General features: G+C 34.6%; 3 protein-coding genes and 1 non-coding gene across 18 annotated transcripts; all 4 read right to left on the bottom strand.

The window, feature by feature from the left end:
* Positions 1 to 14,563: 14,563 nt before the first annotated feature.
* Positions 14,564 to 21,870, bottom strand: LOC100724525 (pancreatic alpha-amylase). The gene is made up of 10 exons (XM_005007832.4): positions 21,514 to 21,870; positions 21,035 to 21,181; positions 20,081 to 20,278; positions 19,198 to 19,428; positions 18,325 to 18,458; positions 17,539 to 17,661; positions 17,351 to 17,450; positions 16,169 to 16,287; positions 15,948 to 16,073; positions 14,564 to 14,787 (listed from the first exon to the last, which is right to left on the bottom strand). Exons 1-10 carry the CDS (start codon positions 21,679 to 21,681, stop codon positions 14,598 to 14,600), a joined length of 1,536 nt encoding a protein of 511 aa, XP_005007889.1. The 5' UTR covers positions 21,682 to 21,870; the 3' UTR covers positions 14,564 to 14,597.
* A 43,220-nt stretch (positions 21,871 to 65,090) lies between these two features.
* Positions 65,091 to 100,032, bottom strand: LOC100724066 (pancreatic alpha-amylase). Of its 3 annotated transcripts, XM_063255111.1 has the most exons (12): positions 99,848 to 99,966; positions 99,338 to 99,357; positions 75,505 to 75,718; positions 75,014 to 75,160; positions 74,072 to 74,269; positions 73,159 to 73,389; positions 72,209 to 72,342; positions 71,458 to 71,580; positions 67,907 to 68,006; positions 66,999 to 67,117; positions 66,778 to 66,903; positions 65,091 to 65,313 (listed from the first exon to the last, which is right to left on the bottom strand). In XM_063255111.1, exons 3-12 carry the CDS (start codon positions 75,670 to 75,672, stop codon positions 65,124 to 65,126), a joined length of 1,536 nt encoding a protein of 511 aa, XP_063111181.1. In that variant the 5' UTR covers positions 75,673 to 75,718; positions 99,338 to 99,357; positions 99,848 to 99,966; the 3' UTR covers positions 65,091 to 65,123. The 3 variants fall into 3 exon arrangements, with proteins under 3 accessions (XP_063111181.1, XP_063111177.1, XP_063111168.1); XM_063255107.1 differs by lacking the exon at positions 99,338 to 99,357 and having other exon boundaries at positions 99,848 to 100,032; XM_063255098.1 differs by lacking the exons at positions 99,338 to 99,357; positions 99,848 to 99,966 and adding an exon at positions 85,501 to 85,629.
* On the bottom strand, positions 75,672 to 126,002 carry Rnpc3 (RNA binding region (RNP1, RRM) containing 3). Of its 13 annotated transcripts, none has more exons than XR_010049348.1 (19): positions 125,487 to 126,001; positions 123,830 to 123,877; positions 118,444 to 118,562; positions 117,171 to 117,254; positions 116,322 to 116,433; positions 115,587 to 115,655; positions 114,487 to 114,629; positions 111,235 to 111,360; positions 109,837 to 109,988; positions 107,191 to 107,352; positions 106,180 to 106,274; positions 106,037 to 106,095; positions 102,853 to 102,985; positions 102,194 to 102,254; positions 99,848 to 101,245; positions 99,338 to 99,357; positions 98,668 to 98,755; positions 76,974 to 77,030; positions 75,672 to 75,718 (listed from the first exon to the last, which is right to left on the bottom strand). XR_010049348.1 is itself a non-coding variant. In XM_003479179.4 (15 exons), the coding sequence occupies exons 1-14, from the start codon at positions 125,676 to 125,678 to the stop codon at positions 102,195 to 102,197; spliced, it is 1,554 nt and encodes a 517-aa protein (XP_003479227.1). In that variant the 5' UTR covers positions 125,679 to 126,001; the 3' UTR covers positions 99,718 to 101,245; position 102,194. The 13 variants fall into 13 exon arrangements, 3 of the variants coding, with proteins under 3 accessions (XP_003479227.1, XP_012998366.1, XP_063111164.1); XR_010049349.1 differs by lacking the exon at positions 76,974 to 77,030 and adding an exon at positions 76,659 to 76,700; XR_010049345.1 differs by lacking the exon at positions 76,974 to 77,030.
* A 13,614-nt stretch (positions 126,003 to 139,616) lies between these two features.
* LOC111754345 (small nucleolar RNA SNORA2/SNORA34 family) lies at positions 139,617 to 139,753 on the bottom strand. The gene has a single exon (XR_002789048.1). It is a non-coding gene; the product is annotated as a small nucleolar RNA SNORA2/SNORA34 family (small nucleolar RNA).
* Positions 139,754 to 144,179: the final 4,426 nt, after the last annotated feature.

Below are 144,179 nucleotides of genomic sequence, written 5' to 3'. Positions count from 1 at the left end.
GCAAGCTCAAATGGTAAAAGAAAGACTTGCCTTCTTCCGCCATTACACTTTATGCCGGCTCCACATCTGGACAGGTGTATCACTCATACCATCAACCCAAATGCTAGACAACAAACCAATCACAAAGACTAGATTTGGCCATGTTCATGATTGCATGAGGCTTCAGGGGGTGTGGGGCATATGGACCATAACAACCTACAAAAAAATTTGTATGCTGATACATCAACATGTCTTCAATTAATTTTTTAATAAGACTTTGAAGCATACATAGAAAACACATTTACTTTTTCTCAGTTTGGAACATTGAAAGCCCATGATTACGTAGTGACACATATGGTCAGACCCTAATTAGAGTTCAGCCTGGGTCTTTTGTGGCAACTCACTCTCTCAGGACACTGTAAGCTTCCATTTGAACCTGATTCTCCAGTCCCCAACTTGCTTACCAGCAGAAGCAATACTGATAGCACAGAATTTAAGCTCAGTACTGAAGAAGCTGTCATCAACAACCACAGTTAAAGAAACAAGATAGGAAAAGGAATTTTTCAGGTCCCAAGACATTTGAAAACCTCTAGAGCCACCTGAAAATACACACTGAAACTTAAAGTACAATGCCCACTGAGGTACAAAATAGCCAAGAACACAGATGTTTATTGCAATCTTCCTGACTAATGCCTCTTGCCATCCTTACATCCCTATAAAAGGGGCACTTTTCTCTTTGCTCCCTACACAAGGTCTTTTTAATTTCTGTATGTCTGCATCCAGGCACAATAAATTTCCTACCATGTTGCCTTTGCACAAGCCTTGTGGTCTCTTCTGGTCACTCCCCCCTCTAGCCCCATGCATTACAGATATAACCAAGGTGAAGAACCAGAAATTTAAAGGTTAAAAACAAGATGCTGTTTCTCAGCTAGAAACAGCACTGGGCCTCGTGACTCAGTCCTAATTCAGCCCTGCAGGAAGATCAAAGAATATATCTGCAGCTGTGATATGCTCAGGCTGTGCTGTGCCAGGAAACTCAGAGATAGAGCCTGCCGATTACGCTAATCAGGGTTGTAGAAACATGTCAAACTCGAGCCGTACAGAAACCAGGGGTCCTAAAGATAAGTTATGCAGAACAAAGACAGTTAATTAACTCTGACCCACTGGTCATCCCTTATGAGCTGACCAACCACAAATAGGTAAACTGCTGACTGTCCTGCTCTAACTGCTGTGATTGGCTTCTGTAAAAAAAAAAAAACACTTACACTGTGGTTTTTTCCCCCTTAAAAACACCAGCCTTGCCCCAACTTGGAGTTCTCCGTTTCCACCTGTTTGGAGGACCCCGTGTGCACGGAATAATAAAGACCCCTTTGTTCTTACATGAGAGCGGAGCCCTTGGAGTCTCCTTCGCAACACCGGTCTTACAAACGTCTCATAAGAACTTGGTTTTTCTTTGCTGAACGCAGTATCTCATTGACCTAGAGACCTTGCCTCTTAAAGGTTCCACAATGAATCATACCAAAATTTTGGAGCCAAGATTGTAACACAGAACCCTTGGGAGCTAAAACACACACAACAAAATCAAAAAAGAAATTTTAGTTATAATTAATCCTATAGTAAAGATTATCTGAGGCTTAATGTAGTGACAAGGAAAAGATTGCTGTCTTAATTGTGATATGGTAGCATTTATACAAGTTGCAGGAAATTATTTTTATAGAATGAGATCTATTTTCTTTAGCTTGATGAGAAAAGAAGAAAATTCAAGAGACAAATTGAGATCTATTTGATCAATGCTATTGGCACAAACTATTTACCATTTTTCACTTCTCAGTCTGAAGACTGCTATAAAATGTGCTAACATGCTGAGATGAAGAGAAATTGGCAAGAGGAGCTTTAATGTCTTTCTTTACCTACAAGAATATTTGCCCTTTGGAACTATACTCAGTGGAATCCTGTGACTACTGACATATTAACTCTAGGGCAGATTTCTATCTGGGTCCTTTTATTGTGGAGATTATGTGACACATGCAAATGAGTTTCCATTTGTCCTGAGAAGCTTTCCTAAGGGCTAGAAAATTGAGTAATCCTGAATGCTAACTTTTTACTTTTTCTTATAAGTATGTAAATAATGAAACTTTTTAATGCAATTTATATTATATATATATATATATATATATATATTCTTTTGATGAGATTATGCAGAACAGAAAATGAAACTCAAGTTACAGTGGGCTGAATTTGTAACCAAACCCCAGTGAATCTGCTTTACAGCAAGGACACATAAATGAATACCTGAAAACAAAGGACAATATATAGTATACCAGTTTTTTGTTTGTTTGCTTGCTTTGTTTTGTTTTTATTGTTTAGGTACCAGAAATTGAACTCAAGACCTTCTACTTGGCAGACAGGTGCTTAAGCCACAGAGCTATAACTCTTGCCTAGTGTACAGTTTTTAGTTTTAATTTTAAGCATTTAAAGCTGAGTGTTACAAGGATAAAGGCTAGAGCCTTAGTGAACTCTAAATTAAAATCAATATAAAAGAGAAAAATATCTAAAGGATTAGAAGAAAATCTTGGTAATGTAATGTAATGTAAAGTAACCAGCATAAGAGGTAGGAAAAAGTGAGTCTAATTTATTTCACTTATGAATATAGTCTCAAATAACCACCATTTACCTATATTTTTCTTGTCTCTATAGTGTAAAAAATAAATCATAAGAATAAAAACCTGAAAGAGGGACTGATCACCTTCTCTCTGCCCTGGAAGGCATGCCACAGCTGCCCTAGCTGGAGGAGGGAGTTGAGCAGAGCCGCGGGAATCTGCCCTGGCCTTGCCTGCCACTTTCTTTCAGCCTGGGGAGCAGGAGCACTACTGCCACCACCTAGAGGAGGGAGAAGGGCTGTGGAGGAGGTTTGAGGCCTACCTAAGCCATAGGGGTGACCTTCTATCAGCCAGGGAAACTTTGCCATCCAAGGAGGTGGCTGGTTATATAGCATCCAATCCCCGGGACAGTATGAGGTCCTAGCCATAGATGGTTGGGGGTCCGCTGGGCTTGCGGCCACACTAGATTGGGCTTAGTGTGATTTGGGCCTGCCTGGACCACACCTGGTGGCCTTCTTTCCATCATGGGAGCTTTGCTGCCAGAAGGGGGAGCTGTGCGGCTTGAAGAGGTTTTAGGCCTGCATGAGATGAGATTGGCAACCTTTTTTTAATCCGGGGACCTTGCTGTCCAAGGAGGGAGCTAGGCTATCAGAGGAGCCCAGGAGCCCAGGACATTGAAGACAATTTCCAACATGCCCAGGGGAAGCTTTAGAACAACACTTGAAACATGGAAATATAGGAAAATGACAAACGACCAAAATACAATCTCAAACATCCAGTCCATCCCAAGAAACCTTAGGAGCTATGTACATAGAAGAAAATATATGCCACACACCTGAAATATCAGACATAATAGTAACTGAAATAAAGAAGTAACTCCTGGAAGTTTTAAAGGAATTCAAACTAATAATAATCTTCCAGGTAAAAGAAGAAATGATAAAAGAAATGAAAGAGATGCTAAACATATCTAAAGAAGACACATTTAAAAAATTGGAGGAACTAAACAAATAGGTAGAATCCCTGGATGAACAATATAAGAAACAGACAGAATACATAAAGCAGATGCAAAGAGTATACAGGAAATCAAAAATTCCATGAAAGCTGTAAAAACAACCACAATGAAAGTAAAGATAGAATTTCAGACCTCAAAGACAAGATTGCAGCTAGTGAACAGGAAGGAAAGATCTTTTCAAAATAACAAGAAATCAGGAAATAACAATTCAACAGCTGCAAGATGATAACAACATAAATACAAATAACAATTCAACAGCTGCAAAGAAAAACGAACATAAGATTGATAGAGACAAATGAAAAAGAAGGGGACAACATAAAGGATGTCAAGAGGATATTTAGAGAAGTAATAGATGAAAATTTCCCAAACATGAGATTGGAAACTGATATCAGGTCAGTGAAACATATAGAACTCAAATAGCTATAACCAAAATAAAACTACATGCAGACATATAAAAATCACCATCCAGAAATCCAACAAAAAATACAATATTAAAAGCTGTCAGAGAGAAAAGACAGATCACCTATAAAGGAAAACCTATCAGAATCACAGCAATCTTCCCAGCACAAACAATAAAGTCAAGAAGAGCATGAAGTACAGTATTTCAAATCCTAAAGAAAAATAGTTTCCAACCTAGACTGATGTACCCTGAAAAACTATCCTTCAAAATGGATGGAGAAATAAGATACTTCCATGACAAAAAACAGCTGAAGAACTTCATGATCACCAAGCCAACTCTGCAAAGAAAACTGAAAGACAGTTTAGATACACTTAGGGAAAACCCACTAAGTAAAGCAGAAAATTAAACAGAACAGAAAGATAAAGATTCAACAGCAAAAAGATAATATGTCAATAATAGACTAACATATAACAGTTATAACCATTAACGTAAATGGACTCAATGCACCAATTAAAAGACACAGACTGTCAGAATGGATCAAGAAGCAAAATCCAACTATATGCTTTCTATAATAAATCAATCTAATCCAAAAGGATACTCACAGACTGAAGATCAAATGATGGAAAACAATATTTCATGCAACAGGAACCTAAAAAAGCGGGAGTAGCTGTTCTGTTTGCAGACAATGTGAACTTCAAACCAATAATGATCAGAAGAGATAAAGAAGGTGACTGCATACGGGTTAGGGGAAAACTTCAAAAGGAAGAGATAACAATCTTAAATATATATGCACCAAATTCAAGAGCACCCAGTTATATAAAACAAATATATAAAACAGAGATGAAATATATAAAAAAGTATATAAAATATATAAAAATATATAAAACAATATATAAAACAGAGATGAAAAACCAAATTAGCAGTAACACAGTTATAACAGGAGACCTTAACACACCACTGACACCAAAGGACAGATCAACCAAACAGAAAATCTGCAAAGAAATAACAGAACTGAATCACACATGTGAACAAATGGGTATAATAGACATATACAGAGTGTTCCATCCAACAACATCAGAATACACATTCTTCTCAGCAGTACATGGGTCATTCTCTACAATAGATAATATATATTAGCTCACAGAACATATTTAAATAAATGCAAAAGAGTTGAAATTATCCCTTGCATGTTATTGTATCATAGCGCTATGAAATTAGAAATTAATGATAAAAGGCACTGCAAAAATCCCATAAACACATGGAAACTGAATAGCACACTGTGGAGTAATCAGTGGGTCACAAAGGAAATTAAAGAAGAAATTAAACAAAACTTACAAGCAAATGAAAATACAAATAAACTTACCGCAATCTGTGGGATGCAATGAAAGCTGTCCTCAGAGGAAAATTTATAGCACTGATTCCCATATGAGGAAAACAGAACTAATACAAATAAACAACCTGATGTTACACCTCAAAAATCTAGAAAAAGAAGAGCAAGTCAAGCCCAAAGCCAAAAGAGGAGAGGAAATTACAAAAATCAGAGAAGAAATTAATGCAATAGAGACTAAGAAAACAATCCAAAGAATCAATGAATCAAAGAGTTGGGTCTTTAAAAGAATAAGTAAAATTGATAAGTCCCTAGCCAACCTTATTTTACAAAAGGGAAGAAAAAGCTCAAATTCATGCAATAAGGAATGAAATAGGTGAAATCTCTACAGACTCTGTAGAAATACAGTAGATCATCAACACCTATTTTGAAAACCTCTACTCTCATAGATTTAACACAGAAGAAATAGATACATTCCTAGAAACATGTGAAGTACTAAAGCTAGGTCAAGAAGATGTAAAACTGCTGAATAACACAATCTCTATTAATGAAATTGAAAACATAATTAAGCCCAGGCCCAGACAGATGCACTGCAGAATTCTACAAGAAGTACAAAGAAGACGTAATTCTGACACTCCTCAAGCTCTTCAATGAAATTTAAAGGGAAGCAATCCTTCCTAAGTCATTCCTGGAAGCAAATATTACTCTAGTACCAAAACTAGAGAAAGACCCAACTATAAAAGAGAACTACAGACCAATCTCCCTAATGAACACAGATGCAAAAATCCTCAATAAAATATTGGCAAATAGAATGCAGCAAATCATCAAGAAGATTATACCCCATGACTAAGTGGGATTCATCTCAGGCATGCAGTAATTGTTCAACATGTGTAAATCAATAAATTTAATCCACCATATCAATAAACCCAAAAGTAAGAATCACAGGATCATTTCTATAGATGCAGAAAAAGCTTTTGATAAGGTCCAACATTCACTTATGATAAGAACCTTACAGAAAATTGGAATAGATGGTCTTTCCCTCAATATAATAAAGGTCATCTATGACAAACAGGCAAGTAACTAAATGGCCAAAAATTGAAGGCCTTTACTTTAAAATCAGGCACAAGACAAGGATTTCCCTTATCACCATTCCTATTTAATATAGTACTGGAAATACTAGCCAGAGCAATTAGACAAAAGAGAGAAATAAAGGGGGTAAAGATAGGAAAAGAAGAAGTTAAATTATCATTAGTTGCAGAAGACATGATACTCTACATAGAAGACCCCCAAAACTCCATGGAAAGACTCTTAGACATAATAAATAAATTCAGTAATTTAGCTGGATACAAAATCAATACTCAAAAATCAATAGCATTCCTATACACTAACAAAAAGATCACAGAGAGAGAAATAATAGAAGCCACATCCTTATAATAGCAACCAAAAAATGAAATATTTAGGAATTACTCTCATGAAAGAAGTAAAAGACCTTTACAAGGAAAATTATAATACACTGAAAAAAGAAATTGAAGAGGATCTCAGAAAGTGGAAAGACATCACTTGCTCATGGATAGGAAGAATAAATATTGTGAAAATGGCCATTTTCCCAAAACTGTTATACAGATTCAATGTAGTCCCAATAAAAATATCATCAACATCCTCATAGATCTAGAGAAATCACTCCTAAAATTCATCTGGAGTGAGAAGAGACCTAGAATAGCAAAGACTGTTCCAAGCAGCAAAGGCAAGTATGGAGGCATTATAATCCCAGAGTTGAAGTTATACTACAAAACAACTGTAGTAAAATCAATATGGTACTGGAATCAAAACAGAGCTGAAGATCAATGGAATAGATTAGAAGATACAACCACAACTACTAACACACTCAACCACCTTATCTTTGATAAAGGAGCCAAGCAGGTTCACTGGAAGAAGGACAGTCTCTTTAATAAATGGTGTTGGAAAAACTGGCTCTTCATACGCCGAAAACCAAGACTAGACCCATGCCTATCACCACGTACTAAGTTAAAATCTAGATGAATCAAAGATCTAAATATTAAAACAGAAACACTAAATCTATTGGAAGACAAATTGGGTAAAAATCTTGAAGATATAGGGGTACATAGAGAATTCATGAACAGAACTCAAACTGCACGGGAAATGCTTCCCAGAATCAATAACTGGGATCACCTCTACTTAAAAAGTTTCTGCATGTCAAAAGAAATCTCCAGCATAGTTGAAGATGAAGAAACACAAATGGCAAATAAATACATGAATAAATGTTCATCATCATTATTTGTTAGAGAAATGCAAATTAAAACCACACTGAGATTCCATCTCACTCCTGAAAGAATGTCCAGGATCAAGAAAACCACCAACTACAAATGCTGCAGAGCCTGTGGGATAAAAGAAACTCTCCTGCACTATTGGTAGGAGTGTAGACTGATGCAACCACTTCTAGGCATATTCGCAGAACTGAAAGCATCATACCACAGTGATATATGTGCACCCATGTTTAGAGCAGCTCAATTTGTAACAGCCAGATCTTGGAAATAACCTAAGTGTCCATCAACTGAGGAATGGTTAAAGAAGTTGTGGTATTTTTATACAATGGAGTACTACTCAGCTATAAAGAATGATCACATTGAGATATTTGTAAATAAATGAGCACAGCTTGAGACCATAGTCGTAAGTAAAATAAATCCAACCCACATGTATAAATACCAAATAGTTTCCCTAGTGTAAGAAATGATAACAATGCATAAAAGTATGTGGTAATCATGATTCCCCATTATATTGCTTTGAAGCATTATAATGTTTTCATTCATCAATTGTAATGGTTTTATTCTGGGCTGTTTGATTTTATCTGTGATGGTATGAACAGCTATTTTGAAGAAAAGAAAACATCATAATAGCTACTGCTGATTTAATATCATCTTGTTTTGAAGTCTCATCAATCTTTTGTTCTTCTGTCTCTGTTAGTCTTAACATGTTGTATCTTATTGGATTTTATTATATGTGATAGTACAAATACTTTTATAGACAAGGAGATAATATAAAAACCATTGTTATTTTGTGTTACTTGGTTCTAAATACCCTGTAATACTGTGATTCTCTTGAATGGTTTTACATTGTCTTGATCTGTTTGATGCTACAGTATACAAAGTTATACTCAAATATTCCAAGGAAAGAGACACTATGGTAACTACTGTTATGTCGGGATATCTTGTGGTGAAACACTGTTGCTTAAATTGTTATGTTCTGACCTGTGCTGTTGTGTTGTTATGTCCTCTTTTATCTCAATCTCCTTTTATTTATTATTAATTTTTTTTATTTTTTTAATTAAGGGAAAAAATAAATAAAAAATAGCAGGATATATTATAGTAACCACTTTGACTTACTATCAACTTGATTTGAAACCCTATATTGCTGCCACCATCTTGTTTTGACTGATTTTACTCTATTCTCTTTTTCCTTGATAGAATGGTGTTTGAGGGTATAGGCAACTAATTTGAAGACAATAAGATTCACTATGATGCCCATTCTGGTTTGACTATTATCTTCTTTTGAAGTCCTGTAATGTCTCCAATATTTCAATTTTATTGATTTTGTTCTGTACTGCTTAGCTGTAGGGAGGTGTGCAACAGCCCCATTGCTGACTCCCTGCCTCTCTTTCTCTCCTATGGGCACAATGAGTCTGCCTACATTAACCATAATCCTCTCCTGCTTACATCACATACCCAGACGTGACGATGACCCTGTTGTATTCATCCCCACAGCCTCTTCCTGTCCCACCAGCTCACCCTTGGCCTATAAAAGATGTAATCACTTCCAGAATAAATGGGGCTTGATTGGACTCTCTCAACTTGTCCCAGTCTCTCTCTCTGTCTCCCCCATGTTTTTATTTAATCCCCGTTCCCCCTCCAGGTGCACCCCATGGATTGATCCATGGGCTGGATTAAGTGGCACCCAGCATGGGGGCTCCTGGCATGGGGGAGTCAACGAGGGAGCCATTCAAGAAAGCCTGCTGAAAGTGAAAGCAAATTGAATCAAAGACTGCATCGAGAAGTGAGCAAACTAAATCAAGGATCAAAGCTAAAAGCAAAAGCACATTAAATCAAGGACCGAGGCCTGTGCAGATGACTACCCAACGTCCTGCCCAAGTCATGGTGAATGAACAATGACCCCATTCCCTTTCTTGGACATGGGTCAAGCATTGAGCAAACATGAAGGGTTCGTGGGAGGCCTTATAAAGGCATTAGAGACAAGAGGGTAAGGGTTAGAACAAAAGAATTATTGCAGTAATTTCAATTTATTCATAAGGTTTGCCCTTGGTTCCCCTTAGAGGGTTCCATAGATACCAAGAGGTGAAAAAGAGTAAGAGATGCTTTAAAAGATTATTATAGGATTTTCGATCCGGAAAAGTTCCGGTGACCACCTTTGCATATTGGAACTTAATCTCTGAGCTGCTTGCCCAGTGGCATGCAGACCCTCAGACTGAGGAGATGGTCACACAAGGCCCTCCGAGCTACACAGCCTTATAGTGCTCCTAAGATGGCGCCTGTCTCCAGCAAGCCTCATGGCACTCTTAAAATCTCGCTTGCCTCACTTCTGCCACATCAGCATGGGTCCCTCCCTGAAATGGCGTTTCTAGTGATGGAAACAAATGTACCTCCCCAAGGTGGCGCCACACAGCCACAAGACAGCGCGGGCACCACACCACTAGCTCCACAAGTCATTAAGACTCATACGCCATTCCCAGTGGCAGCTTTAAAAGAATTAAAGACAGAAGTTGCCCAATATGGCCTTACAGCTGCTTTCACTCTTGCTATTTTAAATTCTCTGGCTGATGGCTGGCTCACACCTACAGATTAGCCTAGATTGGCCTGAGTGACTTTATCAGGTGGGGATAATCTTTTTTAAAAATCAAAATATACAAAAAATTTCAGAGAGACTGCCAGGCACAATACACAAGCCAGCAATGGGTGAGACCTTAATATGTTAATTGTGGAAGATGCCTATGCCAGCAGAGAGGCCCAAAAGCAATTTAAGGGCAATATGAGTTCCTCGGGAGCATTAAGCAGGGGCTAGAGATTTAGCTCAGTGACCTAAGCAAAGCACAAGGTTGTGAGTTCAGTCCTCAGGGCTGGAGATTTAACTCAGTGGCACAGGTGCCTGCCTGACAAATAAAAGGCTGTGAGTTCAATCCCTGGTACCATTGACATTGAAACCACTTGTCAGCAAGGTCTTGCTATGGCTGCTGCCTTGCAAGGATTTACAGTTAAATAGTTGTTATCTCAAAAGCACAAACAAAACTGTTTTACCTGTGGAAAGACTTGTCATTTTACAAAAAGACTCCAGAGATAGAGATTCCAATGTCAATTACTTTGACTCATTTAACTGATCACAGTGATATTGGTTTAGTCTCTTAAGTTTAATTTCAGCATATGTAAGGATGGGGACAGCTGCTGAAAGGAGAATGAGAGACACTATGGTAGTTATTATTGTCTTCCCCAATGTCAGATCTTGAAAACCTAAGGAGACTTCATCATCCTGTAATATTTGATTAGTTCTATAATATGCAGTGTGTATTTAATGTGCGTGAAGATGGGCACAACTGTTTGGAGGAAACTAGAGACAATTAAATAAACAGTGGAGATCTCCAGTGGACTTGCTTTGAAATCTGTATTTCCTTAAATCTTTTTTTTAAAACTGTTTTGTTCTGTTTTGATATGTTTGGTCTTGCCCTCTTTGAGATAAAAAACAAGTGTGTGGGACTGATAACCATATTACTGGTTTTTTGTTGGATCATTGAGAAGAACTGTTGGCAGTGTCACTGTTTGAGTGTCACTTTGCATGTTTTAATTTTGTAGCCTGAACAGCTATTTCTAAGATGACAGTATGTAACTTGTTAACTGTTGATTTCTTACCATTTATTTTTCTGTAATTCTTTATTAAGATCACTATAAAACAAGCCAGACAGATAGTAAAAAATTGCCTTTCTTGTGCCATGCACCTCCCAGTTCCACACTTTGCGGTTAATCCTAGATGACTTATCCTCAATGCATTATGGCAAATGGATGTCACCCACATTCCCGAGTTTGGCAATCTTAAATATGTTCATGTAACTATGGATGCCTTTGGTGGTTTCATTTGTGCCTCTCCCTGGACTGGTGGGGCTGCTGAGCATGTTGTTGGCCGTGTGTTGACTGCCTTGTCAGTTTTGGGATGCCCACAACAATTGAAGACTGAATATGGTCCAGGCTATGCTAGTTCTGCCTTTTCTCATTTCTTTCAACATCTTAATATTGATCATATAAAAGGCCTACCTTATAACCCTCAAGGTCAAGGCATAGTTAAAAGGGCACACCTCTCCCTAAAACTCACTGTTGATAAAATAAAAAAGGGGAATGGTACTCCACAAGGGAGACACCTAAAAATATTCTATCTCATGCCTTATTCACCCTTAATTTTTTAAATTTGGATGCTTCTGGACAGTCAGCAGCCATGCATTTTTGGCATACTAAAACACAAAAGCAATTTGCTTCTGTACTATGGAGAGATCCCCTGACTAATTCATGGCATGGCCCTGACCCCGTTCTCATATGGGGACACGGTTCAGTATGTGTTTACTCTCAACAAGACAGAGAGGTTAGATGGCTACCTAAGCACCTTGTAAAACAAATAGACAGTTCTTCAAAGACCCCATGCAATGCCCAGGAATAATGTCATTTCCTGAGGCACAATCCCCTGTGTTTTCTTACAGGTGACACAACTCCCTGGAGCCCTATGCTGCCTACTCAGCCTTCTCCTTGAGCCGTACCACATCCATGGTGGATTTAGACAGCTGCCAAACAGACTACAACTGCTGACAGCCATGCACACAACCCCCTGTGACTGCGGAGGAGGGTCTTCTCAGTCTGGAGGAACATAAACCAGCCAAATAGACTGTGTCCGGTGCTATGCAAGGCAAGCTCCAAGAAATGGAACGACTTCAACAGCAACAACAACAAATGGCTGCCAACCCCTTCTCCTCAATGTGTGTGTGTGTGGGGGGGAGATTGTCCCTTACCTAGCACCCCTTTTTGGGTCCCCTAGCTGCCCTATTGCTTCTCCTTTCTGTGAGTCCTTGTATTTTTCAGAGGATTATGATGCTCATTAATAACAGGATAGATGCATTTATGGCCCATTCAGGTATACTATCATCAGCTGGAGATGGCAGATCAACAAACCTACCAGGAAGGAATTCCCACGAATGGCCCATATGATGATGTGGCCTAATTGCCCTGGAGCAATAGACAGTCAGAATGGGCAACTAGGACATGCACGTTAACTCTATTGGCCACCTAAGACAGGCACAGGACCAACTGCTGTCCTGCAAGCCCATGACAGTTAAGGCCTGGTTGGGTTCATGTAATGAGGTCCTTGACCTAAGACAGACGCTGTCCTCACAGGGCCTGCCAAACTCCTGATGAAATAATATAGAAAGGGAGCAAATGTAGGGAGCTGCGCGACAGCCCCATTGTTGCCTCCTTGCCTCTCTCTCTCTCCTATGGGCACAATGAGTCTGCCTACATTAACCATAATCCTCTCCTGCTTACGTCACATACCCGGACGTGACAATGACCCTGTTGTATTCATCCCCATAACCTCTTCCTGTCCTACCAGCCCGCCCTTGGCCTATAAAAGATGTAATCACTTCCGGAATAAATGGGGCTTGATTGGACTCTCTCAACTTGCCCCAGTCTCTCTCTCTGTCTCCTCCATGTTTTTATTTAATCCCCGTTCCCCCTCCAGGTAGACCCCACAGATTGATCCGCAGGCCGGATCACTTTGCTCAATTTTATTATAACAGGATATAGGAAATTATTTTTAAGATAGCAAGAGGCATTAGGGTAACCATTTTTGATCACCTTATATTCTGTTTTTACATCATGTACTATGTCCATCCTTTTTATTTGACTGACTGTTTTGTTATGTCATATTTGGTTTTATTCTCTTCAAAAAAAAAGGTAATAAGAACTGTGGAAGTAATAAAACCCAAAATGTGTGATTGTTATTGCAAAAAAGAGAGGAAAAGAATGTGCTCTAAAGGATATAACTTCATTTATATTTAAGTGTATAAGATAGATGACCATATTACTGAGTTTTTGTTGGATCGTTGAACAGAACTGTTTGCAGTCTCACTGTTTGAATGTCCACTTTGTATGCTTTAATTTTATAACTTGAACAACAATTTCTTTTTTGTTGTTGTTGTCTTTTTTGTTTTTATCAGTACCAGGGATCAAACTCACGACTGCCTGCTTGCAATGCAGGCGCTTATGCCGCTGAGCTCCCCCAGCCCCTTGAACAACTATTTCTAAGATGACAATATTTAGTCTACTAACTAGTGATTTTTTACTGTTCATTTTTTTGAAATTCTGTATTACTTGTACCCTTTTTCTGTTTTCTTTTTCTCTTTACATAAAATTTTTAAAAATGAAAGAGTAATAAAATCTAAAAATGTATAATAAAAACTGTAATAATGCAAGAGAAAGAAAGTACTCAGAATGACAGAATAACGTGGATAGGGGAAAAGAAAAACAGAAGAAAGAAAAGATTATATGTATGTTGGTAGACATATATAAATTTATCTATGCATATGTATGTTAGATATATAACTATACTACTAACCTCTCTTAGTTCAATGAAAAGAACAATTTGTGCTGTCACTGTTTGATTAATCATTTTTGTATCTAGATTTTATAACCTGAACAACTAGTACTGAGATAAAAATGTGAAATACATGAACTACGGTTAAATTTTTACTTTTTTTTTTTGATTTTTTGAAATTTGGTATCATCTCAATCCTTTTTTTCTGCTTTTCCTTTTTAAATAAATTTAAAATTTTTTTAAAAATTTAAAAAGAGGTAGAAAAATAAAATTCACAAAAAGGCAAATGAGGGGGCTGGGGATTTAGCTCAGCAGCATAAGTGCCTGCCTTGCAAGCAGATAGTCGTGGGTTTGATCCCTGGTACCGATAAAAAGGAAAAAGACAAAAAAAAAAAAAAAAAAAAAAAAGGCAAATGAAAACTGTGGAAATGAGAAAAAACAACAAAGAGGGAGAAAACTGGAGAGCATGATTACACATAATTTTTAAATTTTTTCTGTTTTTTCATACTATAGAAGTCAACATGCTTATTCACAATCTTGATATATTATTAAACTATACTAATTTCTATGTACAAGAAAAGAAACTCGCACTGTTATGAGTCTCACTATAGGCATTTTATTTGATTTTTATAACTTGGCGTCAGTGTGAATGGCAATAAAGGGATCTTCAGCTGAGTTACTAATGGAAAAATAAGCCGTGCCATCACTTTTAACCTGGATTTTAAGTCCGGTGCAGTTGCCATTAATTTTATCTCCAGAAATGACATCACAATAGGTGCCAGCCGGTAGACCAGTTTGCAAAGTTGATGACAGTGACCTGAGAAATAAAATGTATTATTTAAGTTACAGTCAACTCTGATAAACCTAAGACAGAAAGAACTCTGTGCCATAAACTCAGTCGCAAAAGAAGAAAACTCAAACATCACATCAGTGCCTATGAATATCTTTCTCAGGATCAAATGTGATCTTATGAAGACCAAGCAATTGCTTGGTCTGTGGTGAGTACTACTAATGAAGGGAGGCAGAACAACGTCAGTAACTATCTGCAGAAATTGATGCCACTTGGTAAAAGGACTACAGCAAGCATAAATATGCAAACTGTGACTTTCTTTGAGCTTAAACAGCAAATTTCTAAGGATTTATAGCATGCTATTCTTTCAAAAACAGCTTTTCTTCTTAAAACCTAAAAAGAATTTGTCTATGATATAAGAATAACTTATCAGTTCTTTGAAGTACATATTTTAGAATAAAAACCTGTCTTGTAAAAATAGTTTTTGGTTTTCCTCCAGAGAAAAGAAAAATGAAAGAACTAATTATGGATTCTTTCTAAAATATGAGACACACTGAGCTTATTATACAGAATTCTTAATAAAATATAAAATAGAATGTAAAGAGCTGAACACAAGTAGTGCTTAGTCCTGGACTGAGATGTAGAAACTGCTTGTGATGAAGTCATCAGACTCACCATTAGATATGACAGAATCACTACACTAGCAAAAGAGAAGATAGTTATCACAAAGGAAAGGTCAACAACAGAAACTTTTCCAAGCAAATTTCAAATATATTCTGAGAAAAATTGTGACATTAAGATATGTATGTTTTTTATATACATGATAGAAAAATCATTGTGTCACAGAGACAGAAAAGTAAGAGCATATAGGCTAGGAGAAGACAGAGAAATAGCTGAGCTGTAAAACTAGGAAGAAAATGACATTCTAGTACTGAGACTTCACTGAAATTCACAGTGACGCTGCTTGTTGCACATAAAATCTCTCCTTGGAACAGAAAACCCTTGTAAAATACTGGATCAAAATGAGGGGCATCATCTTCCTTCTCTCCTCTTCTCACCTTTACATTTTCTTAATCCACAGAGTAAAAGACATTTCAATTATGGTAAAAAGTAACAAGTAGGAAAATACAAGAATAATCCAGAACATAGTGGAATAAAATATGAATTTTTCATTGGCATCTACTCACCAGTCATCATTGTTAAAGACAATGAATGCTTTGTTTCCTCTTCCAAAAGCTACTTGATTGCTTCCATTATCCCACCAATTTGAAAAGGGTTGGCCATCAGCTACATTTCGGAAGGCAACCATGTTCCTAAAAGCACAAACTCATATAAAATGTCCTTTGACTTCACACTTGAAAACAAAATACTTTAGCATTCGAAAACACTTCTCAGTAAGTGTGCCCACCTTATTTGACGCCAGCGATGTTCACAGACCCAGCCATTGCCACAAGTTGTGTCTGCATTGATAGTTACTTCTTTAATGACTCCATTGTTGTTTGGTGGCCCAATCCAATCATTAACATCCTTAATTATGAGAAAAACACCATAGATGTTTTGATCACTCACACTTTTATCTTCCTTCTCCTTTATATCCAGCCTAATCAGTGCTACTACTTAATATCTGCAATATCTCTATTCAGAATCCAACTTTTCTTTGCTGATCTTTATCATATCTGTGGACTCCTTTTCTACAGTGCCATAGTTCAAGTAAAAATAATAAAATTTTATGCTGTCTGTTTTTCTACTACCAATAGATTCTTAATACCATTACTCAATCATTGAAACAGCAAGAGCCTTAGAGCCTAAGTGACAAAAAATTAGAATATAGACTTCTAAGCGTCATTTTAAAAGTCTAAAAAAGGTATTTCTTTTCATTACTTTTATCATTTTTAAAAACAGAATATCACTTGCTCAGTAAACAAATTACGGATTAAAAGTAAAAGCAGTAAAACTGAGAATACTCATAAGATATAATTTGCTTGTAAGTTGTTCAGTTTCTAGAATATTTGCTTTGATATTCAGTACATGTGAAAGATGCCTTATCTAGAGTAATTGCCAAATTAGTACTGTTGATATTAAACAACATTCTTGTATGAATGCACTCGGCTACACAGTCTCATCTCTGCATTAAACTCTCTAAATTTATGGCATTCTGTCTGGTTTCTGACTCGCAACATTTTTAAACATAATTCTTCAAAAGTTAGGCAAATGTGAAACAATCATATATGATGAACTATACACTCTTAAATATGTAGGTGATAAACAAATATCATATGCAATTCCCTACAAGAAAAAATTTAAAAACTGCCTTTATTAAGAAAGCGAGACATTTTTGCTGTTTTTAAATTTTTTAATTTTTTACTTTTTTTTGTGCCAGGGATTGAACTCAAGATCCCACATTTTCCACATGCAACGTGTTTTGCTGAGCTATATCCCTGGCCTGAATCAAGGTTGTTTTTTATTTGGTTTTGGCTTTTTGACCTGAGAATCTGACTCAGAACATTGTGCTTTGCAGGCAAGCACTTATGTTACTGAGCTTTATCCCCAGCCTCGAGAAAGAGAGATCTTGAACAACTCTAAAACTTACATTTCCATTCTGAAACTTTCGGTCCCAACGGTAGCTTGACATTACTCGTGTAAATCCGTAAGGATGAGCAAGCATGAAGCCCACAGCCATTTTATACATTCTGAAAATTGCAAAACGATACTATAAGAAAAGATTCTTCAATTATTATTTAAGATAGTTTAAAAAATATATAGATTGTTATTTCCTACCTGGCATCCCAGAATGTAAGAATAGATGCTCCTCCCGCTCCATGACCTCGTTGATTATCGTGGTTATCCACAAAGACAAGGGCTCTGTTAGAAGGCACGAAGCCCCATCCTTCTCCCCAGTTCCTAGATTAAAAGTAAGATGCACAAAAAAATGAGATGTACGTATCATACACACACAGGTACAATTGCCTTAGAGCGTCTATACTTTCATTTCTTTCTACATACTTTCTTCAGTTAACTGCTCTAATTAAGTGGTTTCCCAAAAGATTCTATAATCTATTTCAAATTACAGGATTCAGTATATTGCAACATAGAGGGACTTCAGAAGGATAATCATTCATGTCACATTATAGAGCATATCAAAAGTGCATTGCATTTAGGCTTTAATGCCATATTGTGATCGTACACATACTTTAGTATTTGAAATTCATTAGCTGGCATCTTATATGTTGATTCCAGATTGTGTGCATATCATAGATACTGAATAAGATGTTAAGTTAATTTTAAGGATTAACTGAGTTAATAGATTAAAAATAAAAAGAATGAAACTGAGAATACTTATATATTGTAGGATACAACTTCTTGGTAACTTGTTTAGTTTCTAGAATACTTGCTTTGATATTAAAAATAAAAGAAATTGTAATTGACAAGGGTGAAGTCTAACACTGGTTAGTAGTCAAAATCTTGGTAACTATTCAGATAACAAGGTTTTGTGAAGATTATCCATACTGGCTATATGTCAGATAGATGTGACAAGGTTCAAATGACAAGTAACATTTTACTCACTTTAAGTAAGCCATCTTCTCTCCACTCCACTTGCGAATAACTGTGCCTAGTTTGGCCCCATACTTGAATTCTGTCACACGGCCATTTCCAAAGTATTCACTACTTTTAATTGCTTCACCACCCAGATCAATTACCTAGTAGAAATATAGGGGAAAAGGTCTTTTACATCAGAATTTTCAAGTTGCATTCAAATACACTTAAGCTAGTTATGTGACCTGACATATTCCAAAACATTTTTTTCCTGTAGCGAGTTTTTTTTTTGTTTTTATAAATATGTGCCACACTATTGAAGGGAACTTGATTACAAGGTGACATATTATCCTGCAAAAAAATACTTAACTTATTTTTTCAAACAATAGCTCACACCAACACAGTGTTTACTATATGACTGACAACACTTCTCAGTACTTGATAATTATTAAATTATTTAATTTTCAATGACAACAAATAGCACTGTTCTGTATATGGAAAAATGGTTTTACAGAAGTTCAATCAATTTCCTTAAAATATATACAGCCTACAGCTGCAGGGCTAAGTTTCAAACAACTACTAATTATGTAGCCAAGATTCTATCTAAGATGGATTTGTTTGAGGCAACAATAAATAAATAATTTTCAGTCTTCTTTATGGTCCCTAAAGAGGTGACAAGTGGCACAGTTCCACTTTCACACTAAAGGAAATTTTTACATTTGCATGCAAACTATTTTGATAAAGAATTAGTTTGCTACCTTTGAATACAGTAAAAGAATACTCTCTTTGAATGATCCACTATGTTGCAGAAATCACATATTTTATTAATCTGTCATTTATTGTGGAAAGAACAACATGCCCTTTTATTATATGCATACACATACATTGATTATATTGATGTACCTCTTGGAAAATGAAAGGTCGACTTCCTGCAGAGAACCACTTTGTGTTGAGATTATTCAGTTTATCCAAAATTGCCTTGATGTCTCCAGGCCACATGTGCTTAGAAGCATCAAGTCTGAACCCTGCTACACCAATGTCAATGAGAGTGTTCAGGTAGTCGGCAATCTTGGTACGCACATAATCCTTCTCAAGTGCAAGATCCAGAAGACCAGTAAGACGGCAGTCTCTGACCTGTTGAGGTAAATTTTTATTCAGTTGTACAACATCGTTTTTCACCTTAGGTCATTATACGTTACGTAATGTGTCCTTTGCATAAACATTAAGGATAATGATATTTTACTGTACGCATACTTGTGAAATGATTTCTAGTACCAAAATACAGCATAAGAAATAAAAGAGATTAACTTTTCACTTAAAGACAGAATGTTTTCTTTTTATTTTTCCTGTCTTTTTGTTTCTTTTATGGCCTGTGTGGGTGAACACACCCACAGTGTCCAGAAGTGCTCTTCTCCTTTGGAATATGACAAGTCTGAATGCTTAGAGGAAAGTATTAGAATTTTTTTTCTTAGTTTTAAACAGTTAAGATTGAAAAATAGTTTTCTAAATGAATGTAAACCAGTATCACACGATATTCAATCCTGTTCATGTAAGTAATTGAAGTCTGATATGGTTCTTGACTATGTAGGGGATGGGAACAGGGAAAATAAAGAATCAAGATATATCATGTAGAGATACTAAGTCCCTATAATAAATATGGCATTATGATACATGAATGGTTTTAATAAACAAGTAAAATAGCAAATGCCACCATTTAAACTAATTATCTTTAAAATGTATGTTTTTAAGGGTAGAATTTCTATAAAATATAAAACAATAAATTTACCTGAGCAGCATCATTATAGGACTCAATGCCTCCACTCGAAGTTTTACATTTGCCATCATTAAAATCCCAAGCAGAATATGGGACCCCAGAAAACTCCCTCTTTTGAGCATTGTAGTAACTTCCACAAATACTGTTTGTTCCTGCACCATTGCCTTCACCACACATGTGATTGATCACAGCATCCACATAAATTCGGACCTGAAAAGCAAATCGACTACCTCAGTTTCACTTCAGAAAGACCTCTAGATATCATTCAATGTTCATAAAAGTCCAAATATGTCTTTGTAATTTTATAATAACTTCATACAAGATAAAAAGCAAGTGTGCAAGGATCCTACTGTGAAATGAAAAACTGCATTGATTTTAGCCATTGGTCATTACACACAAATATATATTTAGAGAAAAGTAAATTGTTATGACCCTGATAAAAATGAAAAATAAATACACTCACTTGGAATTAAAAATCAATTGAGCCTGAAGACATTGTTTTTTGACATTTCTTTTGGTCACCAAGAAATAAAACCAGTTAATTCTTTCTCTCTACTGTATTTAGTAATATTAAATAGCCACTTAAAACCAGAAGAGGATAGGGAAAAATGTTTGGAACCACTAGTGAAAACATAAATCACATATAAAAGCCAGCAATTATTGTAACTGGAATCTCATTTCCCTCAAAAAATTCTGCACAAAGAAGATACACATGTTTATAAACATTACATTTCAATGGTTTCCTTTATAAGTAATGTATAACTATTACCTCATTTTTATAGAGGTTAGTACACAGAAACTACAACCATTAAATACTAGGCAAAGTTTCATTTGTCACTTTAAAAAGTAAGAAGACAAAATTGTTTAAATTTTAATTTCCTACTATTCTACTCAGAAATAGCAAGCAACAGGGAGAGAAGTTATTTTCCTATATAAAACTTTGAAAATAATTTTGAATTTACTTACTCCAACATTGTTACATCTAGTCACCATGTTTCTGAATTCAGCTTCACCTCCAGATCTTGAGCATATTTTATAACTAATTGGTTGATATCTTTCCCACCAAGGTCTATATGGGTTGTTTATTATAATATTTTCATTGGGTGGAGAGACCTGAAAGAAACAGAACCTTAATACCAACAAAATTATGGCTTTGTTTACACCACTATGTGCTATAAAATCTAACCCATAGTTTAAACTATTTTTGTAAGTCTTTCTGTATATAGGTATATTGCTGTATACAGCTTGAATATAATAAATGCTCGTTGGAGTTGTCCCGCTCGTATCCTGAAATAAAAACCTTGTCAGCAACACTAAATCTTTTCTTTTCAGAAACAGGGTGTTTTATTGAAGTGAAATATTTTTCCACATCACTGAGCCTGATTAAAATACTATGTAGTATAAGCTCACAACATTTCACAGTGCACACTGAGAGAAATACTTACCTGAACGCCTCCAAATCCTTTTGGAGCTAAGTATCGTTCACATTCTGCAGCAATATCGTTCCAGCGCCACTCAAACAGATGGACAATGGATGTGCGTCCCTGCCAAGTGTGCGGAGTGTACTGAGCCCAGCAGAGCCCGATGGCTGAAAGTAACAGAAAGAACCTCATTTTGCTGTGAGGCTGTCAGGGTTCTTTCTAAGCAGGTATTTATATTCCTGCAAAAGATCACGTTATATGAAGTCAATATTAAGACGAATAAACATTTAAGGAACAAACTATTCATCATCTTGAAAAGGTTATCAATCATTATATTACCTGAACAGCTGAAGAAAATTCCTAAAATCTCTTACCAAAATAATCAAAACTATCTTCTGGAACTTTTTGATTTTTCTTTCGAGGAATATTAACCTTTTCAAACATTTAGCTTTTGATATATACAAAGAGCCTTTTTTCATGTGTTGTTTAAATAGTATCTGATGGTACATATTTATAATGTCCTTCACTAAATGGGAAAATAACAATGAAAGTCACCTGTATTCACATTCAAAAGATTATTTGACTATCTATCTGCAATAATTCTAATAGTTTTATTTTCAAAAGACACAAGAATTCTTTCCTGTATTCCTCCCCCAAACAAATCCATGTTATCTTAAATTTCCACATAAAATCTCAACGTTACTTGAGCTTCAAATGACCTTGCACTGAAAAAAATATTAAATCAAGTATTTAACATGTACCTATGGCAGTAGGATTTGTGGCTATAAGGGTATTTCTCCCTAAAGCTAAACATTTTTCAATATGATGAAACACTAAATAAAATAGCTCCTATATGTTTTTAATTAGCAAAATCCTGTGCAGAAGTCACAGTGCAGGTGGAGAAAAACTTTATCCATTCATCTAACAACTATCAAATGTGTTTCTTTTTTTGCCTAATGCAAAGGATGATACAGGGTTATTATGATAAATACAATATGCTCTTGTTCTAAGAAAGCTTACATTGTAGCAGGGGAGCAGAAAATAGGCAAATGAATATCACGGCAGTAATAATACTAAAGATGACAGACACATGACCTTCTTCTGTTGTGCCAATAGAAAAGAAAAGCCACCGAGGAATACTAGATAGAAGGATTGCTAATAATGAAGGATAGTAACTGGGATGGGCCAGGGTCTGGACATTTCTACTAGACATCATTTTCACAAGAAGTTTCTTTATATGAAAATACAGATCAATTTCCAATTAGTTTATTCTTGGAGTTGTTTTCTCCACAATATCCCATTTTTTGTGATCCACCTGTTGTTTTGATCAAATTGGTACTTATGATAAGACCATTTGAAGAGGACAGGAAAAAATGGATATCAGTCCTTAAATGGCTTACAGGCCTTGTGAAGGACCAAGGAGTGCACCTGTCTATTCTTCCCACAGTGATCCCTGATTATCTTTTTGAGCCTGAGAGATTCTATCTCTGGTATTCTTAAAAATTGGATTTAGATATCTAATTCTCATATCTGCTTTCTGCCGATACATGGACATTGACCATACCTAATCTTGGAGGTTGTAAACATTTCTTACTGCTTGATCTTTGGGAGAAAGACTGGCAGTTTAGACACAGCCTGGATGGGTTGAAAAGCAAGTAATACATCACTTTGACTTGGAACTTCAGATGACCAGAAGGCAAATTTTACTACATGTTAGACAAGGCAGCATACAAAATCAAAAGGAGTATAAGGGTGTTCAAAAACTCACAAAGCAGTTAATATGGGGTTACTTGGTTCTGTAAGATTATTATTTTTTGAGGGGGTTATAATTCCATGATGCAATCTCTTATTAATTGTTAGTCTTTGATGTACCAAAAACTAAAGAGAGAGCAGGTTTGAAGGCCTTTCTGTGTATATGAATGGATTCAGCAGCCACTTCCTGCATTCATCCACACCCAGACCTGGATGAACTAACTGAGCATGTGTAGAGGTAAACTATGCAAGATGCTTTGAAATAGAGAACAATTAAGAATACTGCCTCTACTTTGAAGATTTAAAGACCTCTGTAGTGACTGATTCCAGAGAACCCATACATAGAAAGCTGAAGTGGACAAGCCAGTTTAGTCTTTGAAAATAACATTTAGGAGCTAGAATATTTACATTGGCATTTGCATTCCATAGGCAGATCTGCATGAGAAGCCGAATCTTTATTATAGAGATGCTTGAATGCACACATAATAACATAATGACAATATGCTAAGGAAAGTTAAAGAATTCACTCTCAGATGAACTAGCAGGACTGGGATTTTGACAAATATTTTTCCTTTTTACTACTCACCAACATTACACCCTGCCTCAAAGCCTGTCTTTTTTTTGTTCACTTCTGCTCTGTTAGTACATTAAGTGAGATTATATTTGCATTCCTTTTCTTTGCAATTTCTATTTTTATTAGTGCACATTTACACATTGCATAATGATTACTTTTCCTGTAGAGAGATTATACATGTACATAATATATCTTCCAAATATTACTTAGTGGAGAACTCACTATATGGATAGCCAACATTTATATAACAGGTTTTATTTCATGCCTTCTCTTGTTGTAGGCAAGTGTTTTTTAGAACTTGCATTAGACCTAGAGTGCTTGATGGACAAAAATGGTGCAGGGAGCCCTGGTCCACTTCTGTTTGAGGCATTCTCTAGCAAGCTTGTATTTTCTACAAATTAAGTTGCCACAAATTTGCTAAAGATGACTGGCTACCTTTTTCTCCATTTACCCTGTGGGCACTGTTGGCCTTGCCATGAATGTAATTCCCCAATTAATATTTTGGCTCCCCAATCAGTAATGGGGATGATGGCACTGATCTCCAATGACTTGTGCCACATGATGAAAGAAGCCTTGTGACACAAGGAAAAGGTTGATGAGCACTCTGTTTACTAAAGGAACATACTGTCTTAAAAGAGAACAAAATTGTTCTTTACTAAATGAGATCAAAAGTTATTCCATGCGAAAGGACCCCAAAAGGTGATTCAAGGACAGTGTGTGTTACACTTGAGCTGATAGTACTGGGAACAGCTGAGCTGATGTTGGGAATAGCTTGGGAAACAGCCTGAAGAACATCTCCCACATACAATAGCTACAAAGCCAAGGCATTCCTACAAGTCATGCCATGATCCAGAGTCATCTCCAGAGTCTTTTGGCTGATGTTTTAGGACACTCTTCAGGATACACTACACAACAGCATAGAAGCAAAATGCTTCACTTACATATTTTTAGTGCTACTCCTTCACATGATCATATCCTCCAACAGTTGGTACAATGTCCAGAATCCTTTCTAAGATTCAGTTTAGTTCTTTCCTTTTACTGTTTCCTCACTGGTGTCTCTAGGAATTCAACCTTTACTTCCCATTATTTTGTTTGTGCTATTTCCCCTATCAATTATCCTTTCACATTACTTTGATATTGGATGTACAACCCTAGTAGGCAGCCTTTACATTGAGCAAAACTCAACGCTTTTGCTTTGTGCTTTAAAGATCAGCTGAGCTTCAATAGGGTTTGCTATTTGGGCTTTGTGAGAAGTCTCTTGGTTCCCACAGTATTTTTCCTCTCTCAGTTGTGCCATTTTCCTAGAATGATTACTGTTTTATTGCCTTGTATTTTCCTTAGGAAATCTTGGGGCCATTTATTCTCTAATGAGCATCCCACTTTCTGGAATGGACATTGTTGGGTCAAGCCCCTTGTCCTTCATGATACTACTGATCAGTAGTTTCTGTGATTCATTAGAAGTTCAAGATCCTTTCATAGTATTCCCATCATGGCCTATGTCCTTTCTGGTCTTGGCAGGGAGAGTCAAAATATTGGATATATTCTTAGCCTGGTGTTTTCTTTGTTTTGGCCTCCAACTCTATTACAGTCATCTCATATAGGAATGATAGTTCCAAGGCTGTTGAACATTTATAAAGTCAGCTCCAGAGTATCTAAATAGGAATAGCAGGTTTAAATTCTAACTATTAAAATTTTCTTCAGATCTTGGCGCACTTTAGATTGTAAAGTGACACCAGTACAATTACTCTTTCCATTTAAGTGAAGTCAGTAGGAATAGTGTTAACACCTTTTGTACCATGTCTGGCTTGTAGGTGATGGCTATCATCTTAAAATACTTCTTAGGTTGTTTGAGTAGATATTGTAATTTTGCAACATATTAACATGCAACCAACATATAATTATAGAAAGAAAATACAAAGCAAAACTAAGAAGGACAAAAAATGTAGTTTGTGTATCGGCTTTAGAAAAAAATTATAAAAAAGCCTAATTTCATCAGAAAGCTGCATCAAAGAGTAGTTAGAGAACTTCTATTTTGATTGTGAATACCTGAGAGGATAATAAAAACATTTTATGATAAAAGATGTAGAAAAGCTTTTCTTCAGTTTTTGATTAAAATTTATCAGTTAACAAAATCATTTATCTACTTTCATTATATGTCTTTTAAAAAAACACTCAAAACTTAAAGCAATATACCACTTTATTAATTCTTTGAAAAATGTATTTAACTATGTAAGAGTTTAACCCCTGAATCACTTGCGCAGCAAAATTATTTATATACTGATCATTTCAAGCATCTTTCAGGCAGGTGTCATTTCAATCAGTCAATTCTTCTATTAAATCAATTTTAGAAAATGTCATTTTATATTTCCTTTTATATTATAAAAATTAATGAAAAATTGCAATTTTTGGTCATCCTGTATTTAAATAATTGGGTTGGTATTTAGATAAACACCTATTCTACTACAAAGAACATTTTTATTTATAATTTATCAGTAATAGGTTCCTTTAGCCCAGTTCCAAAAGATTACATGATCAAAACACTAAAACTCAAAATTCCCTTTGACTGAGCTCTTCTAGAGATCTTCCACAAAGGGTTGAAGACATATTAAAGTAATAAGGCATTCCCATATTTGTCACAGCACAATTCAAAGCAGTTAAATCTTAGAACTGGCCTATATGTTCATCAATAAATGAAAGGAGAAAACTATTGTGGAATTTATACCCAATGGAATAACACCATGCCATATAAAGCGATAAACTTGAAGCATGTGTAAGAAAATGGACGTACCTTTAGAACGCAAGGTGAAGCGAAAGAAATCACACCAAAAAAAAAAAATTTCTTATGGTTTTTCTCATAAGAGAAATTCAAAATATAGAGAAAAACATAAAAGGTAGATAATAAGAAGAGGGGAAGTAGATTTTTATCAAATAGGAATGGAAACAACACAAACCAGGAATGGGAGAGGGGAAAGGAAAAAGTGATGAAAAAAAGAATTGAGGTGTGTACGTGTCCAAACTATCTACAAAAAATGTTATCATGATGTACTTCAAGCAGGTGTTAATAAAAGGTGAAAATTGAAAAGAACGAAATGGCATAAATAAACTTTCGTCTAAATTTGCTAATTTTAATGTCTCCTTTTCTAGTCTTAAAAGTAAATGAAACAAATGCACTGAAAATAAAATGATTTTTCAAGTAAAATATCATTGACAGTGTACTTCCAGTTGATCAATGTCCAATCTTTTACTTAGCACGGTGGCAGCATTTTGAAGGTACAGTCCTTGTGTACATCAAGTTGTCAATTCTTATAAAGCCTATTGGTGTTAAAATTTTAGTTTAGATGTTAGAAACTTACCTAGCATTCTTTAAGCTTTGCATTGCAGAAGTCTCTGACTTTTGGAAACATAAATCATTTAGCATACGAAGAATCTACTGATAATTATCTTCATAGCCATGTAAAAACATTTATGTGTAGGTGTACATAAATGTGCATATAAATAAATTGACTTCACATTAGTTTTAAAGCAAACTTTTGACCTGGATATTTATAAGTATTTGACTCTGGCTCTAACAGTTTTATATAAGTTAACAACATTATCATAAATCAAAAATTAAATTTAACCTCTTACAAGATTAGGAGACAATGCTGATGCATGCAAATCAACCTATTTATGTACTGGTGTATTTCACATATACAATAATAAATGCTAATTTACTTAAATACAAACTGAAGCAGAGAGTGTTGAAAATCTACATAAAACAGTACATCATATGACAGAAATCTAAAAAAAAAAAAGCAGGGTAGCTATTCAGTTTGTAGACAAAGTGTATTAAATGCCAACACTGATAAAGAGAGACAAAGATACTTAAGGCAAAATGCCAAGATATACATATAATAATTATAAATAAATAAAATACCAAACACCAGCAGAAGAAACCACAAAAAGTAATAAACTTATACAAATTAAATAACCTCCTGAACAACCAATGGATCACATATGAAATTAAAGAAGAAATTAGACAGTTTCTACAATTATGCCAGTGCAACATACCAGACCTTATAGAATGCAATGAAAGCAGCCCTCAAAGGAAACTTTATAGTGGTGAAATCCCATATCCAGAAAAAGAGCAAGCTGAAATGAATGACCTAATGTTGAACTTCAAATAGTGGGGGAAAGCACAAGTCAAGTCCAAACTTTGTATGAAACAAGAGATTATGAAAATCAGAGCAGAGGGGCTGGGGATTTAGCTCAGCGGCGTAAGCACCTGCCTTGCAAGCAGGCGGTCGTGAGTTCGATCCCTGGTACCGATAAAAATGAAAAAGACAAAAAAAAAAAAAAAATCAGAGCAGAAATTAATGCAACTCAGGCAAAAAGCATTTAAAAAATCAGTTAAAACATTGGTACTCTTAGCTAATTTATCAGAACAAGGAAAGAAAAGATTCAAATCCATTCTAATTAAAAATGATAGGGTGAAATCATAACACATCGTGCAGAAATTGTGGTGGCCATCAATATCTACTTTCAGATTATGTGTTCAAATAAGGAAAAGCAAAAGGAATGCACAGAATCCTAGATATATATGAGTTATTATCATTGAATCAAGAAGATTTAGTAATCCAATATCAGTCAATGAAATTGAAGCTGTAATTACAAAACTACTAACAAAGAAAAGCTTAGGTTCTAATGGAGTCACTGCTGAATTCTGTAAGAAATTTAAAGATCTTATTCCACTACTCCTCAAACTCTTTAGTGAAACTGAAATAGTTTTCCCAAACTCTACTCTGAAAGCAAATATTACCCTGATTTCAAAACAGAGAAGGCCCTAATGGAAAAAAAAGAACTACAGGTTAATCCAGGTTAATCTCCTTAATCAACATCCACACAAAAATCTTAAATTAGATACTGAGAAACAGAATGTATTAAATCATCAAGAAGATGATAAATTGTGACGAAGTAGTATTCTTTCCATGGATGCATCAATGGTTTAACATATGCAAATCAATGCATTTAAAAAATCAATTAAACAGAATTAAAGACAAAACCACATGACTATCTTAATAGATGCAAAAAAAAGTATTCTGCAGAGTCCAGCACTCATTTATGATAAATACTCTACAGAAAATTGGAATAGACCCCTTTACCTCAATCTGATAAAAAGCCATCTATAATCAACTAATAGCCAGCATCAAAATAAATGGTCAATAAAGAAAAACTTTCACTTTCAAATCAAGAACAAGGCAAGGATATTCACTGTCACCATTTCTATTCAATATAGTTCTGGAATCATTAGGACAATTAGACAAAAGGAAAAAATGAAAAGAATAAGGATAGGAATGAAAGAAGTTAAATTACCATTATTTGTGAATGACATGATTCTCTACATAGAAGAATCCAAAAACTCCACCAAAACATTTCTAGCTTAATGACCAAATTCATCAGCATAGCTGGATATAAAGCCAACACTCAAAAACCAAATAGCTGTTCACAGGTAATAAACCCACTGAGAGACAACTTAATGAAAATATACCTTATACAATAGCATCCAAAAGTAAAAAATGCCGAGCAATCAATCTAATAAAGGAAATACAAGACCTTTAAAATTTAAGTGCTCTGTACCAGGGACCTGGTCAAGATTCCCAACTGCTTGTATGAGGTTTAGAGTGAAAAGATCAAATAAGAGACAGAGCAAATTTAACAATGTATGAAAAGAGGGATTGTTGGGTCAGTGCTTCATAATGGGCAAAAATAAAGAGTATTTTTATATCCAGTGCATCTGAGGGGTAATGAGTGATTCCAGGAACAGTAATGGCAACTATAGTGGATTATTTTTTTTAAAAAGGATTCTTGCAAAGATGAGATAAGCCAACAGAAAAAGTATTGTTTCTCCAGGCAAACTTTTTACTACTGATACTACATAGCTTTATGGATGTTAGTTGTCATTGGCAGGTCTCATCTTGTCCTGTGAGTGCCACAGCATTTCTAGCCTTAGGGATTCATACATGACCAAAAGAAAGTGGAGAGTTTCCTCAGCCCAATCTGAATCAAAGGCCAGGACAAAGATTGTCTCAGAAATGCTCTAGACTCAATGTTTAACTTATAGCTCCCAACAAATATTAAAAGAGAGATAAAAGTTTATCACAAAATGGAAGGTATTTTTTATTTTTGTGTAGTAAGAACCAATGATGAAAATGGATATACTTCCAAAATTACTGTAGAGATTTAATGCAATACCAATCAAACTACTACTAATGCATTAGAGTAAATATCACAGAATTAGACAAAATGATCCAAAATTCATTTGGAACCAGAAGAGACCTAGAATACCAAAAGCAATTCTGGACAATAAAGGCACAATAGGGGGCATCACATGTCATTACTTGCAATTATACTGTAGAGCTACCATGATAAAAATAAAGCATGGTACTAGCAAAAAAAAAAAAAAAAAAAGGACCTAAGAATCAATGGAAGAGATTAGAAACAGCTCCAAACATATTCAACTATCTTATTTTTGACAAAGGGACCAAAAATTTTCACTGGAAGAAAGATGGCCTCTTTAATAAATGGTTCTAGAAAAATTGGCTTTTCACATTTCAAAGATTAAATCTAGACCCGTTATCTCTCATCATGCACTAAACTGCATGTGAGAGGAAAGCTTGGTACAAAACCTCAATGCAGATAACTTTAACATGCCTTACCTGTTTTTTTAATGTAGAGATAGTTATCCAAACTGCCATTGCTTTGTTTCAGGCCAGCGATCTACTCCCTTCTTGTCACTTCTGTAGTTCTTTTGAATAATTCCTCTTGTTCCACTCAAGTGTCAGTCACAGGGACTTGTCTTTTTTACTGTACTAAAACTTTATTCTCTTATTTGAATTTCAAACATAATTAAAGTTTGGGGAAGATTAGACTCAAAAGTAGGAAAAAAGAGGTTCAAGACTGTACTCTTAATCTTCCACATAATTTAATGAAACACACAGGATAGATACTTTTCACAGGTTTTCCCATACCCCAATCCTAAATTTCAAGCTCAACATCAAATCTGCCATTTTCTAAGGGTTATTTTTTCCTCAGAGTGGTGTAGTTTTGTAACTGTTACTAGTAAAACTTCTCTGTACTTATCATATTGGTCTTGCTTTAGAACATGTTGCTTCAAATCTCTAGGATGCAACAGTATGTGAATTAACAGCTTTTCAAAACCATAAGTCTAACACCACAGGTTAGATTGCAGTGTGATAGACTGTGGTTTGACTCAAGGGAAAGATTACAAAATAGACACAATGCCTACGTTATGGCTTCAAGAAAATGGCAGCTGGACAAAAATATATTTTGGAAGAGAATCACAAACCCAGATTTTCTTTATTTCTATATTTTATTTTATGGCCATAAAGTACCCATAAAATACATACAAATCCATGAAACCCAAAATATCAGCTATAAATGTTTATATTTTTCATATGAGAGTCTAAAAACTACCAGAAATTTGGCCTATCATAGGGAAATGCTTTAGGGCAATGGCCAAAATACAGAAAAAAACAAAAGAAAAAGTAGACATACAAGATTATAGCAAATTCCAACACTTATTCAGAGGAAACAAAATCATTAATAAATTAAAGAGACAAACTGTGGAATGGGTAATATGCATATACTGTATTGTGTATGTACAATTTACTGTTTTTGGAAATATACAATCAGTGAGGCTCTATTCTATAGAATGTACAAGAAAATCTAAAATCTCTAAAGCCAAACAAATAAACATAAAAAACAACCTGATTTTAAAATGTAGTATATACCTACTATAAAATTCTCAAAAGAAGACATCCCAGTGACCAATAGTTAAGTGAAGAAACGTTTGCAGTCTTCTCTCATCAGTGAATTTGAAATCAAAACCATAATGTAGTATCACGTTGCTATGGTAAGAAAAGCTATATCAAGCAGATAAAAGACAAAAAGTGTTAGCCAAGAAGGAAAAAAATGGAACTCTTCCAAACTGGTATGTGTGAATGTAAGTCAAGAGAGACATTATCGAAAACAGTATAAAGATTTTTTGAAAATAGGTTTTTTGAATATTTACAGAATTTCAAAACAAAAAATATTTGATGTTAAGTATGCTTAATCTGACTTCAATATTACATGAGATACAAATGAACCAGCACATTACCTAGTACCCCAAAATATGTACACTGTGTTTATACTCAGGGACTGAAAGAAACACAATTACATACAGGACACATAACTTATAGTATTACTTATAATAGTCACACAAGGACTCAAATGCAAAGAAAGTACAGGAAATCTGCATACACACTAAAGACCTAGAGAATCTAGCCAAGGGCCTGGATCCCATGCCAATATTCTTCATAGATCAGCTGAAGACCTAAGCCCATGATAATGACTCCCATGAGACCAACTGGAGGCCTAGAGCCCATGATAATGACTTATGCTAGTCTGTTTCACAAATCTGCTCTGGCAAGGCCCCAAGGTCACTGCTGGAAGCTAGAAAGTCTGCTCCAGTGAGATAAAGGATCTGAGCCAATAGGTTGAGGGTTCTGACTGGAGCCAGTAAGCAAAACTCAAAATAAGAACCAGAACTCCCCTAAAATGTACCATAGCCAACTACAGTGACCTTAAGATCCTGACCTCCTCCAATGATGAGAGCAGCAGAGTTCATATCAGGAATCCAATGTGACAAGCTTCTCCTAGACAGTGAACTGCACACCATACTCCTCGCTGGAGCCAGGAAGTGGTAAAGCCCAGAGCTCCCCCAAAGTGAACTACAGCCTTTCTCAGCTACAACAAGGTCCTAGCTCCTCTGATGATGAAAACAGCCAAGTTTATATCAGCAAAAAAGCTTAACAAGCTTCTCCAGGAGAAAAGTTAAATGAATATATATATATATATATATATATATATATATATAATACCTTGCAGAGAGTGGAATTCTAAAATCTTATCATATCCTTGATACCTCCTGTAATGGTTAATACATTGTGTCAACTTGAGAAGCTTAGAAGTTTAACTAAGTAGCTTTGTAAACATCCTGACCCTATGTAAGAGGAAGGCACAGAGATGATGTGATTGTTACACCTACTTTGGGGGTTGGTGGTAGCCTGCTTACAATATAAGGGAGAAAAGGCTTTCTCTTCCCCCATTTTGCTGTTGCTGCTTTTGCTGTCTTCTGCTGACTTGAACTGTTGCCCCTGTGCTATGCCACCCTGCCTTGGAGATAGCTAATTATGTACTGAAGCCTCCACAAACTGTGAGCTAAACATTTTTTCCTTCCTTAATTTTAGGTGTCAAGTAATTTGTCTCAGCAATAATAGAAAAGTAAACAACACACCTCCCTTACTTCCAGATAAACCAAGTGATAGTTATTTTTAACTTCAATAGCAGAAAAATCATAATCAGTGAGCAAATTGTCATTCAAAATCAATTCTGTCAACAAATGACAATAGGATTTTGGAGTGAGAATTTATAAATACAGCTTCCCCCAAACGTAAAGTCATTTAAAATATATTAGATATGTGTGCTAGTGGACTGCAGTGGAATTCAGTTTTATTCAAATTATAAAGTAGAGACTGGAAAAGCTGAAAAGCAAATTATGAAAGTAATTGAAAGGATTTTGCCCTGTATGAAAAGCTGCAGCCGTGGGAGGCTGGGAGGCAGAACCAAGAGGCTCTATCATTCCCCCCCCCAAGCAATTTACCTGTGGTGAGAAATAAATTCCAATGGGCTACCTGTGCATCAGTAATGCCCCTTAGGCACCACCCCAAACCTAAGCGATATGTATGCCCTCACACCATGTGTCAGGCAGAGAGAATGCCAGACCCCAGAGATCATGGAGTCTCTCTCTGCATTTTTAAAATAAACGCCACTTTTATTTCATATTTCTTATCTTTTTAGCCTTGCTGAAAATTCTATCAGATGGTTCCCTGGAACAGCAGATGAGAGACTCCTGGGACCTCCCAGTCTGAGTCTCCTGCTGGTTCACGGACTGGACTGCATACTAGATTAATTCCTCAGTTCTCAACCTGCAGGAGCTGGTAAACTTGTATCTGCTGGTTTGCAAACAACACTGGTCTAATTCGTGAGCCATGCCAGATTTTCTTTTGGTTCTCTGGACTGGGGTAATGCTCTCACATCCCTTGGGGCATCCCCGAGGCAGAGCCATTACTAATCCACAGAAAATTCACTCATGCCTTTTTTGGTGACGACCAAGAACCTGAGTTTTGGAACCAATTATCATGGTCTGTAGGCTCACCTGACTATGACTCCATGGGCCAGGCCCCATGCTAGATTTTCTTATCTTGGGGACCACTTCCTGTCCCCCAAAAAACAAACCTATAGGGTGCCTGGTTCAAAAGGCTACCTAAAGCCAAAAGCTGATCTTTATTTATAGCTTATCACACTGATGACAAGTTACAAAAACTCTCCATCTTTAGGCCTTTATTTTAAGAATGTTTCCTTCTCTCCCTCTGCTCTTCCATTATCCTTTCCCCTCCACACACTTAGGAGATAACTTCTTTCTTTACAGTCTTTCCCCGATATCTCACACACCAAACCCCAAAGCTTTCTCAGCATCCTCCTTTCCTTCCCGCTTCACCCATTTCTCAGTCCCTCCCCGCACTGCACTGACCTGCCTTTCCCTTCAGGGGGATGGGGAAGATGCGCAAGGACAGCGTTAGGGGAGGCACATGCGGACAGCATTGGGCTGCAGGCTAGCTGCACAGCCGTGCTGTCGGCACAGGAGGGGCATACACGGGTGCGCACCTCTTGGCCTGGCCTGTGATGGCTGCTCTGGGCTCTCATTCCGTGCCCCGGCTCCACACCCCGCCCTGCATGCTCCATTCACCCTGCAAGTGCTGCCTGCCCTGCGTGCCCCACATGTCTCCCAAGCAGTCCCAGCCCCCAGCCCCAAGTGCAAGTGAGACTCTGAGGGGCAGCACAGAGGAAAAAAACAATGGGACACAGAAGGGGGGGGGTAGTAGCCAATTCTTATTTCAAGAGATCTCTTAACTGATTTACAAAAGGGTTCATACCAACATTATTTAATACAGTTCAAATTGGCCAAATATATAGGAGTACACTCTGATTTTATAAGATATATCTGTTGTTTGTTCAGTCCATTTACAGATTGTCTGCCCATGTTTGTCCATTTGCCTGCTCTGTGGCCAGCTGTTCCTTCTTGTTTGAGCTCAACATTTTTTTTTCCTTTTTTACATTCTCAAGCCATTTAATCAAGGTTTATTTGGGTTATAGATTAAAAAACATGCTTCCACCTAGTTTGCCAGCTGGTAAAAATGTGCTAAAACTGATTAAATCTCTTGGAGAGACATTTGACAAGACTTCAACTGATAAACGGGAAGTGGCCACCTGGTAATTTTACCAGCCGTGTTTATCAATTAAAGCCTTCAATAATCTCCATAGCCTTATGTGAGATATCTCAACTAAAGTTCATATGACTAAGACAATTCATTGTTGCTGATCTGATGGTATATTAATGCTTTCAAATATAAAATTGAGATTGTTTCTGCTGCCTTTTTCTTGTGTTCCAGCCAAGAGATACAAATCAGACCAACATGAGTAAACCAGTCAAATAATAAATTTTAAACAAAAATTTATGTAATGTATGATGATAATATTTTCTTTCAGATCCAGACATAAACTTAGAGATGCTTCACAAATTTCTTCAGCATTCAAATGTTAAAACACTCATGGTTGATAGCCATTTAATGTTCTATGTTAAGCTTACTGCCTATATTGTACTATACTGTAATCAATCTTTTGGTTGTTTAACAACTGAAATTAAGAGATAATTATAAATTCCTTTTGGATTTCTTTTGCTGGGATCCACTAGATCTTTTCCAGAAAAAAGATTATATGATGCATGCAAAACAACAAGACCTGGGGCAGAGGCCAGGCTTGAGCCTTTCCCAGCCTGTCCAACTGCCCTGGCTCAGCCCTCCACTGAGCTATAATTAACCGTACAAAACTGGCATTAAATGACACTCTAGCTCTCCTAAATAAAAAGGTAAAATTAATAAAACAGGCCATCCTCCAAAAATCAGGTAGCATTAGACATTTTAACAGCATAAAGAGGTACTTATATATGACAAATAAATGACATGTCAGGCCCTAAAATTCCCTGGACCTTATCCTCCTTATGGGAAACCATTACTAAAGTTATTATCATACCCTGTGGACTGTATTATTTGACTCCTGCATGCATAATTGATTCTACAGATACCTTCTACTGTGGACCATATCCAAAGACAAAAGGGTAAACTTTGCCCTCAAATCCCACATGGAGATCTTCTTAATATGACTTTTCAGTTTTCAACAACAGAGATAAAAAATAACAATCTGATCTTTTAGCAGTGACACTTGGAGCTCTGAGACAGGTAAATCAACACAAGGACACAAGGTGGAGCTGCCTGAGCCCCTCCTGGACCATGCCTCGAATGCAGCAGAAGGACATTGGGCAAGAGAGTCCCCCATCTTAGCATTCCTTTGGGGCCTTATCCCAGAGCTACTGAACTGTCCTAGCCATCAGAGAGTGGATAAGCCATCCTAACTTCTAGCCCTCACAGGAAATGCCAACACACCAGATTCATCACTGACAGATCTGCTTGGACTTGCAGCTTGGACAGGGCTCATGGTCCACAGCCCCCATTAAGGTGGCCTTCTCAGAGTTCCAAGTCCCACTAGAGGTCTCAGGTAAGACATTCTCTATACTTGTGGACATAGATGCCATGTATATGGTTCTTCCTAAGTTTTCAGGCCACTATATTAAGTCCTCAGTCTCTATGGGGGTATTGACAGCCAACCTATGCGGCTTTACAGACAGGGCCTATTTCGTGCAGGTTCCAGACTGCTTCTTCTCTGGTAGAACCTGTAGTTTGAGATACCTCCAATCCCACCTGCACTGACCATGCCATGCCTATTTTAATTCGTCTCAGGGATCCTTCAGTTTTTCCTTGCATTCCCCAATATCCCATAGCTTCCAAATATTTACAGGGACTTAAACTTGTAACTAAGTGCCTTTTAGACAATGGTTTTCTTAAACCTACCCATTCACCCTATAATACTTCTGTTTTCCTGGTACTCAAGCCTGATGGTTCTTACCATCTAGTACAAGACCTTAAGATATTCAATAGTGCTGTTACCCTAATCCACCCAGTGGTGCCAAACCCTCCCTCCACCACCCACTTTATAGTCCTAAATCTTAAAAATGCCTTTTTATTCCTTTGTGTTTATGCAGACTAACCCAGACACTCAGAGGTTTCCACAGCTTATACCTGTTATCTCTAGTAAAACCTTTCCTCAGGGATACATAGCACCCCCTTCCTTTCCTATTCACAATTTCTCAGACACAACCCTGATCAAGACTGACAGATAAATTTTATCATCTTACCTTTGTTTATACTTTTTCAGGATACATAAAAGCCTTTCCCACAACCAGGGAGACTGCTGATATATTTACTAAAGTCCTGTTACATAAAACCATCACAAGCACTACAATCAAGGTGGAACAGCCCATACCTGGTCTTCTTGGCAACCTCAACAGCAGTCAAAGTTGCTAGACTGCCATTCTGGTTTCACATCAGTCAGGCTAAGTGGTGCCCTTCCAGCCTTAGGTCTAACCATCCTTTTGTCCATTCATCTCTACCTCACCAAGGCCACACAGCCACAACTCTCAGGCTGTCACGTTTTGTTATCCAATTTAGTTCCTAATTTCTTATCCTTTTTACAGCAGGATTCTCAACACTCTTTCCTAAAGGCTCCTACATCATGCATACTAGAGACAAGTCCTACCTACCTACCCTCTTAACTTTTACCCTTTCAGGTGGGGGAATAATCACCTCTCATAACCCCACACTTATTTTTGAGAATTCTGCCTCACCATGGCAATGATTCTACCTCAACATGGTCCTGATAAAATGACATATCTAAATCAAAGACACCTTCCCTCCTACCTCACCTGGGTCTTTAAATATGATAGTGCCATGCCTCCTCATGACACCTTGTATTTTTGTTTTTCCAGTCTAATATGCAGGCATTTACCAGTGATTAAAGTTGTCCTGGTTAAAACACCTGGTACCAGCTTCTACATGGACATCAACTGTCATCCTGTTGACCTTTCTAAACCCCAGTACAGCTCCCCCTTTCAGCAGTAAGCAGTAAAAGAAAGAAAAACTTTGCCCTTTTTCCTAATAATAAAAAGAGAATGAAAGGATTTTTCCCTGGATGGGAAGCTGCAGTGGCGAGAGGCAGAGCCAAGAGGCTCTATCTTGAGGTCATCTTCCCTGCCCCTAAGCAATTTACCTGTGGCATGAAATGAATTCCAATGGACTACATGTGCATCAGTAATGCCCCTTAGGCTCCACCTCAAACCTAAGCTATATGTATGCCCCTACACCACGTGTTGGTCACAGAGAATGCCAGACCCCGAAGGTCATGGAGTCTCTCTCCACATTCTTAAAATAAAGGCCACTTTTATTTCATATTTCTTATCTTTTTAGCTGTGCCAAAAATTCTATCAGTAATGTACATTGAAACTTGATAAATCTCTTCTCTATTAATATTATGGATAATAACTAGTTTATATCATGGACACCACAAGGGATACACAGTGAGAAGTTCTGGGAAAACTGTGATCTGCTTGATCATTACCTCAAACTTGGTTCTTCAATGTCTTACAGGCATTGGGGAGATCATTACCTTTATTTATTCCCAGAGTTTGAGATAAACTGCAGAGGAAAAGTGACTTAAAGAGAACAAGTTATTAAAATAAAGTGGAGTTATAGAAGAATTGGTTTCTCCTTCCAGTTTAGAGCAATGAGTTAAAGACTTCTGGGAGCAACTCCTGTTGTCTGGAATAGAATACTGCAAAAGATAGTTATGGATAATTTGTTGATTTTGGTATTCCTACAAATTTTGCTCATAAGTTAATTACTCTTTTCTTACTGCCCTAAAATTTGAAAGGGAAGCAGTGAAATGATATAATTTTAGAAATAATCAGCTTTTTATTAGTAATCTTACATGGGCACTCCTCAAATGGTGAAATGTCTATGTGCAAAGTTGAACAGGAATCTCACCCAAACATGAAAGTGACAATGGAGATACACGCAATAGTAAATCAGAGATTCTAAGCTTTTTTCCTGTTTTATTTCCATTTATTCAATGAGGGAACCAGAGTCAAAAATATCTTTTTAAGCGTGTATTGATTGCATTATCTATGAAACTATCTTTATGTAAATCAAAGCATCTTTACAAGTTAAAAAAGTGAATCACATTTGGTAATTTTTCAGGTATAGGGAAATAATATGTATCTTTTTTTTCTTTAAATCCAGTAGGCACTATTTATACCTAAACCCTTTCAACACACTTATATCTAGAAACTGATTCTATAGCTGACTGAGCTGACTTTTTTTTTCAGCATTTATGTCTTCAAGGACAAAAATAGCAAACACACTTTGTGTTTGCTCATCTGTTGAATTTCTTATGAAAGACCTTAAAAGTCTGTTAATATGTAACTTTTACTTCTGTTTTTTTCACAAGTATTGTTTTCGTAGCTATCTAATGATTTCTCAGACATTATTTTGTATAGTAATTATAATCTTTGTTTTGTCTTATTTTTTGTTTTGTTTTGTTTTTTGGTATTGAGAATTCAGGACCTCACATATGCCAAGCAGTTGTTGCACCACTGAGCTAAATCCCCAGCCCAGCAATTGTAATGTATCTCTTCTATGTGTAGCATTTTTTCCTTCATATCTATTTTTTGAAGTAATATACAAGAGGGAGTAAAGACAACAAATGACATATAACTGGGATACAACCAAGCACTAAAACTGAATCTTTACCAGTTCCTAGTCTCAGTGTCAAAGTAATTGTATAACATATTTGATATATCCATACAACAAAATGTAAACATTCTAAAATTTTTGGTTGCCATGATTAAGAATAAAATTCTTTTCCTGTTCTTTGAAAAATATCACTCATCCCCTTTTCACTTTATAATACAGAAATGAATCTCTCTTTAGTATCTATGTAAAGGGGGAAATCCATTAGTGTTTTGCTTCACTCCACCCAATCTTTGTCCTGCTGCCCCTCCCTAATCTTTTTGTCCCACCTAGATAGTTAAAACACCCAAAATGACTAATTACTCTTGTACTCTCCTTACATTTTACTTCTATGCATTAACAAACACAAAAAATAAACATTTTTTTAAATTACAGGAAATGGCCCTAGAGGTCAAACTTCATTGAGATATCATGATCTGGTTAATTTTAGGTTTTATTTCCCTCAACAATGTGATTTAAAGATGCCAATAAATCCAAGAATAACTTTAAAAATACCCTGTTCCAGTGTATTGCAATTCTTACAAAGAGTATATTATATATGGACAACTACAAACAATCAACGTCTGCCATTCTTGTTTGTTAATATACTTGTAATAATCATTGTGTTGTAAACTGCTTGGTTTTTTAAATATACAAAAATAAATCCCCTCTGATCTAATTTCACAGCACTCTATGTGGGAAAACACATTTTTTCCCATTTTTTAAATTTACTTTGGCTGGAATAAACTGTTCTAATGCGCACAGTGCTTCATATTGAATTTTAGGTTAACAATTTTAAATTTGTAGGTTTAGTTGTGAATTGTAAGTGAATGCCAATATGAATAATTATAAGGTCAACACAAACAGGTTTTTCTCCTATGAGAAACAAAATAAAAACAGTAGTTTTACAGGCAGAATTAGATTTGCTACTGGGTTGGATAACTTTCTATGTTCTTTATGTTTATATAAAAAATTAAGCAGTATACACAGAAATAGCACCAGTATCAAAGATGTGTTTGAAAGAGAAGAAATACAATACATTCCATAGGATGAGAATGTTCCAATGAGAAGAGTTCATGGCCCCAGACTTCTTGTTGCTGAAGTTTTTAAAACTTTAGAGTTTAGGATGATGGAGGAGATGATCCTGTGCATGAGTTTGCCAATGAGAGGCTTAACTCAACCACTCACATGACACAGTAGTTTTTGTCTCCTTAAAGGTCTTTGATGTGCTGTTTAGACTCCAGAACTAAAGGGCAGCTGTCAAATATGCATAGTCAATGACATGACAGCGTTGGTGTTGGCCAAGGTTTGCAGAAGACTATGGGTACATTCTCTGGGACTTACTGTATATAAACTAAGAACCTGATTAACTTTTTTTCAACTTACTTAGTGGTGGGTATTCTGCTTCTGGGCTAATAGTTAACTCAAGATATAAGTCTACTCCCAGAAATCTGGATCCAAGGTAGGCCCTTTCTTCTTTCCCAAGATTTTTCCTTAGCTACCCCCTGCCTATGTTCGATAGATGAAATATAAACAAGAACAAACTGGTATTGAGATTGCGTTATGACTCTATAAGATCAAAAACTAAATGGGTATTAGATTTATTATACATAACCTACTGTGGCTTTACATTCTAATTCTGTTTTAAGAACATTTTTGTGAATCACTAATGACATAGCTCTGGAAAGAATTGACTGCTAGTGTAATCAGCTTGGAAGAAATTCATTTTACAACTTCTGCTCCACACTTCAGGACTCCAACATAAGCCACTCCTCCTCCTCTCTGCATCCCTGATAAATGGACAGAGTATTCAGATAATGGCACCAAATAGTCAAAATTTATTTACTTTTCCACAGTCAAGGTAAGGAGATGACTGGGTTTAGAAAATGATGACACAATCCCAAAGATGTCTATCATCTTTTTTTAGTTCTTTCCTGAAATGTTTCTTGCTATAACACACATTTACATACATGTGGCCAGTGAGCTATTGATTTGGATGATGAAGTCCCTTCATCTCTCCAGAGCAGTCTTTAAATAAATTATTTGTCTTTTTCTGAAGAAAAAATGACCTCCAATGAAAAATAGCAGGGGATAGCCAAGAAATAATGAAACTCACCTAAGATATGGAAAAGCAGTTGAGTGGAATTCTTTGTTCATGCCTGAGAACATGTGGCTTTTCAAGATACACAAATTAGAGTTTATTATAAATAGAATGAAAATGTAAGAGTTTTAATTACAACAGTTTATAATTTTATTTAAATCATGTGACTGTAATTTTGAAAATAATAGTAAATAGATTGAGGGAGTAAACCAATGAAAATAAGAGGCCTTTTTAATGGTTCTTTTATAATGGTGACATTATGGCCTATATGAGATGGGGGAACAAGAAAAAATGTAATGAGTAATTAAGAGATCTTTTGAGTAATTATAATAGGCCATACTTAAGTTTATGTGAGTATATAAGGATAGTTGCTGAGTGAATGAAAGAAAAATAAGGCGAATCTATGTAGATTTTTAGTAAACTATAGAATCTAGTAAATAATGTATACAAGAAAACATTGCAGGTTCACTTGGATTTGTTAAATATGAGATATCTGTGGAATACTGAGGTAGCAGCACCTTCCTGTATTAGAAAGTGAAGCAGATATTCAAGGAATATTCTGCAGTGGAGACACAGGTGACCATGCATTTGGATAAGTTACACTAGGAAAATGATTGCCATCATCTGAAGACAGGAGGGTTCAGAATAAAGTTATGCACAAAAGAGGCCTAAAGTAATGCAGAAGAAGATGACTTCATAAGAAGAAATTGAAGAGCCATCAGTGAGGCAGAAGGAAACCAGGAATTAGGAAAACCATAACAACTAAGGGAGAGAATGACTGATAATTTTGAACACTACCGTGAAGTAAAAAGAAGATAGGGAAGTACATAGTATTGAAAAATAAATATCACTGATGCTTTTTAGGAGGATTCAATTAAATTTAATTATGGAAACTAGAGAGCAAAGACATGTAAATTGACTGACATAAAAAATGTGAAGTCTTCTATAATAAAAACATAGATATGTGACTAGAAAAGAGTAAGGTAATGGCTTTTACCCAAAGAAAATCAGTAGGCTGATAAATCAACCAATTTTCCACTAATATAAAATAATATTTAAGGCTTGCAAATATATTTTAAAATGTGCTTATTTAGTTTCATTTTAAAAAGTTGAAAGATCAAGATTGTGTGCTTGTCTTCTGATGAAGGCTCAAGGTGGATGGCATCATGGTGGGAGCACATGTGAGAGGTATCACATGGTGACACAGGAAGCCAGAGAGGGATTCAGGTTCCAGCCTTGGTCTTTTATAACAATTGGCTCTCTCAGGTTTTAACTGTGGACCCATGAAAATTTGGTTCTCTGCTGAAGACAACAGTCCCATTGACCTATTTTTCTCCCACTAGAGGCACTACCTGTCATGGTTTATGTCTGTGTCCCCCAAGCCTTATGAGTTTGGATTGTGCATTTGTTATTCGTTAATTGTATAGTGCTTGGATTGATGGTGTTAGTGCTACACCCACTTAGGGGTGGAGCCAGGATGTGATGTAATGGCAGGAAGAAGGTGTCTCTCTCTCTCTCTTTGCTGGTTTGAGCTTTCTGTTGGCGGCTGCCATGAACTGTGGTCCAGCCATTCCCACCTGTTTTGGAGCTAACTGAGTGTGGACTAAAACCTCCAAAAACTGTAAGAAATAAACCTTTCCTTTCCCAACTTTGGGCTTCAGGTATTTTGTCTCAGTGGCGAGCATAAAGTAACTAAGACACTATCTCTTAAATTTCTCCCCACATCTCACATCAAGACTATGGAAACCAGGCCACAGCAAAAAACCCTTAGGAGATAAACTACATTCAACCAAATGCAGTATGTTTTTAGTTGGAAGACTATAATATGTGTAATCTAAGGGGGTTAATATAGAGACAATGAAAACATTGTTACATTAAACATGATAATATTCAAAAGTTGAAGGGAAGGTTTTTTATGAGCTAGAGCTTCTTTATCATGACAGAAGAAAGGAGAAAATTATGGAGAAAAATATGGATCAACTCTCTGAATGATACTGGAAGCATCCAATACCAGTGTTCATTTGTAATTCTCAAAAGCATTTGTAGAATGTGCTAGAAATACATGATAAGATGAAGAGGAATGGGCATGAGCAGCTTCACTATCTTTCCCCCCAAGAATAGCATGACATTTGGGTTTTACTCCACTCATTTCAGTGATTTCTGGGATATAAAATCTAGGACACATTTCTGTCTGCTGTCCTCTGTTGTAGAGAGTATGCACATATGCAGATGAAACTTCATCTACCATGGGCAGCATTCCTGAGGCTAGGGGATCTGGGTTATCATGAATGCTAACCTTCTGGTTTCCCTTTACTACTCATCTGTGAGTATGTAATAAATTATGTACATCTGTTCTTTTGATGAGGGTCACACATAATTCTTTGTATATGTTCTTTTGAAGAGATTCACACACAGCAGAAGTTGTACCCTAAGTTACAGTGAGTAGAATTATAATGAAAGTACAGCGAATCTGCTTCTCTGCAATAACAAAGTGTACATGAAAATAAAGAATTTTCAGTTTATACCTTCTTTTTATACTTTAAATCATAATAAAATCAGAATTATAGATGACATGGGTGGTATCCGGAACCATGAGAAACTCTACATTTAAAATCAAGATGAAGGAAAAATAAATGTCTAGATTTGTAAAAAAAGAAAACCTGGAGAATGTAGTGTCATAAAACTCATAAATAAGGTGATTGAAGAGCTAGAGAGAAGGAACAATAAGTCATACAAAAGCAAGTACAAACCACAGAAAAAGATAAGAAAAGCTAGTAAAAAAAAAAGAAAAAATTTTTTCATAAACTTGATATAAGTAAAAATTTACAAATTGTGTAACATTCTCTTTTATATCCATAAATTTCAAAAATACTTGCATTTTGTGAAAATGATGCAAATGATCTAACATTATATGGCAATCTTTATTATTCTTAATCTTTATTATTTAGGATGCCTAATGGATGGAGTCATCTAAGATAAACTTATACACAGATATCATTTAAAGATACATATTGGATAAATAGTGTTAATTATAACATATTTGTCAAAATGCCTTTCTGAGTCCTTAGAAATTACTTCAACAGTTAGATCAAAGTGGATTTTCTCTAATACAATAACATTTTTCCTAAAGTAATATCCTAGCTGTATCATTTTGTATGTGACATGTTACTGTTTTTTCTGTTTATTTCCAACAACAAGTAATCAGTTTTATTACTGATAGGATTATTTAGAAGTACATATTGTGGAATAAAATGTTGTATGAGTATATTTTGTTCTTCCATCTGAAAAAGACAAAAGAAAGAACTAGCTATGGCATCTTTTCTTGAAAAAGAAAAGAGAAATATAGTTGACTTATTCACTTTCTAATAAATTATAAATTAGGCTGGAAAGAGCTAAATATGTATAAGTTGGCCTTGAATATATAAAAAACTCTTCTGATCTATTACTATATACAAGGGAATTATGAGAGTAAATGACAGAATGTAATTATTTCAAAGGAAAAGCCAACAATGAGAAATTTTTTAGGCAAAATTCAAAGATATCCTGAAAAAAATCATCAAAATTAAGATGCTAATAACTGAATGCAGATGTCTTGTGCTCTGGGTGAATGATTTGGGAATAAAAGTTTTTGCTCCCTGGGGGGAAAATATATCTTATGCGTATGCTTGAAAATTATGTTTCAGAGATACTGATCATTAAAAATTTAAAGCAGAAAAACACATAGAGGAATGGATGATATGTAAAACTAGGAAGGAAAGGGCATTCCTATACTAAGGTTCCATTTAGATACACATGATATTGCATGGTACACACAAAGTACTACTTGAAAGAGAAATCTTTTGGAAAATACTGAAAGAGTATACAGCTATCATCATTTTTCTTCTTTATATTTCTCCCCTACATGTTTATTTAATCCAGAGTAATGTCATCTGAACATCAGAATGTTCAAGGGTTTCTCTGAATAAGACTCCAAAAGCACAAGAAAGAAAATTAAAAAACAGTCAAATAGAAGTATATCAAACTTAAAGGTTCTTTACAACAAAGGAAACAATCAGAGTGAAAAGACAAAACATAGAATAGAAAAAATATTTTTAAAATGTATATTTGATAAAGAAGACTAACTAAAATGTATAAGAAACCCAAAAACTCAATAGCAAAATTTAAAAAATCTTGATTTTAAAATGGGCAATAACCTAAGCAAAAATTTCTCAAGACATGACATACAAAAGGCAATGAAGAAATGATCCTATGAGAAAATTATTCAAGTCTTTGTTCATCAAGGGAATGGAAATCAAATATCAAATATCACCTTGCTTACAGCAATAAGGGCTATGTTCAAAGATATAAAAATAAAAAAATCTGACAAGAAAAGAGCAAGGGGATAAGTTCTATGCTGGTATATGTAATTAATATTAAATTAATAAATTATTACTGAGATTATGGAAAATGATTCAAAGATTGCCCAAATTTCAAAAAATTGTTTGAAACTTTACACCATTATCAACACACCAAAAATAAGTATAATATTCATATTTTTATGTTCCAGTTACATAATAAATTTAAAATAAAAAGGAATCTAAAATTTTCATAGTTTTATGGTAATATTACCAGTATTATCATAAGTAATATAATATTGCTGGTAGAATTTAATCTGTGAAGAAAGACTATAAGACATTAAGACTATTTTCTTCTCAAGAGATCAACAAAACTTGACAAACTATATAAAAGAATAAAGATAAAAGGAAAGAACAACTATAATACTGCCTCTACTGCTCAGATGTTTACTTGACAAGTTAAACACTAAAAACTGAAAAATGAAATTATGCCTTTGACAGAAAATCTCTATGACACACTGAATTTTTAAAAGGCATCATAGGGACCTCATACAGAATATCAGTATCTGGGAAAAAGAATTTCTTCCCATAAAAAAAAAAACACACTTTGGCATATGAAAAATTTTTACCTGTCAATAAAGGTTAGAAGTCTCTTGCTGTACAGTTCATTGGTTTCAGAGAATGTCAAAATCTACACATGCTCAAGTCCATTATATAAAATAGCATATTATATACAGATGAATAATGCAAATCTTCTATACTCTAAAGGATATTTAGGTTGACAAGAAATAAACACAAAGTAAATGCTACATAAATAGTTGCTAAATTATGGCTTAGGGAAAAGTAACTATATATTCAATATAAACTCAATTTTAGTAGAGTTACTTTTTAAATTTTTCAGTGCACAGCGGCTTAATTCACAGGCACAGAACCCATGGATATGGAAGGTCAACTGTATATAAACTGCATCAAAGACTTGTCACAGAAGTGTGACTTCAATGTAGCATTGTTTTGATTACAAAAAGAATGCACATCAGCAGGGAAGGGATAGTTGTCTATCTATATTGGTTTAAAAGCAATTTCATGTGGTAGTTTAACAGGCACTCAAGAAGCCAAAATATAAAGGACAATGGTCAGTGTTGCATGGTTTAGAGGAACATGTTCAAAAGCAAAGCATCAAAACTTTCAAAATTTGGGAGTCTAAAGCAAGCTGACAGTGCTGCAATAACAGATGTTTCCAAAGTCTGAGACGTAAAATAAATTACCTATAATTTTTCTTGGACATCTGGGAGTTAGAAAATGAAAGTGTTATTTAAGAAGTACATTTTAACTTGGGAGGCTGAGGCGGAAGGAGTGCTGTGAGTTTGAGACCAATTGAGCTGCACAGTGAATTCAAGGCCAGACTGAAAGGTACAAGAAGAAGTGTCTCAAACTTTTAGCAATTTTATTTAGCAACGTTGAATTCTCAGGAAGTACAATAAACCCATTTAGTCACAAGTACAGGATACGATGAAAATTATGGGTAGATGATTGTTGAAATGTGAGCGAATATATTTAGGCCAGTTAAGGGGAAATGGCAAGTGACTCAGAAGTTTAGGGTAGAAACTATAGAACAAAAGAATCAATAATTGTTAGGCTAAATGCTTTGAATTTCAATCGAATGAACTCAAAACAAAGAAAACTGTTTAAATATATGAATCAGAAATGCAAGGATGCAGATGGCTTCAAATTGGAATTAGGAGCCAAATAAAACCTCAAGACACCTCTCTCCACGTCTTGACATTGTTTTCCATGTCTTTGCTTCATTCTCAGGCATTCTTTCCATGCAGTGTCAAACTGGCCCACCACCAGAGAAAAACATTAAGTCCTCTCTTCCAATAGTTCTACAGTACTAATATCACTCTTACAACAGTGAGATCAAAAATCTCAAGCCTGACTTAATTCTTCTGGCTTCACTGATAAAGACATCTAAGAAGCAAGCATGTGACAGAGGAACTGAGTGTCCTGAGTGTCACAGTCATCATTCCTGGAGCTGAGAGATAAAGTCAACTATGCCTTGATAACATGTGCAACATGGTCTCTGGGTGGTGTCTTCAGGTTGTGATATGCCATTATCCAAAAGGAGGAAAGGATGCTTGATATGCTTAAATAATATTTGTCATATGCCTATGTTGAAAACGTCTGTTTTCTGTGAGTCTAGAAGATATCAATAAACTCATATAATAATTTATTACAAAAGGAATTTTTTAAATCTTAGAATTACGATGGTGGTAATTGTGTACATGTATGTACACATAATTGCTGAATCACAGTACCATGTTTGTTCTGAACTGTCCATGCTTAAGGTTGAGTTTGACTTTGAGTTTGATTTACTTTTCAAAATTTTGGTTTTAATTATTATTTCAAACTCTTCATCATTTTTAAAGATTTATATATCACATTTTTGGCACATGTCTTTGCACTGTCTTTTACATATTTTCCCATTTGAATGAAACTTAATTTATCTTTTTTGCTTTCACCAAATAATATCTTCACATTAAGAAGAGCAGACACTTTAAATAATTTTTTCTTGATTAAACTTGGGGGTTTTTTGTGTATATCAAAAGAATATACCTTGAGCAGCAACTAATGAATGAAAAGAAAATTAGCCCTAACTCCCATCTACAGCCTGGAGTGGAGTCCAGGAAAATCACAGTGAAGCATAGCTTTCCCAAATAAATTAGATAGTAAGAAGAAAAATAAATATTTGCTACATAAAGTTACTGAGATTTGAGGAGTGTTTATTCCTTACTGCAGGAGAAAACTAAATATCAAGCTGTTTCATACTATGTATGATTTGAATGCTACTGATTTTCAATACAGTATATATATATATATAAGAATACTTATATACTTTATATAGTGAGCAAATTTCTACATGTAATAGAATATTACTTTATGACACTCAAAAATTTCATCATGAATTCTCTGAATAACATTTCTCATGTCATTTACAAATACCAAAGTATTGCATCCTACTCTATTTCTTTCTGTATTTAAATTTAAAAGTAACCATTACCTCCTCCTGTAAATTCTTTAAGTCACCTTGAACTGGAGAGAAAAGATGGAGAAAGTTACTTAGTTCTCCAACCTGACTCTCACTTCAACTTCAAAGACATCTCACTGAAATATACTTTCAGGTACTGATTCCACCTCACACTCTAATTTTTAAATGGCTCACATCCTTATATCATCTTTGAGGTGTTGACTAGAACTGTATTAATTTATAGGGGAAGGACAAAATGAAGTTAACAGATATGTATAGTCATCAGTCCTTATCAAACTGTTATCTTGTTGATTATTATCTCAGATCTGCTTCTTTAGGGTCCTACTAGCCTGAAGGGAGGTGACTAGTGCAAGCTCACTGTTCCTGGAACTTGAGATAAATTGATGTGGAATAATTACTCAGAGAGAACAAGTTTAAGAAACAAAATGTTTATAACAATGATTAGCTATCTTTCCTGTTTATTGCAAAAGCTAGAAACTTCTAGGTGCTGCTCTAGTTATCTGGAAAAGGACACTTTAAAAGTGGTAATTACATCCAAGCATAGTGGCACATGCCTATAATTCCAAAGTTTGGAAGCCTGAGGCAAGAAGATCATCATAAATTAGAGGCCAGCCTGGGCTACATAAGTAAATTCAAGGACAATCTGTACTACCTAGTGAGACCCTGTCTCAAAAAACAAGAACAAAACAAAATGACAGATGGTAGTTGCTAATTTAGTGATTATGATGTTCCCATAAATCTTGAAGATGTATCAGTTATTATCTTCAGCTTTGAATGGGGAGACAGAACTAGGAAAATTCAGGGTTAATCATCCTTGTATTACCAGTTTTAGAAACATACATTTTAAATGATTAATATTAGTAGGTAAAGAGCAGAAAGCTCATCCAAAAATTAATATTGCAAAGGAGACATATAAAATGCAAGAGGAATTAGGTGAATTTAGTGGTAATCAACTTTTTATCACTATTTTTACATGGACCTTCCTTAGATCATGTGCAGAGTTGAAGAAGAATCCCACCCTAAGATTAAGATAGCAATGGAGATAGTTATATTATATACAACTAACTTAGGTCAAAAATTTTTAGGCAGTCAGACAGATCTAGGCCCTCCAGGAAGTTAGGACATGTCTTAATTATTTTTCTCTCATTGTTGAAACAAAATACCTTACGCCCAAAATTAGGAAAGCAAAGGTTTATTTAACTTAAAGTTTTTGGAGATTTTAGTCTACACACAGTTGGCTCCAAGGCAGGGTGGCATGGCTGAGGGGCAGCTGTTCATGGAGGTTTAAGCTACAACAGAAAAGGGGGAAAAGCGCATCACCTTCTCTCCCTTATATTGTATGCTCATTACCCACCCCTGGAAAGGTGCAGCATTCACAACACCAATTCCAGCACTAGACAATGAACCAATCACGAACTTGAGACTTAGCTGCCTTCATGACTGCATGAGGTTTTGAGGGGACACTTAAAAAAGCCATGACACTCCACCCCTGGTCCCCCAAAGATGCATGTACATTTTTTGTGCAGAAGACACTTAATCCATCTGCAAGAGTTGTCAAAGTCCTAAGTTTCAACATTGCTGAAAAGTCCAAGTCTCCAGTCTTCTCCAAGAGCCAAGGCAAACTCTTAGCTGTAACCTCATGTACAGATGAAAACAAAGGTAAACGCTTTCAACATTCAATGACACAAGAGAAACATTACCACTCCAAAGGGTACAGACAGGGGATACAAAGGAATAGGACCAAAGGAAGTCCAAAATCCAGCAGAGTAAGGATTGAGTTCTGGAGTTCCACATCCAAAATCAGAAGCCCTCTGGTTATGAGCTACAAAAGGCTTGAGTAACTCCACCTCCATGACACTTCCAGGGTTTTAGCTCCCATAGCTTCTCTCTTAAGCCTGCTGTATTCAATCCTTGCATTTTTTCTTAGATGATCCACATTCTTGGCTTTTTTAAACTCCTGGGTTTTTCCATTGTACCTTTGGCTTTACACTCACAGCTTCACTCATTGCCCTCTCAGGGATGCACTGCTTGGCCTCCCAGGCTCTCTGAAGTCAGGATGGAAGCTACCTTAACCTCAGAATTCATGCATTCTCCATGCACCTAAAACCAGTGCCATGTGGATGATGTAAGGTCTGCTGATATCTGGAGCAGTATCCAGGTTTTCCTGTCTCTTGGCCATAAGGGTTGGATTACCTGACACTAGAACCTGATTGTGAGGAATAAATTTTTTATTTATGTCACTGCCATTCTCAAACCTGGTGCATCCTTCTCTATTTTTGAACCTCACATGGCCACTGCTGCTATTTTGAAACATAGCACTCTGCAATTGTCTCCTCCGAGCAAAGTCTTTGAGGCTGTAAATGGTGGAGACCCACCATCACTTCTGGTGATGCCCCTCAGCATCTTTATTTCTCTGTTTCTTCTCAGTAATTGAGGTCTCGGCTCTATGTAAATAGTCCACAACTTTACTGGAGCTTCCTTTTTGGCAAAAATCACAATGTTTTAAATCACCCTGCTGGGCTCTTTGCTCTTGATTTGCAACATAAATCTGGCAAAAGTCCCCAACAATAGTCATGACACTACCTCAACATTTGACTGCCTAGATTTTTTTTTTCTTGTCAAATTAATTGATCTCAGTCTCAGGCAAAGTTTCTGGCCATGAGCAAAATGCAGACAAACTTTCTGCCAAGTCATAATATACATTAACTGGAGTCCAACAACCAATGCAGTCCTTCTTCACAACAGAAACCTCCTTTTCTGGTCTTTACTGGCAGGATTTTAATTAGCTTTCTGGTGTTCTGAGTGCTGACCAGAATCTGTCATACAGAACAGCCTAAGCTGATCCAGGGCTACTCTTTCAGAGTACATCTCAGAATCCTTCCAAACTCTTCTTACAAGCCATTTCCAAAAGCTCTTGAACCACCTGATGAGGTCTAGTCATAACAATGGCCCCACTCTCGGTACCAAATTCTGTTTTGGTTACTTTTCTCTTGTTGAGGCAAAATACCTGATACCCAAAATTAGGAAAGAAATGTTTACTTAGCTTTTATTTAGTTTTTGAAGGTTTCAGTCCATATTCATCTGGCTCCAGAGCAGGGTGGCATGGCTGAGGGGCAGCTGTTCAGGGTGGCTGCAAGACACAAGAATGAAAGAGCAAAAGGTGAAAAGCACGCCACCTTCCCTCCATTATATTATATGCTGATTACCTACCGCTAGGTGGGTATAGCACTCACACTGCCAATCCCAGAACTAGACAGTGAACCAATCACAAATGCTAATCTCAGCCACCTCAATGACTACATGAGGCTTTGGGAGACACTTAAACAAGCCATAATGGTGCAGAAGATGATAACACACATCTGTGACTGAAGTTGTATATATTGAAGGCCAGGCTTCAAGATAAAGATAGAATGACCAGGCTTAAATGCCTCCTCAAGAAATAAGCAAGTAAATTAAAGTTTATACTGCAATTGGTATCACCTGGCCCAATAAAGTCTAGATAGACATCAGTCACCATGGTGGGTGGGTGACTAGGACATCCTAATCCATCCCTTTCCATTTACACTTGCTACATGACCACCTTCCCCATTGGATCAACATTACCTAAGTGGATATACTTATAATTTTACTAGTTGATCATAGTTTTGACCCACCATGTACCCATCTCAAGATTTTGCTCTATAAAAGTTCCACTTTTAGATCACTTCTTATCTCTCAGGAACTATCTCTCTGAATAAATGTTTCCTACATTTAGCTTCCATTGTTCCTTAGAATTCACACTTCACTTTTGGGGAACACAAAGTCAGCATATCTGACATTTAGCAGGTTGGGAACTATATTATTTCCCCTATATCAGTTGCAATAGTAGGATAGAAATGCCAAACTTAATACTTGCTTTGGTTATTCATCAGACATCTGCAGACACGAACAATCATTACTTTTAGCAAAAGTAGCCTACGAATCCCTATTAAATTCTAGCTTTCAAATATGGGCACATAAACTCAATATGTTAAGATTTCAAAAAGAGCACAATATTATTTTCTTTTAAAGTTTCAATAACTTGTTATTATTTTACCTGCTTTTACATTTTTATACATCAGTACTGAGAATAAGAGAAGCATGTTTACTGCAAAGTTGAGGAAGTATTCATTTTGCCAGATTTACAAATCTTCTCATTTAACACAATAAAGTGAAAGAATACACAATATTTTTATTTTACAAACTGGACTTCTGAGGAGTTTTTAACAACCACTGGTTGAATTAAAATAAAAATACTGTATAATCATTTTATGATTCAAGAAATTTTAAAAACTCAACAAAAGTTATGAGTTGCACTTGACAAATTTGTTATTATAGGGTAATAATATATACACTAGTTGCTCTTTAAATCTAAGTGAAGTAGTTTATAACAAAACTTCTTCAAGACACATTTTTACTTAAAATAAAATATGCCTCTGAGGTGAACTTTTTCTTCCAGTTTATGGTCAAGGACAAAAATAGTAAACAAACAGTATATTTTCCCATCTGTTCAGTTTCTTTCCTTTTCTTTTTTTCTTTTTTAGTTTAAAGAGAATAAAACCAACAAAATAAAGCCAATCAAAACAAAACAATGAAAGTGGCACAGAATTTAAAAACAGTATAATAGGAAATCAACAATGGCCACCATAAAATATCTTTCTATCTTCACAATAGCTGTCACAACCATCAGATATGGTCAAATCAAACCAAACAAAACAGAATAAAACCAATCAAAACAGAACATTAAATAAAATTAAACAATAAGTCAGAACAAAACTAGACAGAACAATTTCAAAACAAGACATGTTTGCTATTTTGCATAGTGTTACTCTCCTAATAGATGCTCATGCTACCGCCCTTAGGCCTACAAAGTCAACAAACTATACAAGCATTTAGTTGTTTTTGTTTCTCAGTTATTATCAACTCAGCTTGTCCTCTGAACCAGCTCACTGTTTACAGTGGGGAGGGGAGTCTTGATTCTCATCCTGCACGCTAGTTGGCTCACAGGAAGTATGAACTGGCATCTCTCTTCCTGATCCCCACATGGTTTGCTGCAATCTGTTTATTTTCTTGTAAGAAACCTTTAAAAGAGGCTTAAATTATCAATTTCATTTTCTTTTCTTTTTTTTTTTACCAGTATGACTTCAATGAAGCTCCTAAATTATTTACTCAAAATTTTATCATTTTGTACAGGAAATTATGTCACATGTGTTGTATCCAGATTTTTGTCTTTATATCTACCTTTTTAATATAAATTGCCAGAGCAAAGACAACACCAGAAATTTGGGATTCACTTAAATTGAGATGGAAAAGAAAAACTAAATATAAACAGAAAAAACAAGGAAATTTTTAATTTTAAAGTTTTACTTTTAAGATATCAGAAGCTTTAGGATATAATCATGTTACCAAATTGTATTTATATCTTTGTTTTATAGATTTTTTCTACTATATAGATATGTTTATAATCTCTATGTTTTATGAGTTTTTACCTGGTCATCATGTTCGTATCACTTAAGTATACTATAAAGTAATAAATTAAGTTAGAACAATTTAGTTTATAACACAAATTTTTGCGATCTGATCTTACTATGAAAAAACTGATTAAAAGGAGCTCAAAGAATGTTCTTAGGTAAAACATTCTAGATTACTCATTTTAAAGATATCTCCATAACGTATATTCCCAACACTAGACCACAATTTCTCCTTCCTGAGGGTCTGTATGTTATTTTCTGTGTGTATGCTTAATTCTGCATATTAAAACCTATCTATGCCTCTTACTGAAATTATTTTTCTGTGATGAGAGTTAAGAACCTTCTTTGAGAGCCAAAATGAGTTTTCCTTCTCTTCTTTGGGGAAACTCTTCAGAGCCTGACGAGTGACAGTCTTTTGTGAACCATTAGACGATAATCTGAGGTGGTGATTTTTTTAAGTGCAGTTGAAGCTTTTCTTTTCATTCAACTCTTTGCCCTCTGAAGAATTTTCTCTCTCTTACTCTGCAAATCTCTGCAGATTTAATCTCCCTTTTCAGGGAACAAAGCTTTCTAAATCCTGAGAAAAATGACCATTTACATATAAAACCACCAAAAATATGAGCCATTTGTTTTCTTTAATCAGAAATGGAAAGACATTTCAGGGGTTACATTCAAAATTCTCACTAAAACCTCTCTTGGGTAAAAATATTCTACTCTGGAGTCAGATGCAGCTAAAAACTTGCCTTTCGTAAGACAAATAAGAATAGACCTGCTCAGAGAATGGAGTTAAGCTCACCCACAGCAGTGTAGGAGGTAATTCTGAGATAGAACAAAAGAAAATTGAGCTGAGTTAGATACCTGAAGGAGCATCCTTCTTCAACATGCATATTGTGGGGTCCTAAACACTCTACACCAAAGGAGACCCGCTCATCTGCTATTTTAGATTTTCTTTAGTGTTTCTTTCCTTCACTTCCTTTACTACACAAACTGGAGGCATATGCTTAGTTTACCTATTGCCATAGTTTCCCTTTTCAGAGTGACTGAAGGAATCACCCAAGTCACACAGATTCCAGTGACTGTTTATACTGGACTCAAAACCAAGAAGTTACTCACTCTGTGTGTGTGTGTGTGTGTGTGTGTGTGTGTGTGTGTGTGTGTGTGTTTTCTTAGAATTTACTCTCTATCTTTCTATCCTTGTAGTCCTTCTTTTCCCACTTCAAGGCTCATTTTGTATTTTTTTTTTTGCACTTTTAGAAGAAAACTTCCTGCAGCTTTTATTATGTCAGTTAGCAGGGTGAGAGGTGACTAAATGGTGGAGCTGAAGTGTTAAAATGAGTGTCAAAGAAATGATCTCTAATTTCTTTAATCTGCAATTCAAACCAAGGAATAATTTCTGTTTTTTTCTTTGCTTCTACATGAAAAAGGGAGAAATGCAGTTGGGAGTTGGGGAGAGTTCTAGTGGATGAATCTAAAGCAGTTATATATGTACATCTTCACTTTGGCTATGATGGATCTTATCCATTTATTTGCATAGTTTCTGTGGTGTGTTTGGCTATTATTTCTAATTTCATTGCACTGTGATCTGATAATTAGCATGGGGTTTTGATCCTTTAGCATTTTCTTAAGGATGCTTTATGGGCTGTACAAGGTTTATTTTGGAGAAGTTCTCATGTGCTGCTTAGAAAAAGGTGTATTCTGTTTCTGTGGGATACAACACTGGGCTGTATGAAGTCCATATGTTTGAAAGTATAGAACAATTCTGATTTTTTTGTCTAGTTCATCTATCTATTTGTGATTGTGAAATGTTGAGCTTCCCCTTTATGATTCATTGATTTTATCTGATTTTTTCTTGTCAATTAGTGTATATTTTATGATATTGAGCATGCCAGTAGTTGGTGGATACATGTGTATAGCTATTATCTCTTTATCCTGAATTATTCCCTGAAGGTAGGGTAATTACTCTTGCTTTTTTAAAGTTTCACAATACATGAAATATTACTTTCCATACTTTTTTAATGCAAACACTTTATAATAAAAGTGCTTTTATGCATTGCATATTGTTGGCTTTATTTCTTAATCTATTCTCTTAATCTGCCTTTTGATTGGGAAATTGAGATCATTTACATTGAAAGTGATTATTGAGAATTATTGCTTCATTCTTGTTATTGTTTCATTTTTCTGTTGCTGATTTCCTTATTTTTTTCCCCTTTTGCAGCTATTCATATCACCAAGTGTATTCACTCTTTTTGACGTATTGGCATTGATAGTTTCATTGTCTCTTTCTGGGAAATCCTTGAGAATTTTCTGTAGTACTGTTTTGGTGGTCATAAATTTTTGAAATACTCCTTGTTCTGTACATACCCTATTTCTCTATATATTTTGAAGGAAAGTTTTGCAGAATTGAAAAATTAGCATTGGAAATTATCATCTTTCAGGGTTTGAAAGAGTTTGGTCCAAGCTCTCCTGTGCTTTAAGTTTTGTGTTGAGAAGTCTGCCATAATTCTAACAGGCCTACCTTTATATGTGATCCATTGCCTTACTTTAATAAGTTTTAGGGTTTTGAACCTATAATGGAATTCAGGTTCTTTGAATATAATGTGGTGCAAAAAGATTCTCTTTGGCTCGTGATTATTTGGGGTTATGTATGCCTTACCTAGCTGCATGCTTATTTGGGGAGCTTCCTGCCATTACCTCTTTGAAAATGTGTTTTATATCATTTATGTTGCTTCCTGATTTTTCACATTCAGACATTAATGACAGGGTTACATTCCTGCAACTATATCACTAAATGAATTAGTCATTAAATGAAGAATTGTATGTAGTATACACATTACAATATTCAGAATAAAGAAATGTTCAAAGGAAACCCCAACCTGAAGGTTTTGTTTTATTTGCATAATTCTTACATGAAATAGTAGAATGTATAAAAGAATATAAAACTAATGTACTATATTATACAGTACAATCAGCAAAATTACAGTCCTATACTGTAGAAGGTACCATAAGGTCACATTACCATTCATATTCCTGCATCGTAAGTCTGGTTGCAGATCATAAATCCAAGCAGCAAATCATAAGTCTGAATAGTCATTAAATAGGTAGGTTGTTAAATGAGAAATATTATATTCCAGTTACTCTTAGTTTAGTCTTCTTTGTGTCATCTAGCAACTGATGAATCCACTTTTCATTTTTTCTTGTTCCTTTAAATTGTCTTTGACTGGCTGGCCTTTCTCGGAATCATAGTCTTCTAGTTCTGCATTTCTGTGCTAATATATTGGCCACTCAGGTGGCCATACTTTCTTTTTTAATTTTTATTTAAAAGAAGACTAAACAAAACAGAAAAAGCATAGAAATAGTACATACCTTCAAAGAAAAAATAAACAGTAAGAAATCACTAGGTGATGATTACATATTGTCCTCTTACAAATAGTTGTTCAAGAAAAAGTGAAGCATACAAAGTGGGAATTCAAACAGTGAGACTGCACACAGTTCTGCTCAACTATCCAACAAAAACTTAGTAATATGGTTATTAATCCTATATACTTAAACATACATACAGTTATCCATACCTTCATTTATGTTAAGATTAAACAAACCAAAGCAAACTAAAATCACTCTAAACAAAGAATAATAGTATTGCTGGATTTCACATCATGACACTACGGCATCAGCATGGGTACTGTAGTGTCTCTTGTAGTTGTTCATTTCATCATGTCTTATAAGATCAGTTCTTGTAAATTGTTTATAGGTTCTATGCATGCATGAGTCTTAACATGTATTTCTATCCTTTCAATATTAGAGGGAGAAACAAAACAAAGCAAGACAAAACAAAACATATTCCTATAAACACATGAAATGAAAAAGTCATATAAAACCCCTGTACAAGGTATTCTACATTGGTTACTGTGTTGTCTCTTGTTATTTTCAATAGAATTGTCTATATCATCAGACATAGTATAATTGAATATAGCAGTACATAACAATATTAATAAAAACAAAACTTTGTAGATAGTGTAAAACTTCAAAAACAGGTAATAATCAAACCAGAATGGGTATCATAGTGAATCTTGTTATCTTCAGTGTAGTTGCCTATATTCTCAGACTTGGTACTTACAATCATAACAGTTTTGAATAAAATCTGTCGATACCAAACAGCAATTAAGCAAACCAGATTTAACTAACATCAGTCACGGAAAAACAGTATAACTTATACAGGGTTCCAAATCAAGTTAATAGGAAATTAAGGACGATTACTGTACTATATCCTATTATTTTTTGGATAGCTGTCTGTGCTCTCAAATCTAATGCAAGTAGACAAACTGGGACAGAATATAATCTATCTAAGCAGAGCAGTGTGAGTAATGTGGGTTTTAAATCCTGATACACAATTAATAATATACTGTGTCTTCTTTTTAAAGACTACTTCTTACATTTCACTCCCCCAGGGTACACTGTGAATTTTTGGGTCTCACTAACACCCTCAGTTTTTAGATTGGGGGGCAACCTGCTATTTACCTAAGTGATTCTGAACCTTCTCCCTCCTGGACTTGATCTCAAGTTGTATTCCTTTACTTATTAAAGCCTGTCTTTCCAACTTATCTGCAGGTGCTGGTTGAGTTACCCCTATTACTCTCTGGTTCCCTGTCACATAGAGCATTGTTTTTTTTGGTCTGTAAGCCCTTTTTCAGGTTAGTTATATTTCCTATAAAGATCATCTCAGTGGACCTTACCTCCTGATCTACTCTGCCTGTGTTTCTCTTTCTTTTTCTTTTTCTTTTTTTTAGTGTATCAAGGCCATCTATATTAGAGATTATAGCCCACTTTCTCTGCCTCATTTCTGTTGTGCTCTTTTTCTGCCATTAGTTGCCTGCTTTTCTCCTTCATTCCACTTTCTGCTCCATCCATTGAGGCTTCTCTGCCACTGTTCCTGAAATCCTGGTACTTTTCTCTCTATATAGAATGTCCTTCAGTATTCTCTGTAGGGTTGAATTGGTGGTCGCAAATTTCCCCAATTCCTCTTTGTCTAGGAAGGATCTTGTTTCTCCATTAATTTCTGAAGACAGTTTTTCAGGGTACATCAATCTGGGCTGGAGGTTATTTTCTTTCAGGGCTTGAAATACTTTGCTCCAAAGTCTTCTTGATTTGATGGTCTGTGTCAAGAAGTCTTCCATGATTTTGATGGCTTTTTTCTTTATCGGTGATCTGTTTCATTTTTCTGACAGCTTTTAATATTCTGTTCTTATATTTCTGAGATCTTGATTATTATATGTCTGGGTGTGGCTCTGTTTTGGCTGTAGATGGCTGGAGTTCTGTGTGCCTCATACATCTGAATATCATTTCCTTTTCCTATGTTTGGGAAGTTTTCCTTAATTATTTCTGTGAATATCCTTTGTAGTTCCTTTGTTTGTACACCTTCTTCTTCATTCACATCCTTTATTCTTAAGTTATAGATCCTCTTGTCGACTTCTAGCCTTTGTACTGTCACTGTTTGTTTCCTTATTATTTTTAAGAAATTTTTCCTTTCATGATCACACATTGAAAACCTGTCTTCAAGTTTTGATAGTCTATCCTTAGTTTCTTTCAAGCAGTTTTGCCAGCTTTCAATGGAGCTTTTTTTTTTTTTTTATTTCCTGGTAATGTCTTTGAACCTGCTTCATGTATTCTATGTTTTCTTTATATTCTTGATCAAATGTTTCTCTCCTTATGTAGTGTTCCTCCATTCTTCTGTCTGTGTCTTGAGAGGTGCTTGGCATTTGTTTTATTAATCTACTTATATCTTGCTTTATTTGATTAAATATTTCACTTTTTAGATCATCTATGAGGAATGAAGATATCTCCTTATGTCCACTTATGCCATGTCTGATAATGCATGTTTGCTGCCCTCAGTCTCTTTTGTATCGATGTTCTCTCTCCTCTCCTGGGTCAATGTTCTCAGGACTGGTGGCTGGGGACTTTTTCTTGTTGCTTCCTCTTGTCACATTTTTGGTTTCTTGCATACAGGTGTATAGAGGCAGTCCCATTCCCTTTCCTTGTTGGTTATAGTTCTTCTGAAGTACACTGGCTAGGGCTTTCTGCCCACTCCAGTGTACTATGGAGGTGCAAGCAGGGGAAGCGTATGCTGGCCCCTCCCCTCCGGGTCAGTCAACCTTCTGAGACCTTCACTGCGTTAGTGTGCACTGCATGTAGGGAATTGGTTTGGGACAACTTATTGAGTCCCAGCCAAGGGCATGACCCAGGGAAAGCATACCCCACCAATCTGGTCTGGGAAGGGAACAACTGACTGAAGTCACTGCTGTTCCTTGTTCCTGCCAGTCCTGCCAGATTCCCAAATGTCATCCTGTTAGTGCCCCTTTCCCATGGAAGGGTCTTATTCCCGGCACTCACAGCAGGTCAATGCAGGTCCCTTGCCAGTTCCATTCTCCATTGGGCTCACTGACCTCCTACTTCAGTGCAACTGCACTTCAGTGCAAATATGGTTTCAGTAAGTTGAAGTGGCAGGAATTCAGGTGGTTCAATGAGTCATGGCCACACGAGTTCAAGCACTGCAGTGAGACCACCAAATCTCCAATAGTAGCCCCAGGACTGCATGTTTGACATGTTCTTTTTCCATTAGTTTTTTGCTGGGTTGAGAGGATCCATCTGCCTCTGGGCCTCCCCACCATGTTGTATTTCAGCATCTGAGTCGTCTATCTCAGGGAGCCTCTGTATTCTGCTCTTATCTATCTGCCATCTTTCCAGTGCCCATACTTTTGATATAAATTTTAATCTCCTGGGTATCTAATCCAAACATTTTCATGAGCTCTAATTCTTTGCTAAATGGATCATTCAGGTTTTGTATCAATTTGTTTAATTCACCTTGCTTTTTATTAGTGTCTTTTGCCAGCTACTGGAACATTTTTCTCTTTGTAACACAGAAACTGATCTCTTACAGAGATTTAGCAAATTCAACAAAAGCAGCTCTTTGAAAGCTTTCCTTTGTTTCTCTTCCCCTTTATCTTTCACTTCCACCCTAAACATTTGCTTCACCTAGATGGTTAACTGCTAAGTCTTTCTTTAGACTCAAAACAACTGATAATTTTTGTCATGTTCTTCTCCCTCCTCTCCCCCCCCCCCCCCCGCCTCTTAAGACAGAGTCTCACTCTGAAGTTCAGGCTGGCCTTGAACTCATTTTGTAGCCCACGCTGGTCTCAAACTCACTGATCCTCCTGCCTCAGCCTCATGAGAACTGGGATTACAGGCATTTACCACCACACCCAACTTCATGTTCTTTCTTTGTACGATTTTCTATGTATCAACTATTTCAAAGTAAGTAATTTGAAAAAAATAAATTCAGGTGCTATCTCCAGAAGTTTGTATCCATTTGAGATGCTCCACAACAAAAAAGCCAAAATGAGACAACATGCCCTAGATGAAAAGGACATTGCAGTTTTCCTGGCTTGTTTCTTTTCCTTAATCTCCCTCAAAAAAGTCTTTGTAAAGCCACTCTCCACCCTCACCATGACAGAGCTTTGATATAGAAAATAGATGTTTTATGGCTTCCATTTCTTTCCTATGGTTTAGCTTGCATGATTTCCATCATTTTTCTAAGTCTCTCTATTTTTTATCCTATCAACTCTAGAGTTACTGCACTTGTCTTTCATTATGGTCACCATCTCTGTAGTTATCTGAGAAATTATTCTTGATTTGATTTTTTTTTATAGAATCTCATTCATTTGTCTTGTTACTTCTGCGATTACCACTTTAGAGAGAAGGCTTTTGAATTGTTCCACTTCATTGCCTTCTGGCTTTGCCTTTGGTAAGCTAGAGGTCTGGTGTTGCTTTTTCTATTTGTTTTTTAGTTTAATTTCTGGGTTGATACTTGTAAAGGCCTATGATGAGAAGCTTTATTGATAGTACTTATAACTCTTAAGAAATAAGTAGTTCTCAGGCATGTCCTCCAGGTATCGCTGGTTTTTGGGTTTTGAGTTTATTGCAAGATCTTGCCTTTTCAGTTTATTGTGAATGAAAAGTTGCTGTCTATTTGGCCCAGCCACTGGTTCTTTGGCATTTGCCTGCAGTATTTTGTGACTCAGTCTTGTTATACCAGGAAGAGCAACGTGTTAAAACAATTATCCCACTTTGGCTAAAGCAATACAATCAGCAATAACAATAGTATCAAACATGACGTAGAAAATGATAAAGTATGATAACTATTAATTTTCTACTTTTTATTTTACGAACTAGATTTGTGGTTATATTACAAAATCTAAAAAACCAGAACATTATATGTAGTGAATAAGCCCTTAATTTGGTTATTCTATCCTCGGGGAGAAAATTTAGACAGGATTAGGGAGTGAGATAAAGAAATAGAAAAGGAAAAGATTAAAGGTAAGGCTGGAAGACAAAGGAGGATCTCACAAACTTTGGGAAAGAAAAGAGTGAAAGAAAGAAAGAAGAAATAAAAAGAAGAGAACAGAACAATCACAAAAAACTAGAGATCATGTTCACAGTCATACAAAAACAAAAACAAGGAAAAAAACCAAACAATGACAATGAAAGCAAAAAGCAAGGAGAGAGAGAGAGAGAGAGAGAGAGAGAGAGAGAGAGAGAGAGAGAGAGAGAGGGAACAGACAGACAGAGACAGAAAGACACAGAGAGACAGAGAATGAGAGAAAACCTCCACTTCAAGGTGTGTCTCTGCTATCACTGATATACAGTGTGGAGAGACTGGATCCAGATCCATGTTGATTAATGCCCCCAAGCCAACAGTTGCTTTACAGTGTAGTAGTACATAATTCCACAGAGCCTGCACATTATTTGCCCCGAAGTTCTCTCTGGTTTCTGGCCACGAGGCTGGAACCAGACCCGTTCAGTCTGCAGCAGTTGGTTCACCTTTCTACAGGCTTGAATTCTGCAAGGACCACTAGATGGAGCCAGTACTTCTGAGTTTCTAGCTCCGTTGGCTCCTTTACAAAATAGCTTCAGCCAATTTCCCTCTCCTGCAGGGTGTCCAATCCCACACCACTCACCACCGTGTCCACCGCTTCAGTCCACTTGTGCACCTCTCTGTAGAGACCTCAGAGATTGCCAGCAGTTACTGTGTGTTTGCAAGTTTGAGCCACTTTTCCCATGCAGTGAGTCCCAGCTCAAGGAATAGCCACCACCCACTACCTTTTCTTCTTTGTCGAAGTTTCTGTCTTTGCTCTCCCCTTGAGCTTCAGTTTTCACTTTAGATACTTTCTCAGTGGGTCTAGGGAACCCACTTTTCACCTTCTTATCTTCCTCACATTGCTATATTCCAGTGTCTGGACACCAAATTTCAGAAAGGTCCTTTCTGCTGCTTACCACTCCACCATCTTCTCTAAATTGCCTGATGTAAAATATAGAAAAACCTGATATGTGGTTTTAAAATTGCAGACCCTAGAATAGAACTCATTGCTTCCTACAACTCTGAGTTTTCAAATGTTGAAAAGTTGATCTTTGACCAGGAGGTATCTGGGCTTTTAATCTTGTTAAGATAATTTGGAAAGTTATTGTATATGTATTTACTATTTAGGTCAACTGTAGACAGAAACAATAACAATATCAATAATCATAATATTGAAATTACTTTATACAGACACTCAACTAATGCCCCCAAGTGTCTTCTGTGGTCAGTCACACCACATGATTATAAGTTTAATGAAATTGTTCCATAGAACGTATAGAATAATATGAACTACAATGTCCTATTATCACAAGTTCCTATTTTTACAATGTGCTATTTTTATTGACTAATGCAACTGTAACAGCAAGTTTGCAGCAATTTGTCAAAGCCCAGAATACATAATCATTATTTCATAATTATTTCATAATTTAATTATGATTACAGCTTATCTGAGGCCCAGTATCTTTTTTTTTTTTTTTTTTTTTTTTTTTTTTTTTTTGGTACTGGGAATTGAACTTAGGACCTTGCGCTTCCCAGGAAGAAGCTGTGCCACTGAGCTCGGTCAACTTCCTAATTTCTTCTGAGGGAAGCATTTTCAATGATCTAACCATCTTCCAATAGAAGACCCACCACTTAAAGTTCCCATTACCTTCACATCACCAGAACGGGAACCAAGCCTTCATCACAATGACATATGAGGTACATGACACATCCAAGTTAAAGTGTAGATTTTTTTTTTAAATTTGGGTTACATATAATCAGAGAGGACTAAGGTAAGGAATATTTTGCTATGTCAAAAACTAAAAATGGTTTCATAGCATTCATACAATTTGCGAGTATCAGCTTTTTTGAAATAGGGTACATTTTTTATTATCAAAGAGAGAAGAAGAAAGTCATAAAGGTTAATATAGGACAATTTTGGTTGTAGATATATTGTAATTGTATAGTTATGTGTAGGTTTTAAAATGCTTAAACTGATTCATGTTGATTGCATATAATTATTATTAAAATTTAATGAATTATAAGGACTAATGCATGTCCACGAAAAAAACACACTTGATTATGCTTTCTCTACATGTATTTAATTTGAACTTTATAATTTTGATTCAGCATGAATGGCAATAAAGGGGTCTTCTGCAGAGTTACTAATAAAAAATTGTGCCTTGCCATCATCAGAAACATAGACTTTAATTCCTGTGCAGTTGCCATCAATTTTATCTCCAGAAATGACATCACAATATGTGCCAGCAGGTAGACCAGTTTGCAAAGTAGATGACAATGACCTATAAAATACAATTTAGTATTTAACTTTAAATCAAACAAATGCAAGAAAGCAGATTATTTCTAGAATAAGTGAAGGATTTAACTTGGTGCTATATATTTTAAGCAGTCAAGTGCTCAATAAGAAACAAATTCAAATCTAAAGACATCTCCAGACATTCCCTAAATTCTAAAAGCAATCTTATAGAAAACTGATCAAATCAAATTGAAAAGTATATATTACCAAGTAAGGAAAGTCAAAAAATACTAATTGAAGTTTTGTAGGAGTTGCTGTACGTAAGTAGACAAATGAATATTATAAATTTATAATCTTCTGAACTTAACAAATGCTGAATTCTTTTAAGGATTTCTATGGGATTTTTTTTTCCACAAATATCTTTTCTTTCAAGAGGTTAAAAAGAATTTGATCTAGAAGTAAAAGTCATCTAGCATTTCTATAGCAAAGTACATAGTTTTGGTATGTAAATCTGTGTTGTATAGATTTATTTCAGTTCTTAAATCCAGAACACAAAAGTTAAAGAACTATCCATGGCAATCTTTTGGTTAAAAAAAGAGATACACATTACTTATTTATTTATATAAAATTAGGGTAAAATGAACTAACAATGAGTAGAACAATACTTTTTAAATGTATGTATAAAAATATACATGGTATGGTCCATCATATTCCGCAGTAAGTTTTTGTGTTTCATTTTAAAACTTTCCATTTGTGTTCTTTCACTTGTAATGCCTTTATTCTATTCCTGTCTTTAGATTCTCTCAAATACATAATTATAGTTACTAGGACCTTTTCAAAGTTATTGAAATTCCTTAGTCCAAGACCAACTTCTACTCATAGTCAACTCATAAATAATTTTTGACTTCCCTGACTCTCTAAATCACTATCCATTAACAGAGTCATAAGAATGCAAGCTATAAATCAAAGAAGTAGATGGAGAAGAGATGACATACAGAGCTAGGGGAAAAAATTATATTCCAGATAAGTCCAAAACATATTCTTTTAGTGACTTCACAGCTATTATATTATTGGTGTACTAACTAGACAATGCAATGAGAATATATTAATGTGTATTATATATATTAATATATATTAATATATATTAGTGTACCATACATTACTACAAACTATATAGAGGGTCATATATACTATATTATGCTATATATATTACTATACTACTAAATACGTTATATATTATATTTTATGCTATATATTACTGTACTATGATATACATTATACCATATATAATATATATACACATACATGATGGCAAGAGTGCATAAAAAGACATCTATTCAAAACAGAAAACCCTTATAAAAACAAAAGAAACTGAAGGGATCTAAAATTATTTTTTTCTGCCATAGACTAAAAGATATTTCAATTACGATAAAAAAGTAAATGAGAAGAGAAAGAAAAAAATAACCAATAACATAATGGAATACAATACTTTTAATTGGCATCTACTCACCAGTCATCATTGTTAAAGACAATGAATGCTTTGTTTCCTCTTCCAAAAGCTACTTGGTTGCTTCCATTATCCCACCAGTTTGAAAAAGGTTGGCCATCAGCTACGTTTCGGAAGGCAACCATGTTCCTAAAAGCACAGACTCATATAAAATGTCCTTTGACCTCACACTTGAAAACACAATGCTTTAGCATTAGAAAACATTTCTTAATAAGTGTGCCCACCTTATTTGACGCCAGCGATGTTCACAGATCCAGCCATTGCCACAAGTTGTGTCTGCATTGATAGTTACTTCTTTGATGACTCCATTGTCGTTTGGTGGTCCCATCCAATCATTAACATCCTTAATTATGAGAAAAATACCTTACATGTTTTGAGCACTCACACTTCTATCTTCCTTCTCCTTAATCAGGGCTACTACCTAATATCTGCAATATTCAGATATTTAGAATCCAACTTTTCTTTGCTGATCTTTACTGTGACTGTAGACTGCTTTTCTATAGTGGCATTGTTCAAGCAGTTTTATGCTATCAATTTTTCCACCACCAACAGCTTCTTAATATCACTACTCAACGTCACTGAAACAGCAAGAGCCTTTGAGCCTTAGTGACAAGAAAATTAGAATCTAAACTTCTATATAACATTAAAAAAACCTACAAAAGGTCTTTCTTTTCAAAAATTACGTAAAGGTAGCAAAAGAATAAGTGCAAAATCATATAGAATGAACAATATACACTAAAACAGATGCATGATGAATAAGTATCAAATAAAATTCTCTATGCAAAAACATTAAAAGGTCTTTACTGAGAAGCACATATTTTGTTTTCTGGTTTACACAATAAAAATTATTTATTTGTGTTTGTGTGTCCAAGTGTGTTGCACAAGTGTGTGTGTGCTCATGAGTGTGTCTATACATGTCAAGGATTGAACTCAGGACTCCGCATTTGCCAGACAGGAATTGTTCCACTGAGTTATATCCCTAGTCTGAAATAAGGGATATAACTTTTTTTTTTCTTTTTCAATACTGGCATTGGAAATTGAACTCAGGACCTTGCATTGCCTTCAGGCACTTATGCTATGGAGCTCTATCCCCAGCCCAGAGAAAGAGATTTTGAACAACTCTAAAACTTACATTTCCATTCTGAAAATATCGGTCCCAACGATAGCTTGACATTACTCGTGTAAATCCATAAGGATGAGCAAGCATAAAGCCCACAGCCATTTTATACATTCTGAAAATTACAAAATGACACTGTAAGAATAGAGCCTTCAATTATCATATAAAGGTAGATAAAAATTTTGGAGAAACATTTAATGCTGACAGTCCTCAAACTCTCCAATGAAACTGAAAGAGAAACAATTCTCCTTACTCATTCCTGAAAGCAAACATTACTCTAATACCAAAACCTGAGAAAGACCCAACTATAAAAGAGAACTATAGGCCAATCTCCCTAATGAATAAATATGCAAAAATTCTCAATAAAATTTTGGCAAACAGAATCCAGCAAATCATCAAGAAGATTATACAACATGATCAAGTGGGATTCATCCGGGAATGTAGGAATGCAAGGTTCAACACATGCAAATCAATGAATGTAATCAACCATATCAACAGAGCCAAAAATAAGAACCACACAATCATTTCTATAGATGCAGAAAGTTTTTGAAAAGGTCTAACACTTATTCATGATTAAAAAAACCTTACAGAAAATTGGAATCGATGGTCTTTACCTCAATATGATAAAATCTATCTAGGACAAACCAACAGCCAGCATCATATTAAACAGCCAAAACCTGAAAGCCTTTACCCTAAAATAAGGAACAAGACAAAGATGTCCCTTATCACCACTCCTATTCAATATTGTCCTGGAAATACTAGCCAGAGCAATTAGACAAGAGAGAGAAATGAAAGGAGTAAGGATAGGAAAAGAAGTTAAATTATCATTATTTGCAGATTACATGATATTCTTCATAGAAGGCTCCAAAATTCCATTGAAAGACTCCTAGGTATAATAAGTAAATTCAGCAGTATAGCTGGGCACAAAGTCAACACTCAAAAATCAAGAGCATTCATATGCACTAACAAAAAACCACTGAGAGAGAAATAATAAAAGTCACAGCCTTTACAGTAGCATCCAACAAAATGAAACACTTAGGAATTAATCTAACAAAAGAAGCAAATTCAGGGAAAATTGAAATACCCTGAAAAAAGAAATCGAAGAGGACCTCAGAAAATAGACATCCCTGGTTCATGGATAGGAAGGAACAAACATTGTGATAATGGCCATTCTCTCAAAATTGTTATGCAGATTTAATGCAATCCCAATCAAAATGCCACTAGCATATCTCATAGATCTAGAGATATCACTCCTAAAATTCATCTGGAACCAGAAGAGACCAAGAATAGCAAAGGCAATTCTAAGCAGCGAAGACAAGGCAGGAGGCATCAAAATCCCTGACTGGAAGTTATCCTACAAAAGTACTGTAATAAAATCAACATGATATAGAATTAAAACAGATCTGAAGGTCAGTGGAATAGATTAGAAGACACAACCATAACTACAAACACACTCAATCACTGGGTCAAACATGTTCCTGGAAGTACGACAGTCTCTTTAATAAATGGTGCTGGAAAAATTGGCTTTCCATATGCTGAAAACTAAAACTAGACCCATGCCTATCACCATGTACTAAACTAAATTCTAAATGGATAAAAGATCTAAATATTAAAACAGAAACACTAAATTTTTTGGGAGACAAAGTAGGTAGAAATCTTGAAAACATAGGTGTAGGTGGAGAATTCGTGAACAAGAATCAAATTGCACATGAAATATTTCACAGAATCAACAACTGGGATCGCATCCTGCCTATTAAAGAGTCTTTGTGTGTCAAAAGAAATCTTCTGTACATTGAAAAGAAAACACACAAATTGGGGAAAAATTATAGTGAATGGTCAATCCCTCAGACAAAGGACTTCTGTCCAGAACATATAAAGAATTTTAAAAAGTCAGATCCCCAAAATTCAAAGTCCCATTTCAAAAATGAGCATCTGACATGAATACACAGTTGTCAGATGAAGAAATACAAATGGAAAATAAATACATTAAAAAATGTTCAGCATCATTGGTCATTAGAAAAATGTAAATTAAAACAACACTAAGATTCCATCTTCCTCTAAAAAGAATGCAGGATCAAGAAAACTACCAACAAGAAGTGCTGGAGAGGTTGTGGGGAAAAAGGAACACTTCTACACTGTTGGTGGGAGTGTAGACTGGTGCAACCACTGTGGAGGTCAATCTGGAGATTCCTCTAAAAGCTGTGACTAGAGACCTCATTTGATCCAACTATTCCACTTCTGGGCATATTCCCAAAAGAACTGAAAACAACATACCACAGTGATATATGTGCACCCATGTTTATAGCAGCACAATTTATAATAGCTAGATCTCGGAAACAACCTAAATGCCCATCAACTGAGGAATGGATAAAAAAGATATGGTATTTTTACACAATGGAGTACTGCTCAGCTATAAAGAATGATCACTTTGAAATATTTATAAATAAATGGATGCAACTTGAGAGCATATTCATAAGTGAAATAGATCAAACTCACATGTATAAATACCGTGTAGTCTTCCTAGTTAAGAAATGGTAAGAATACATAAGATACAAAATTCTCAATAAATACAGTGAAAGGATAAGAAGCTGCTTAAAGGGGAAAAATAATATCTCAGGCAAAATGAGGAAAAAGAAAAAGCAATGGAAAAAATAAAATATCTAAAATGATATGAACACACTTAGGATAACTAAGATGATTGTGCTACAAATTCTGTAAGTTCTTGGGACAAAACAGTTAGCATTCATAGGCTTGGAACAATTGTGCATATTATTGTATGGTGATCTGAGGAACTCCTGAAGATTATTATGTAAAATAACAATCTTAGTTATGCTCATACCACCTTGTTTTGAAGGCCTATACTGTTAGTGTTCTAGGTTCTTTGCTATTGTTGTTTATGTCTTTTTCATTTTGTGGTTTTCTAGGAATTTGTTTTATTTTGTCTTGTTTTGTTTTGTTTTCCCTCTAATACAGAAAGGATAGGTATACATGTACAGACTCATGCATGTGTAGAACTTCTAAACAGTTTATGAGAATCGATTATATAATGCATGATGAAATGAACAACTACTTTGAAGAAAAAGAGACAGTAAGGTACCCAGTGCTGATTCCATAGCATCATGATGTGAAATCTAGCAACACTGTAATTCTTTTTTCAGAGTGATTTTACTCTGTTTTCTTTTGTTTAATTTCAACGTATGTGAAGGTATGGACAGCTAATTTAAAGAAATGAGAGATGTTACGGCAGCCATTGTTGACTTCTCTATTTTCTGGTCTTGAAGGCCTAAAATGCCTTCATCATCCTGTCCTAATCAGTTTTATTCTATTTTGTTTGTATGAATTCATTTTATGTGAAGCTATGGACAACTATTTGGAAGAAAACAAGAGTCAATGTGATAGTGAAGATCTCCGGTTGTCATGCTTTGAAATCTGTGTCTCTTACATTGTTTTCTTATTATCTGTTTTGTTCTGTTTTGTTCCATTTAATTTCACTGTCTTTAAAATAATTTTTTTTAAAAATTCACTTTAGAACTTGAAAACAAAATTTGGAGAAATGTATTTCTTACCTGGAATCCCAGAATGTAAGAATAGATGCTCCTCCAGCTCCATGACCTCGTTGATTGTCATGGTTATCCACAAAGACAAGGGCTCTGTCAGAAGGCATGAAGCCCCATCCTTCTCCCCAGTTCCTAGAATAAAAATAAGATGTACCAAAAAATGAGATGTACATATCATACATATGCATGTACAATTGCTTTAGAGCAATTTACTCTCATTTTTTCTACATTCTTCAGTTAAATTTTCTAATTAAGTGGTCTCCCAAAAGATTTTGCAATTTGGATTCATTATATTGAAACATAGATGGACTCCAGAAGAATAAACATTCATGTCATATTATAGAGCATATCAAAGTAAATTAAAAATCAGGCTTCAATGACAATGTTATAGTATATATAGTTTTATATTTGAAATTCATAAATTGAATCATATATGTCAATTACAGATTATGAGCACATCATAGATACTGAATAAAATGTTAAATTCATTTGAAGAATTAGCTGAGTTCACAAATTAATAGGAATGAACCTGAGAATACTCATATTATAGGATATAACTTCTTGGTAACTTGTTCAGTTTCTAAAATATTTGCTTTGATATTAAAAATAAAAGAGATTGTTAATTAATAAGGGTAAAGCCTAACATCAATTAGTAGTCAAAATCTTGGTAAGTATTGAAATAACAAGGTTTTATGAAGATTACTGGCTATGTGTCAAATAGACACAATAAAGTTCAAATGACAATGAACATTTTACTCACTTTAAGTAAGCCATCTTCTCTCCATTCCACTTGCGAATAACTGTACCTAGTTTGGCCCCATACTTGAATTCTGTCACACGGCCATTTCCAAAGTATTCACTACTTGTAATTGCTTCACCGCCCAGATCAATTACCTAATAGAAATATAGAGGAAAAAGTCTTTCACATCAGAATTTTAAAGTTGCATTCAAATACATTTAAGCTAGTTATGTAACTTGACATACTCCAAAACATTCTTTTCATAAACATGTGCCACAATATTGAAAGAAATTTGATGATAGGGTGACAAATTATCCTTTAAAAAAAGCTTAACTTACTTATTTTTCCACAGATATAAACAATAGCTCACACCAACACACATTTATTATTTGACTGACAACATTTCTCAGTGCTTGATAATTATTTAATTTCCAATGACAACAAAATCTTAGCACATTTTTGCATATGGGAAAACGGTTTTACAGAAATATAATCAATTTTCTCAAAATGTTACACAGCCTAGAGTCCAGAGTTGTTTCAAACAGCTACTAATTATGTAGCCAAGATTTTATCTAAGATAGATTTGTTTGTAGCAACAGAGGTTAACAATTGTCTGTCTTCTCTATAGTACATAAAGAGGTATTAAGTGGCTCAGTTTAACTTTCACATTCATACAATTTTTATGTTTCCATGCAAACTATTTTGATAAAGAATTAGATTTGCGGGGCTGGGGATTTAGCTCAGTGGCATAAGCGCCTGCCTTGCAAGCAGGCAGTCGTGAGTTCAATTCCTGGTATCGAAAAAAAAAATAGGAATTAGATTTGCTACCTTTGAATACAGTAAAAGAATACTCTTTTGGAATGATGAATGTTGCAGAAATCACATATTTTATTAATCTGTCATTTATTGTGGAAAGAATAACATGCCCTTTTATTATATGCATACACATACATTGATTATTATTGATGTACCTCTTGGAAAATGAAAGGTCGACTTCCTGCAGAGAACCACTTTGTGTTGAGATTATTCAGTTTATCCAAAATTGCCTTGATGTCTCCAGGCCACATGTGCTTAGAAGCATCAAGTCTGAACCCTGCTACACCAATGTCAATAAGCTTGTTCAGGTAGTCGGCAATCTTGGTACGCACATAATCCTTCTCCAGTGCAAGATCCAGAAGACCAGTGAGACGGCAGTCTCTGACCTGTTGAGGTAAATTTTTTCATTCATTCATAAAACATCATCTTTCACCTAAGAATCCATTTAATTATTCAATTACATATTTAGGTTATTATATGCTACATAATGTGTTCTTTGCAAAAATATTAGTGATAATGAAACTTTACTGTGAGCATACTTGTGAAATGATTTTTAGTACAAAAATAAAGGAGGTAAACTTTTCACTTAGAGAATGTTTTTGTATCTGTCTTTCTTTTTTTATTCTTTTATGCTATGTGTGTGGGCAAACAAACTAGCACTTTCCAGAATAGCAAATAAGTGCTCTTCTCCTTTAGAATATTACAAGTCTTATGCTTAAAGGAAAGTATTTGAATATTTTGTTATTTTTAAACTAGTAAGATTGATAAATAGTTTTCCTAAGGAATCTAAACCAGTATCAGATGACATTCAATCATATCCATGTAAGTTACTAAAGCCCTATATAGTTCTTGGATGACAGAGAATGGGAATGGGGAAAAAAAAAAAGGATTCAAGGTATAGCATGTGTAGATAAAAAATCCCTGTAATGAATAATATGTATACCTGTCAATATGTATATGTGAATTGTAATAATAAATCTACAATAAAATGTCAGATAACACCACAGTTTTTACTATTTTTAAAATTTTAAAAATAAAAGTCATGTGCTATTTTAAAAATAAATTTACCTGAGCAGCATCATTATAGGACTCAATGCCTCCACTCGAAGTTTTACATTTGCCATCATTAAAATCCCAAGCAGAATATGGGACCCCAGAAAACTCCCTATTTTGAGTATTGTAGTAACTTCCACAAATACTGTTTGTTCCTGCACCATTGCCGTCACCACACATGTGATTGATCACAGCATCCACATAAATTCGGACCTGAAAAGCAAATCGACTGCTTCAATTTGACTTCTAGATACTATCAGATATTTGTAAAGTAAAAATATTTCTTTGTAATTTTATAACTATAAGTTCACACAAGATGAAAATGAAGTATGAAAGGATTCCACTGTGAAATAAGGAACTGCATCAATTTTAGCCAGTTGGTCAGTACATATAAATATTTAGAAAAGAGTAAATTTCCATAACCCTGAAGAAATGGGAAAAAATACACTCAGGTGGAATTAAGAATCAATTGAGCCTGAAGACAGTGTTTTTGGACATTTCTGTTGGTCACCAAGAAATAAAAACAGTTAATTCTTTCTTCCTACTGTATTTGTCAAAATTAAATAGCTACTTAATAGCCACAAGAGGATGGAGAAAAATCTTGGAATCACAAGTGAAAGCATAAATCACATATAAAAGCCAGCAATTATTGTAACTGGAATCTCCAATTACTATGCAGAATTATGTTGATAGAAAATGTGTACAGTTATAAGCATTACATTTAAATTTTCTACATTATAAGTAATTTTTATTTATTTCCTCATCTTTATAGTGGTTTACATAAGCAAATTTGCAACCTTTAAGTACAAGGCAACAGTTCATTTTTCACTTAAAAAGATAGGAAGAAAACAATTTTAAAATTTTAATTTCCTAACATTCTGCTCAAAAATAGCAAGCAATGGGGAAAGAAGTTATTTTCTTATATAAAAATTTGAAAATAATTTTGAATTTACTTACTCCAACATTGTTACACCTAGTCACCATGTTTCTGAATTCTGTTTCACCTCCAGATCTTGAGCATATTTTATAACTAACTGGTTGATATCTTTCCCACCAAGGTCTATATGGGTTGTTTACAATAATATTTTCATTGGGGGGAGAAACCTGAAAGAAACAGAATCTTAATAATAACAAAATTATGGCTTTATTTACACTACTGCATGCTATAAAATCTAACTCATAGTTTAAACTATTTATGTAAGTCTTTCTGTACGTAGATACATTGCTGTACGTAGATACATAGCAGCTTGAATATAATAAATACATGTTGGAGTTGTCCTTCTCATATCCTGAAACAAAAATCTTGTCAGCAACACTGTATCTTTTTATTTTCAGAGACAGGGTGTTTTATTGAAGTGAAATATTTTTCCAAATCACCGCATCTAATTGAAATACTATGTAGTATGTGCTCACTACAGTTTGCAGTGCACGCTGAGAGCAATACTTACCTGTACACCTCCAAATCCCTTTGGAGCTAAGTATCGTTCACATTCCTCAGCAATATCGTTCCAGCGCCACTCAAACAGATGAACGATAGACGTGCGTCCCTGCCAAGTATGTGGTGTGTATTGAGCCCAGCAGAGCCCGATGGCGGAAAGTAGCAGAAAGAACCTCATTTTGCTGTGAGGCTGTCAGGGTTCTTTCTACCAATTGTTTATATTTCTGGAAAAGAGAACATTTTACAAGGTAAAATTTAGTACCAGTATAAATTTAGACTACCGACTCTTTATCAACGGAAAATGATCATTGATCATAGTGTTCACTCAAGAGGTGAATAGAACTCACCCAGGAAAAGAATTTAAATAGTCTTTTAGAACTTAGAATTTAAACGGTCTTTTTACTTCAGGAAAAAAATATGAATCTTTTCAAACATATGATACTAGTTACATATTAAAATTCTTCATATATGAATTATCTAATTAGTATTAGATCTTATTTCTAAGTCCTTCAATAATACAAAGGAAATTACAATTAGTGTCAACCGAATTAATAATCAAAATATTGTTTTAACTATCTGTAAATATTTGGGTAGCTCCATTTACAAAAGTAGGCAGAACATTCAATTATTTTTTTCTCCTCTCATCATGTCTTATTTAAATTTATACATTAAAATTTAAATTACTTGAAATATAAATATCCAAGAATTGATGAAATAGGTTTTCCCCTCCTATTCCTCATTAAAACATGTATTTACTACATGACTAGACCACTAGGAATTGGGCTAGACCACTAGTATTTGTGTGTGTGATGATGTTTTCCCCCCATAAGCTATCATTATATCTGATATAACACTGAATATAATAATTTATATTCTCTTTTATCCTCTATTTAGCAAAATTCTACAAAAGGGATTAATATTATAGGTGGAAAAAATCTGTATCCATCCTTTCAGCAAGTGTTGAGTTAAGTACTTACTTTTTGGTAAGCACTGTTCTAAAAGAACGTGTATTTTAGTAGAAAAAAAAAGAAAGCATTCATGTGAACAGAATAGTAAGAGTAATGATGCAGGACACAGAATCTTCCAACTTTGAGATAATAGAAATGAAAATGTGCCAGTAAGTATTAGCATGCAGGCAAAACTTTATTTGGGATGATGACGTACCTGAAACAGAAAATGGCAGAACTGATACAAAATCAAGTTGGCCTGTTAACAAGGAAAGGACCAAGATTTTTGTTGGGTTTCTAGGGTTGGGTAAAGTCAATTAATTTCCTACTTGTCATGAGTGTGATATTTTCACAAGGAATGACTTCCTCATAAAACACATAGATCAGTAGTCATATGCTTGAAGATGTTACGATGACTGAATGCAGTACATCTTGTCCTGTGTTTCAGTTGATCTTTATTATAACACTTGAAGAAATACATACAATACTTTAAAATGGGTAAATGGACTGTGTGAAGACCCTAGAAAAGTACCTTTGTCTCCATGGTGGTCTCTCTCATTTCCCTCTAAAAGATTTTATTCTCTATATCCTTAAGAGAAAAAAGAGATTTTTTATTACTGCTTTCTGTTAAGATAAGGACACTGACCCTGCCTAACCTTGGTGGTTATAAAAATGTCTCCTGTCTTAGGGCATGGTGCTAAGAAAACTGCCCGTCTTGATGGGTTGAAATTTATGAACATTAGTTTGATTTGGAATTGCTGAAGTTTGGAAGGCACAAATTTTACAAAGATATTAAAATAAGTTGGGGCAAATAATTAGAAGTAGAGTAATAGTAAGTAAAGCCCCAAAGTGTTAGAATGCAGGCAAGATTAGCTAACTTTTGGCGTAAACTTGTCATAAATTGTCTCCACTTCAGAATACACATCTCTAAACCTATAATCTTCTTATATCACCTTTTATTTACTGGTTTTTCTTTGCATTAACATTTTTAAATTTGCAATTTGAAACATTCTTCATAAAATTCTCCTTTTATACAAATTCTTCACAAAATTTCTCCTTTTAGACAAATTGTTCTTTCTAAGACTAAATATCCTTATTTTAATAATTTTGTATGTAGAACTGTATATATATTAAAATTATTTACAAGTTAGTTATTTTATGTCTTATGACTTTTAAACATTAATCACAATGATATTTGCTTAATTAACTTTCAGTAGTTGTTTTTATATTATCCATTAAAGCCAAACTATTAGGGAATTATTGTTAACACTTGAATCTTTCTTTGCCAAATAAAGCCCTAAAAGTTGCCACACTTGAAAGATAAAAGGGAATGGCCATTGTGCCTTACACTACTTTTGTTTTATTTTTATGTCAATCAGTTTTGAACTCAGGGCCTTCACACTGAGGCATATCCCATCATTTTTTATTTTTTGAGACATGGTCTTGCAAAGTTACTAAGTTGCCCAGTCTGGACTTGCACGTATATGTATTTCTACTGCTTCAACTTCACAGTGTGTTAGAATTCCAGGTGTGCATCACTGTGCCTGCCTTGTTAGTTAAATTTTTGACAAAGATAACTATTATCCTGATTAGCTAGCAACTTAGGTGAAACACAATTCTAGCAAAGGTAAGACAGTTTTACTTGTATCTTACAGATTAAAGTTAATTTGTGAAAGTTTTACCTATATCATGCAAGCAAAAAACCATTTGGACTCATAATTTCAGTGGTTATTCATCTGTCAGTTAATGAGTAGAATTTCTCAGTGGATTTTGTTTGGTAAACAAATATAATAGATATGCAAAAGTAGCACACTGAAACATGTTAGATCAAATAACCTTACATTACCAAATTTTAAGCCTTTTTTTGTTGGTATTCAGGTTTGAACCCAGCTTCTTTATGTTGAGTTACATTTGCAGTCCATGTATTTAGTTACTTTTTCTTTTTTTTTTTTTTTTTTGAGGCAGGTTCTGGCTAACTTTCCTAGACTTGGCTCAGTCTCTGAGATTTTATTTGCAAGTCTTATCTAAGTCTTGATCTGGTTTTACAGAGTAACATGTTTATTTTTATAAAGCTTCTTTTGTTTTGTTTTTTCTCCTTTACTCTCAAGTTTGGTTGAGTTGCTCTCCGATACCTATACAATCATATTTTTTGTTTATTTTTGGTTTTATATTTTAGTAAATACAGTAGAAAAAACAACTAAAAGCCTCCATATATTACTGTATAATTGAAGTAAAAAACTATTTTGAAATTGCTAACAAGAATACTCTAAATTAGGCATGCTAATCAGCCACAGAATTAAAAGCCATGGCATTGAACAAGAGCTTCTATTCAGTTACAGCATCTACTTTGTGGAGGGCAGGGGCAAGTTATGAGCTGTTGTCAAGGGCCAATGCAAAACAGCACAAGTTTCACAATGCAGACCATTAATAAGCAAAATCTTATAAAGCATCCCTTTTTGTCCATACAGGCAGAAACATAGACCAGAACATAGCAATGAAGAAATAATTATGAGATGAAGAAAAATGAAGAAATGAATATGGGAAACATAGGTCTAAACAGAAATTTTAATGTCTACAAGTCCAGTTAGCAGAACCTCACCCAGTAAAAGCTTAAGGTGTATTTCTACCTGTTCTGTATACTTAAATGGGACATTAAGATATTTTGAAAGATGAAAACAAGAACTAACATGGAGACACAAATGCAAGCCAGAGTGAGAGAGGGGAAAGGAAGAAGGACAAAAAGAATAAAGCATAATCAATTAGGTGACTTCTGCTGTTTTGTGTGGCAAAAGACTTGAGAACCTCTTTCACATGGACTACTAGATAGGGGACTCAAATAGCCACTGGTAGACTTCAAATAAGATTGATCCCTGACCCTGATCTTTAAATGTCTCGCTGAACCCAGACGATAGGGGGTATAACTATGAAGATGTCATTGCAACAAGGCTTTCTGGTTCCCCAAATCAAACAGGGAATGAAAAATGCAGAAGAGAAAGGAGGAAAAGGAAAAGATCTTAGTGAAAGGTAAACCAGTGGGTTGACAGGCAGTAAGAGTCTAAAAATTACATTAAGTCCTAGGGATGCCATCAACCACTACCTGATTGCTACTTGGTTCTATGTGGATCAAGGAATTCCCAGGTGAGTTGTGGTAGGTAGGAAGGCCTAGTTTATGTTTTGTAATCTTTGGAAATGAAGGATATAAAAGAGAAAGAGAGAAGAAAAAAGTAAGTGCAAGAAAATAGGAGGAAATGGAGCATTGCCTACAGGTTAGGAGAAGCAAGTAGAATGTGGAATACACAGAATTGTATTCTGGACAAAGAAGATCTAGGAAACTGAGACTCACTCACTGATGTCCTGCTCAGAGGTCCCAAACCCAGTATGTCTCACCCTGAGCTTGTCTCACACTGTTTTGGCAGAGTCACAGAGTGATGCTGGACACAGATCTTCAGAGCTGGTGACGACCAAGCCAAAGAGTATAGGTATGCAGGCAAAAATATGGAGACAACACTGATATAAAAATCAGGCTGCTCTGTTAACAATGAAAAAGACACGGTTTTTATTGACTTACTGAGGATGGGGAGGACCTGGTAATATTCCACAAGTCTTGAGTGAAATATTTTCACAAGGAATTCCTTCCTTATGAACGATATGGTTCAATGCTCATTTAGTTTATTCTGCGAGACACTATGGAAACAATATCCTGACTCTTGCAGTGAACCTGGTCAATCAGACCTTATGATTATATAATTTGAAGAGTTGGAGAGTAGGAAGAAATGTATACCACATTTCTGAAGGATAATAGGCCATGAGGTGTGCCCTAGAAGTGCACTTCCTCTTGTCCTCATGGTGGTCCTGAGTGTCTCGGTAAAAACAGTGAAGATAACTTCAGATACAAACAAGAACAAGAATCAATAAAATAGAAAGTGACTTCACAACCAGAATATTTCAGACTTGATAGTCAAAAAGTATCACTGAATTACTAAAAGTAACCAGATATTTGCAGATCAGATCAAAGTTGTGAGATAGAAGGAGGAAAAGTAACAGTTGAAAAAGTTAAGAAAACTTAAGAAACAACTTTTTTAAGTCAGAAGGGCTAAAGCATGTGTGTTAAATAGCAAGGCAAAATGACACCAAATAGGCAGGTCAGACTGTGTAGTATAAAATATGAAGAGGGCCACTAATGCTATAAGAAGGGCAAATGAAAAACTATGCCATGCTTTAAAAGAAAAGCACTCTTGCCTCTGAAAAGAAATAAGATTGCAGGAACATAAGAGTAGGAAAAGTAAATCTGTTCTAAGAGTTTTTTTTTGCAATCCAGGAAACAGGTGATGAGCTTGTCCTAGGGAATCTAATGGCTATCATCCATAAGTCAACCAATAACAAATGCTGGAGGGACTGTGGGGGAAAAGGAACACTTCTCCCGTTTTGGTGGGAGTGCAGACTGGTGCAACCACTGTGAAAATCAGTGAGGAGACTCCTTAAAAATCTAGGACTAGAAGTACCATGAAAGAGTTTTTCCCTTCTGCGTATTTTCCCAGAATTAAAACCGTCGTACCAAAGCAATATATGTACACTCATGTTTATAGCACATTATTTGTAATAGCTAAATCTTGTAAACAGCCCAAGTGTCTGTCAATTGAGGAATAGAGTAAAAAGTTGTGGGTTTTTTAGGGGGCTGGGAATTTAGCTCAGTAGCATAAGAGCCCTCCTGACAAGCACAAAGTTGTGAGTTTGATCTCCAGTACCAAAAAAAAAAGAAGTCCAGGGCCAGGGATTTAGCTCACTGGCATAAGCACACAGTCATGAGTCTGAACCCTCCAACCAAAAAAAGGCGGGGGGCAGATTATGTCATCAAAAGTTAGGGGTTTTTATACAATGGAGTAATAGCCATAAGGAAGGAAAAATTTGAGACATTTTTAGGTAAATGAATGAACTGTGAGACCATATTCTTAAGTGAAATAAATTTGATGCATGAATATAAATATCACATTTTCTCCCTGGTTAAGGAACTGAAGGAATAAATAAAAACCAAAATATACAATCCATATTGTGAAATAGGAAGCAATTGTTAAAAGGTAAGAGGAACTAAGGCGGGGGATGGGTAACAGAAGGGAAGGAAAAGAAAAAAATGGTGAAGGATAAAAAGGAAATAAGGCTTTATATATAGGAAGGGGAAAAGGGTTTGAAGGGAGAGGGGATTGGGAAAAAGAGGGGAATCAAATTATATCCCATACAGGTACAAATTCCTTATGATGAATGTTATCATTACTCGTATCTGAATTATACCAATAATATAATTTTTACAAAAAGATTTGTTTTAAAGGTGTAGTGATAATACATTTATAGGTAAATTAGAGCTGAAGAATAAATAAAAAGAAATAATAAAAATACAGACATTTCTTGGTGATATAATTTATTAAGGTGAGTGGAACTAAGGAAGTATCAGCTCTGGGGAAGGATATCAAGAGTACAATGAACCCTAATTATCCTCCTAGTATACAATGCTCTTCTTTGATCCTACCACTAGCTAATGACATGAACACTAACCATCACAAAATAAGAAATTCCTCATGTTTTTCATGCAATTTCATAGCTTTGCTGTTTTCCAATTAATTTTCTTCTTCCTATGATCCTCTTCTACAATACTAGTGGATATGATATACACTCAGTTGAAGTAACATCTTTATGAATCCTACCTTTATATTCCCAGGCATGATTAATAACTCTCCTACTCTGAGACCTTATTGGATTATATGACATTATTAAGTCATATTTGATTGATATGTAAATATGCTATAATTATTTACATGTTCATTCTGAATCAAGTTTCTTATACATAGATTTGATATATGACATTCCTAGAACCTAGCTAATGATGAATAAATACATCTTATATGTCAGCAAATAGCTATAAACATACAAACTAAGTATGATGCACTGTGCAGGACATTGGCATAACATGGTTTATATCTTCATTTTTTAAAATGAAGGAGATTGATGTCAGAAATTGTGTGATATACTCAATTTTAATCTTACCAAAACTCTTATCTATGAAAAACTAAGGGCCAGAGAAACTGAGCAAATTGTCCAAGGTTATGTAGTAGGTGACAAGAGTACAAGCTCTTAATAGTTCTGACTACAAATAATGTTCTCTACATTATACTGCCCATTCTCCTGTAATTATTAAAAGAAATGATAGCATTTGTGAAGATATTAAGCTATATAAAATTTATTATTACCATTAATTTCTTCAATTTATTTTTTGCTTCTTTAAAAATGGTCATTAAAAATGTTAAATTGAATTCATAGTTTACATTCCATTTTTTACTGCTGTTCTAGAGATTCTATTGTGTCTGAGAAGGGACACATCCACATACAGAAACAATGATAAAATGAAGGCTATGATCAATGTTTAAGCGAATTACAAAGTGTCTTAGGACTTTATTGACCCAAAAGGTCTTTGACATACAAGGATGGGGAAGATAACGTTAGAGAATAAGGTTATCGTTTTGTTTTGGTACCGAGGATCAAGCTTGTAACTTCACTCTTGCCAGGCAGGCACTTTGCTGCTGAGCTAAATCCCCAGCCCCAATAAAGCTGATCTTAATGAAAACAGGTAAGACAAGTTTTTTAAAATAGAAAACAGAATTATGTATCAAATGTGAAAATGAGAGCATGGCAGGATGTCAATGTAGTATTTTACAACAAAAAGCTAGGTATAACCGAGTTATACATGTCAAGGCAGGAAACCTGTATTGAGGAGAGAATTAAACAAACTTCTCAGTTTTACAAAGCCATTGTGTGTCTTAAACAAGGAGCAGGAAGGAGAGGATAAGGAGGTATTTCATTATTAGAGAAAGGTTTCAAAAATAAATTGAAAAGGAAATTTTGTAAGGCATACAATCGACTAACTGGATATGGTTGAGAATTAGAATCAGAATAGGACAGGAGTGATGAAAATCATTCAGACTCCACATTCTATTCAAGGTTCCAAATGCTAAAACACAGTGGGTTAGAATTAAGAAGTCTCCCTTCCTGCTCTCCTTTCCTCCTTCACTCTCCCTCTTTTCTCACTTCCCCATTTTATCTCTCCTTTTCCTCTCTGTATCTATGTCTCTGTCTCTGTCCATCTGTCTGTCTGTCCCTTTTCTCCACCCATTCTGTCTCTTTCTAAAGGGTTTATGGACTCATACTGGTTTTGAAATCAACATTGCCTTATCAGTCAACTCTGAAATGTTTTTTAATAACAAATCATTGTTTTTCATAGGGTATTTAGGACATTATTAAAATAAATATGAAATAATTTATAGACAATATTTGGAGAATTTTATTTGCACCTCAGAATAGGTGTAAATATGTAAAGATTTAATGTGATTTTCCTAAGATAAGGTATTATCATACATTTTTCTCATTTAATCTAAATTTATACCTCAAACAAGCAATTTGAAGAATTACAGATCCCTCAAGAAACACACTGAAACAACTACAATATCTTTATATCTTGTAGAGTAAAGCTGCAAAACATCGTTGAGATTAAAAAAAAACACAAAAATACAGAGTTGAAATAGTTTTTGTGTCTACTTCTTCGAATAGGTATCTTGAAAGAATTATCCTCGGAGAACTATTGTAGTTATTACAAAGTTCTGTTATCTCTATCTCTTACTTTGCTCTGCAAAGAGAAATTTTTCCTCTTTTGTAAAGCCTTGTGGCTTCTATAATGTGCAAAATGAAGTAGTTTTGGAATTTCATAACTATGAAATAAGACTAAGGCTTAGTGGTAATTTGTATGTGACTAGTGGGTTCATCCTCATATCTCCAATGTGAACACACAAACACAAACACACAAACATGGGGATATAGTAACATTTTAATATTAAAGGATTATTCTTTGAGGATTATTTATAAAGTACCAATAAAACATATCCAATATTTATGCAATACAGTGTGGTATTTCAATTTATGTACACAATTTGTATTGATCAACATAGCATATTTAGTATGGTCATATCTTTGTCATTACATTGTGTTTGGAACTTCCTTGGGTTATCATACACTAGTTACCCATGTTAACAAAAAGATTTTAAAGTTTAAAAAGACTGAAATGCTACTTTGATTTGATCATTACATACTGTATACACAAATCAAATTATTATATACCTCATAAATAAGTCCAATTAAAATATATGAAACATAAATTTAAAAATAATATCCAATGTTAATAAGAAAATCCTATCTTAAAATCACCCAAATGTCAGAAGTACTTTTTCCAATCATTATTTAAGAGGTATTCATTATTTTCTTTAATGTCCTTAGTATAAATAACATTATAGGGAAAGGACTCTAGCGTAAACTAGGTATTTCTCTCAACACATTGAATTTTAATGACGTTGAGTTGTTTAACTTAAACTCTGATTAAATCATACTAATGATAGAATTACATAAATTGAAGAGTGCTATTAAAATGTTAAGCAAAAACCAATAATCTCCAAGAAACTTGTATCTGTCTATGTAGTTTCTTATCTACCTATATAAATATGAATTACAAAACTGTTGCTCTCTATTGGAAGTTGTCTCACATTTTTGCCAGATGCTAAAGATTATTCATTATACAAATGAATCAACATTGATCCAGAAAGGTCAAATTTTCTCACTTATCATTTATAGGTGGAGGTTTCATATTTAAATAACTTTATAGTAAATTTAAAATAAATATCATTAAAATTTTTAATGATACATGAATGCTGTTTTATCATTTACATTTATCTTCAACTAAAATTTAATTATTTTCAGTTTTTAACCTTCTAAAGCACAAGGTAACAATATTATATTTTTTTGGTAACAATATCATTGTATTATAAAACTTTTTCAAATTAGAGATTGCTTTTACTGAAAAAAGTCATAATTCTCCAGTTTTACACTGGATTATAGACAATTTTCTTAAAACAGTAAACCTTCATTCGGCAGCTTTTCCCTCTCTCCCCACCCCATGAAATAAAAAGAAAACTAAACTTAGAATAAGTTACTTTGAAGGTCAGAGAAAGATAATCAAGTTTGCTTACCAGAACGCTGAAATAAGAGAATTATTTTAAAGTCAAGGTCCTGTGACATTTCCAATATAAATAGTACATTTTGTGCTGCTGGACACTGAAACATGACCAGTCAACAAAACTGGATTGTGAAACTCCGGATCATATTGAATCACATGACAGAAACCTCTTGTTTCAAGACAAAAAGGGGGAGGAGGTGATACAGCCTATACAAATCCAAAAATAAAAACTTGCCATAGAGTCTTCCTTAAATTAGCTATCTCCCAAACTCGCAGTTCAATGCTTTTTTTCATCATAAAATGACAAAAATCTCACATTTACTATTTTCCTTTCTCTTCCTTTGAGAAAAAAATGCCAGATAGCACTTCCCATGAGCCTACTGGTTGGAGGGCTGAGAATTAAGGGATCCTCCCCTTTGCTAAGAGCAATGAATTAGTTCAGAGGACAAAAGACAGGCTGAGTTGATAGCAACTAAGGTACAAAAGGCTTGTATTGTTTGGTGGACTTTGCAGGCCTGGGGCCTGTGTTGATCTATTGGGAGGATAACAGTGTACAATATAGCAAATGTGAGGAATTTACTTCTGTCTTGTTTTTGAAGTCCAGTATTGTTCCCACTGTTTTGTTTTAGCCCAATTTATTATTTTGATTTATTCAATGTTGTTTTGATTGGTTTTATTGTTTCTTTTGATTTGATTGTGCTATGTCTGATGGAATGGATAACTATTGTGAACATAACAAGAAGTATTGTGGTAGCCATTGTTGATTTCCTATTGTCTTGCTTCAAAGTTCTGTACCAATTTTATTGCTTTGTTTTGATTGGCTTTATTCTGTTTTGTTTTCTTGGGTTTATCATTTTTAAAATAACATAAAATAAAATAAAATAAGGAAACAGAGCCATTGAAAAACTAGATGACATGATATGTCCGTATGAATTATTGAAAATGTTGGAATAAAATACAAATCCCAGTAGTTCAATTCCACAATAAGCTCTTACCTGCAGCTTCCCTTTTGGGAATACTATAAAAATCAAGAGAAATATTATTGGTGAAAATAACTGAGGATATAAAACATTTTTTTTAGCTAATATTGTATTTTGAAAATCGAGGATAAAAAGGTATTCTTAGATTTTTTGTCTTTCATTCTAAATGAAATAACTTTTGTTACTTTTTTTTTCTAATTTCATACACACAGAATACATTGGTTTTTTCACAAATCTTTGGTATTTCTGTCTTCTGTGAAACAGTATATCAATGTCCTGTCAAATTTGCTGTAGGAAGAAACATAAAAGTAATGTTTTACTCCATAGCCTCCTAAATCAAAGCATGTGTGACAATAAATTTTTGTTGCTATTTTAAGGAAACATAACAATTTCCTTGGTGATTTGAGATAAATATGATAAATTTAATTCTTTTAAATCACTGAAAATGGGGCTGAGGATTGAGCTCAGCGGCATAAGCACCTGCCTTGCAAGCAGGCAGTCGTGAGTTCGATCCCCGTACCGATAAAAAGGAAAAAAGACAAAAAAAAAAAAAAAAAAAAAAAAAAAAAGAAAGAAAAAGAAATTAAATCACTGAAAATTTTGAGTATTTGTATTTCTAACACAACCTATTCCTTCAGTTTAATACAACTAGGTTCTCCTTTTCATGTTCTTTCTTCATTAAACTTTATTTTAATGGGCCTCAGAATTTTTTGATAGACTTTTGGTCAAGTTATTTCCATTACAAGATGTTGACTTTAAAATAAACACACACACACACACACACACAGTCCACTAAACATTCTCCTTCCCTTCTGAAGGTTTTACAATGTATTGTTATCATTCACTAGTCTTTTACTATTAAACTTAAATGGCCAATTGGAAGAAAAAATTCTGAGACCAATATCCTTCCATTCATTAAAACTGGGGTATCAGATGTTAGGGATAGTATTCATTTTGTCTTCTGAGCTTTCTGGGCAGACTTGGTGATCCTGCCAACTCCAGCAATCTTCTTGTCAATTGCTTTGATAACACCTACAGGTACTGTCTGCCTTATATTGCAAACAGCAAAATGACCAAGACAATTATAGTCAGGGAGGCAATCAAGACATATGAGCTTGCCTAGAGCCATGTCTAAGATGACAGTGTTATTAGATGTCAAGAATTTAGGACCACCTTCCAGTTTCTTTCCAGGCCAACAATTAGTCTTTTCTTTACCAGACTGGAAATCTGCAAGGTGCAAGGTCCTGAGTTCTTTCAGCTTAGCAAACTTGCAGCAATGGGAACTGCATGACAATACAGTACAGGGGCAAAGCCAGCACTGGTTTGGCCTGGATGGTTCTGGATAATCACCTGAGCAGTAAAATCAGCTGCTTTCCTTGATGGGTCATTTTCGCTGTCAACAACAATGTTGCCACAATGAACATTTTTGACAGACACATTCTTGATATTGAAGCCCACATTGCCTCTAGGAAGAGTTTCACTCAAAGTTTCATAGTGGATTTCAACAGACTACTTCAGTTATGACAGTGACTGGAGCAAAAGTTATCACTATGACACATTCACACCACTCTGTTTTATGGATCTGTGCTGGGAAGGCCTGAAGGTCAGTGATGGAAGCTAGAAAGTCCATGCAAGCAGAGTAAAGTCTCCACTAAGCCCACAGTGGGACAGTACCAATAGCACAATACTTGTACACATCCTGGAGAGGTGCTGTAGTCAGGGATTGTGTGGAGAACAATTAGAATCAGGACAAAGAATTTATAATATTATTTTACGATGGTCACCCAGAGTTTAATACAAGGAAGTGCAGGAAATTTGTTTGCTCTTTTTTTTTTTTATCGGTACCAGGAGGAAATTTGTTTACAACACTAAAGACCCATAATAATTCAGTCAAGAGCCTGGATTCCACAGCAGTGTCCTGTATGAGTCCAGATGAAAACCTAGAGCCCATGACAATGCCTCCTATGAGTCCAGCTGGAGGTCTAGCACCCATAACAAGGACTCACACCAGTCTGTATTATGGATCTGTGCTGGGAAGGCCTGAAGGTCTGTGGTGGAAGCTAGAAAGTCTATGCAAGCAGAGTAAAGGAGCTGTGCTAGAATGTTGAGGGTTCTACACTGGAGCTGAGAAGTCATGCTCAGAATAAAAACGAGCATTGCCATAAAAAGTACCACAGCCAACCTCAGGAACACAGAAGTCCCAAGCTCCTCTGATGAGAAGAACAGTAGACTACATGCCAGAAAGCCAGCATGACAAGTTTCTCCTGGAGATTAAATGGCACATATCTTCCCCTCTGGAACCAGGAAGCAATGCTCCATATAAGGACCAGAGCTCCCCTAAAGTGAACCACAGCCACTCTCACCAACTATGTCCTGAGCTCCTCCAATGACAATGATTGAGCTTATACTAGAGAAGCTAATCATGATGAGGTCCTCCAGGAGAACCAATGGCTTGAAACAGCAACACTTAGAGAAACCCACAATGCCTTGCTCTTCTTCCCCAAGTTTCTGTTTATGCCAGCCACTTTACTCAGGTGGGCCATCTGTGCTCAGCTTTAATTCAGCTGGTGTTAAGTTGACCAACAGTTTTTAATCAATAACAAGGGGCATGTGCTAGGGCTTGTCAGTTGGGCAAATGTGTAGTAAGATGAAATTCAAAGCTTCAAGCAGTGTGGTTCCACTGGCATTGCCATCCTTATGAGTGTATTTCCATCCTTTAAACCAAGATATGCTAGCACTTTGTTCCAGTATGTTGTCATCATTCCAACTGGAAGTTGGCACAAAAGCCACTGTGTCCAGGCTGTAACCAATTTTCTTATCAGAGGTGCTGACTTTCTTAATAATTTCTTCAGATCTTTTCTGGCTGTGGGGTGGCTCAGGAGAATTTATTTTGTTAACCCCAAGAATTAGTTATTTCACATCCAGTGTGTAAGCCAGAAGGGCCTGTTCTTGCAGGTACTATCTTTGAATTCATCGTTATTAGCAGCAACAATCAGGAAATTCACAATGATGGGCTTGCCAGAGTCCATGTGTCCAATGACAATGATAGTGATTGGTGTCTTTTTCTTGCTCACCTTGGGTTTTAGTGATGTTTTTCATGATATCTGTGCACTCGTAGCAAACCCGCTGTGAAAAAGGCCCCATTACCATTTTAAATTCTAAGACATTCTACAAACAATCCCTTTCCCAAAGAATGTGAAAAGTCAAAGTAGGTAAGTTTAGGAACAGAACATATTAGCAGTAAAAGATGCTACTGTAAAAAAATAGTTCAGTTGTTTCCAGACTTTCAGTTCAAAGGAACCAAAAAGTTTCCAAAAAATCTATAAAAGTGTTTTCTTCAACATTAAAAAAGAATCACTAATACATTTTTTTTGTTTTTCTTATTAGTTTGCTAAACTTTATTTTTTGGTCATTTAGATCTACCTATCTAAGGTAATTCTTATTTTATTGATATGGAAAATGAAATCCTAAAAATGAAACAAGTGAAATATACCATAACAAACAACTACTAAAAAGTAGCAAAACATTTTTTGCATGTTAGAAAGGTAAAAAAAATTATAATGCCAGCATACTTTTACACTGTCTTAATTATTATCAACATCCATAATTATTTAAGTTTGCACAACAAAAAATGTAAAAACAAGTGACACACTGTATGTACAATATCTGACAAAAAATAGCAAAAATAGAAGAGTTCCAAATACTCAAAAGAATAAAAAAAATTTGTAAACAAAAACAAGGAGGAAAAGTTATATAAATCTCAGACAACCCCAACGGGTAAAAAAATGTAGAAGATACTCAACTAGTAATTTGGAAAGTATAAATTAAGAAATAATTTTTCAACTTTCAGAAAGGCAAAAAGTAGAAATGATAATGTTAAGTTTTTGTTGCAGTGTGAAAATACCAGTGTGGAGAATACAAATTAATATTTTTATAAGGGCAATCTTGCATAACACTAAAATTTAAAATTACTTTTTATACTTACATTTATTAACACTAAATATATATTCCCCTATGCTTATAGAGTGACATGTACATAAGTGCTCATTAAAATATTTCTTATAACAAACTCTTTGGAAATAAATGTTCACTACATTAGAAAAAGCTAAGTAAGATACAATCAATAAAAGTAAACTGTTTTTTTTCTTGTTAGTCCATTTAACATATTTTGTATCCTTAAAATTCTTTACAAGATCTACATTCTGATCTCACAAGATAGTCAATATTAAAAGAACATTTACATATCTATTTGCTTAAATTAGTTAAAACTTCAACTTAACTTTGGTTAAATTAGTTAAAATTTGATTCTGGAGAAGTTTGTCATGTTGGGTTTTCTGACATGAATTCAGTTGTTCTCATTGTCAGAGGATATCTCAGGTCTTCCCTGCTGCTGCGGAAGGTTTTGGAGAAGCTCTGGTCCTTCTGTGAGTATTGCTTCCTGGCTCCAGTGCAGATCCCTTAGCCTGCTGGCATAGATCCTTCACTCCACTGGTGCATACTTTCTAGCTTCTGTCACTAGTCTTCAGGCTTTCCCAGTGCAGATTTTTTTTTTATCCGTACCAGGGATCGAACTCATGTCCACACACTTGCAAAGCAGGCAGTTAAGCGACTGAGCTAAATCCCCAGTCCCCAGTGCAGATTCTTGATACAGACTTGTATGAGACATTATCATGGGCTGCATGCTGGCCTCATGCACAACCTTGCCATAAGATGGAGGCCCTCAGCTGGATTCTTTGAAGAATCTGAAGAATTCTTTGAAGAATCTTTGTCTCTAGTGCACAGACAGATCTCTTGCACTCTCCTACATTTGACTTTTATGGGGTGAATAGTATAAAATAATCCTGTAAGTTTTGCATCCTGTATTAAATTTATTCCTTTATATACCCTAACTACTGTCCTGTATTAAATCTATTCCTTTACATACCCTAACTACAAGTTTTTTATTGTTTTGATGATTTCTAAGTATTTTTCTCTTCAGTCTTACAGAAAATGGAATTGTTCTCCTAATTATTTTTACCATATGGTCGTTTATAGAGTATAGGATTGCAAATGAATTTGGAGTGGTGATATTGTATGCTGAAACTTTGCTGAATTCTAAAGAATAGATTCATAAATCTTTAGGATTTTTTATACATATAATCATATCACTTGTGAACAGAAATCACTTTAATTCTTCCTTTTTCAATTTGAATGATTTTCATTTTGTTTTCTAATGTCCTGCCTAGTATTTCCAGTTTAATATTAAATAGTAATAGCCAGAGTGGGAATCTTTGTTTTCTTTCTGATCTTAGAAAAAAAATTCCAAATTTACAACTGAATCTGATATTAATAATGAATTCTTTATGACATGTATTAAATTGAGGAATTTTCCTTCAATTCCTAGTTTGTTGAGTGTTTCTTATGAAATTGTTGAAATCTTCAAGTACTTTTTCTACAATAAAATTACATACTTTGTCTATATTGTGTTGATATATCACATTTATTAATTTGTGTAAATTGAACAATCCTGAATTTGAATATAAATCTCGTCATAATGTGTGATCTTTTTTTAAATTTAGAATGTAGTAAAAAATACAACAGAACAAGATAAAACAAAACCAATTGAGACAAAGCAGTGATATTGGTATAGAACTTCAAAGCAGGATACTGGAATAGTAGTAATAGGTACTATGGTATACCTCATTATCTTCACAATAGTTGTCCGGTCAATTAGGTATAATGAAATCAAGTCAATAACAGACCATTGTAAAACCAATTGAAGGAGAATATTGAATAGAGCATAACAATCATTACACTCTGTCCCCAGTTGCTGATGGGAGCGGGGGAAGATGTTTGATTCTCAGCCTGCAAACTGGTACGCTCATGGGAACAGCTGCCTGGTTCTCCTCCCTGCTGGCACCAGTGGCGCTTACCAAGAGGGCAGCCAAATTATGTTCTTGTGCAGCCACCTAAGTCCCAACATGGCCGGGTCTCCAATAGCCGCTTCTGGTTCTCCTCCCAGCTGGCGCCAGGGGTCATTGTGTGATGATTTCAGTGTGCTTGTTACTTAAGTTTGCTAGTATTTTCTTTAAGATATGGCATCAAAATGTATCAGATAATACAGCATGGATTTATAATGTTGGTTTCAATTTTATAGCTTAATTTACTGCTAAATCCCCCTCAAAATAGGAAATTTACTAGCAGATCATTTACTAGATGCATTTGAAAAGAAATGGACATATTGGAGAGGGGTGAATGTTTTAAACATACCTATATGCAAACAATATAAAGGTAGTATCTCTTGATCACCGGAACCTGTGAATCTGTTACTATACATGGCAAAGAGGATTAAGATTGCAGATGAAATTAAAGTTAACTGGTCAATGAAAACTATTCATCAGAGACAGTTTGGCCTGTAGTTTTCTTGTATAATTGTCTGGTTTTGGTATCCAAGTAATATTGGCCTCATAGAATAAGTTTGGCAGTGACTCCTCTTGTTCAAATGCTTTGCAAGCATTTGGGGAAAAAAAAATGGTATTAATTCTCCTTTAAGTGTTCAGTAGAATTCTCTAGTGAATATGTCTGGTCTTAGTCCTTGTTATTTTTGGGAGATACCTGTTACAGATTAAATCTTTTTAATAGTTATAGACCCATCCAGATTTTACATTTCTTCATGATTCAATATTGACAAGTTATAGTTCTCTAGGATTCATTCTTTTAGGTCACCCAATTTGTCTGCAAATAATCATAGTAGCTTCATAATTCTTTTTATTTCTGTGGTATCAGCTAGAATGTCTTTCACTTTAAATTTAGGCATTTGTATATTTGCGTTTTCTCTTTGTTGATCTTTTCTTTTAAAAAACATCTTGAGATCATTATTTTGTTTTCTCTTGTTATCTTTCATATCTTTTGATGTAATGTTCACTAGCATGCACATGTGTGTATTTAAATATATGTTGCCCAGGTTGGCATCAAACTTGCAATCGTCTCAAAGCAGCTATATCACTATGCTTGGCATGTGTACTTTTTTCTACCTGCTTTTGTTGCATCTTAGTTTCTCACACATTGCATTTTTAGTGTATCTGCAACTGAAGTGAGCACAAGTGTATGTCCTTTCATTGCCCTGCATCTCCAAGATATTTTCTAACTTCTGGCTATTTCTTGCTTGATTCAGTGATTAACAGTACATTCATTTCTACATATTTGTGGATTTTAATATGAATTTTTGCTTACTTTATGGTCAGAAAAGACAACTTTATAAACTTTGTCTTTTTACATTTGTTAATAGCTTACTTTATGAGATAACAAGCAAATCTGTCTTGGGAAATATTCCACTGTTGCATGAGAAACTATTCTGCTGTTGGGTAGAGTGTTACACATTCCTGTTAGGCCTGACTTGTGTGTTCTTATTGATGTTTTGTCTGGTTGTTTTATCTACTGCTGAAAGTGTAGTACTAAAGTCTCCTACTATTGTGTCACCTTCTATTTTTTCCATTAGTTTTGTCAATGTCAGCCTAATAAATTTAGGTGCTCAGAAGTTAACTGCATATATAATTATCTTTCTGTTGAATAGATCATTTTCTTGTTACACGTTCCCCAACTTCGGACTTTTGTGACAATCTTGTCTCAGAATCCTTTTTGTACAATATGCCATTTTGGCTACTTAAGTTTCAAAATAAAAATATATTTTTCCAACTTTAAATATAAAATGTAGTTTCAAATTGGTAATTTAACTTCAACAGTATATATTAACTCTATTTTTATATCCCCATTTCGTGTAAGTCATAACAAATTTGTATTAATACGTATTTCTCAATTTGCTGTTGCCTCTGTTCAATTTCCAGAGCTCTGAAATGGTAAATGAAATTCAATCAAGCCAGGCATGGTGGTGCATAACAATGATTCCAGCAATTAGGAGGCTAAGGCAGGAGGATTACCACAAACTGGAGGCCAGACTGGGATGCATAGTGAGTTCAATGTCAGCTTGCACTATACATTCAGACTCTTTGTCTCAAAATCCACCCCTCTGGGGCTGGGGATTTAGCACAGCAGCATAAGCACCTGCCTTGCAAGTGTGCAGCCTTGAGTTCAATCCCCGGTACCGATTAAAAAAAAAAATAAAGACCAAAAAAAATCCATCCCTCTTGGAAAAAAAATTCAACCGATGCCACAAGTTTAATAAGTTAATATAAAAGAAAGTAAAACGTATTTTTACAAAGTTTAAAAAGATTTTTAAAAGCTAAAAATGCCTAGCCTCTGATTAGTAGTTAAGAGAGAGAGTGACTTGATCACATTGTCAGAGATTGCTACATATTCATTAAAAAAAGTTTGACAAATACAGGTGTCCTAAATATAAAATCCTGCTATACTGTATGTTACACCAAGCTGTTTTTAGTATATTTTTTTAAAGCTTTATATTCTCTGTATTTGTTCATGTTACTTATTATAAATCAATGTAAAATAACCAAAATATAAAGTAACCAAATATAAAAATTACCAAAAATGTCTAATTTCTGATTACACAAGCAATTATCAGTTTTTAATTAATGCATACTACAAAATTCATACTAAATTAAGGAAGTTCAATGTTAGTGCTTCAATTTATCTTATGATGGTATTTTTAAAATAAAGGATTGCTATACATATTTGTGTACTGATTATAATTCAGGGTAGTGATTAAAACTAATTTCCTCTGTATATTGTCATTACTTATCCACTTGGTCTCTCTTTAACAGTAAAATACCTCTACCTAAGACAAAGTCTCTCAGTCCTACAGCAGGTTATCATAAAATTGAGGCAATGTTAAGTGATCAACCCCTCAAAAAGAAACAGCACAAAGTACTCTCAATAGTTTTGTTTTGAGAACTCTGGAATAAGTATTTGATTTTTTTTATTTTTTGATACCAGGGGTTGAACATGGCCTCATGTTTGCCAGGCAGGATCTGGGCCACTGAGCTATATCCCCAGATTGATTCTTTATTAAATATTTTCCTTAGGAGAATCTCAGGATGGGGTGGATATAGGAGGAAGAGTAGAAGATGAAGTAAAAAGGATCACTATGTGGTATATATATGTATCAACCCTCCATGACGAGTCTATTGAATCAGTATCACAAATATGTATTAATAAAAAGAGAATCTAAAAGTAAGGCAGTCATGTTTTTCTATTGTAGGAATGGCATAAAGATTTTATATTATATAAAAGCTCTTTTAAATCATGTCACAATTAAAATAGGTAAGACATCTATTATGCATCAGTAGTAGTAACAGATGCTTCATGTATTTATAGGTGTATGTCTCAAACAATACAATATTACACTATCTAAAACAAGAACTGCCAGACTTATGTTATTATACCAAATTAAAAATACAGAAACCAAGGATCAGAGACATGTATTGACTTGTTAAAGTCAATTAAAACTAAGACTTTAAAAAAGTTATAATACTGGCTGCGGAGAATTCCTTCGTAGTCAGAAATACAGTAATCATTGTAAGGGTCTTAATGGTAGTCAGGTTTACAAAAATTAAAAATCAGTTAACTGGTCCCTTCAGCAAAGCTGAAAACATTTACAACTGAAAAAAAAAATCACAGATTAAATGAAAAAATCTTTGAACTCCATTTGTCTAAAAAAAAACAAAAAAAACTTCATAAAATTAAAGGAACAAATAGAATCTTTAATGCTAAATAGTAGTATGATATCTCACACCAGTGTTATCTGAGGTGGATCAGGGCTTAGATTTATCCTGGTTATAATTCTAAGCAGACACACAAATCACAAATGATACAGAGCAGGAAAAAATGTTTTATTATGTAAATTTTAAATATAGTAAAAATTTTTGTATATGTACAGATCTACAAGTTTTGGCAAATGCATACTATATAACCATAAAGAGAACACAGATTATTTCTATCATGCCCCTATATTCTCATGTCCTTTTGTGAACAACTCATTCCTCCACATCTGGTTCCCAAAACCAGCTATTTCTTGGTCCTATCATTTGCCTTCTCATAATGTCACGAAAACAGCATCATACTCTGTAACTTTTTGAATCTAGTTTCTTATACATGACATGAGGAGTTTAAAACAAACCATTTTAGTTCATGTATTTTCCCTTGAGGAACTTTCTACAGATGAACTATGGCCACTGAAGAATATACGTGCTTTCATTTTGAAGGATAAATAAAAGCACTGTAAACACTCATTAAAGTCATCGTGTTTTTCCACCTCTTCGATATTTATGAGATGACTGAGTCCCCTGTGTGTCTTCAATTTTCTAAGAAACTAGAACTTTTGCAATGTGGTTTGCCATCTTGCATTACTATAAGCAACAGATAAAAGCTTTGTGCTCTGGCTTCTTGATAAATCTTGCCAGTGTAGGGATTTACATTACACTATTCTGTACAGTAAGAAAAGTAAATCCTTCCAGTAAGAAAAATAAAGAACTTATTGTACAAGTGAGAAATTTGACTAGCTGATAACATTTAGAAGGTTAAATTATATCATCAGTTACTCTGCAAATGCAAGATGACTATTAATCACTGTCAGGATAATGGCCTGGCTCCATCTAGTGAGTAGGAAGGGGAAAAGAAAAAGAGAAGAAAAAGAGACTGGAAAGAGAGGCAATTTGTTTCAGTAATGGAAAACAGAACTATCAGGCCAAGAGCTACTATCTGAGGACTTAAATATGTATTAGATTTGGACTCGACTTTTTACACTCATCAAATCTCTAAAGTAGATACTGTTATTCCAATGAAACATAAGACACAGAAGGTAAAGAATTTTCCCTGGCCACAGATACAAGTTTTGAATTTAAAATCCATATTCAAAAATCACTGTAGTATAGCTTGTAAGCCAGGTGTAGTGGTACAATGTCTGTGATTCCTGCATTCCAGGAGGTGGAGACAGGCTGATTGCAAGTGTGAGACCACCTCGGGCAACTCAGCAAGATCTTGTCTCAAAAATAATCCAAATAACCGCACACACCCAGTTTCTCATTAAACTAATTTTCTTACCACTGATGGTAAGGAAGATGAGTCAGAATTTCAATTCATTCTTAAACATAGTCTTCCCTGTATAACTGACCCTTACACACTGTAAAAGTAACTCCCTATTGACTAAATAACTACTCCTGTCATTATTCTTAGTAATTTCAAAATTCACTCAGGTACTATAACTTTCCATGTTTTTCAATTCTTTGACATTCTCTCTTCCCATCATCCTACCTCTACTTCCATCTTTACATCCTAGATCTTACAGTCATTAATAACTCTGCTGATATTTCTTTAATATTTTCAATTTCAGTCACCTCTTCTTTCAACCACATGAATTTCTAATTCCCACTCTGATAAGAACTTCAAACACATCATCAGCTATACTGCAAATTGCCATCAATAACTGATCAGACTATTTTCTAGTATTTCTTAATATTTTTAATTTTCTCACCTTTTTTGTATATCATTTCCTTTGTACCACTTTTATAAATTTTTTTTGAATATATCAACACTTTTGTCCTTCCCCAACTTTGTTCTCTTCATCAAGGAAACTGTTAACTTTGGGTAAATTCAACTCAGTAACTACACAAATGTAGAACTTAACTGGAAAAAGACTGAGAACTATGTTGATAATAAAAACAACCATGGACCATACACAAGTAAGTACTTTACGTACTTTCTAACAGTAGTAGCATGTTTACTAAGTTTCCTCAATCTCAATGTTACACCGTACTTTTCTTCCTCCAGCCTTCTTGACTTCGTTTCATGAACTCCTTTCACTGAATAAAATTTTTGTTTTAACTACCACACTAAAGACCTCCAGGTTTTCATAATCTATTCTTCATCCTATTGTAATGAGTTCTCCAGATGTCTATCTTCAATTAACTTTTCTATTCAGATACTAGATCTTTGATCTGTATTTTTTCACTTCCTACATCAATTTAAGCAGTCCCATTAGCATATAAATTAGGTGTATTTTCAGTCTTTAAGAAAAAAAAAAAAAAACTTCTTTGTGGAGGACTACCAGGAAAGTTCTCCTGAAAGATGACCATTTGTTTCCATTTTGGCTAGCCATTACCCTAACCATGTACTGATATGTACAGAGCTGGCTAAGAAAATAACTCTACTCACTAAATTGGCTTTAAGCAATGCAAATGGGTCTAGCTAAGGTGCTGATGTATAGCCTTTGGAGCAATGCAACAGTGATGCCTCGCCTGTAGCTTCCTCACCTGTAATTCCTACTGATAAGCATGAGCCAAGCCAAGGGATGCTGCACTGTCTGCTGGGATTCATCCTCGAGGATGAGGCTGTGATGTCCTAGGGCAGGAAGGCCAGACATCAATGCTGAAGCAATCAACCAGAAAACAAAATATTTCCTCAAACTTTTACACAGACTCCTACAAACTTAGAGGCTACCTGCTACTGGCATTGGGTACTGTTTCTGAACAGTTCTCTCTGTATATTACAAAGGTGCTTTGTGCCTCCTACCTAGCCCAGCTCACAGCACTCATATACTTCTGTCATTCTCACGGTAACTCAATCCTAAGCCATTTCCTTATTCACAATTAATGAAACTCAAATTTGGTCATGGGTCAGATCTTTTTCAAGGTGTGCAATTGTTTTGTCTGGACTTGGGACATCTTGGCTCTCTGCAACTACAGATATGATTTTGTCTGTTGTCACTGTGGGTTACACTGGAAATGGTAGACTGGAAAGTGCTTACTAAATTCTGGTAATATTTCCATGAGATAATAAAAACTCATTTGGACTGCGGCAAAACCCTAATGGCCTCTGTATAGTTCTTGAGATCATACTGTCCTCAATTAAAGACTTGTGTCTTTATTCTACTTAAAAGAAAAACTACTTTTAAGAGTTGTCTTAACTTTCCATTATTCCTACCTTTAATGTTCTTTTCCACACTTTGCAATGTTTTAAGGAAAAAGGAAAAAGATGTGATTTATAGCACTTGAACCAAAAAGTATACTGTCTGGTAAAACTCAAAGCCAAACAAAAAATATAACCACTGCTCAAATAATTATAAAATTTAAAATGTTAAGAGTTAGATTCGTGGTATCAAAAAAAGAGAAAAGAACAAAAATAAATAAAACGTTAAAAAAAAAAAAAAAAACCTGTGCAAGTTAAGATCTTTATTCAGATAAAAATGAAAATAGCAACATTTATAATCATTAAAGAAAATTTAATTATAAAATTAAGAAATTCATAAAATTACATATTTTTCTAGACATACAAACCAATATAATTAAAAATTACAGATACTATTTTATCAGAAAGAAAATAATTTATTGTATATGAGGCATCTCATTGTAAGAGCTATAATATATATCTGACAAAATGAGTTAAATGACTATTGATTTAATTTTTAAATATACTTTTAAAGCTGTTACGCACAGTTCCATAGTCCAGGTAGTCAATTTCTTCTCAAAGTTGGCAAAAACTTGAAAGACTCGAAATTCAAGAGGAACCTAAAATACCATAAAAACTCATTAAAAATAATCATTATTATAACATTTTAGGAGTCTGAAAATAATTACAGCTAAAATAATTATATTTAGAAAATCAGTGAATCATGTCAGCATAAATTTAATTACAAAAATACTTTATATGGGAACTAATATATAACATGAATGAGTAAAAGATTATAATTGTACTTATCAAAAATTTGCAATTTCTGTATCTGGAAGGTTTTTTTTAGTTATAGGTGATTAGGGTTATTCCAACCATTTTACTTCAAATAAACAGTATCCTTATATTACTAAAGAAACTTTTCAAATTAGATTCTTAGACCCTATTCCCAGAAATTGCAATTTATTATTTTTACGATTGGTCTAGGAATCTTCAGAAATAAAAACACTTCACTGGTGGTTCTCTACTTTGACTGCACATTAGACTCACTTAGAAAATCGTGAAAATTTCTAAAACCCAAGCTACATTCCAAAATTATAATATAGTACCTACTCTCTGGGGAAGGAACCTAACATTAAAATATTTTTAATTTTTATTTATTATTTTTCAAAGTTCCCAGGCCACTCCAATGTGCAGCCAAGTTCGAGAAGTACAGTTAAGGGTACTTCTGGTTAATCAGCCTGGGAATTACTATTTTTACATTCTTACTAGGATCATTTTGTTTTTCATCATTGAGCTACCTTACTTTAACACTGTATCTTCTATCTTGTTACTCTCTCTTCTTACCCTTTTCTGCTTTCTGTTAAAAAGTTCTATTTGCTATCTAAGTTAATGGAAATATCAAATGTGAGATCTGCTACTTAATTTGGGATTTATATATCAAGTTATTTTAATTTTTAGCACAAGTTCTTTTTTAAAGAAAATAATTTGTTTCCACACTCAAATTTTATGTAGAATATATAGACCAGATATATCTTAAGAGAGAAACCAGATGTTATTTAAATTTACCAAAATACACAAAGAGAAATAAGACAACATTCTGTGTTAAAGCAAATGCATACATATTCTCTAAGTAGTTGACCTGATTCACTAACTTTCTGTGGAAAAACTATAACCTAAATGCAAAGAAAATTCAACAACAAATATAAGAAAACATATAAATTTTTCAAGCTATAGAATTTTAGAAACATTTCATTTGCATAAAGTATAAAAAAATGCTGTTTAGCCTAAACCAAGGGATAGAAATAGGGACAAAACATTTCTAGTAAACAAAAAACAACAAAATAAAAAACAAAACAAAAAACACTGCCCCAAAAAGGATACAACAAGAAAGGATACATTTTTGCATGACAGTATTACAGCAGTATGTACGCAGGAATGCTTCTAAAGAAGAACAGCAGAATGCGGTTTAAATTTTTTCTGATTTTTCAGCATCAGATGTACAAAATGACTTTCTTAAATGTGTACTCAAATACTTAATTTTCCTCCAAGGTTACTTATGGACTTTTGGGTATCACAATAGTAACTTTAAAAAATTCGTTTCACATTTTTCTAGATTACAAAGCGAGAAAAGATTTTTAAAAAGGAATATATTTTCACCTGTTTTTTATATTAGCATAAACTTTAGAATTTAAAGTGCTTAATTCTACCATTTCTAACCATAAATTATTAAGGTATTAAAATTACTTGTTTCAAAGACAAAAGATTTAACTCCACAAAAACATGTCTTTCTAAAGTGTGTTAAAAATTAATTTTATGTATTTAGCACTATTCAATTTAAAGAGTTGAAAAATATTTAACTGCTTTCCTCGTGACTTTTTTAAAGGCCTGTTCCTAGACCAGTTGTCCCAATATTACTTACAAACTCCTTGGTATGCAAAGGCTTAGGTGCCACCAGGGTGACCAACTTATTCTGGCATGCCAGATACTCTGCCCTTTAAGGAAAGTACCACTAAGAAATCCCTCAGTGACATAACTGGGACTACTTATCTCTGACTTCACTCTCTGAATCAAAAACTCTTAGTAGGAGGGAAAAGCCTAGTAACCTGTGTTTCATCAAGTCTTTCAAATGCTAAAGTTTAATATCAGCTTCTTTAGTAGGCAGAAAAAGTAATTAGTATAGACATATTCTCCTTATGTAAGTTTTATGTAAAATGGACTGTGTGCTATTGTTATAATTTTTAAGTTTAATGGAAATCAATTTTAAACATAGATATCTCCTTAAAATTCTTTAGATACCTGAATGCTTATTCTATCAGACTTTTACCTTTGCTTAATTTTACTTTACAAAAATACAGTATTGTGGTTTTACCATGTTTTATCCATACTTACCTTAACACTTTCTTTTTCCTTCTTTAGAATCTTGCTTTGGCCTGGCAGATCGGGCAAATTGCTAGTATTTTAAAAATTAAGGTTTCCTCATGAATATGAAAGTAGACTATTTTTCCAAATTATCAACTTTCTAATATAGAGAAGGAATAGTTTTTAAATTTGCTTTGACTATCTCCTACTGATCATGATGTAGAAGAGAAATAAAAATTCACCTCTATTATTTTTTATACCTACACATTTGCAGCTTTATTTATCTTGCTGATTCCTAGTTTACAAACTGCAACCACCAAAATATGAAGGTTAATTAATAGTCTGCTTTTGAAATTCTCAAGCAGAAATGTGAATTACAATAAAATCATAAAACTACAATCAATTACTTTCTGGTGATATCAAATATACTTCTAAATACTATAATCTGTTAGGTTTAGTATAAAGATGCACTTCTGGGCTACATAAATGAAATGTCTAGATATAGCTGAAATTAAATAACCTTGTACTTTTGAATTGCCTTTATTTTCCAATAAAAACCTAAACAATGTTTCATTGTAACTAACTAGCTCAAACTAGAAATTCTACTTGCTAAGGACCTGACAGTTAAGTTTACTGTTCCCTTCTCTTAAAAATTATACAGTTTTGTGACAAACTGATTTGAAGGATACAACCACCATGGGTTTTCCAAAAAGAACATATCCATTAGCTTCCTTCAAGGCTTTTGCAGCTGCTTTTTCATTTGGAAGTCCTATGAAAGCTTGTCCTTTCATGCGACCTTCTTTCATCAAGCGTATATCGAACCTATAGGGGAGAAAGAGCAGTTTTAATTCAAATAAAATCAAACAACTTCAATACAATGAATGAAAATGTGTTGAACAATTCAGTTTTGCTATTTCAAAGTGAAAACAAATATAATGCCTCTTATGTTTTCTAAAATTTTGTTCTTTCTACAAGTAGGTAGCATCATTCATGATGAGTTCATTTTCTACTTTTTAAATTGTTATAAATATTTGTGACTTTAAAAAATTACATTAGTATGATAAAGTTAAAAACAAACATGTTTTTCAATATTTTAGAGACTGAACCCATGACTTTGCTCATTTCTACTACTGAATTACTCCCTAGCAAAGGAAACTTAAGTCTTATTTCATATCTACTTTTAAACTTTTTTATAGTAACTTGTTATCTGCTCTGGTGACAAAGATAAAAAATAGACTGCTAACAAGAACCAATTATAAACAGTTACAGAATTTCAGGGTTAGAAGGAACCTTAATGATGTCTAGACATTAACTCTTCAAACCAGAGAGCTAAAGCCACACTTTCTTCCTAGCAGTGTTCTGCTACTCCACAGTATACTCATTTGCAACAATTCTGAGACAAAATTATACTTCAAATCTACTTAGGAAAATGAAATTGTAATTTACAACTTAAGTATGGCTTATCAATAACAACACAGCAAGAGAATACAAAACAAAAAATATCAATTTTAAAAGCAGAATGAGGGCTGGGGATTTAGCTCAGTGGCACAAGCACCTGCCTGGCAAGTGCAAGGTTATGAGTTCCATCACTGGTACATACAAATGGAAAGGAAAAAAAAAGAAGAAATGTTAAAAAAAAAAAAAAAATCACATGACTGGTCTTATGGAAAACCATTTACCATTTGTATATCCATCAATATATTCTACATTGATATTTCTCAATATAGTCCCCCCCCCCCCCGGACTGGGATTGAACACAGAATCTTTTTTGCTGAACTATATCCCTGGCTCCTTTTAAACTTTTATTTTTGAGACAGGGTCTTGCTAAGTCCTTCTGTTGTACAGGATGCATTTGAAGTTGTGATTCTCTTGCTTCGTCTCCCAGAGTGATGTCATTCACCACTAGTGGAATTAATTTTTTACTTCAAATAACTTACTACAGGCAATACTGGAAATAGAAAAAACATGTTTACAAAGATACTTGTATGCATTTCATATGAAGGCAATTTTTTTTTACGATAATGACCTATAACAGAACAAGTTTTTGCATGGGCAGAAAAATAAGCTTCTCACATCTGGATAAGAAGAGACAAATGCTGCTAATGAGTATGAACAATTTTAAGATATGATACTACCTATACACACTTACCTAAAAAGATACACAGACCAGGTAATATCTTAAGGTGGAGTTTCAAATAAAAAGTCATCCCTCAATATCCACCAAGAGTCACTTTATCTTTTCTATTTGATCCTCATTTTAGTTATATGGCCAACAGTCTTTCTCACTTTGAAATGAAGTAAAAAGGGATTTCAAACAATGAAGTTCAAATCCCCAACATTAGTTTTCATATCATTTAGAAAACATGTATGTGTCTCTTTTGCTTTCACAGGAATGGGAGCAACCTTTAAGAGATAAGAATTTCTCAGAGTATAAATAAAAATTTGCCTCATTTGTACACATATATGTATTTTTGAACCACTCATTAAAACAATGTTTTCAAGTGCAATCTTAGGACCAGCAGTATCTGAATCACTCAAAGGAGTTTTCTAGAAATACAAGTTTAAGAGTTCTTACCTAACCTAGAAAATAGCCTCTCAGGATATATGCCTAGCAAGCTATTTTATCAAATATTCCATGTGTTAAGGCTTGTATCTTAGACACCTCTTCCTTGCCTCAGGTGGGGCTTTGTAGAAGTAGCTGGTTCTAGGGTGTGTGATTCTGGGATTAAAATGTGTGAGATGAGCATTAAATGTGTGATGCTGTGATTACAAGTGAGCCAGCTTGGTTGTGAGTCTACCAACCCTAAGGGTGGATACCTGGATGGAATATAAGAGGAAAAAAAGAGGGATGCTGTTGCTTCTTCACTACATCACTGCTTTGCTGCCTGATGGCCACCATGAAATGTTTCTCCTCTGTGATGTTCCTCTGCCATGCCACCTTGCCTTGCATCCAGCCAGCTATGAACTGTGAGCTACATACACCTTTTCTCTTTTAAGTTTGGCTATTGGATATTTTCTTCTCAATAATGAGAAAAAGTAACTAAGTTATCAAGTGATAATTAGTGTTAAAGCTCGTGTACCAGTGCTTTAGAGCAATGACCAATCTGTACACATGTTGCAGTGTGTTGCTTATTATCATTTGTTATGATTTATGTTTGGATGTCCCCCAAAGCCTCAGGCAGGTGTGGATATGGCTGAATGCAGCATTTGTGATTGGCTTGTAGGCTACTGCTGGGATTGGCAGTGTGAGTGCTATACTCACCAAGGGGCAGGTAGCCAGCACTTTTTTGCCCTTGTGTTCTTGTTGCTTGTGGCCGCCATGAATGGTTGCCCTTAGGCACACTACCCTGCCTTGGAACAGCTGAATATGACTGAAACTTCCAAAAACTGTAAGCGACATAAACCTTTCCTTCCTTCATTTTAGGCATCAATTATTTTGTCTCACAAATGAGAGAAAAGTAATCAAGAGATCATTAAAAGATCTGAAAAGGTTTGCTGTGACTGCTTTAGGATGAGAACTAAGGTCAGAATATTTCTCAAGGTTTATTTTTGTTAATTAAGATGCGCTAAAATACAAATGTGAATATTCATTTAAGTAGAGTTTATGGCTACTTTCATGCTATTACTAAGTACAAAAAACTAAGTATGTGCAGCAGACATAATGTGGCCTGCAATGAAATATAAATACTAAAATTTTCTTATATGCCCATTCAAAGAAATTGAACAACTACTAGATGTCCAACAGATTACTCATGCAAAAGAATAGACCTATTTCTTCATGTAATTTTCAGCTGGAAAAAGATAGTGGCATAATAAAAAGTGCTAAATTCATAACAGATATAAAAAACAATTAGAGGTATGACTGCCACTTACATGATCCGTTGTGTTTCTGATGAGAAGTCAACGTATCGCCCAAAAATGAATTTAAGGTCCTAGAAATTCAATACCAAAAAGATAAATAAGGAAGCCAGTGGAAAACAAGGTAAAATAAAAACAATTTAAAATTTGAAACTTACTTTTTCTTGAACATGCTTGGCTAAATTCTTTACATAAATTCTACAGTTGGGTTCACCAGGTTCATAACTTCTGAAAACTGAAAGTGTTTCCATTTCTTATTTAAAGAAAAACAAATGAAGATATAAAATTAAAACTTTTACCAATTTTCAAAAAAAAATTATAACATTGAAATGTAACTGTTAAACAGGCAAAATAGCCTTTATGAAAATGTTGAAACCATGGATACTAGCATTATTATGAATGGATATAAAAACTTTAAAAATCTAAAGTGAATATAAAAAAAAAACTTTGTTTCAAAAATTTCATATTTCCAGAATAAACAATGAAGTATCTACTATTTTTATTTTTTTATTTTATTTTCTTTAGTAGCAGGGATAGAACTTATGATCCCTTACTTGCCAGGCAAGCGCTTGTGCCACTGAGCTAAATCTCTGATGAAGTATCTATTATTAAAGTCTCTTTATGATAACATAGTTCATTTAAAAAAAAAAAAAAACTAAAAGGTATATCAATCATTTGCATAATTATCTTGATTGAAGTCAATTTTCCAAAATATCAGTCACATATATAGTTAAATTAAGAGTGACTTACTCAAAAACAATAATCAGGTATTTTAGAGAAGGAACCTCTGATCTATTTCATGGCCCTTATTTTATTGCCAGTAATCTGTTGTTTACAACTAGATATAAACATATATATATTTTTTTCCAACTAGATGTTTTTTAATTTTTGAGAGGTTTTTGTTTTTGGTTTTTTTTTTTGTGAGTATGTGTGTGTGTGTGTGTGTGTGTACTGGATATTGAACTCACCACTTTGTGCTGGCCAGCCTAGGCACTGTGATGCTGCCCTATAATCTCAACTAGATATTTTTAACAAAAATGCCAGTTGAAAAATCTCTCATTACTTTGGGAAAAATTATATCCATCAAAAAATTTTGAACAGACATTCTGCTTCAGAAGATTTAAAGAAATGTAAAATGGAATATGTGCTGGTTTATTTCATGACATTACCTTCTCTAGAAATTCTGCCTTTTTCCAGTTCCCTTCTAGAAATACATTCTGAAGGCATTTCATCAGAGTCTTCTTTAATCTCTTCTGTGACATTCAAATTAGGTTTGGGAAAGATTTTTCCAAATCCTATACTGGATGCTTCAACTTCAACAGCAGGTAAATCTAAGAGTTTAATATTAACATTAGCCATTAAAAAATCTCTTACTTCAAAACAGTTTTCTGGTTCCATTGCTTCCACTTTTAATTTAACAAGATTTTGGTTTTTTGGGCTTTTTTTGGTTTTCAAATTCTTTGCTGACTCTCAAGGTTTTAAACAGGAATCAATAAATCTTTTCTATAAAGATTCAAATAGTAAATATATCAGGCTTTATAGGCCATACAGTTTCTGTCATAACTATTTATTCTGTTATTATACCATGGAAACAATTACAGACAAGTGCTAAATAGCCAACCAGTTGCTTTATAGTGCTATTTAACTTTTTTTTTTTCCTTTCTTGGTACCAGGCACTGAACTCACAACCTCAAGCTTGCAAGGCAAACACTTATGCCGCTGAGCTAAATACCCTGCTCTATGGTGCTATTTAGAGGATCTATAAAGAGAAAAGAAAGTGAACTCAGTTTCAGCATATTCTGTACCAAGGAGATATATGATGAAAATTTTGGTGAATATATTTTATTTACTCTAATTATTATTTTTTTTCTGAGGCATGGACCAATTTAGTAAACAAAAGGAATAAAAAGATTCAAATTTAAATAACTGAAGGGGGCACACTGACAGAAGTTCAAATTGCCCCACCAACTTGGAAATTTTAATCACTGTATGAACAAAAGGAAATTTGCAATCAGTCGAATGCCTTACATAATAAACAATGGTACTCTGCTAATGGGATATATATTCCCTTAGTTTATTTATCCAATGATTATGAATACTTCATAGGGGTACCTCAGAATACTGTGAAACAATTTTCAATCTTATCAAAAACAATCAAAAGATTAGCATTTGCATATATAAATCAGAAGATTAACATCTGTATATAAATGCCATAAAATATGACATTTCCATTTGGGGATACTAAAAAAAAAAATACATTAACCACCCACTCCACCAAGAATAAAGGTAATAATCTGATGCTACAAGAAAAACAAGTATATACGCATTTAAGAACTACTTAAGTTCAAAAACACTTCAAATTTTTAATTTTAAATAGCAATATACTGAATTTTATTCACAAATATCAACCAGTACCAATAAGAATCAAGGTGGTTTTAAGGAAAATATTTGGAAGCATGTTAAATGTTTAGTAGAAATGTTCTAATCATACTACCTAAACAAAAATAAAACACAAAACAAATGCATCCCAAAGAGACAGGTCGGAAAATGAAGCAAATAATATGCCGTACTCAGGTTTATAAAAATGTCCTCATGATGCAATAAAGACACTATGCAAACAGAGCTTCTGCGATCTAAAACCATCAGCAATGAAAAACTTTAAACATTTCCACTGTTACTTCAACATCAGTACCTTTGACAACGATGTAAAATGTGATGTTTGCCCCTCTCATAAGTCTTCCATAAATCAAATTTAAAAAATAATCTGTACTTCATAAATTTATACAATTTTATGGATCAGTTATAGATATTTTCTGCTATTGAAAAAGCAATATATTCGTACTAACCATCAGAGAAGATAATTAAAATAAGTTATTTTTCACTCACTTCATTTACAACACTTAATAGAATTTGATCCTACATTCATACAAGTAGTCAAAGATACACTACCAAGGATATATAATTCTGTATTTTCTATAATAGTAAAAAATTAAAATTCTCAAAGCATGACAGGATAGATATGATTAAATAATATATATTCTGATACAATATACTACCCATTCCCAAACATAAAACTCCAAAACTCCAAAACACACAAAAAAGTGACTTATTCCCACAGTGAGCTATGTAACAGACTTTCAATAAGTCATTTCCAAGGGAATGAATACTGTTATAAATGAAGCTCATTTCCAAAAACAGAAGAAAAATATGCTTTTATATGTACAGGACAGTATAATTTGAATCTCAGATGTCCTCAAACACCCCTGTGTTTGGTCCATAGCCCATGATACTGAGAGGTGGTCGAAATTTTTAAAAGTCGGGGCCTACTCGGAAGTCTTCATATCTCTGAAAGCATGTTCTTCAAAGGGACTGTGGAATACCAGTCTCTTGCTTGTTCTGTTAAGTGCTTGGCACCTTTTCTGAAGCAATTAGTTTTCCCTAATAAATGCCCCCCTCCATGATGCACTACCTCAAGACAAACCCAAAAGCTGCAGGTCTGCTTCAACATGGACTGAAATCCCCAAAATAGCCAATAAAAAACTTTCCTCTTCCTTAGTTGATTATTGGATGTATTGAGTTACATCAATACCAACTTACACACAGGATGAGGTCTTGAAAGATGTAGGTACACGTGTGTGCACATGTGTGCACACATACACATCCCAACTACTAATATGTTACCTCTATGAAATAGGAAAGAAGCCCTGAGATGTTAATTTTTTAAAATTTTTTCTTTGTATGATTATTTTGATATATTCAAACCTTAATTCTAACACAAAAGTAACTAGCACAAGAAAGAATTAAAATATTCTTACCAGAATTTTTTTCCTCATAATTTTTTTCTTTCTGTAAATCTTTATTAAATACATTTGGCATGTCAGTAGATATGTGGAATTCAATTCTTTTATTGCCTACAGGTTGTGGCTGGTCAAACACATCTGAAGGTAATAGCACAGGATGCAAATTGCTATTTAAAAAAAAATCACAGCATTGAGTTTATGATTGGAAATAGAATTCTGAAAACTGGATAACAAATTTATATTTAAAAACCTCATACTAATAAAGTATTTCCTACATGCCAAGCATTGCACAAAATACTTAGGTTTGATATTTCAATAACGTGTAACAAAATGTGCTAATGTGAACTATTTAATTCCTAGCTTACGCATGAGTTAACTGGAGCTAAAAGATGTTAATTTGTATATAAGTCACCTGAAAGAAAGTACTTGAGTAAAAAGAAAGTACTTAGGGGAAAAAATAGTTTCTCCTGTTAATGTATGCTTTTAATGCACTATTTTATGTACTATGTAATACACTGCTAATAGTCACTAGCTATATAGTAGTAATTTTATATAAGAATGTAAAATGTCAACAATTTCTTGCAGATTATACGATTTTATTCTGGATAACATTAATTTAATTCACTTTTACTGTTTAATGTGGCTATTAGAAAATTTCAGTTTATATTGTTTCTCTTGTTAAACCTTATTGTTCATTACTTGTTCCTCCTGTTTTAACCTACTGCTGAAGAGACAAAAAGCATGAGACTGCAGTGTCCAGATACAGATGTGCATATTATTTATACATCTCATCACTTGCTCTTAAAAAAAAATAAAAGATCAAAATCTATTCTTTTAAAAATCTATTCCTCTTGGCAAGCACAAGGTCCTGATTACCGATACAAAAAAAAAAAAGGAAAAAAGAAAAAATCCATTCCTTTAAAAATGACAAAAATTTTCAAAACTCCTTTCTCAATTTGTAACACTGATTTCAATTTTAAAGGCTGCTTTTTTCTTTTTTTTTTAAATATCAGGAATCAAACTCACAACCTCACATTGCAGGGCAGGCACTGTGCCACCAAGCTATATCCCCACACTATTAATTACAATTTTAAAGGGAAGCTTGCCTTATATAAAAGTTGCATGATGCTAAAGTTGCAATTAATATCAAAAGGCAGTGAATAAAGTACATAAAAAGATAGTCATATAAAATAAATGGTAGAAGATTTTGAGAACTGGGATATTCAGTGTTCTTAAATTCTGGAGAACTGTGAATTATGAATATTTTTAAATTTGGCAAATAGGAGGCCAGCAATGAAAACAAGTAAGCTGATAATCAATAAGTCATATTGAGGATTAATGTGCGTTAACCAAGTATACAAAGTATATACAAACAATCTTCATTTAGTAATGTAGATTACTAAGGAAGATTACCTGTGTGAAACAGATGAAGACAGATTTAACATATCCTTTATTTTTTGCTTTTTTCTCACATGACGCTGCTTTGTCATCTTTGGTCTTTTGGGTTGAAGGTTTGCTAGTTCCATAAGTTTGGTCATTCTATTTTGGGAAGAGGAAAAGTAAACAAGATATCCTTACCTAAAAGCACAGTTATTTGATACTTTCTGTTAAGCTTGTATTTTTCTTCAGGTGTATAAATTATAACAAGACTTCCTTATCAAAAGAGGAATGTACATATAAAATAAGGACAACTTGTAAGCCATTAACCAGATACTCAACTTGATAAAACTGAACATTATAAATTGTCTTGCTCTACCTATGTCTCATTCTAAGAGAATAATTTAATTAATTACAATTCATCTATTGTTTAAAAACACTTTTATTGCATACTTGGTCAAATAAAATACTTGGACTTAAAGCCAAAAAATTGAACATGAAACACTAATATATCTGAACTTTATTTTTTCTTGACAAAGAGCCAAAAGACCTTATCACTATAGTAAGATTATTGTCACTATTATTTTGCTACTGGAGTTGAACCAAGGGCCCTTACAGTGTGCTACATACTCAGCCCTCTTTTATTTTGAGATAGAGTTTTGCGAAGTCACTAAGCTGCCTGAGTTGGACTTGAACATAAGACTATACCACCTGGCTAAAATTATTTTGATTCATTTTGTAATTACTAAACTGGATATAAGGGTGCTGCTGAAAAGCATTTTATAACAAACTATTTGAGAACAAAGTTTTCAAATACTATACTCTGAAGTAAATTACAAGTAAATTCAAGAAGTGATGAATGATATCTTGAAAAACTTAATGGAGACTTTTGCCATTAAGAGTATGAACATTCTGTAATCCCAGGACTCGGGAGGCTGAGGGAGGAGGATCATTGCGAGTTCGAGACCAGGCTGGGCTACAAAGTGAGCTCAAGGCCAGCCTGAACTGCATAGCGAGACCCTGTCTCAAAAAGACGAAAAAAAAAAAAAAAAAAAAAGAGTATGAACATTACTGGTTATCTGAAGCATTGGGATACACATATATAAACTGTTCACCCAAGGTATACCATGTTTCTAAAAGAGTGCTAAGTATACATTAAGTAGTCAAAAGATACCTCCTAAATTAATTAATTTTACTATCTTTTAAAGGTTTTGTTACATTCCTAGAAGTTAAAAGATAAGCATGCAATCAGAGGTAGGTACATAAAAGTTTGGTTCTCTCTCATGAGGCAAGGTGAATTACTGGCAGAATTCTACACTACATCCTTAAATGGAAAGCTACATTAGAAAACAAAAACAAAAACGAAAAACAGGAAACAAGAATTGGATTTGGCCAGTTTACATGTAGCATTTTTACTTGCTATCATTACTTTTATAAAGAAAATACAGTTCAAAGAGGGTAATTATTCCTTTCAACAATTTAATATTGTTTTACCAACAAGTTAAAGCTCTCTTTACAATGGGCTGCCAGTTTCCCTAAATGTCTCTATTTAGGACAGTCATTAATTCCTATTTCTACACATTAGGCCTTGCCACAGAAATAAAATATATATTAAATCACTATTTAGGTAGACAGTAACCAAAATTGCTTCTATTTGTAGATACTGCTCAAAGTCTCTACTGTGGTATTAATGTCATTCATTCCTCTTACACTTGACTTCTGTGTATGGTCATCTAAGACTTCCATCATTATGTAGGCTTGCAATTATAAACTACAGCGCAAGGACCAAATCCAGCTAGATGCCTATTCTTGTGAAGTTTGGCTACAACAGTCACACCTATGTATTTAGGTATTGTCTATGGCTTCTTTCCTAAGAGTATTAACAGCCAGATGTGATCACACTTAAAATCCCAATAAAATGGAAGGCTGAGGCAGAAACCCAGAGCAACTTAGTGAGATAATGTCTCAAAAAAAAAAAGGGCTGAGACAATAGCTCACTGAAATGATTTGGGTTCAATTTCCATTATCAAAAAAAAAAAAAAAGTTGAGTAATAGTTAAGACAGAAATCAATGATAATTTAGCTCATAAAGTTAAATCTATTTACTAGCTACACAAAAATCCTAGGCAATTCCTATTTTAAGTTAGGCTGTAGATTCTGTACCAAACATTGTTAATAATTTACTATCTTTTGTTAGGTTCTTTGAAAAGAATATATTCCAGGGGAATAAGCTGTCAAAATATTCGTATAACTAATGCTTATTATCTGTAATAGTTATGTGTTACAAGATTATCACTACTACTACATAGTAAGAAATTCCTGTTCCTAGGAACTCAAGATTATGTTCCTGCAATACTCTGCTTACATTTCATCAAGTGATCATTACATATCATTGTTTTATGTGAGTTTAAGGATATCTAATTTAATATACATTGTTGATTCACTAACACTGAACTCAAAGTCACAACAAAATTATTGTCTAAAAGAAATTTATCTAATGCACATCAATTCTTTCCCATAAGCTCATCTCTGCTTGATTTTAGAACACTAAACAACACTTCAGTATTTTGAGGGCCTTTTTGATCAGCAAAATCATCAACACTGAAACAAAAACTGTAAAAAAAAAAAAAAAAAAAAAGATACTAGGTAAACCATAAAAACAACAACTGTGTATAACGACACTGAAACCACAGGTGGTTATGGAACTGTGGTTTCTTCTTTTCAGTTCCTGGGCATGAGGTAAACAGTTTTATATACCACATTTTCTGCTGTGCTTTCACCACAGGCTCTAAGCAATTAATTATGGATAGAACTTTTAAAACTGAGAGATAAAAGAAACCTTTTCTCTTTATAAGTTATTTAAGTTCTTTGTTTTAATGATGGAATGTTAACACAGTCACTGTTCAAAACCATTTGGAAATGTGTCTGATGGGTGAGTAAAGTTTTTCAACTATACATATCTTTACCCAAAGCACAGCAAGTATTGATTTGGGGTTACAAATAATCTTATCAAGTAGTCAAAATGCAAATGTGAAATTCTTAAATAACTATATGTTTTATAATATCAAATATACTGATTTCAAAATTTATGCATAATTAAAGATTTTCCTTTAGGTTTGATTAGTATCTTTTCTCATGTCTGAATCAAGCTTGAGGGGTTGGGGGAACTGAAGATAAATTCGATGACTATGAATTTTGTGAATTATATGTAAAAATATAGGAAGAGCAAGACAGTCTCTTTTGCATAGTCTGTTTCTTGAAACCTAAGCAATTATTTCATATTACAAACCTCTGTCGATCCTCCTCATCACTGCTTTCATATTCTGATTCTTTACTAGACAGTTCCTCATCTTCATCTGGCAAAGGAGGTTCCTCAGGTGGCTGAGGAGATGTAGGGGGAAGAGGTGCATGCAGTGGCAAATAGTCTTCATACTAAATGAAAAACAAAAGGCCTAAAGCAATCTGTGATTTTTACAGAATAGACAAATTGAGTCCATTTAGATTACTTCCCAATTCTCATTTCCCTTTCTACATTATATTCTTTAACACATTTGATACAAATTCAGGGAACACCTATTTTGGTAGAGAGCTGATGGCACAATTTACTTTGTCTTCCTTGCTCCTCAGCTATACTATAATTTGCAAACCTCCCTTGCAGTTACATGTTACTAAATTTTAATAAATGAGTATAAAAACACTTTCTATATAATCCTTCCTTCCTTCTTGACCTAGGAAGGTACATGAAGACATATCAGGTTTTTTTGAATGACCCAGTAAAGCAGAAAAATGCATTTGAACCAACATGCCTGAGAAATAACTCTTACTGTGCTCAAAGACTTAAAAATTTATGTTCCCAGCACCTAGTCTAATCTTAATAATCCTGTATGCAAAGATCAATTAAAGTATAGGGGTTGTAAAAAAAAGTTATGAAAAAACACAGATAGTAGAAAAGCAACCAATACATCAAATTCTCTTCTACTTGTATGTTAACATTCAAAATGATTTCAACAGCAAGATTTACACAATAAATTCTAATGAAAATATTAGCAATCTTCTTCTGGTTTTTTCCAAATGAAGCTCTACTTATAATACAACTAAAACAATGGAATGTTTGATAATTTAGTTAAATGTAATTGACTTAAAGAATGATATAATGTTCTGAAAAAAATGCACAACACTGGAAGAAACCAGCATGTCTTACCAGAATCATTTATTTGTTTTGTATTCTAGCTTTTCTACTCTTTCAGTGCTCAGCTTTATTATGAATGTCATACGTTATGTACTATCTTTATTTTCAATGTATATCAAAGGTTACGATACTTATATAATTTATCCTTAGTAATCCAACTCAGAAATTTTGACTCTTAAAAATTTCAAGAGCATTCTTACCAAGGGAGGCGGTGCAGTAACTGGTCCAAAAGGTGTGGGCAAATTCATTTTATTCATAAGATGAAGCACCTTAAAATTTGTAGAATATTCAGAATCACACAGTATAAAATAATGACTCAATTTCCACTTTATATGTAATATAAAAAAACTTTGCAGTAATACATTCATTAGTTTAATACAAGGACGGCACATCATTTGCCTTTACAATCCCAAGACAAGGGAAAACAAAGCACTCCTAACCAAAGTTGGTTTGATTATGGTGGGTTTTCAAGCCTACAATTCGCTTCATTACTAAGAATGCAGTTCTCTTGCGATGTAAAACCTACTAAAATACTTTCAAATCCTGGTTCATGATTATTTTGAGGTTGTGTAACACAGTACAATAAAACTAAACAGCATCTGTATTTTCTAACTTAATCTTGTTATTTGGCGTAATTTTCAAGCATTTGCTGAGTCAGGATCCACTACGAGTTTTTCTTTAAAAATTTCTTTAGCATACTTAATATATTAAAGATATATCAAAGTAAAAGTTCCCACAAATTACATTTCCCAAATAAGCTTCTCTTTATTAGTATCCATTTATGAACTACATTTTACAAAAGCCTATACTTGAGAGTAGTATGTAATATTTCATTACTTGTCTGGAATAAGTCTGATAAACATAATTTAAGTCAAGAATTCTAATGGATCTACACAAACGTATACTTTGAATAAAGTAAGTTTTATTCTACTTACCTGTACATAGAACTTAGGCACACTTGCCAAAGCATTTACTATATTTGCTAGGATTGTGCTTGAAGGTGGTGGGTACATATACTTGAGGCATGAATTGAGAGGAAAAGTCAGCCTGAAAAAAAATTAAAACCTTTATCGTTTTAATAATCTCCGCAGCAATTCATTTTATGTAACCTAGGTAACATACAAAACTGTTCACAAGTCCCCAAATTACAAACAAGTTTTGTTCTAGGAGAAAGCTGGTAAGTCAGATTCATTCATAAGTCTGACAAAGTGACTCCTCCATACCTCTGACTCAAATATACAATGCACACTACTTGTACTTTCTAGCAGTGCCTTCCACATCACCATTGCTTTTGCCTGGACACTAAATGAGCACTGTAGTACTGTACACTATTGCACTTACAGTAAGGACACAGCAGCACAACTGTGAACCTGTCTGACAGACAGACACCTGAGTGACTTTTGAGATTTGTTCACAACTGCAAATTTTCATAGCATCTGGTTCATTTGTATCTGTGAAAGTTCACAACTTGTACATCCTGAGTTGGGGACCTAGTGTAGTATGCTTATATTTATCTTGACTCTTAAAGAACCAAGTAAATATTTTTAGGAGGAAATTTGTCTTCTGATTGTATTACAGAAAACATTTCATATCAAAGCTTTATTTATAGCTCTGAACATTTTAACAGATGCTTTCTTTGAACTAAATTCCATAAGACTATAGCTTAGAATGCTTATTTAACATACTACAACATACAAGAAATACAGTATTTTTATTTTAACAATTTTTTATATATCTATTTAGATCAACAAAATCAAAACAACTGGGAAACAAAAAGTGCTAACCCATGGTTTGGTGCGATTCCATTTTCTACCGTTAAACAACCAAATTCTTTTTTTTCTTTATCATCTTCCACAGAGTCATCAGACCTAGAATATACAGATAAATTGATCTTATCTTTGGAAGGAAGAAACACTTGCTTATAGAAAAATAAATTATCCTTTTAAACATAATATTATGAAAATGTTTCCAATAAGGAAAAAAAAAATTGTCAAGCAAATTTTCAATAGTCAAAATGTCAATGAAAGATAAGGATAGTAGACTTAAACACTATTGAATATCTTCTGTATTATTACTATGCTGGCACTGCACATTTCTATTGTTTTGCACAGAAAGCTTACAAATGCATTATAGTAATTCTCACTGACCAAAAAAATAAAAATAAAATTTACCTGGTAGCCAGAGCTACTCCAATTGCTTTATTGCGTATCTTTGTCCATACTCATAGATGTCTTAGATCTTACCCCTCTGTCTCCTTCCCCTTTAAGATTCTGATTCAAATAAATTATTTAACTACAGTCAGAGCCGCAAACCAAATATTTCCACTTGTTTTCAAAGGTCATGTCTGTTCATGGCACCTCATTATCATTAACAAAAGAACTTTATACTATAGGCAAAAATACAACAAACTCCAAAATCTGAACTTTTTGAGATTCAAAATGATGTCACAAGTGGAAAATTTCATACCTCATCACATATAATAGGTCACAGTCAAAAAAAAAAAATCACCAGCAAACTAAGAATGGTATAAAATTAGTTTCAATTTACGTATACAAGAACAAGAAAGAATTTTATGCTTAGACTTAGATAATATCCTTACTATAACTCCTTATATATCTGCAAATATTTAAAAAAGAAATCTGAAATTCAGATGTTGACTAATCAACCTGTAGTTACTTTCCCTCAACAAAAAGTGGAATGCTGGGGCTGGGGATTTAGCTCAGCGGCATAAGCGCCTGCCTTGCAAGCAGGCAGTCATGAGTTCGATCCCTGGTACCGATAAAAACGAAAAAGACAAAAAAAAAAAAAAGAAAAGTGGAATGCTTTTTACCTCACTTCCTTCCCACTTTATGAAATTTCTTCATTAAATCAATATTCAAGTTCTTAATGCACAATTAGAAGCAAAACCAGGTAAGTTTACACCCTAGATTTAATAGAAAAACATATTTCTGTTTCAAATTATTTACCTGTTAGTGTGAAAAGAACAATAACTATACAATTGATGTTTTAATTACAAAAATTTTTTTAAGTGGTAGGAAAATCTATGTATCTACTTACTTTTTCTTTTTTTCAGAGCCTGAAGTGGGACATGGGGAATGAACTCGATCTTGCTCTTTTGCAAATTCGACAACTAAAGTATGACCTAAAAGTTTCAGCTGATGAAGTCTTGTCAATGCCTTTAGTTAGAAGAGAAGTAAAAACTTTGATAATTATGCCAAATACATTTGCTAGTGATCATATATAATAATTTATACATTTTTTATTGCTGTTTATAATGCTTCAAAGTTTTCCTTCAAATGTTTCCTTGGTTATTTTCTATCCATTTCTATATGTTTGTTTACTTATTTTGTAGTAAATAACTAGTTCATTAGTGCTGGGGCTCTAACTCCTCCTTGATTACACATGCTAATCAAGTGCTCTACTACTGAGTCACATTCCTAGCCCTCTTTGTTCCTTTCTTTTTCAGGCTATCAAGTCTTTATTACTTAACAAAGAACTACTATATTTTATATAATTTTAAAAAACAAAAGTCAGGCTAACTCCAATTCTCCATCTTTTCTACGTGAAAATCTGAAAACAAAGGAACACATTTGCTTCATCTCCTATTAAATTTATAACCACAAAACTCAGGTTGGCCCTTAATGATGTTGCACAATATGTCACAATCATATTTTACACTTCCTGCTTAATCCTTCACAGTATTTTTTCTCCTTTTATCTTAGCACCTTGCTTTCTGAGACAAATGAAGAAAACCAGGTAAGGATCACCTGTTCCCAAAATTCTCTATCCACCAGCATCTGCAATCACATATTCTATTACAAACATCTGCTATCACAAATTAACTGATTATTTAATCCAAGTCCAGCTGTTTGATTTAATAAATTCTATTTTCTCATCTACTCAAGTCTTCGCTCTGGACAAGTATGGAGGGGGTGTTGTCACAGAAATTACTAATTTTCTGTTTTCTACTGGATCACACAGTATTTCTCCCATTCTGAACTTATTTCTTCTAAGATCTCACCATTTTCATTCTTGTAGGAAAACTGCTTAAAACTTATCTATATCCTCTATCTTATCTCCTTTTCTCCTATTCCAGTCAGGTTTATACTTTAAGTCAACTGACACTGTCACAGACAACTACAAATTCTCTACTGCCAAGCTAATAAGTCAACCTTTAATATTCATTATACTACATTTAACATAATTGATACTATTCCTTGACACATGTAATTCACTTGTTTTCAAGGCCTAATTTTTCTTCTAGTTTTCGGCCTAGCTTACTAATTTTTACACTTCAATCTCTGGTTGCGCCTTTTCATAACCACATAATGTTGGACTATTTCAAATTTCCATTCTTGGACTATTTCAAAGTTCCATTCTTGGTCTTTCTTTCTTAAAAGCATTCACTAAAAGTCGTTATAATTTGGATCAAAAATGTCCCCAAAGTCATATGCTTTCAGAGATAGGGCTTTTGGCAGGTGATCAGATCACAGGAATGCCATATGCTTCAACAGACTAATCCACTGATGAGTTCGTCACTGAACGTGCTGTTAGGAAGAAGCAGGTCACTGGGGGCATAAACTGGGAGGGTATATTCCTGCCCCCCTTCCCCCTTCCCACTTTTATGCTTCTTGGAGTAAGGAGCTTTGCTCCACTATGATGCTCTTGCCTTTCCTACAAGCCTAAAAGCAGGAATAGTCAGCTGACCATGGACATGAACCTCTGAAACCCTCAGCCAAAATAAATCTTTTCTTTTTGATTTTGTCTGTGCCAGGAATTTGTGCCCCATGAACAGGTGAGCAATACATGATCTAATCCAAGATCTTGAATTTGCATACTAAAAATATTCATGTAGCACTGGGACTGAATCCGTTTTAGGACAGTGTTCCTGTTAAATTACTAAATTGCAGGGTCTGGGTCCAAACTTGGGAACATCCCATTACCAGCCTCCTAGAGTGCTGGAGTATAGACACGTACCACCATGCCTGGCTGGCTTCTCAATTTATACATTCAGCCCAGAACTCTGCCCCAAAGTCCAGGAACAAAATATCCAAGTAATACATAAATACATCAGGTATGAAATAAAATCTCAAATTCAGTACTTCAAAAACTGAATCGTTTTTATCTCTTTCATCTCTTAAGTGAATCTATATTGGAACCTTCTGCCACCTCAGTTAATGGTAATTTCAACCTTTCTAATCAGGTCAAAATTTTTATAGTCACCCTTAACATTTCTTCCCCCATTCCACATACAGAGCATCAAAAATCTAGTGTGTTTCTACCTCCAAAATATACACGGAATCTAATCACTGCTTACCACTTCCACCGCAATCTCTGTGATCCAGGCAATTAGCATCTTTGGACTAAAATATCACAGTTATCTTTCACAAGATTTTAATATTTCTACTCTTTATTTCTTCAGTCTCTCTTCGACACAACCAAAATCATCCTTAAGTAATTTTAGACTTTGCTCAGAATATTCTAGTGGTTCATTTTTCTCAGAGAGAAATCAATGTCCGTACTATATACTACACATTAAAACTAACAGGCATGTTCATACTCCAGGATTTCTTTGCTCCACCTGCTCCTCTGACTGAAATGCATTTCTCCCAGGCATTTCCTTAGCTGGCTTGCTTCATGCGTCTGAAGTCATTGGTGAAATACGATTCCAAGTACAAACTGATCCCTGCCTATCTCCATCTGGCACTCCTTATTCTACTGCTTTACTTTTTCTTTTTCTCTAAAATAGTAATCAATCAAGTTTATTATTTATAAACTATCTTCCTTTTTTTAGAATGTGTCCATGAAGACATATTTAGTTTGTTTACTGACTCACGCCAACAGCTAAACAGCATCTTGCCCACAGCATGTATTAGTATTTTTGAACACATGGAAGTGCAGACCTTATCCAAGGTGCAATTTTATACTACTTGCATGCATACTTATTTGCCTCCTTACTTTATCATACAAAGAAAGTTTTAAAATGCTTCAATAATTTAAGAACCTAAATTAATTCTATACTTTTTAATTATCTAAAATGAAAGTCGTATGAGTTGAATTTCTTCCTTTTAAAATAGATGTCATGCCTCTATTTTCAAAAATGTATATATGACTTTTCATTTTTAATGTTAACTGATTCCCTTCTCTCAAGAAACTCCTCTGATTCTTAACATTTCTTCTTTTAGTTGTTTATCAGTTCCCATTAAGGTCAAGTAGACTGTAGTGTAAAAGTCTGACCACTTACCAGTAACTTCTTATTCAAATATCTGGTTCCATATTGTCTGCCAAGTTAATCTTGATTTTAAAACTGCATTTTTGTCATATCTTATGTATAATTTATGATGATGCAAACACAGTTCATTAGTTAAGGACTTTTAACCATGAAGCAATAGCAATGATCCAAATTCTCATCAAAATAGAAAAGGATCGTTAATCTGAAATGCTTCAAAATCTAAATAACCTTTTTTTCCTGGGAAGAAAAATTTCCTATATATTACAGAAGTATTTCAAAACCTTCAGTAATCTTACTCTAAGATATACTGAAACAATTTGGCACATATTTCAGACGTATTAATGTGGTAAAAAGCTCTGCCACACATTTTTCTGTGCATAGTGAACATATACGGTTGCAACTGTTTTACAATATATGGTTGCAACTGTTTTGCAATTTTATTTATGTACTCTATACGGTCTATAATTCTCTATTAATACATACCACTTGACATTATACTCAGACAACTGCAATCCAGAATATGGATGTATAGGTTGAGTATACCTTCTTGAGAATGTGCAGGACCAGAATCCATTTGGATTCCTCCAGATTTTAGAAACTTTGCATTTGCATAATAAAATATCTTGGGGTTGGGACCTAAGTCTAAACATAAAATTCATTTGATTTTTAATATGCTTTAGACCCACAGCTTAAGGTAATTTTATGCAGTGTTTTTACTGTGCCCACATTTCAACTGTGAGTTGTTACATAAGAACAAGTATGGAATTTTCCACTTGTGGAAAACATATGGAACTTGAAAATTTCAGATTTTGGGACATTTCAGATTGAGGGTGCTGAAACTATGCTATAAAGTAAGGTATCCTTTCTCCCTTATTCATAAGAATTTGGGTCATTTCTATTGGTTCATGGCAAAGAGTCCATAACTTTTAACTGACAAACTGTGTTCATCCCTTATTATGTGTCATCACAGGATAAAGTGTGGTCACAGGTTAAAATACTCTTCTTTCAACATCTGTGACAATTTCTTTTTTTTTTTTTTTTTCTCTCATATTTAAGTGCTTCCCTCCAGTCTTCCTTTGAACCTCTTGGCCTTGCTTCAGTTGCCAGTATTTTTAATGTTTTCTAAATATTTCCACAAAGCAGTTCAATGACTCTTCCAAGCTGAGATGCCAAATGAATTCACTACCTGCCTTTACAAATATTCTGCTACTCTAGTTTTTCAGCCAAGCTTTTCAATCCAAAAATAAACTATCCCTCCATCAACCCCTATATTCCAAGACCTACAAAGTCAAATTCTACCATCTTCATATGCCTCTCTTCTTGATGCTTTTCTCAGATACATATTCTTGCTTTGATAAGAAATAATTTTCCTTTAGGTCCTCTTACCCTTATTATTTTTCTACATCCAAACAATGGTACAAAACCAAGCAGTTATTCTTCATAGATCTGATCAAATTTGGTTAGCTCAAAAGTATTAAATGCCTTTAAAAACAAACTTCAATACCTGTCTGCCACATAAATTTAGACCCTTTATCTTTCACTTCCTATTCCCATCCCCACCTTTAGCTTTTGCCCTACATACAACTTTCCATGGTCCATCCATTTTCCTTGTTTTCTTCTCAAAATCCAAATAAACATTAGATGTCTAGTTCAAAGATTAACTCATTTTCAAATTATGCCCTGGGTTTATGCCTTTTAATACATCTTGCGAGAGCTAACAAAAACAAGTTATTAATATTATATCCTCTGTAATTTTTCATTTTTAATACATACGATGATTTTAATTTGCTTTACAGTTCATCTACTATTCTTATATGCTACAATCAAAACTTTGGATAAGCTCTCTCAAGTGAAAAATCATGTGCAGGCTGTTAGGTAATCTCTTGGGGGGGGCTAAAAAAAAAACTAGTTTTTAGCTGGGCATGGTGGTATACATCTGCAATCTCTGCATTCTGAAAAACTGAGGCAGAAAGACCATAAGTTTGAAGTCAGCCTGGCCAACTTACAAACTGAAGAAAACTGTCTAAAAAAAAAATTGTAATAATAAATAGGGCTGAGTAATTAGCTTAGATTCAATCCCCAGTGCCACAAATAAAATAAGTAAAAATGATTAAGTTTTAAAATTAGTATACTATTATCTACCATTTTTACATCAATATTAAAGAATAAAAAATTCCTGATAGGTTTAATAGAAAAGAAAAAAAACTGTACCTTTATTGCCGCTTTTTCACTGGGGAAAGTAGCAAAAGCTGTATGTTTCTGTAACAGAAGAGATTACTTCCAATATAATTTCAGTTTCTCATAAAAACTTCTGACATTTCAGCAGTGACGACACATTATTAAAATTATGAGAAAAAGCATAAATATTGAGACTTTAATTGATTATTAATTTCAGTTTGTGACTTTAAACCACTTTTGGCTTAGACTTAAGATGAAAGCTATGTAGCCTTTTCATATAAAGATGTACATATATAAACACACGCTTCATTTGGTTCCACAGACCAGAAGTTTACAAGACACACAGAGGATCATTATTAAACACCCAAACATGTAAAGTATCCCACATGTATAATATGCTGAACTATCTGAAACTCTATACAGTTGAACGCTAAATTAAAAAAATGTTCATCAACAGAGAAATCATTTCTCCAGAGCTCTACTTCCTCTGGACTTTAGTTTTCTACTGTTTCAATAGGAACAGTCTATTTTTAAACTAAACTTTGTTTTTATTTATTAACTTTTTGAGGCAAGGTCTCACTATGCAATTCAGGCTGGCCTTGAGCTCACTTTATATGTAGCCCAGGCTGGTCAGGAACTGGCAAAGATCCTCCTGCCTCAGCCTCCTGAGTACTAGGATTACAGGTGTGCACCACTAGGCTCAGTTTCATTTTGTATTTTTTTTTTTCCTTTTTCCTGACAGAGGTTTTTACTCTGGAGTCCAGGCTGGCCTTGAACTCGCTATGTAGTCTAGGCTAGCTGTGGATCTCCGTGCCTCAAACTCCAGAGTGCTTGGGATTACAGGCATTGCCACGACAGGCAACTAAACTAAATTTCTAAAGTTTTAAAATCATCAAAAAAATCAAAGTAAATGAATCATCACATTACTTCTGGATAAATTTCTGTTAATCTTTAAAAAAGTTGTTGGAATAAATGCCCCAAATTCTGAGTTTGTCCAATTAATCCAAGATGATCTAGCCAAGTATACTTACACTGAACCAAAGAGTATTTTTATTTGTATTTATTAGTACACGAGACAATCAAACTGATCAAAATTAGTCTTTTTATTAATTTAGCAATTGATAACTTGACCTGAAAGTAATTGCTAAGGTCCCACCCCATCACAGATCAGTAGCAGATATGGCCGTTAATATTTTAACGAAGAGGAAAAACATTCAAACGCTTTCACAAAATAAAAAAGTATATTTTTGCGCAAAATCTTTTAAGTGTTTAAATACTGTGACCTAAAGGATTTCGTCCAGCTTGCTCATTTTATAAAAAAGCCTCTTCGCCAAAAATTAGTACGTACTTTTCTATCCAGTTTACTCCAAATGCTATTACTATGCCCTCTTTGTTTTAAACAGCTTTTAAGGATTTTAGATCTAGAGCACAGGTGCTTTAGATGTAATTAAAATACTCCCAAATCCAAGCCAGTGCTCTGGTGCAGGAATCTAAAACGCTAATATGGACTTTCTCCCGCTTTGCCTTTCTCATCAGGTCCTTTCCGCAGCGCTTCGTCCAGCACCCAAGCATATGAGACCCACAGCCGGAACCTGGGCGACACCGCCCACGTGCGCGCCCCTTCCTCCCGCGGTCTCCTCCCTCCTCCAGGGCGCCCAGATCCCCTGGGCCTCCACAGGCGCGCCCTTACCAGTCGCCCCTTGTCTGACAGGACGCGTACAGACTGTGCCCCGAAGTATTTCAGCAAGTCCTCTTTCTCCTCTGCGCTCAGCTCGGCCGGCAGATGTCTGATTAGAAGGGTCCGGTCTCCTCGGGGCGGGGAAAGTGAAGTGGAGCTCGGGCATCCTCTTGATAGCGGCAGCGGCTGCTCCAGGGTCGTCATTTTCCTTGCAGATGAAGCAACAGAAAGACCTAGGGAAGACTGGTTTTGACTGCAGGATTCCGAAGCTAAACTGAACAAGTAACTTCTCTCCTGTGTTTCCCTTCCTCCCCGCCGTGTCCCGCAAAGGATTCCGGGAATAAAGAAATACCGCGAGAAGGGCTCTTCGCGGCACGGCTGCGAGACTCCTCCAAAACAAGATTGAGGGCGGCGGCAGGTTGAGGGGAATAAATTACATTCCACGTAGCTGGCGAAAGTATTAAAAAGAAAAACTCGTCGCGATGATTAAAACAAAAGTGAGTAAAGGGAATCAGGAACCTTAAGGGAAGAGTACGCTTGATACAAGGACTCACTACTGCGCATGTGCGAGACGAGCGCTCGCCCTCGGGCGCCTAATCCTCGCCTGGCGGAAGTGAGTAAGCCGAGTGGGGGTTTAAAGGAATTCTAGAACTCAGGATAGGTTCTTACAGGTTCAGTTTAGTAAAACCCAAAGATCAATTTGAGTGGTAACGCCGGCCTGCAGTCTCAACATTTTTGGGAGATTTTAGACTGGAGAATCGCAATTTCAAGCCCAGACTGAGCAACTCGGCGAGACCTCTCAAAATAAAAATACTGACAAACAAAACAAAACAGAAACCACTACAAGAGGTGGGTAGGTAAAGAAGAAACAAATTCTCTTTAGTCAGGTCTGTAGGAAGGAAAACTCTGTATAAGGAACAATAGTAGAGACAGTTTTGATTGTTTCAGTTACATGACAACAGTCTAATAGGCCCCTGCCAAGTTTTGTCTCACAAGTGACAGCCTATAGGAGAAGAATCTCATACACACCACCCACACGGGAACAATATACTGTGTAGGCACTGCATCTGTTTTACAATTGAGAACACTGATGTGCGAAGAAATTTAGTCACATAACTTAGTACATGGAAGAGTCAAAAGCGTGACTTAAGTTCTATCGGTACTCCGGTCCACTATTTTGCCTATGTATTGGACGCAGTGAGGCTGAGTTAATGTCAAGAGAATAAGAAATTTAAAATTTATGCCATAGTCCAGGTACAAACTAGGTGCAGTTACTATAGTCCTGAGAACCAAGGTGCCTTTCACTAGTGTTTTTGTTTGCTGTGTGGATAGATATAAGAAATGTACCCCAAAGTTCTGCGATCATGAAGCATTGGAAAGGGAAGGAAAAAACTAAAATACTGGATAATCAGAGACAAATCATGTGAATCTTCCAGGGTTTTCAAGGACTTTGATTATCTGAAAAGTAATTGGAAACTGGTATTTTTTAATAGTAATGTGTTGGGAGGTGATTGACTAATTTTAGATGTGAATATTTCTGTTTGATTTCAATGTGAAAAGTAGAACCAGGAAAATCAGTTAGTTGGGTTATCATAGAAGCCCACAGAACAAATCAAAACAAAACAACTGCCTGAAGTAGTCTGATAAACATAGACGTGAAGAGAAGGAGCTGGAATTCACATGTGGAAGTATAATTTGAAGATGGCAATAATGAAGGATAAATTTCTGATTTGAGGCCTAAACTATTCACCATCTTTGTATATAATGATGCCATTGAGTACAAAATAGACTAAAACATAGCCGATTAGGAATTGTAAGTGGTTGGTTGGTATACTAACTTTAAAGTATATTTTCAATATCCTGTTTCCAAGTAGACAGCTGAATCATTTGAATACAGAAGTGGCATTCTGGAGATACATATATATATATATTTTTTTATTTCATTCATTCAACCTGCACAGTGTATATAGCAAATGAATAGGAGATGATGTAGACAGAGAAAGAAGGAAACCTATCGATATTGATTATTGATACCGGCATGCCACAGTTGAGAAATTAAAAGACAGAGGAAAAAGAATTTCTGCTTTCTCAGTGATCAGATTCTAATACTAAAGAAACATTAAAACATAAATGAATACTGCTTTGAAAATAAATAGATACAGAATAGTGAGATAAACTGAACTGGAGGAGGTATGTTAAACACTATATAGATTTTTACTTTATTTATTTATTTTTTTTGTATTTTTCTTTTTTATCGGTACCAGGGATCAAACTCACAACTGTCTGCTTGCAAGGCAGGCCCTTATGCCACTGAGCTAAATCCCCAGCCCCTATTTTTACTTTATTTTTTGAGGGCTTATTTAGTGGTTCTGTCAGGGGAGCATAGTTGCCTGTATATCCTGAACTTGGATCTGTGAGAGAAGAGTGATAAATATACTTCCCAATGAGCCAACTGGGCTCTGGTGTTCACTGGTGTGAAAGATAGCACATCCAGATCACCTCGCAACCTCATTGTTTTCCTTATGTTTAAAAAAAAATGTTAAGCGTAGTGTAGACATTGTATAAATATCTTAATTTGGATGAAAATATGAAAGGATTCACTTTTACAGTCACTGCTGCCTGTGGTTAAGAAATGCTACAGGAAACATCAAGTAGTGCTTAATGTGATTATTGTAATTGGGATTTCACAACTGAGGTAGGTAGAGGTATATTTTTTTTATCCTCAGTTAACTTTACTGCATACTATTGAATCTGTTTCATATTTCTTGTCAGTATCTCAGTCAGATGTTATAAATTTCTAACCTCTTTTAGTTACTAACAGCCCAAGTTAATTTGAAATATCAACTTCAAAGTTCATTAAAGTCTCATTTCTTGCTCTTAGGCATTAGTTGGAGATTGCAGGAAGAAATAGATTCTTTCATCTGTTCTGTTTCACTGAAAGTAATGTGATCCAAACTGGGAAGCACCTTTCTTCTTATTAAGTTTGATACATTGTGTCAATTTGAGAAGTTTAGAAGTTTTAATTGAGAGATTCAGCAGCAAGCCAGGGGTCGGTCTTTGTAAATACCCTCTTCTCTTGCAAAGGAAGGTAAGATTTTGTAAGTGCTAAATCAGCCCTGAAAGGGACAGAGGAAGATGATGCTGCTATACCTGTAAGCCAGGAAAGGAGGCTTGTTTTCTCCCTTTTTGCTCTGGCTGCTGCCTTGAAGTGCTACCCCAGTGCCATGCCACCCTGCCTTGGGAGCCAGCTGATTATGGACTGAAATCTCTAAAACTGTAAGCTAAATAAACCTTTCCTTGCTGTATTTTGAGTCTTGGGTAGTTTGTACCAGCAACAAGGAAAAGGTAACCAAGACACTTCATTTTCTTTTGGTCTAGCCCAGAAGTTCACAAACTTCAACAGTTCATACTTCTCATTAGCTCAGATTTGTTTTTCATGACTCTCTATTTACCACTTCATTTTTTGTGCTCTGTGAGTTTTGAGAAGCCCTCTTTGTTTTTTGGGTTTTGTTGTTGTTGTTGCTTTTTTGCAGTACTGAAAATCAAATGCAGTCTTCACACTGAGCTATATCCCTGGCACTTTTTTTTAATGCTAATATGGAGGCTTGCTAAATTTCCCAGGTTAAAATCCAACTGTGAATCTCCTTTCTCAGCATCCCAAAATGATAGGATAATATGTATGTATTACCACACCAGACCCAAGTCTTTATTCTTTATGATAGGGAGTATTTAAACAGCTTTACCAAGTTAGAATATTCTCAGAAGGAATTTAACAGGGTCTAGCATTGAAATTGAGAAACATTTGTAGCTGGTAGTTCATGCAGTGTCTGATAGTGAACATTGCTATAGTTCCCTAAAAATTTTCAGGTACTCAGTAATACCCCTGAGAGATGACTGAGATATTTAGGACACCTCAGCACATAGTTTGATAACTGTTGGTCAAACTACTTTTCATCTGATTTTCTTTGTCAAAGGTTAGAAGGAGATAAAACTAGTGCTAGTTGGGAATTTACTTCATTGACACACTGCTGATTCTTTTTAAAAATAGTCTTGTTTTGTTAGTAGAGGTTTGCAGTACATAATAACATTCATCATGGAGAGTTGGTACATAATATATCTTAACTAATTGTTTCATCTCCTTCCCCTCTTCTGCCCCGCTCACCATCTGATCACCTACCCTTTTACAAAAGATGTATCTCCCTGTTTCCTGTTATCTTTTATTTTACTATATAACTTATTTATATTTTGGATTTCTCATATAAGAGATTACTTTATGTTTAAGCTGTGAATCTGATTTCAAGTTGTAGTCTCAAAGTATATCCATTTTCCTACAAATGATTAAAGTTTATCCTTATTTATGACAAAGTTGTACCCTGTATTCATTTATCTGTTGATAGAAATATAGACAGCTTCTTGCTGATTCTTTTCGTGGCGGTCTCTATTAATCTGGTGGTTTCATTGTGTTCTAATCATCTTTATCAGGTCCCTTCCTGTCAATGAGGACTTTTGCATGCAGGAGTAGTATATTTTGCTTGGCTTTCTTTTGGTTTGTGTTGTCATTCTTCCTCATGTGGTTATGTTCCTATTTGAACATATCTATAATGTCTTTCTACCCACAAATATTTATTTATTTATTCACTGATTTATTCACATGAAGCCAAAACAACTGCTGAGGTTTATTTCTGGAAGGGCCTGGAGAACTACAGTAGAAAAACTACTTGATTTCAGAATGTTCAAACATGTAAAATGTTATTCACAAGAAAGTAAAATGCATTCTGTTGGCAACTAGGGATAACATATTCATGGATACGTATGACAATTTTAAGATGCCAGGCTAAAGACTTTCTATTCAAAACATGTCTATCTCAAAAGAAATCACTTAGATTTCACATTCAATCTCCAGACAAATTTGAATACCTTTTCCTATCTCCTCTGCACTGTAAATGCTGAAATTGTGGGTCCTAGAAATTTCGGAAGTGGAGTTTTTAGTTGTTTTTTTTTTTAAGCATTCCTCATAAAGGTAAATTTGTACTATTTAACTCAGTATTCTTGGTGTAAAACCTTGTCATATGTATAAAAATCCCAAATTAAAAGATTTGTAATCAAAAGGATCACAGATAAAATATCAATATTATTGTTTCTTTAAGATACGTGTCTTGGTTACTTTTTACTCGTCGCTGAAACAGAATACCTGAAGCCCAAGTTGGAAAAGGAAAGGTTTATTTCTTACAGTTTTTGGAGGTTTCAGTCCACACTCAGTTGGCTCCAAGGCAGGTGGGCATGGCTGGGCCGCAGTTCGTGGCTGGTGAAAGCAGCAAGGAGGAAACAGGCAAAAGAGCAAGAGACACCTTCTTCCTGCCATTACATTGCATGCTGGCTCCACCCCTAGCTGGGTGTAGCACTGACACCATCAATCCAAGCACTTAGACAATGAAACAATCACAAATGCATAATGCAAATGCCAAACAATCAGTGGACTGATTTAGTAATTACACACTCTTAATCTCAGCATCACATAGTGTAGATTCAGCCACTTCTGAAAAAACCCCACCTGTGACTAGATAAGACTTTTGATAGGAATTTATGCACAAGCCATAACAGACTGGAAAATATTTTATACAGCCAAAATCTAAAATTGGTATACATATTATGGTAAATTTTTGTCACGAGCTTTTGGACAAGTAAATCTTTAAAATTTATTCAGATAAAATGCTTTTAGGTTTAGTAATAAAAGCATCTATGCATAACCTAATGAATGATTTAATTAGTTGAAACTAATGGAACTATCAAAAATAAATAAATACATATATAAATGGACTTTTATTTTGCAGCTTCATACATACATTATTGGATCTCTCTTCTCTGCCATATCCCTTAGCTTTCATACTCATTTTGATTTTTCAACAGTTAATTATTTAGAATTAACTTTCATCCCAATTTCAAATACTAATACCACTTTAAGGATTACACTATTCTCTGAGCCTGTTCTCTGAGCCTGTTTTGGGTGGGTTCCTTCTTTCCCTGTTCCTTCACCTGCATGTCTTCCTGCTTCAGCACTCTCCTAGGAAAGGAGAGAATTCTCTCTGGGCGGTTGACAGCAGCTAAAAATATTAGATACTTAAGTGCTCTTTAGAGGGCGCTGAAGAATGCATGCAAAATAATTTAATAATATCAGTGATCTATTTTCTGGATGACCACTTATGATACTCTTTAATTCCTATTTATGCTCTCCTGGGGTCATTCAAATAAACCTTTTGGCTAAGTTCCTGTCAGGTAGAGTGACTCTCCCACTCTTCTTTGGTAATTTACTAAATTACTTTCCAAGTATATTGCTTGGAAACTCCAAGACAGCTTGGAATTGCTCAAGCTTTTAGTACTAGCTTACAAGTAGACTAACCAAATGGTAGTTGGCTCTTTATTTTACTTTGTAAATTATTCTACTTTCCTACTCATTCATCTCTAAGCTAGGCATGTTTCTGCTTCACAGCAAAACCAGTTTCAAATTACACTTTAATATATCAAATATGTTACAAGCTACAGTGTTGTAAGTTAAAGCTTCTTTTGTTAACTTCAGTGGCAATGCTGAAAATCTATTCTCTAAAGTGATAAAGTATCAGAAACTTTATTTTTGAAATCATATTTGTGATATGCAAACATTATCTCTGTTTGCTTGGGGAGCTAAGCTATGTGAACGTTTCCACACAAAAAGACAGCCTTAATTTCTTACCCAGCCAAAGCACTAGAGACTTGTGTTTTCAAAAGGAAGTTTCCACATTCATCTTAACTTTATAGTTCCCAGGAAAACAGAACCCCAAACCTGCCTCTCAGTCTAGACCTGATGCCAGCACAGTCTTGGTTTTCTTTTAGCTTTTCAAAAAACTGTTTATTTAAATTTTATTAATCCTTACCCTGTTACTAAGCCAATAAGAACATTGACTTTTCCTTTATTTGTGGGAAATGCCCTACTATGACAAATTAATAAACCTAACTTTGTAAGACTATGAATATGTCTAGTCTGGTATTTATACAGGTTTCTTAGTAATTTTCACATACATTGTTAGGACATTAGGAAGTCATAAGGAGTCACTTTATTTTTTGTCTTTTTGAGACTGTTTCACTATGCAGTGCAGGCTGGCCTTGAGCTCACTTTGTAGCCCAGGCTGTCCTTGAACTCTTGTGATCCTGTGGCACTGAGATTACAGTGTGTACCATCACATTTGGCCTAAAGTATCACTTTAGATGGAACATAGCATGTAACTGAGTTGTTATATCACTGTCCTTTAAGCTGTACAAGAAAGCATGGAAAAATGAAAAAGGAAGAACTAATTATTTGAAGGAGTTTATTGGCTCTAATTTAGTTTTATCTTTTTATTCACCTTATACTATAGGAAAGTATGTTCTTGTCCTCATATCCACAAATATACTACACATGATACCACCTAGATGGTGATTTTCTTGATCATAATCTAAATGTGGCCTTAGCTTTGATAACCTATATATTTTCTTATGGGACAGTTTTCTTTACAATTATTTATAAATTTTATTAACTTACACTACAGTATTTTTTTAACCTAAAGTTGCAGTAACCCCTTGATCACTTCCTTTGTTTTTATTCTGAAAAAACTTTATGGGAAACTTTCCTCATAAGTACATAATTAGCAGGAATTGCATTGTTATTTCCCTATTTTAAACCTTCAATTGGCTTGTAATCACGCTTAGGATAATACATGTCAAATTCTGCTTCCTAAATATTTTTTTTAGTTTTCTTATTAGGTAGGGATGAGGGAATGAATCAAAAAGTAGAATCCTTCCTGATGCCTTTTGCTTTTGCCATCTTTCTGACATTGTTTCAAAAATGCTTATATGTCTCATTTATTTCATCTTTATTTAGATGTTCTTTTGTCAGAGATGACTTCCTTACTTATTCTGGAAATAGTGCCATTTAGCACCTACTCATCACTAATACTTATTCTGTTTTGTTTATTTCTTGGATTTATAGAAATTATATATTAATATATATTGAAGCATAGCCCTGTGAATGTTTATAATAAGATCTAAGAGGTCTTTGTCATATTTGCTACTTTATTCACAGGTCAAAAATACTATCTGCCACATTGTACATAATAAATATTTAATGAATTAGCAACCAGATGAACATATGAGTAAGTGAAGGTTTTGCAATTGTATATTTATCTTGCTTGTATTCATCCCACTTTACAATTAGAGGTAGCTCAAAGCACAGCTTTCTAAGTCAAGCTGATAGGTTTACACTCCATGTGATGTAGAGGAAGTTACTTAGCTTTTCTACCTTAGTTTTAAAATTCTGTAAAATGGGCTGGGGATTTAGCTCACTGGTATAAGTGCCTGCCTGGCAAGTGCAAGGTCATGAATTCGATCCCTGGTACTAAAAAAACAAAAACAAAAATCTGTAAAAGGAAGATAATATATTTAAATGCAGATAATATATTATAATATATTATTTATATTTATAATATATTATTATAATATATATTTATTAGGTAGTTTTCCAATTATTTGGATAAAACACCCAACATTTGCAACTTAAAGGAAAAGTTTATTTTGGCTCAAAGTTTTTATCTGTATTCCATTGGTTGCGAGACAGAAATAGCATGGCAAAGGAAAGATGCTCAAACTATGGCAATTCAGAAATAGGGAAAGAAGGGAGGAGCCAGGGACAAGTATATACTTTTGTAGGTTATGCCCCTAGTGACCTACCTCCAACCAGATCTCACCTCCTTACAGCATATTCAGCCATGATCTGCTCAGTGGACTAATCCACTGATGAGTGTAGCACCATGATTTGAGGGCCCCACCCCTGAATGCATGAGATTTTTGGGAGAGTGTTTCAGGTCTAATCTGTAGTAATTACATAGGCTTGAGATGTATATTAGATGAATTAGTACAGTAGAAAGTCAATGCTACAGAAGTTATATTTGTTTTGTTATGTTTAGTTGCTAATTACTTGAATAATGTCTTTGTTACTCACTAGAATTTTAGTAAGAATATTGAATTTTGCCTGCAATTGTATCTCCAAATCTTAAGTCAGAACAGGAATTTTATAGTTCTTGAATTTAAAAATTCATTTTCCCATGCCATTGTCGCTAGATGGCAGTCTTGTCCAAGAAAGGCAAAACATGGCCTAGCATAAACTATAAATTGAGATTGAGGGTTTCCAGGAGAGAGAAATATCATATATGTGTTTTTTAGACCTGTAGGATGAGGGAAAGGTGAAAATTTAATCATAAAATAAGATTATCTATATTTTATCCTCTTAATTCCATTGAATACCATGTCTTCCTGATGTTGATGTGAAGCATATTTTCCTTTTGATTCTAAATGTATCATCATAGGAAAAGAAATTATTAGGCCATGAATTTGTTGATGTCTAACCTCACCTTTGCATAGCAAAATTATTTTTAAATGTGCCTGATCATAGAATATGTTGAGTATTGTGCAAATTAAATAACTTAAAATGGACTTCTAAATGGTTATTTTTTTCATTATTGAAATTAATTTTATAAGTGCCAATTAGTGTTGATTTTTGAGTGTTTTTTTTTAATTACTGTGTTTAGTTTCCTGTTGCTGAGCACACAACTTGAGAACTACAGCTTAAAGAGAGATTTAACTTGCTTCAAGTTTTAAGATGATTCAGTCCATGGTCAGCAAGGTCCAAGGTAGAAACATGATAAAAGATTGTGGTGGAGAAAAGCTGTTTAGTTCATGGGATCCCTCAAAGCAGAGCAGTGGGGACACTGCCAGAAAAGAAGTAAGGAGGGACCAGACAGACTCCAAGGCTACAACTCTGTGACCTACCCAAGAGTGTGTTCTACTAGTCTCCCTGGTGGATCCAAAAACCAATCATTGACACTCCATTTTAACTGCCACCATTATTAAGATTAAACTTAGAAATAGTAATGCTTGGAATTGACTATAAATGTGTGCATCTGTGTGTGCTTTGGAAATTTAAAATTGTTAATGTGTTAAAAGTGTAGTCATAAAATGAATAGTATTTTCAGATAATGGCAATAGTATTTATTGTAGTAATGTTTAGAATCATTTCACTCATTTCTTTTAAAAATTAGCTTTTGAATAATACTTATAAAAATATTCTTTAATATTTATGTTTTTAACTAAGAGAAAAAAATTTTAAGAGAAATTCTTTTCCCTTTCTTTCCTCTTATCAACTATCTGGGCTGATATTACAAAATATCATAAACTACATATCTTATGAATGACAGACAAATTTATTTCTCATAGTTATAGAGGCTAAGAAATCCAAGATTATGGCACTCACGGAACATCTAGTACTGTCTTTTCTATGGTTTGTGCACAATAGCATGTTCTCAGTAGAAGAGACAGAGCAGCTTTCTGGGGCCTCATATACAGGGGCACTAATATACTCATAGCTAAACAACTGTCCGAAAAGCCATTTCTCCTATTAATATGGCCTTAAGAGCTCAAATTTTAGCACATTAATTTGGAGGATAGGGCCAAAAATTTAGAATACAACACATATTCTTAGTAAAAAAATTATGAATTATAGTTTAATTTTCTACCTGATTAGTTTGTTCTAAAATGCAATGAATATATTTTTCCAGTTACGCATTTTTCAAGTTAACCCAGGCATAACTAATATGATAGTTATGTTAGTAATGTTGACAGGAATTTAAATGTACTTGGTAATGTTGGCAGGAATTTAAAATTACTGATAGCATTTCTCAGGTTAGATATCCAGAATGACAGAAAATATTAATTGACAGTGATTTCTTGTATCATAGAAAGATTTATAATATGAATTTTGAAATTCTGTCCTCTACTTCTCTACCCTCACTACCTCATTCCCACTTTTCCTTCAAACCTGATACATAAAATTATTTTATGTCTAACTTGAAAGAGGCTTAATGAGATGAGCTATTATAATGAAAAGTCATTATCCATGTATATTTTTAAATTACAACTTTTCACAAGTATCCAAGACTGTCATCCTGCCGAGTAATTTTTTTAAAAAGTAATTATTACATATTTGAAGTCATATATTAATTTTCCAGAGGTTATACATGGATATTTTTGAAACTATACTCACTACCAAAATGAAAGAAAAAAAAACATAATCCTAACAACTACAGATATTTTAACATTGTAATTCTTTCTAATCTTTTATATTATTCATATGTTTGTAAAAAATTGAACGTTGCAATTCACATTGCTTTATGTTTAACTATATTCAGTGAACTTTTTTGTGTGATGATAAATTGTCCTTTCAGAAGTTCTTTGTATCAGAGGTATTACACAAATTTGTAATATCATAAACTACAGAAATAATAATGAAATGTACATTACAAAAAGCTAGGAAAATGTTTTGAAAGTTTTCACCAAAAACTTACTCTGGTGATAAATATTTGAGGAGATTTTTACATTAATCTGATTTAAGCTTACTCAAAATATACAAATATTAAAAGAATTGCCTTATTCCATTAATAAGCACAAATTATATATCAGTTTAAGAATAAATTTAATAAAAAGAACAAAATTGAGAAGACCCTTGCCATGTTCTTCCTCAAAATCAGGCGATCTAATTATTTGTCCAAAATAAACGTGCCAATCCACAGTTGTTTGCATTCACATTAGAGCCTTAATATACCTATGTGTACATTTCACCATCAAAACTCAGAGTCTCCTACTCAGATTTACTTAACAAATAAGCAGCAACCATAACATTTTAGTGTAACATAGTGAGAAAGAACTTTTTATTATAAGTAATATCTTAAAATCCAGCTATATTAGAATTAATCTCAAAAATTATATGGAGATTCCTTTATAATAGAACTAGCATATGATAGATTCAACAATATACCACTATGGGATTATATATCCAAAGGAAGTGAAATCAGCATGTTGAAGACACATCTCTATTGTCATATTTATTGAAACACCGTTCATAATAGCCAAGAAATGGAAACAGCCTATGTGTCCATCAAATTATGAACACATAAGACAACATGGTATGTTCACCAAATGGAATTTCTATTTAGACATAAAAGTAATAAGCACTTGTCATTTGTGATACCATGGAGATTTATATTTTATTTTAATCTGGCACAGAAAGTTAGTACCACCTAATCTCACAAGTGGAATCTAAAATAAGTCGATCTGATAGAGGTTGAGAATAGAGGTTGCAAGAAACTGAAGAGAGTAGAGGAGAGAGACAGATGAGGAAAGACTGATCCGTGAGTACCAAAATATGATTAGATGGAAACAGGAAGTACTGCTCTACTGCCCAAGTAGCAATACAGCAATAATTACTGTGTATTTCAAAAGGCTAGAAGAAAAACTCTTGAATGTTTTCATCATGAAGAAATGGTAAATGAAAAAGTAAGTATGTTGAACTTAATTTAAACATTACACAATAGATGCAGGCATTGAAATACCACACAGTACCCCACAAATATGTGTGATTTTAACTTTTTATGTATTTAATTTGAAAAAAAAACAGAAATTTTAAAATTTAAAATGGCTTGTAGGATTCCAAGTTTTCCTAAATGTACTTATTTATGTTTTCCATGGTATTATATCATTGTTGTTCATGCTTCTTTAAAAAGTTACTCATAATTTCTACTCTAGTTTTAAAGCTTATTTTGAAGAAAGAAAAGTGTTGTTGATTTACCTCTAAATATTTACATGTTCTATAATTTATATGGATTGCCAGTGGCACATTAGTTTCTCCATGCTTCTTCTCTATCCTCTAGTTGTCCCACTTTTAGTTGAATGAGACCACAGTGCCTCAAATATGGATGAAGGGTCATTCCTTTAAATTCTGTGCCATCTCTAACCTTAGCATTTAACAACACTATATTTAAGACTTAGGAAAAAATTAAAAGACAGCTTCAAAATATTTTTAGAAAAATGAAGACTGAAAAGTATGTGTAAATATTCCAAAACTCTGGATTTAAAGAGGTACATTAGACACTTTTCTGTTCAGTTTCTGGTTACAGAAGTCAGTGCTTATTTAAATTTAAAAAGTAACTCATTAAAGAATTTCATTTCTTAGATGCTTGGTTTTCCCTCTTAATCCTTATTTTCCTCCTGAACCTTCTTTTTCACAGATGACGGACAATTGGAAAGTAAATTCCTTTTGGGGAAACTTTTAACTCCTATCAATGAGAGTGTGTCTTCTTTTTGAAAATACCCACCAAGGAATCCAACAGGGCGTACTTCACCAGAAATTGTGTAGAATAATATCATGTGAGGATATTACAGTTGAACAGTCCAGTTATTTCATTTCTGCTCCTGTCTGTCTGTTTAAGGATTTTTTTTTCCTCTTACCTTGATCTAATCTTTTTCTGGTTTATTCCTTGTAACTGTTGGAATACTAATACCTAAGAATAATTTCAGAGATATTAACGCAAATTTAGCTAAGATCCATTTTGTTGTTTTTTCCAGACGGGGTCTCCATGTGTAGTTCAGACTGACCTGGAACTCACAGCAATCCTCCTGCTTTATCCTCCAGGGTGCTGGGATTACAGGCATGCACCACTACCTTTTGCTAAGATATATTGTAACATTCATGTAGTTCTTCTCATCACAAAGAAAGCATTTACAATGATACTATATTCAGTAGACAACTCTTTATCTTTTTTATTTTAAAGGGGGTAAAATTAAACACAACAAAACAGAACAAAATAGAATGTAAGAAAGCAATGTAAGAGATATAAATTTCAAAACTAGATGACCTGAGATCTTCACTATCATATTGTCTGTTGTTTTCTTCCAAATAGTTGTCCATGTCTTCACATACAGAGAATTCATACAAAACAGCATAGAATAAGACTGATCTGAACAGAATGAGGAAGGCATTTTAGGTCTTCAAAACCAGACAATAGGGAAGCCACTAATGTCTGTCATAGAGTCTCTCGTTTTCTTCAAAATAGCTGTCCATACTTTTATGTATATTGAAGTTCAACAAAACAAAACAGGCAGGGGGGAGGGATTGCTTGGTTTCCCAGCCCTCCAGGTCCCAGCATGGCATAGGTCCCAATAAGCACCGGTGGCTCCTATTCTGGGCTGCTGCAGCCTGCTACACGCACAGCCACTCTTGTGGGGGGTGGGGGTGGAGAGTGGTGTTTTAAACTGTTTCTAATGAATTGACCATTTCACTGCCCAAGTTCTGAAATGGCCAACAGATCATAGAAAGACATCTCTTTAGGCTCCTGCTTGAAGCCAACATCATCAGGAAGCTGCCGGCCTTGATTCAGGGCCATTATCTTTTGCTTTTCATTTAAAAATAAGATCTTTGTTTTATTTTCTGTAAAAAAAGACCTTGTAATTTCTACTTCCAGAAGAAAAGAAAAAGGAAACATGAGCTTAAAGGTTTTTTTTCTGCTTTTACTTATAAAGTGTTTACAAATTTAATGACTTTTGGAAAGTTTCAGATAATCTTAGCTAGAATTTTATTAGTTTATGAAATCTAAGAGCAGTTATATCAAGATCAAAATCATGTTATTCTTTTCCTGTTAAATTTCATAGTATACCTAGCCAATAGAAAGCTGTAATTTAGTCTGTATTTGCTATGTGAATGGGTTTGAACAGTTCATTTATTCAGGAATGCCACAATTGTCAACAATTAAGGAAACTGGCACTTCATTCCCTGCAAAATAGAGCCTAGCCAAAAAAAGAAAAACCAAAGAATTTACAAACATTTCTGACACAACAAAATAGTTATTCAAAAGGTCATACAATAAAGTTTATCCCATGTACAGTATATGGCCAACACTGTTTCCTCAACCATGACATTTGGGTTAGACTGTACTTTAGGGCTATACTATCATTTGCTTTGAATAATCATGATCTAATCTTTGAACTTATTCCAAGAGTGAGCTGGAAAACTAACAGTCAAATGCCTCTTTAAGTCTTCTGTTGTTAAAAAGCCAAAGTAGATAATTCCTTTAGCACTCGACTTGAAATGACAGTGAGTGTTTTGAAAGAAGCAAGGCATCTTTTTGAAATAGGGAAGTGGTCTACAATCAGGTACTCCAAAGGAAGGAAAGCCAAGAAATTTACCTTGGAGAAGTTTTGTTTTTTTTCTTGGAGATTGTGGTTTTGCAACATTGAAATTTGTTGGGCTTGCTAACTCATGTATTGGTTTATCAGTGAAGTGGGTTCATAATATAGGATTCCAAGCAGCCAACTTGACAAATTTTGGGATTTTATTAGCTGAGCTCAGTGACTGCCTGCAAAGACCCCTGTTTCAAGAGTCAGAGCAAGTGGCCCTGCACTGGAGGGTTACAGAGCTTTTAAAACAAACCACAAAGCAAGACACCCTGTTGTAAACAATTTATCTAGAGTCTTACATTAATTTTGGCTGGTACCTGTATCCTGCTTCTTTGTTGAGCAGGTTAATTTTTTTCTCTTGTGGGTGCAGCCTATTCTGCTTTTCTCATGGGACTTATACCCTGAATAAATTTTCACTCTTCTAGGTTAAATACAGAGCACAAGATAGCATCAGTTATAGCAAGCTACAAAAATCAGTCTGTGATTTACTTAGTACTTTAAAGTATTTTATGAATGTTTCTTACAAAAAGAAACTCTTATTTGATTTTCAAGAAAACAAATAAAAATTGAAGGAGGAATGTGAGTTAGGTCAATTTTTCATTAGTCAGGTAGGTCTGGGGGTCAGTCTATCAGTATATGTTCATTAAATCCATCAGACTGGGACTCATGAAACAGTGGGCAATGTTTTCCTTTTTTTATGCTTTTTTCCCAATTGCTAAAATAATGTAAGTGCAGTCTGTTTAATAAACGACTAAAACAATATCATTACCACTTAGTAAATAAAAAAGTCAAGATTATCTTGCCTAAAGTATAAGATATTGAAAAAGGTGAATAAAATATTAACATATAGATAAGCATAAATAAAAGTATGTAATTTTTGTGGTCATATTAGTTTGTGATCACCACTCTGAACTTCATCTATAAATGTAAATTATAATGTAGAGATCTGAGAAAAAAATGGCGGCTTGCTAGGTGGCTGGATGGAGAGCTTCTGCAGAGAAATCAGATCAGATGCTAGAATTTGGCAACATGGAGAGGGTCAGATGATTTGATAATGATTCTTATTAACCAAAGCAGTAACCGAAGGGAAAAATAAAACTAGGAAGAGAAAGGAAAAGTGCAGGTGGAGAACTAAAACCCAACATGCTCACTGAGACTCATTCCACACTGTACTAGGCACACCCGGAGGATCCAAAGTCACGCTGAGACCGCAGCTGCCGATAATGGGAGTTGGCAAATCCCGGGTCCTTAACGGGAGGATGAGGCACAGTGAGCAGTGGGTCCAAGGGGAAGAACTTTATTGGCTCTCGGTGAGTGCTGGAAATTAGATTCCAGGGAACCACGAAGCAGCCAGAGCCAAATGGCCACGCTGGAGGAGACTGTGAGAGGACCATACACCTGGGCGCCAAAGCCAGGCACCATACAGTTTTCTGACTGATCTGAGCTGTGCTGGGAGCACAGTGAAGACACATGACACAGTGTGGAGTGGACCCAAGAGGAAGAACTGCATTGATTCCCAGTGAGTGCTAGGGATTGGGTTCTGCAGCTGCTGTCGCTAGCTGGAGGACATCTTGGAGTTGGACAGAGCCCAGCACCGCAATGGTGTCAGTTGGCCACCACTGACACAGAGAGGACAGGTGGAGGACATCTTGGAGTTGGGCAGAGCCCAGCACTGCAGTGATGTCAGTCAGTCGCCCCGGCACAGAGAGGACTGGTGGAGGATATCTTGGAGTTAGGCAGAGCCCGGAGCCACTGTGACATCAGTCAGCTGCCCCTGGCACAGAACTGGTGGGATCTGCTGGGGCTGAGCCACGTCTCTGGTTGGGATCCAATAAGCAGGTACAAAATTGTTGCGACTCTGTGACATCCACAAGGTACAGCCTAACTTTCAGATTGACTGGCTCAAAGGATCGAGGCTAGCCTGCACCGTCCCTGCATCCCTGCATGTACCTCAGATAATAACAAACTGGGGAGGGCAGCAAAACCCCAGTCAGCACACTTCATGAGAGACCATAAGCAATATGGAGAGGGCCAGAGACCACCAGGATACACCCATCTGAAAGAAAACAGAAACATGACAAGAGATAGAAATAAAAATAAAAAAACCTCTCTGGCTACTGAACCTTGGGAAAATAAGCTCAGGAGAAGTAAATACAGAAGAGAACCAATGCAGTAACCATGCAATACTAGACACAGCATCAGCGGACATAAAGAAATACCTTCATGACCTCATAGATGAATTTAAAACTGTACTTCTGATCCAAGTGAGGCAAGATATAAAAAGATTAGTTAAAAAAATGATAAGCCCCTCCCAAGAGAACATAGATGGAAGAACGGAGGAACTCAGAAAAGAAAGAGAAAGAAATTCTTTGATGAAGAATTTAAACATAACATAGAATACATGAAACAGATCCAAAGGGATTACCAGGAAACTAAAAACTCCATTGAAAACTGGCAAAATGCCTCGACAGAAACTAAAGTTAGCCTTTTGAAACTTGAGAAGAGACTTATGATGTGCAATTGTGAAAGAAAAGATCTCTTAAAAATTATGAGGAACCAGAAAGAAACAATTCAAAGCCTAGAAGATGACAAACGTGAGTGAAGAAGCAGGAGTAACCAAAAAATGAACCACAAAGACTATTCACAGATATAATAAAGGAAAACTTGCCAAGCATAGGAAAAAGAAGTGATATCCAGATAAATGAGGAATACAGAACTCCAGCCACCTATAACCAAAGCAGATCTACACCCAGACATATGATAATCAAGATTCCAGAAATCCACCAAAAGAACAATATTAAAAGCAGCCAGGGAAAAGAAGCGATTACCTACAATGGAAAAATTATCAAAATAACAACAGACTTATCAACACAAACTCTCAAATCGAGAAGAACCTGGAGAGAAATAGTCCAAGCCCTGAAAGAAAATAGTCTGCAACCAAGAATGATGTACCCAGGAAAACTCTTTCTCAAAATTGATGGAGAAGTAAGATGTTTCCAAGACAAGGAGGAACTGTTGGAGTTCATGGCCACCAACCCAACCCTACAAAAATACAGAAGGACATTCCAGAGAGAGAGAGAGAAAAAAATACCAGGATTCAAGCAACAGTGGCAGAGAGGCCTCAATGAATGGGACATGTAATGAAGGAGACAGTGGAATAAAGGAGTAAAGTGGACAAATAATAGCAGAAAAATAGAATAGAAGACATGAGGCAGAGATGGTAAGCTATAATCTTTAATATAGATACTCTTGATACACTAAAATAAAAAAAAAAGAACAGGCAGAGTAGATTAGGAGGCAGGTTCCTTCGAGATACTCTGAATAGGAAACACACTCAACCTGAAACAGGGTTAATAAACTGAAAGTCAAAGATGAGAAAGCAATGCTATATGTGACAGGAAACCAGAGAAAAATAGGGACAACTAATCCAGCAGCCGCAGATAGATTGGAAAGCTATGACACTTTTGGGCAGTGTAGAACTACACAGCTGGAAGGAAGGAAAACCCTATGACTTTAGTAAGTAAAGGAATACAGCTCAAGATCAAGCTCAGGGGTAAAAAGGCTCAGCAACACTCAGGTAGACAACAGGCTGGCCACCTAATCTAAAAACTAAAGGGGATTGTGGGACCCAAAACA

The sequence above is a fragment of the Cavia porcellus genome, unplaced genomic scaffold (assembly GCF_034190915.1).
Source record: "Cavia porcellus strain 051 isolate PalLab524CR breed Dunkin Hartley unplaced genomic scaffold, mCavPor4.1 scaffold_1, whole genome shotgun sequence".
Classification (NCBI taxonomy): domain Eukaryota; kingdom Metazoa; phylum Chordata; class Mammalia; order Rodentia; family Caviidae; genus Cavia; species Cavia porcellus.
The sequence above is the reverse complement of the archived record's forward strand: the minus strand, read 5'-3'. Positions and strand labels throughout refer to the sequence as shown.

Bases quoted from the DNA above. Each gene is read 5' to 3' on its own strand.
- LOC100724525 (XM_005007832.4), bottom strand. From the start codon at position 21,681: ATGAGGTTCTTTCTGTTACTTTCAGCCATCGGGCTCTGCTGGGCTCAG. The intron at 17,662-18,324 runs GTGAGTAAAATG...CTTTTAATCTAG, and splicing joins GAGAAGATGGCTTACTTAAA to GAACTGGGGAGAAGGATGGG. The intron at 16,288-17,350 runs GTAAGTTTTAGA...CTCATAATTAAG, and splicing joins GAAAGTTTCAGAATGGAAAT to GATGTTAATGATTGGATTGG.
- LOC100724066 (XM_063255107.1), bottom strand. From the start codon at position 75,672: ATGAGGTTCTTTCTGCTACTTTCCGCCATCGGGCTCTGCTGGGCTCAA. The intron at 72,343-73,158 runs GTACATCAATAA...TATTTCTATTAG, and splicing joins GACCTTTCATTTTCCAAGAG to GTAATTGATCTGGGCGGTGA. The intron at 67,118-67,906 runs GTAAGTTTTAGA...CTCATAATTAAG, and splicing joins GATATTTTCAGAATGGAAAT to GATGTTAATGATTGGATGGG.
- Rnpc3 (XM_003479179.4), bottom strand. From the start codon at position 125,678: ATGACGACCCTGGAGCAGCCGCTGCCGCTATCAAGAGGATGCCCGAGC. The intron at 123,878-125,486 runs GTAAGGGCGCGC...CTTCTGTTACAG, and splicing joins TGTCAGACAAGGGGCGACTG to AAACATACAGCTTTTGCTAC. The intron at 117,255-118,443 runs GTAAGTAGATAC...TGTATATTCTAG, and splicing joins GGCTCTGAAAAAAAGAAAAA to GTCTGATGACTCTGTGGAAG.